Here is a 144,179-nt window from a genome sequence, read left to right on the forward strand (position 1 = left end):
CAATTTCCCGCAGTTCGCGTGCCACACCATTTTCGTATTACCTCTCTAACACTCAAGTAATAGCATGCTCATCTTATAAGTACCTGGGTGTTCATCTCACCTCTGACCTATCATGGACTACTCACATAACTTCTGTTATTTCTGATACTAACCGTTCTCTCGGATACTTGCGCCGTAACCTTAAACTTGCTACACCCTCCATAAAACGACTAGCGTATACTACTCTTATAAGATCGAAATTAGAATACGCCTCATCTATATGGTCCCCATGGCAGTCCTACCTTGCAAATAATCTAGAATCCGTCCAAAACAGAGCCCTTCGTTTTATTTATAACAACTACTCACCATATACCAGCATATCAGGTTTACGCCAATCAGCTAACCTTCATTCACTTTCCCTTCGCCGCCGAGTATCACGCCTTTCTCTCCTCCATCGAATTTTCTATCACAATAGCCACCTTAAAGAATCACTGCTATCACCTCCCCATCGTATTTTCCCGCGTCTAGATCACCTATGTAAATTACGTCCAATTCGATCATCGACTGTTTCTCACCAGACTTCCACACTACCATTGGCCATCGAGGATTGGAATTCACTACCTCATAACATCGTTTGTATTAATGATACTACTAAATTTGTTGAAGCCATTACCCTCTTTTTATCTAACCTACCTAGCTAGCTTACAGTGTTATAATTGTGTTTACTGTTCTATTTGTTTTTGCTCTATTGCCACCCCCTTGTATAATGCCCCACGGGCCCTCAAGGAAAATAAATGATGATGATGATGATATCTAAAGATCTTAATGGTGTGATACCAAGTAAAACTTCAAAACAAGTGTCTATAAAAGATGCTTGGTCATTGAGTTACTGCTGCTCTTTGGCGATCGACTCGTCGGTGCCCGTTCCCCGCATGCACGGCTTCTCTCTTGATTAGGCGCGCACATTGCCAAGCGCATCGGCGAGCCAGCGCGTGCGTGGCCGAGTGGTTACCGCACTTGACTCTCGTGCGGTTGCCCAGGGTTAGATTCCTGAAAACGCCGCGTCTTTTATTTATTCTTTCAAATTAGACTTCTGGTAATTTCGAGAACCGTGTTGCTTGTTCTAGGTCAGAATGTTCTACGCGCCGAATCTTCTAGGCCGATTGAGTGATTTGAGGGATTCGTCTTTCCAAATTCAGAAGGGAAATGTCACGTCGGTGTCATCATTGAAGGCGAACGGAAAGACAAGTCCTTAGCCATGCTCCAGACAGACTAAATAGAGCATCAGCTCCCATTTCAGAATGTTTTGAAAAACTGAAAAGGAAGAAAGGAAGATATTCTAGCAACAAAACGGGAAGTGCATGTGTACGATTTTGGGCGACGATGATATAACTTCCATTTGGAAAGGGATACAGGTCTACTTTCACCACGAAGATTTTGTAAAAAAGGTCAAAGGCCAGGCTCAGTGTTTCCTATCCCGGTGGCAATTGATGAAAATCGTTTATGGCAGGAGGTTCTTGCAGTTGTATATGTGATTGTCTAGGGGTATGTTTCTGTAAAAGGGAATCTTGCTCTTCGATTCTCCGAGAAGCTGCTGGAGACTCGAAGCTTGTCTTTCTCTCCTTGGTCAAAACGCTTGTACCTTGGTGTATTTAGGCATAAAGCAACTTTAATATTGTGCGAAGAGTAACATCTTATAAACCGCTTCCTAAATTACCCACGCGCCAAGGGGCGTGCACGAGTGTAGTTACACGTGCTGCGCCTGTCAGCGTTCGCAAAGTAAGTTTTCAGCAAAAGGCCTTTTGTACGCAAAATTTAATCACGCTTTATGTTGGTTACTTACTTTAAACCTGTTACACAGCTAAAGCGAACGCGCACCTGTACTCACATTCCCAGCATTCTGTTGGATATGCTTGGGTAATTTGGCAAAATTAATATTTAGCAGACTGAGGAAAATTCTTGAACTTTCTGCAAGGGAAATAATTTATGCAAAGGCCCAGGAAAATTGAATGCGTAAAACTAATGTTTCTTTTTTTTTTTTATTGCCATGAGGGTTTACTGTTCTGACTTCGAGTTTTAAGCGGATTTCAATAAGAGGAAAAACTGAGGAGGGAGAGGTCTTGGAATACAAAGAGGGATAACATGGGTCACACGGGGCGTCATTCAAAGAGCGCTCAGATAACCACCGGAGAAGAGTGGAAGAGGGAGCTCCCCTCTTATCAAGATCCTCTTTTGTGCCTACCGGGTTTGCACAGACGTCGCTATTCTCCTCCCGGAAGATTATAAAAGATTACAGAAGATTAAGCCAATTAGAAAACCACAAGCAATTAACATTAACGCGTGTTAATAATAAGCAGGCTTAGGAAATATTATTTTTAAAGAAATATAATTAAAACGGCGGCCGTCGCACAGAGCTTTACGCGAGCCAACGGGGCGGAGCCGCGGGGTCGGAGAACTTCAGGGCAAGGCGGCGGTGGCGCCCTCTACTAGCACCCACAGAAAGAGTAACCTCTCCGGCCAACATCTGGATTTACTACTCCTTTGTAGAACACTGTACCCCTGCTGCTATCTCGTTGGCCTGTTGCCACTGTCATGGCAGCCGGAAGTCGTCCGCCAGCGCCTCTCTCACTTTATCACTTTATCCAACGAAATACACGTCTGCAAGTCCGGTCTCAGGGCGCGACCATCTTGCTCAGTGGGGAGCCTTAGCAAGGCTTCGTAATCAGATTACTACGCGTCCAAGCGCACCCCAGCCGAGCAAGATGGCAGCGCCCCGAAGCCGGACTTGCAAACGTGTGTAGAGGGCCTGCGATAAACTGGCAGCTGAAAGTCATCGCCGTGGCTGTGTTCCAAAATTTACTCGATCCGACTCCGGAGTAAAGTTTTCCTACCGTGGCGTTCCAAAACTTACTCAAGGTTACTCGATGACGTCAGTACTCGCGTTGCAGAAGTGGGTTGTTTACTCCGGAGTAATTACTCGCGCTACCCTCCTCGATCGGGGGGTAACGTCGGATCAGATCGAGTAAATACGTCACGTGATCTGCTCGTCGTCTGCTTTCTACGCGGACAGCCGTCAAAGCTCGCTTGTTCCGTTGGTTTTGGTGGCGGACGTTTGAAATGACAAAGAATAGGTGCAGCATGCGTGATTATTGCGATTTGCTGTTCAACGCACGAATTGACTACATTACATGCAGACCGTGCACCTCCCCCGTGAAATTATACTTGTTATTATCAGAGTGCGAGCGTAAACAACAGCTTCTCCGCATTCTCGTCCTGGGCGTTCATGGCTGAAAATGTTTGAACGCAATAAATGATAAGGTAGTATTTTTGTTTCGTCCAGGTTGTGTGTAATGAGAGGATAAAGCGTGTAAAGCTGTGAAGGCTTCGATGATTTTATTGTAATCATATTCGCATCAAAACGAGCGTCAGTTTCACATCATTCTTAAGAAAGCACCCTCGCGCTGTACCACTACACCGTGTGGTATCAATTTCTGCAAAACATAATCGGTGCAAATTACAATACGTGGAATATGCATTTAGGTCGATCGCGCTGATTAATTTTGATATGTAACTGTAAGGAGTAAGTAATTTTTATCTCAATATACAGCTCAAAAGGAAGGTGAGTAAAAGGAGCTGGTGGATTCACCTAAAAAAAAAAAAAACGCGTCGTCGTTAATATTGCCGCGCGCCAAGTAGGCAGTGCGGTCGTAGCCTAACGGTTATCGCGCTTGCCTCCCACGCGGAAGGCCAGGGTTCGATTCCTGGCCGCGGCTACGCATTTTGTTGACACTGTAATGTGATGTTCTAGTGAATTCGAGAACCGTCTAGCTGATTCGAGTTTAGAATGTTCTACTCGTCAAACCTTCGACGTCGAATGCTCCAGAAGCCAACGCGTGTACAAAAGCCGCTCCGCGTGGCGAGCCGGAGTCAGTTTCGCCCCAGCGTTCGACCGTGCTGCTACGCCGACTTCGACGCCCGCGACGCTCTGTTATTATCTTATGTACCCTTTTATTTTTGGCACAAGTTCGCCACATTAAACGTTTATTTATTCCTGTTTATTTCTTGTTTATTAGTCACCACCCGTGGCAATATTATTGTATCTTCGAGTGCTTTCTTCGTGATCAAAAGGATCGTCTGCTATTTTCTGCCACCGCTGCTGTGTTTTCTTTTTGCCGTAGCCCAAGACGAAGCCAATCCGCGTAGTATCCAGGTTATTATCCCGGCCGTTCCAAAATCAAGTCGCGGATCGTTTACTCGCGATGTCACGTGGTATTACCCTCTGACGTAGGAGGCAGGTTACTCGGGTAAGATATGGAACATAGGCCGTGTTGCACATTGATGACCACTAGACACGTGACCCTAAAGTTTTCGTCCACATTTTAGCGAAGTACTGCGCACAAATAATTGCTTTTTCATCTTTATAACAGAAGCAATGAGATAAGTTAGAATTATTTTGTTTTACGCCCAAATGTGCTTTTACGAGAAAAACTCGGGCAGCTTCGCAATGCCTGTATTTTGGCTTTTTATCGGAGCTGGACACTGATCTCTGGGGCTAACAGTATTTAAAAAATAGTTTATCGTGTTTTTTTAGAGCGATCGCAATACAATTATCTCGGCTGTTTTGCGTAAAAGCCTCGGGATTTGGTACGATCACGTGTCTAGTGGTGAAAATTGTTCAACATGGCGGCAGCCAAATGGGAGTCACTTTTGCCTGCTGAACGGGATATCGGTTTATCGCTCTAAGTCCCTCTACCTTCAGCCCCTTCAACTACTTCGGCATTTTAGCATGCTTCATAGGCTTTAGTGCTGTGGAAAAATTGTCATTTTAACCCTGGAGAGTGGAGAGAAGCAGGAAAAACACGGTACATTTGTCTGTGATCGTTCTCAGATATGTCGACGACATTTTGGTGTGTTCCTTGGATTCCCTCGTTGGTGAAGGAAAGCTTGTTGAGAGCGGCTCCAGAGTTAACATTTTGATTAGGGTTGGAGTATATTTTGCATGAAATAAATAAATATTTTTAAAAATCTATATGAAAGGTATTTTGTACCTACTCATTTAGTATTTACAAAATTTCAGAACGCATGAAGGAAACTTCAAATGGAGTTTAAAGGTATTTCAAAAAGATTTTCGGAAAAGTATATTAGTATTAAGTAAAAAAAAGAAAGTGTATATTTTCGGTCTATTTATTGTGTACCTGCAATTATGAGCTGTACTTCAAATACACTCAAATTAGAATGTGGTATATTTCAAACGTCTTAGTTTTCGCTAAGGGGAGAGAGTCACGTGACAACTTTCCAAGCATAGCATAGTGCAATGTTTCTGGCTCCGGAGCAGACATCTTTTTGTACCTCGAGAGCTTGTTTTAGCTCGCACATTGTAAAGGGCCCATTATATGGCTGCGAGTTAGACCCCCCCCCCCCCCCCCCCCCCCCGTAGAAATAGAGCAACTCTCTGCGCGAGATTTAAAATGTTTAAATTCAGCACTTTAATTATCAGAGCTAGATACACTATGAAAATGCTTCGCAAGAACATTAGCAACGTCTTTGAATGACCCCAAAGGAAGATTAAATACTGGAATGGTAAAAGCCCGGTAGTCACCTTTGATTTTGCGTACACGATCCCAAACCTCCTTAGCCGTAACAAAACGACTTATAGAAGAGAGATATGTCATCCAATATTTCTTTTTTGCCTGCTTTCTTGTCCGGTGGGCTTGCGCTTTTCGTCTCTTAACTTCAATTTTGTTGTCCACGGTGGGGTATCTACGAAAGGCATCCCCGGCTCTATTTTGTCTTGTAAGTGTGGTTGAACAGTCCTTGTTCCACCATGGCTTGCACTTCTTTGGCAAATTACCGGAGGTACGTGGGACAGAGTGCTCAGCTGCATTGAATGTCCGTTGAGTAACATATCTTGTAGCCTCATCAGGGGACAGAGTGGCCAATAGTGAAGCGTCAAGTGTAGCAGCTAGGCTGAAACATTCCCAGTCCGCCTTGTCAAGTTTCCACCTAGGCATACGCTTTCGTAGTGTTGGGAGATCGACCACACTCTCTAAAACGACTGGAAAATGGTCGCTGCCAAATGGATTATGTAAAACCTTCCAAGAAAAGCAAGGAAACAATGATGGTGATAAAATAGATAAATCAATACAGATGAAAGAGTTGTGCGCAGCTCTAAGAAAGGTTGGGGCATTGTTATTTAAAAGACATAAATTTGAAGACAATAAAAACCGTTCAGTCACTTTTCCGCGAGAATCAACTCGTTCACTGCCCCACATGGTGTGATGAGCATTAAAATCACCTATGATTAAAAAAGGTTGTGGAAGTTGGGTTAAAGGCTTCTGAAGGTCATGAATGTGTACGGGGGTGTGTGGTGGAAGGTACAGTGAAACAACAGTAATGAGGCGGTCCGTAAGAACTCGTGCTGCCACAGCCTCAAGGGGCGTGTCAAGGGGGACCTGGGCACATGCCACTCCACTCTGCACAACAATGGCAACACCACCGGATGAATGAGAAAATGGGCGGTCTTTCCGGGAGAGGTGATAGTTTCGTAAAACTTGTGTATGTGTGGACGTCAAATAGGTCTCCTGTAATGCTAAAGCTATTGAGCGTAGCTCATTAAGTAAAAAGTGAACATCATCTATATTGTGAAGGAGAGCCCGACAGTTTCACTACATGAAACTAAAATGACTCATCACAGGTTAATTAAATTATAGTTAACTTATGGGGTTCACAGCTGTGAGTGGACACAAGCTATGTTTCACTCGGGGCAGTGACACGAGGTTTTTTTTTTTTTTTTGGTCCCCTTTTCGGGGGTATGCTTTGTACCTCCTTTGGCGGGTGGAGGTGGTTCGGTCGGATCGACAGATACCTCCGTGGCCTCCTCCTCCCGCTGTGAAGTGGAAGGAGTGGGCCCCTCGCTGCTCTGAGAGGGAGTGGCGTCAAGCACCACTCGGGGCTTAGGGCCAGGATGATGGGGAACCGTCCTGGCACGTGGGGCTTTGGGCAGGGCCGCTGGGGTCTGCGAACCCACATAGGCCTCGCTGATGGTTGGGGGGCTGGGTGAGCACTCCAAGTTGTGAAGACTGTACTGAGTGCCCACCGTTGCCTTTAGTGGCGGCGCTGCCCACCTGGCAGCCGCCTCGGCATAGGCGCCTCCTTGGAGGAAGGAAAATCGCTTCCTTGCCTCAGGGTACGTGAGGTTTTCTTTGATCTTTAGCATTAGGATTTTCTTTTCCTCCTGAAACTTTCGGCAGGCTCGAGAGTAGGGGGGGGGGGGGGGGGCACCAGAACAGTTGACATGCCTGAGAAGTGTACCCTCGCATGTGTAAGCTGGGTGGTCTGTAGCTCCACACTTTGCACATGTTGTTTTCCCACGACAGGTAACAGAGCTGTGACAAAATCGTTGGCTTTTGAAACATCGTCTCGGGTTTGGTATGTAAGGGCGCACCTTGCAGGTGGAGATAGCCTGCTTTGATGTTCTCGGGCAGCACAGTGGAAGCAAAAGTGAGAACTAAGTGCTTCGATAGTCTCTCCTGTCTGTCTCAGCGTGTGAAGATGCGTCGCACGGCGACCACACCCTGCCCGGAAAGGCGCTCCAAGATCTCCTCTTCGCTAGACTCCAGCAGGTCGTCCTCTGAGATGACGCCCTGGCAGCTGTTCAAGGTGCGATGTCGGGTGACAGATACTTTGTAGTCCGAGATCTTGTTAAGGTCTAAAAGAACACTTTGCACACCGTTTTCCACCTAAAGGCGCAAGTTGCCAAATGCTAGTTTCTTTGCTTTGAAGTTTTTAACAATTAGATTTTCTAAATTCCTTGAAATATAGAAATGGTGAAAGTTTTGCAAGTGTTAAGAACAAAACGAGCGTGTTGGTATCGGTAATTAGACATGAGGAAGATACATAGAAGGGGGGGGGGTGGACAACGAAGTTGTCCGTCCCCCCTTTCTATGTATCTTCCTCATGTCTAATTTTGCAAGTGGTTTTTCATTTCCTGAGTGCACTGCCAGAAAGCGGCTGAAGCTATTCTGGGCAGCAGCTGATGTCTCTTTGCTAAATACTTCGGTCCGGACTCTTTTCAAGGTCCGATCGGGGGAGGTTTTTTGCTTGAAACCCATATGAAGGGCAGGAACTTCGGCATCCGTAGCGCACCACCCACCGCGGAGTCCAACAAGGGGATAGGTAACATCTTATAACAGGTCTGGCTTGTCTGAGTATGTTACTCTACCAGTGCTACTAGCAAGCTATAACCAAGTGTGGATCAAGAGAGAGTTCTGTCGCCACCCAAGGCTAGCCCTTGACACCAAAGAAGGTAAAAACGGAGAATAAGAGAAAGGAGGGAAGCGAAAGAAAAGAGGGGATAGTAGAAGAAATGGCGACTAACTGAATCATCCTGGTCGGGCCAAGCCAAGACACCCGTCTACGGGAAGCGGGGGCCGAAGTGGTGTATTGCCTCACCCTGGGGGCCCCGAAGGGTCCAAACCTACCCCGGGTTCGACTTAACCACCAGGATGCCCTTTTCCCCGGACACGGGAAAGCCACGCACAGCCAGATGAGGGCGACCGAACCCGCTTGGCTCGGAGTCCGTGGTGACGCCACTCACCAAACACCTGCTCTCACAGGTGCCCCCTGCGGGGTTCGACGGATTTGGGATTTCGAGCTTGTACTTGTTTTTTGGATTTCACGTGAAAGTCCATGAAGTATCAATGATATTATTGCCGACCCTGGCAGGTGGGGTTCGACAAGTTGAAGGAGCTTTCTCTTCTCAAAAAACATATTCGAGGATTAGACCTGTCTTGTACTTGTAGAAGATAGCTTGATCCCATCTATCTACGCGATTCCTTTTGAAACTGGTGAGAAAACTTGCCTTCCAATCATTCCTGCTTGCGTCCGGGTGGTCCGCTAGGCGAAGTTCAAACCACTTCTTTGCGACACTCGTCGAGAAAGGCGCATGCTCTTGATGCCGTCCTGCTGTGAGTTCCAGAAGTCCTTTTCTGAAGCGTACTCATAGAAGTCAATCCATCCTTCCGGACTCGATGAATATCCATCAATCATGTCTGGCTTCACTGGTTCTAATATAGGCTTCTCTTTTTCTTTCATGGAGGATACGATGGCCTGCATCAACTCATTTTGCTGGGTTATCTGCTGTCGCTGTAGCTGCAGCACTTGTAGCATCATTGCCGTGCTCGAGGTAAATACTGAAGTCTCTTCCGATAATCTCTGACATGGCTGTAGTACCGTGTCTTCTAAAACTGACAGTTGCAGCTTTACCTTGACGTATCTGGAGCTGAGAAGTTCCGTGGTTGACTTCTTTGCCCGTTGTGTGAGCAGCTCAACCAACTCTGGTGTACTGATATGTCGAGGAAGATCTTTCGTGGCATCATCTTGAACACTGTGACTCAAAAATACAATTTCTTTAGTAGAACTTGGATTTATGTTGAAGGTTACCCACATTTTGCTGATCCTGGTGGCTGCGCCAAATTGGTACTGGTCTACAAATTATAGCCACACTGAGGAAGCTTATCAGACCCGTTTATTCTATCTTACTTCTTTTTTCTTTCCACCAATTCTGATCGTTGTCGTCTTCTTTCATTACCAGGCTCACTTTATTTATTCATTTATTTACCCTCAAGACCCCGCAGGGCATTACAGAGGGGAGTCCGGTGATTAGGTGACAAGGTACAGTTATTGATACATGAAATATAATACAGTAATTAATGCACGCTTGCTCAGACACCTCAAAAATATTTACACAATGTTATAATACAAACTAGAAAATGGTTAATCAAAACTAACACACAAGTCATTTTTAAAAATTAATATTATTGGTTATGGAGGCTATGTCAGCGGAAAGGCGATTCCAATCAGAGCTAGCGCGAGGAACAAAGGAGTTATAATAAGTGTTAGTTCTGTAATTGGGGATACCGACCTTGTGCTGGTGATCTACGCGGGATGAAACATAAGTAGGTGGCGCTAGAATTTCACGGCGCATGAAAGGGTTATTATGGCAAATCTAATGAAATAAAGTAAGGCGAAAAATGAGTCTACGGTTCATTAGTGTGGGTAAACCAAGGCTATTTCTCATTGAAGTAACATTGGATGTACGATGGTAATTACAAAGTATGAAACGTGCTGCACGATTTTGGACTGATTCCAATGTTGCGTGGAAAATTTTTTTGGATTTGTTGAGAATTTATTAGATTATGCTTCGTGTTCCTGTCTAAAGCTGACTTTAATTGGTGACTTCAATATTGATATTAACTCCTCTAACCAATCGTCTACAAAACTAATAGAGATTGTAGAATGTTACGGGTTTTTAAATGTTGTTGATATACCTACGAGAGTTACTATAGAAACTGCTACTGTAATAGATTTATGAATAACAAACTGTGATCAAAATGATATTACGGGGTGTGTTAACATGGAACATAAGTGACCACTTGCCATCTTTTTGCTTTTTTCAAAAATTCATAAATAGGTCTATGCCCGCTCCCACTATAACGTACCGACCCATCAATAACAAAACCAATCTTGATACATTTTACAGTTTGGTGTCAAATATTAATTGGGACTTTGTGTGTAATAAAAGCGATCCTGACATATCGTACAACCTTTTCTTGAACAAGATCATATCCTTATATAATCAAGCTTTCCCATTAAAACCCTGAGAAAACATAAGAAATCAAGAAAACCATGGGTGACTCCCACGCTCTATAAAAGAATAAAAGAACGAGATATCTTGTACGATAAATTTATCAAACTAAAAGATAAAAGTATCCTGGTCAACTACAAAAAAAATTCGAAACAAATTGAACTCGGATTTAAAAAAAGGCTCGACGTGAATATTATATTAATAAATTTACGTCCATTCTAGATGCCCCCAAGGAAATTTGGATCACTCTAAGGAATTTCAAAACCTAGTAATCCACTTCCGCCTGAACTTGAAATAAATGGAATAAGCTATGGAGGAAAGCAGCTCTCAGATATGTTCAATGAACATTTTCTCAAATCAGGTGCACCTTCGTCTCCCCCAACCAATGACGGAAATGCCACTTCGTACATATGTCACAACATCATCAGTTCAGTTTTCTTGCGTCCAACTGATGAGGAAGAAGTACTTAACCTGACTAATGGTCTTAAAAACAGTACTGCTGCAGGGGAGGACGGTCTCAAATCGGAACCGATTAAGCATATTTCTAAACTAATATCCACTCCGCTAGCACATATATGCAACATGTCATTATTAGTAGGTCGTTTCCCAGACCGAATGAAAGTAGCGCGAGTTTGCGTTATACATACGGGTGGTGCACAAAACATTTTCAATAATTACAGGCCAATTTCTGTGTTACCCGTTTTTTCTAAAATATTGGAACAAATAATAAATAGTCCACTAACTAGTTTTTTTTACAAAACACAAAATAATTTCAGAACATGAGTTCGGATTTCAAAGGAATAAATTGACGGAAATGGCACTTCTAAACATTAAAGATAAAATTGTAACCAATATAGAAAATAAGCACTATACTATCGAAATATTTCTTGACTTTCGAAAAGCCTTCGACTCAATTAAGCACAAAATACTTTTAACAAAGCTGAGTACCTATGGTGTAAGGGGCAAAGCGCTAGAATTAATATGCAGTTACTTAAGTTCTCGTTCACAATTTAGTATTTACCGTCTATAACGGCATTAAGTCTGGTATTCAACAAATCGTATATGGTGTCCAACAAGGCTCCATTCTAGGACCATTATTGTTTCTTGTTTATATTAATGATATTGTACAAATCTCGCATTCTGCGGATATGGTATTATTTGCAGACGACTCCAATGTTTTCTTCTCCCACAATGACCTCAGACATCTCGAAAGTGTATCAAATGATTGGTTAAACAAACTATCCACGTGGCTAGTGACAAACCAGATTGAATTGAATATTTCTAAAACTAAACATATTATTTTCAGGGCAAAAAACAAGGCACTTAATTATGAAATCGATATAAAATTTAATTCAAACAAATTAGAGAAGGTTGAATCCATAAAGTTCTTGGGTGTATGGTTTCACGAAAATTTATACTGGACAATTCATGTATCTAAACAATGTTTGACTCTCTCACGTTCAATCGGCATATTACATAAACTAAGACTTTTACTACCAACATGGCTTAAGCGCCAACTATACAGTGCACTTGTGCACTCTCACCTACGTTACTGTTCATTGGTTTGGGGGACGACATCAAAAAGCAACCTTGAAAAACTTTTAGTACTCCAAAAAAAAGCGATTCGGTCCATTGCATGCTTGTGTCATAATGATCACACGTACATTTATTTTAAGAAGTATAATTTATTCACTATCCAACAGCTAATATTTTTCAACTTCGCGAAAGTAATCTTTAATTCTCTTAAAAGCAACACGGAGTCCTTTGTTACTCAATTTCCGTTAAGAGACAGCCAATACAACTTGAGACGTGTGGACTTTGGGCGAACTTGTGCCAAACAAAAAGAAGTAAAGGAAGAGCGTCGAGGCAGCAGAAAAGCGGGCGGCGATTCGGCGGCACTACAGAGCGCTAGCGAGACTGAGACTGACTCGACAAGGTCGCGGGCAGTTGCTTATCTACCGTGCGTCACTATCTCGAAAGTTCGGCAAGGAAGGTTCGAGCGTCGCGCTCTCGGGGCGAGGATGAACTGGCACTTTCGAGAATAACAAAGCAGAGGGAAAGTTACGTCTGCTGCGAGAATGACCGGGAATCTTCTAGAAGACCGTGACCGAGCGTTGCCTTCTCGGCTCTGCGGGTGGCATTATCCCCCCTTTAAAAGTGCATCGCCCCGATGCAAAACGAAAGGAAAACGGAAATGGCTAAAACAATTACGGCGAAACAAAACAAACATGCAGTTTCACAATCCTAACGCGCGTAGAACGGCTTGAGTCGAACTACGTGGACGACTTCGGGTCGTGGCTGGCGGCGTCTTGATGGGCGAGTTCCGTCGGGGAGCACCTCGTAGTTCAAGTCCCCAAGGCGGCGGATGACCTTGTAGGGTCCGAAGTAGCGTTTTAACAGTTTCCCGCTGAGGCCGCGGCGGCGAATGGGCGTCCACGCCCATACCCTGTCTCCGGGCTGGAACTCCACGTCGCGGCGGCGAAGGTTGTACCGCCAGCGTTCTTGAATCGCCGTGTTGTACGCAAACGTGACGTAGGGCAACACTTCATCCCACGTCTTGTGTTCCACGTCCACGTACATCGAAATCATGTCGGCGATGGTCTTGTTTAGTCGCTCCGTCAGCCCGTTTGTCTGCGGGTGGTATGCCGTGGTCCGGCGGTGGTCGGTGTGGCTCAGGCGGAGTATCTCTTGTGTCAGTTGCGCCATGAACGAGGATCCTCGGTCCGTAATCAGGACTTGGGGAGCGCCGTGTCGGAGGACGATAGACTCCATGAAGAACTTGGCTACTTCCACGGCGGTCCCCGACGGGAGTGCTTTTGTCTTGGCGTACCTGGTGAGATAATCAGTTGCCACGATTATCCACCGGTTTCCCTGCGTCGACGGTGGGAAAGGTCCGAGAAGATCCATTCCAACCTGCTGGAATGGTGCAGTCGGGGGCGCGATCGGTTGCAGGAGACCTGCCGGCTTCTTCGGTGGTTTCTTGCGTCGTTGGCATTCGTGGCACGAACGGACGTAGAGGTGGACAGTTTTCGGGAGCTTGGGCCAGTAGTATTTTTCTCGGATCCGTGCAAGAGTCCCGCACCTCCACCGGAAATGTCACGAATTAAGGCGACGAGAAAGAAAAGAGTAAACTGAAAATAAAGGTTTAATGGGCGAACTTGTGCCAAACAAAAAGAAGTAAAGGAAGAGCGTCGAGGCAGCAGAAAAGCGGGCGGCGATTCGGCGGCACTACAGAGCGCTAGCGAGACTGAGACTGACTCGACAAGGTCGCGGGCAGTTGCTTATCTACCGTGCGTCACTATCTCGAAAGTTCGGCAAGGAAGGTTCGAGCGTCGCGCTCTGGGGGCGAGGATGAACTGGCACTTTCGAGAATAACAAAGCAGAGGGAAAGTTACGTCTGCTGCGAGAATGACCGGGAATCTTCTAGAAGACCGTGACCGAGCGTTGCCTTCTCGGCTCTGCGGGTGGCAATATGATAGAGGCCAAATACGTATTAATTATGGTGAACAAACATTGAAGCAGCAATTAAGACAACTTTTAAATATGCATCCACAAGTTCTTGATATAGCAACTAAATCAAGATCTGCAAATACATTTAAGAAAAGAATAAAGAATTATATTTTCAAGCATGTATAAAGTCTTGTGAAAACATTCTGCCAGACATTTCATTGCGTTAGAATGTACATATTTCCTGTTATTTTTGTTGTATTCTTGTGTTTTATTTGGATATATGCTGTGTGTTCGTTACAAGAGCTGCGCCGCTCTGAAACCTGTATGGGGTACGGGACCTGAGTCAGGTGTTTTAATACACCTTTTGTCCCTGCCACCCCAAAACAAAATGGCAAATAAATACAAATACAAATACAAATAGTGTTATGACCGGGGTCCCAGATAGAACATGCATATTCAAGTTTAGTACGTACTAATGTAGTATACAACAAGAGTTTTAGTGGCGCTGGTGACTGTGAAAGATTTCGTTTGAGATATCCAAGCATGCGATTGGCGTTGTTAGTTACGTAGTTAGTGTGAGTTTCCCAGGAAAGATCAGAAGTTATGTAAACACCTAAGTATTTGGAAGAAGACAGACTGCAGCGGAATGTCGTCAATGTAGTAGTTCGAGCATATGTTAGTATGACGGGAAACTCTCATGGATTTACGTTTATTAAGATTGAATTTCATCAACCACTTGTCGCACCAATTGGATACAGGGTTAATATCCGATTGGAGAACAGAAATGTCGGAGTTATCTCTTATTTCTTTATATAGTACACAATCATAAGAAAATAAACTAATATTAGAGGAGATACATTCAGACAGATCATTAATAAAGATGAGGAAAAGTAGCGGACCTAAGACAGAACCTTGGAAAAATACAGATGCTACGGAAGAAAGTGAAGAGTTAGTGCCATTGGGGCATGCACCAATTGAGAACGGTTGGTTAAAAACGATTCTATCCAGCGTAGCACGTTCGGATCAATGTTGAGGTTGCTAAGTTTTAATAGGAGTAGCCGGTGAGAAACTTTATCGAATTCCTTAGAGAAATCAAGGAAAACGCAGTCTATCTGGGAGCCACGGTCAAGGACAGAATGAAGCTTATTAGTGAAGAGCAGAAGCTGTGTTTCGCAGGAAAATGATTAGCGGAAGCCGTGTTGAATTGGGGGAAAAAAAGAATTCGATTCTAGGAAATATGCGACGTTAGAATATATGATATGATCGAGTATCTTACAAGGAATGGATGTTAAAGAAATTTGCCGGAAGTTGTTCGGTGAGGAGTGGTTGCCACTTTTATGAATTGGAATCACCTTTCCAACTGTCCAGTCTTCGGGCAGGCAGCCCGCATCCAATGATTGCTTAAAAATTATTGATAGTATAGCTGATGAATACGACGTCGTGTTCTTTAAGAATTTAGAGTTAATATTGTCGATACCGGATGAAGAGGAGAACGTCAGGTTAATAGTTATTGCAGCTATACCATTATATAATATTAATATTGGATTCATTGGCAAAACGTCAATGCAATTGAAGGTTGGGTACACAGAAACATCGGTGGAAGAAAAAGATTGTATAAATATATCGTTTAGCAATGATGCACACTCATTCTGACCTACCCGTTCCCAATCTGCAGCGTTTGTAAGCTTCAGGCCACCGTGGTTATCATTAGGTTTGATCAAGTTCCAAAAGAGGCTACCATTTGTAGATAAAATTGTGGGCAACTTGTTAGTAAAAAAATTGCGTTTTACTTCTGATACTGAACGTTTATATTCCTGCACGGCGCAATGATAGGCATTAAAATGACTATTTTGTTTTGAAAGTCTGGCTACACGAAAGAGGCGTTTCTTTTTATTGGATAGTCGTTTAAGTCTAGTGTTGTACCAAGAGGAATTACTTTTGGATGATAATGGGTGAACAGGAATATATGTGCTTATTAGATAGTTAACTTTGTTTCGAAACAGACACCCATTTTCATCTACAGAGCGTTCAAAGAAATTTTCCACAAAGTAACTCAGAAATTCAAACAATTCACTATTTATGGGTGGTTATGATTTGAGCCCGTTCTCGTTTCGACCTTCTCACTTGGCCCTTCTCAAAACAACCATTCTCAAAAAGATCTTCTCGCTTTGACCCGTCGTATTTGACCCTTTCCCGCTTCGTCTTTCGCATTCCAACCCTCCTCATTTGGGCCCGTTCTAGTTTCGCCCTTTTCAAAAAGGCGAAACTAGATGGGTCGTTTCGAGATACACCCACTATTTATAGCCGTAAAATTAGCTTTTCCGTAATCACGAATCTGTTTAAATACTTTCGGGGAATGACTTGTCATATTTAAAGTAAAATGCAGCAATAAATGATCGCTAAAACCAGGTAGATAGGTAATAGGGGAAGCAAGGTCGGCGAAGGTTGACAATACAAGATCTAACACTGAGGCACAGGAGGGCGTAATTCTGGTGGGGCGAGACACTAGCTGAGAGAAATTGTAGTCCGAACATAATTTGAGGAATTTGTCACTGTCAGACGAAAAAGGGCTTGCGTAAGCTGTTTCCGCCGACCACACAATACTTGGATAGTTAAAATCACCCAGAAGGATGAAGTTTGGTGTGGGAGATCGCGAAGTCACTGTACTGATTACGTCACGAAGTTTGTTCAGAAAGCTATCATCACTTGAGGGAGGGCGGTAACAGGCACCCAAGATATATTTTTTTGCAAACAAAGACTGTTTCGAGGTCACTCGCAACATTCAAATAAAGGGAATCTATATGTTCGGCGACTGCAATCAGCACACCTCCGCCTTGGCGAGCTTCCCTATCAGTGCGATAAATTTTGAAGCGTTTGTTAGTAGTTAGGATTTTGTTATCATCAATTTTGCTAGAGAGCCACGTTTCTGTCAAAACTACAACATCAGCCCCGGTGAAGTAAATGGCAGAGCATAGATCGTCGCGATTTCGCATGACACTTCGAATATTAGTAAACAGAACATTCATTATTTCGGGCGCGAAAGAAGAACCACTACCCCTCGCACAATGTTAGGGCAAGGCAGATCGGGCAGATGCTGCGCGGGCACTTAAATTTGGTGCCACGTTATTTTGGAGGGATGAGGAAGGTTGATTATTATCGCCTCCAGGGCTTCTTGTATTTGTATTGGTCTTGCCCGGCCTTCTGTCATTTCCAATTTTATACACCCTTTCATTCGCATTTTCACACATGAAACATTTATTGTTCACGTAAAGGTTATTGTAGAGCAGTTGCAAGACGCTCTTTTGTAATTTTCCGAACTCAAACAGTGTTTGTCTTGCTTGGCGCGTAGCCGAAGAGAAATCTTCATTAGCCGTTATGCCGCAGGCTTTAACTTAGGTCGTGATTGTAGGATTGTTTGTTTTGTTTTGAAAGAAGAAAACTTGGACGATCACTGCTATGCATCCTCCGACTGCGTACGAGCCAAGCCTGTAAGCATGTACAGTACAACGCATTCATCAGGAACTTGCAGGCTAAGTGAAGTAGATAACGTATCTAATATTTTTACTTTAGACTGTTCCCAAGATTCAGAGGCGGAATCTTCAATACCGTCCAAGATAATATTGCTCACACTTGAGTGGTCCTCAATATCGTTCAGGCGCTCGTGCAGTCCTTGGTTGTCCTTAATAACAGACTGCATTAAACCCTCGGCGGCCAATAGTTCTTCCCGGGTTGCATTGAGAGTTGCAACTTTGCACTCAACGCCATCGAGCCGATTCTGGGTGTCGGTAACCTTTAGTTCGAAGGATTCTGGCTTACTCTTTAACTCGTTAATAGACTTAATAAGGCCAGCTTGGCCTTGGTCAATCTTGACCGTACGTTCATTAACACCTTGCAAGAGTTTGAACATGTCGTTAAACTGCTTGGACTAATCAATAAACATGGGTCCCGGATTCGCCTCGACGTCACCGGAGCGTAACAAGAGAAGTTTAAATGTATCAGCGGAATGTAGGACAAGCATTGTATGTGTACACAACCAGTAATACAAAGAGCACAAAGAACAAAAAAGCGCCATGACCGTGCGTACGGTAACTCGAGAAGCCATAAGTTATTACTTCATCTGGAGTGTATAGAATACTGATATCTTACCTCCATGTAAAATCAACAAAGGGTTCGTCAGCGACATTGCCGCTAACGAGTACCGTGCCCACTAGCGTAGGCCGCACCATGCGCTGCTTTTGTAGCAATTGACGTGGCTGTCGCAGTCGATGGTCGCGCTAGGTGCGGCTGAATCGATGCAGGATTTTCGATAAGGGCGACGTCCTCCAAGGCCGGTGAAGACGGGCACTTCCATAGAATGACGCTTGATATCCGGGCTTTGTCAGCGCTGGTGCAGGCACGCGTTCCGCGATGTGATGGCTAGACAACCAACGCCGGTATCGAAGGCGCTCTCATTAATGAAGCCTGTGGTACCGTAAATTCACTGGATCCTGGGAAAGTAGCACCGTTGCCTTCCCTACCTGCTAGCAGAATACAAACAAATACTACCATACAGACAACCAAAACCTCGCAACCTCGCAATGCGATTGGCTAATCGGCCTACGTTGCAATGGAAATAGCCATCTTGGTCTATTTAAATCCTCGAAGCTTCCAGGGGGTCGTTCTAAACCAGTCGCGCCAAGATCACCTGGAGCATCATCGTACTGGAAGCGTTCCTCGCCAATATAAGAGTCTTTGGCACTTCGTATGCGATAACTTATTAAGCATGCCCATCTATATGGATCTCTTACAATTATATTGCTCTTCTTGCGCATTTCAAGACAGTGAACTTATTTTTCAGTGCCTCCAAGCACCGACACAGCATCTGGTTGAGGTACGAAAGTGTACGCTTGTTTTGCCAGTGTGTGGATAGCAAAATCTCGGTATACAAAAAACGACTCAATAAAGCTACCCGTCTCCAGCGAATCTAGATTGGCTCACCAAGAACGGAGGGGTCAAGAAGAAATTGCTCATTTCACGGACCAAGATGGCGACCACACGGGGAGCTTGGCGTTACTTTCCCAGGATCCAGTGACTTTACGGACCGTAGATAGGCACAGAGCCAAGGATCCTTCGGGAAACAACGTCGACAGCAAGCATGCCTGTATGTAAAACAAGAAAGGGTTCGTCAGCGACATTGCCGCTAACGAGTCACCGTGTCCACTGGCGTAGGCCATACTATGCTCTGCTTTTGTAGCAATTGACGTGGCTGTCGCAGTCGATGGTCGCTCTAGGTGCGGCTGAATCGATGCAGGAGTTTCAATGAGGGCGACGTCCTACAGCGCCGGTGAAGACGGGAACCTCCATAGAATGACGCTTGATATCCGGGGTTTTGTCAGCGTGGGTGCAGGCACGCGTTCCGCGATGTGATGGCGAGACAACGAACGCCGGTATCGAAGGCGCTCTCATTAACGAAGCCTGCGGTACCGTAGAAAGGCAGAGAGCCAAAGATCCTTCGGGAAACAGCGTCAACAGCAAGCATACCTGTATGTAGAACAAGAAAGGGTTCGTCAGCGGCATTGCCGCGAACGAATCACCGTGCCCACTCCTTCTTAGAAATTCAAATGAATGTATTGACATTTTGGAGGCTCATCATGGGAGGCGCTTTCGGTGTTATGGATGGACATAAAGGACTTGTACTATTCCCTAGAAAAGACTCGGTTAATGCAGAAATGGGGGGAGCTGAATGTTGTTGAGTTTCAATCGGACTAAGGTATGTCGATAGAAAGTTAACAATTTTGGAATTTTATTTGAAGTCAACACAAGGGGAGCACGAAGAAAGGAAGTATATACAAAAAGAAGTCAAATTTGAAGTCAAATTGGGAGGTTTTACGTGCCAAACCAACGACGGGCATCCGGCACGCCACAGCGGTGGACTGTGGATTCATTTGGACCACCTGGGGATCTTTTCTTTTTGTATATTGGTGGGTGCGAATCCCGGCCGAGGTGCCCGCAATCAGCCTCCGTCAGATTGCGGGCACCTCGGCCGGGATTCGCACCCACCAATATACAAAAAGAAAGTGTTTGTATAGGATTATCCATTGCACAAATTTTAACCGAAGTTTACTTAAACTTTTTGGACTGTGCAGTGCACAATAATCTACAGGGGTTGACCCCGGTATGGCAATAGTGAAAGGATATGCAGATGATATCCTAGTATGTACATAATGGCTCCCGTAGGGAGCCCATACAAGAAATATAGTGGTGATAACACAGGATAAAGTCGCCCCTCATTTTGGACGAGCTTTGGTGCAAGACATATCTCAATATGGTTCAGAGTTAGCTGTGGTTTCGTTTTAAAACGAATCGCCGAAGTCCCCGCCAGGTTACAAACTTTGAAAGAACTACAGCTGATGATAGGCTAAAAGTTCAGGGAAAACTCCTTCCACTTCTTTCCACAAGGCGACCTCCTCTCCAGCGTGCTCTGCGCTAAAGTGGGAAGGGGTGGGAGGAGCCAGTACTCCTTCCGTTCAACTTGTCTTTTTTAAGATGTCAAAAAACAACGCAACGGAGTACGCAAAGAACATCATCGAGATCGCAAATCCATATGCCATCATACTCACTTCAAGCAATGTTTGTGGTTCTCGAAGTTCATGTCTGGCGGTGTTGGAGGTTTGTTTTCAGAGCTTTCGAAGTGTAGCACCTCTTTTTAGTCTTACTTGCTACGATACAAGCCTGCAGTTCGCAAGTTTCGAGTCGCGTTTCGAGTGCGCTTTTTACGTTCCCTCACGTTACTAAACGGCACTATCCAAGAAAACACAAAAGAAAAGGGTCAAAGGAATGTTTTATTGGCGAAAGGCTTAAGGGCTGTTAATACTCCGACGTTGAGCGCATTTAGCGCAGCGTAGCGCAGAACGCGCGCCTTTCATTGGCCGGCAACCTGGAACTCGATATCTGCGACCAATCAGTATCTGTGCACGCTGTGCTACACCGTGGCCGTCGACGTTACGTTGGAGTATAAACGTACCTTTAGGCCACAAGCTGTTCATCTAGTTTGCTGGCTTTATTTATTTTTATTTTAAGCACATGAACAGATGCTGACAGACACCAGAATCCGAACGTGGCTCGAGCATGATCCAGCGCTCCAACGCCTCCATTATTGTCGCGTATTGCAGATGCCGGAGGCCAACATTACTATGGTCGCGTATTGTGGACGCCCTCGCGCCCCTGGCCGAGTGCAATGTAACTAAAGCCCCTTCATGTTTTAAAAGTAGCGCGAGGTGCGTCGTTGCAAGAGGAACGTGGAACGTGCAGACGTGCAGACGTTGGGAAGGAAGGAAGGAACATACTTTATTTACAGCAGCTTATTGTCCGAGCAGCGTTTTTTTTTTTTTTTTTTTTTTTACCACTCCTATATAATGTTTGTAGTCAGGTTACGAGAAGTGTCCGTCCTAGCTGGCATATTGATTGTTGTTGCATGGTGTTAATTCGAGGACATGCTCGACATGGATCTGCAGTTGTTGCCATAAGATAGCTTGCAGGTCCCGTGGCGGTGCTGCCCAGCTCTCCCGCTTGTGGGGGATTTGGAGTGGTAGCTGAGTTTCTTAAGAATGTATGGCGACTTCTGTGCCCTCGGGCACTCCCAATATGTATGCCTGTTATCGGGACGTCGTGCTCCGCAGACTTGATATCGGGGCAGTCCTCCGAGGTTGTGTATGTAGTGTAGCGTCATGTCGCTCGGGAGTGAGTTCGTTTGTGCTTGCCGTATGGACGTGGCTTGTCTGCGCGATGTACTGGGTAGGGGAGTGGGGAATTTGCGTTGCTCCTCTCTCATCTCCTTGAGGAAAATCCTTCGTTTTTTTCCTCTGTTTTGCTTTGTCTTCTCTTGGGTAGTAGGCCTCCGGCCAAGCGATCGGTACGCTCGGTTCTGCGTTATCTCGAGACAGGTTGGTACCTACTCGAGGTAGATGCGCAAGTGGGGGTGATTGGTCATGTATCGGGTGAGGAGTCCTAATATGTGTTTAGGCAAGTCGTTTTTAGCGTAAGCCCTGAGCGCGTCCTGGCTGTCCGCTCTAATTGTGAGGTTATTCGTTGTGTGTGAGTGGAGGGTTGCAGCTTCGGCGATCGCTTGTATTTCCGCTGCTGTCACCAATGGGACCTTGGCATGACGCCTGACGACGTGGCCTTTGGGACCCACCGATGCGGTGGTGGCATTGCTGTTTGTGAAGCTTGCGTCCGTGTAGTAGGTGTCATGGCCAAGGTCTTTTAAATGCGTCGCTCTGCTGTTTCTTCTTTCTGAGTCTTTTTCTGGGTGCATATGTTTGGGAATGGGGCGCACTGTAAGATGTGGATGAACTCCCACGGTGGTGGCGGAGTGGGGATCTCTGGGAGTCGCTCAGTTCAGTATCAAAGACTGCTGAAGATTTTCCGCCCTTGTTGAGATATGGTCAGCCTGTGTCTCTGCGCCTCTTGTTGAATTTCGGATTTTTCTTCAAGAGTGTTGTGGATAGCTGTGGCGTTCACTAGCGCTGTTGCTGCGTACTTGGGCGTTCCTAGTTCTAAACGGTGGAATTTCCGCCCAGCACTGCTTTAATTTTCCTCTTTTGCGTTTGGGTTAGTTGTGTGTATGGATAAGAGAACATGACTCTGAGGTACGCCGTCGCTTCAACTATTTTCCTGAGTTCGTGCTCTTTCATTCCGCGATTGTAGCGCGTGATACGCGCTATCATGTTGTAGATCTGATTGAGTTGTTTTACCGTCTTTGCGGTCCACTCCGTGCTTTTGCCGTCCTGTTGCCAGATAAAGCCTAGTATTTTTATGGCTGGCCGACGGGGTATTAACGTGCCTCCTATGTGGAGGTCCATAAGTTTACGCTGTTCCTCTACCATTTTCTGTTGTGGGTGGTTTATGTCTATGACATATTCCGATTTTTCTGGTGAGCACTGGGGCCTTATGGCGTGGGCGTGTTTGTGGATTATGTTTAGCCCCGTTTGTATAATTTTTTGTTGTTGTCCCGGGTTGCCTGTCGTACACCAGATGGAAATGTCATCCGCGTATATAGCATGGTGGAGATTTGGGACGGCATTGACTTTAGTCGGAAGGTTCTTCACTGTTATATTAAAGATCATCGGCGGTAGTACTGAGCGCCGTGGTGCTCCTCTACGTATGGGATATGGTTGAGAGGGTTGACCCTCAGGGTCCAGTATTCTCACCGTTTTGTCCATAAGGAAGTTCTTTACGTATCTCTACATTCTATTTGAAGGGTTCGTTTCGCAAAGGTTTCTTAGGATAGCATCGTCCGTGGAGTTATCGAATGCTCTTTTTAGATTCACCGCCACTATGGTGCGCTGTTGAACTGTGCTGGGGTAGTCGTACACCTGTTCTTTGATAATGTTTACTACGTCTTCCGTACTAACGTGCTTTCTGAACCCCACTAGGGTGTGCACCAGCTGATTCGTGGCTTCCAAGTGCCATTCTAGCCTGTTTAATGCCATCTTTTCCATTAGGTTTCCCATGCAGGACGTCTTGGATATGGGTCGGAGGTTCGCTGGCGTGTTGGGAAGTTTACCTGGTTCGGGAAGCATCATTACGTGCGCTTCTTTCCATTCTTCTGGTAACTCTCCCGTCGCCCACACCGTTGATGTGTCGCAGGAGCTCGTCGAGCTTGTTGTTAGGGATGTTTCTGAGCATTCCGTATACTATTTTATCCGGCCCCGGCGCGTGTTGCGCTTCAGCTGGAATAAGGCCGTTTGTATTTCTGCATCGGTGAAGTCCGAGTCTATCCCTTTGATCTCTTCGCTTTCCAGTGCGGTTTGGACTTCTCGACCTAAGCGGGTTTCTGCCGTTGATATTTGCTGTGCCATTGTCTGCGTTTCGTCTGGGTAGAATGTGTCCCTGATTTCTCCAACGAAGTCCTTCACGGGGGCTCCTGTGCTGAGCATCAGTTTCTTGAGCGTGTTCCTGGGTTTACGGTGCCCCATGATCGCGCGGAATATGTGACAAGCTTTGACCGTGTGCAAATGACCGTTCATGTCGTCGCAGAGTTGCATCCAGTTTTGGCTGGCAAATTTCTTCACGTATTCCTGGCTCTCCTGACTTAAGGCCAGTATTCTCGCCTTGAGGGTTCCGTCGTTCTTTTTCTTTTTGAGGCGTTTTGTGAGATTTCATCGCTTGGTCCATAGGGTCATTAGGTGTTGATCGACCGTTGGGTGGTCTTCTGTGTTCGCAATGTGTTTGGTGTGACGGTTGACCGTCTCTTGGATTGCTTCTGTCCAATATTTGCATCCAAGGTGCTTCCAGTTCACCCCTTGAAGTTCCTCTCTGACCTTGTGCCACGCCGTCAGCTTTGTCGTTCTGAGACGTTTTTCCCGTCCCCCTTTTTTTTTTGGAGTGATTTTGATTTCTATTATGTAGTGATCGCTGCCGAGCTCGTCTCCTGTGTTCTCCCACGTCACCCTGAGTGGGCCCTGGATCCACGTTAAGTACGGAGAGGTGTCCGTTGATGCGGTCCGCCAGTGCGCGTTGGCTGCGTCCTGTCATTTAGCAGGGTCATACCTTGATTGGCCTGAGAAGTTCTGCATTTTTCTCCCTAGTGGTGACGTGACCGTATATCCCCAAGATGGGTGTTGACAATTGAAATGTCCCAGTGTTACCACCGTGTCCCTATCCCTGTTGGGTCCTAGTTTAATGTCCAGGGGCGGGAGGCGTGCAGTAGGTTGGTTAGGTAGCCAGTAACTGTTGATTATATGAAGCCTGTGGTCTCCCAGAAGTGTGCTGGTCACCACTTGCTCCATTGTGGGCGTGTTGATTGCCGTTGTATCATGCTGTATAGAGGGAAGGCCGGCATCTCGTCTCCTGATGTACGTGGCTACCATAGTAGGGGTTATCACCGCGTTCTGCCCGGTAACCCGTTGATTGTGTTGGATACTCCGTTGCGTGTACATGTCGTACCCCAGTATGGCGTGAGCTCCGTTTCTTTCCTGCAGCACTATTATGTCCGGTTGTGTTCCAATTATTTGCATGTGCTGCAAGAGATGGCTCCTCTTTCGCCGAAACCCTCTGCAATTTCATAGCCATATGATTTTTTCGTCGTTCTTGTCTCTTGAGGTTGTTTTTGCTTGGTACGTCGTTGGTGTGCTGCTGTGTGGCGAGTTTGATTGTTGTCCCGCTTTTGTGTTATTTATTGCCATTTTGTTCTATGTTCGCGTTCGCGGGCGCGGGCATAGTGGCGCGCTTGTGTGGTCTGAGTGGCTCCTGGTGGGCCGCTAGTTATACTTGTATTGGTGCTAGTGCCTGTTGGATCATTCGTTGGAGCATCGGGGCAAGTGCGGATAAGATGGTGAGTATGGACTCTGCAATTATAGTAGATATCTTTTGGCGTAGTTCGGAGTAGTCATTTGTATTGGTTTGCTGGTATTGGGGGGTTGCGAGGCCGGTGTTCTTGGTGCTTGTATTGTGGCGGGTTTTAGAACCCTTGGTGCAGAGGGAGTGGGTTGTGAGGCCGTGCCGCTCAACTGGGAGTCCATGGGTTCTGCCACTTCCTGCATGTTCGGGATCACCCGTGGGTAGCTGCTACTGTCATTTTCCCGGTTGGCTCCTCTTTGTCCTCCTTGGCCGTGTGTTCTAATTGCCAGTTTTTGGTACCACGGGTTGTGTGAGGGTTCTTGGAACCTGGTTCGTTTGTGTTGGTCTTGTTGTAGCTGTTGTGGTTTTCTTTGATTTGCCCTACTGCGGCTTCTGGCTCGTTTGTTGAGGGTCACATTTTGATTGGCAGTGTTGGATCCCTTACCCCTGCTGTAGCTTCGGCTGCGGCTCCTGCCTCTGCTGCGGCTGCGCGATGGTTTATCTAGTTGCCCGAACCTGTTGCTTATTGGGAGGTCCGGTCATTCCTGCGGGTTCTGCTTCGGGTTTGTGTATGGTGATCGTTTCGTGTTCAGTTGTTGGGCTCTTGCTTGACGTGCTTGACATGCTTCGAAGCGTTCCTTTATAGCTTCCGCTACCGCCTGCTTGGCTGGGCATTGCGGGTCCGTGGCGGCGTGATCACCTTTGCAGTTGGCGCATCGCAGCTCGCAATCGTGCGGCGTCTCGCTTGGATTTAGTTTCGGAGGGAATTGTTTTCCGCATGCTGTGCAGCGTATGTACTCTTTTTTGCACGGGCATACGTCTCGAGTTATGTTGGAGGCTGAGGCAATGGGCACACTGCCTACTCCGCTGTCGCGGTGGATACATGCGGTACACTCCCGAGTCGTATATGGCGTACCTTGGAAGCGACGGGCCCTCCACGGTGATGAGAATGGTTTTCGTCGTACCGAGTCGCCTGAATCCCAAGACCATTCGGTTCTGCACTCTGAGGTTCTCCTTGATAAAATCGTCAGTTGCGTCCAGCGGGATGCCGTGAATCACTCCTCTCGCGTTTTCTGCCGCGTTCGCCACGTATGCACAGATGTAGTGCGCACTTGAATTTGTTGCGTTGTCATGATTTTTTGTACTACCGTGGCTCTGTAACTGTCCACGATAAAGATATTCTGCGGCGCTCGGAGTTTGAAGTAGGTGTCTGGACAGTCTTGTTTGGTGAAGGCTACCGCCATTTTGAGGGCGATGGTTAGTGCGGCGAGGCCTATCGAGGCGAGGTGCTCCTTGTTCATCAGCTTCAGCACGACCGTCGTCGCCTTCTGCTGTCTTGGTGCCGGAGTGGTGAGCTTCTACTCCGTTGTTCGATAAGTTAAAGAATCCTGCACGTCCATAATGAATATGTGAGCGCTATCGGCGGTGCCGACTGTTATGGGTGTGCGGGGGACGCCCCGGGTCGTCCCTGGTGAAGCTCTGTTGGCGTTAGGCCTCGCTGCACAGATGTACAGCTGCCAGGCTTAGCTTGCCGGGCCGGTGTGGCCAGTGATCGAGGGCTGATTGCTCACCCGAAAGTGATCGCTGGGTCGGAAGTTTCAGTTTCTAGGTTGTCGGTGGTCTCCACTCTCCTCCCTGCTGGTTTTCTGTAGATTCCGCGGGTTAGAATTGGCAATATTCGACCTTGAATCGGGAACTTGGCATGGGCTACATGTTCCACATTGCCTCGTCGTCGTCGTTTTTTTGGGAAGATCATGGCGGCACAGCGCTAACAGCGCAACGCGGAACTAAATTTTAGACGCCATGTTCTTCCATGAAGTTGCACGCGGCATGTGTCTCGAGCATTTCCATAACATTAGATGGGGACCCATAACATTGGAGGGGGCACCTTTTCCCAGAACAGAGGGGCTTTAAGTTCAACAGGCTTATACCGCCGGTGGTGGTTTCTTGTATAATAACTAAAACAAAGACAACAACAAAAAACTAGGTGATGACCTTCAAAGGAACACTTTACTAGTTATTTTCGTTTATTGAAATACACCACTTGCAACCTCTGCTCCGCGTTGCTGCGATCAATGCTCTCCCGGTTCGAGGAGGCCAAGTGCATGGGAGGATAGCGAACTTCTTTCAGGACGGAATACGCAGAGTTTTCGGCGCATCACTCGTAGAATAACCGTTCGCATCGAAACGATACCTAGGTTCTTATTCGGGCCGCGTCCAGAAATATTCTTTGTGCTGCTCGTTCTACTTTAACCATGTGCTCCCTCGTTGCAAGGCTCTCCTTCCTCGTTTCCTCAAGAACTGTAGTAGATAAAGTCCGGTTTTTCATGGAACTTACTGATTTAGTTCTATATGTGGCGAATTAAGATATATATAGGTCAACTTCAGATTACCTTACGGTTTCTTTTTTAATCTAGTTTTTTTTATTAAGACGTACACCTTTTAAACATCGAAAGCATTGTTTCTTCCTTCGTCGGCCAAATCTTGTAAGAACGGTACACCGCATAAATAATGCGCAAAACTTACTTTTTTTTTCTTGATGTGGCAACAAATTTATTCTTCATATGCCGCAAACCACGACGATTCGGTCAAACCGTTCTCGCGAGTTCCTGTGCAATTTGCGCGCGCATGCGCTGTTGTTTTGGCGAGTCGTTTATAATTAGTCTCTCATATCAAACGTAACTTGTTATATTATAGACAAAGATAATAGAATGGACAGGTTTTATAGACTTTCAGACTTCTTTTGGCCTTTGGTTTTTCCGCCCTTTTTCGTCTTGGCTTTTGAAAGGTATTTCGGTGGCGTGTTTACACACTGGCCACGGAGACATATCTGTAGAAGAATGTAAAAGGGCAATAACTCAAGAAGGGAATCATGGGATGCATAATATAATGACCCGGAGCAACAAAAGAAAAACAACAGTACAACTTAATATATGACAGTTTTTTTTTTTTTTTTTCGGTGTGCATAGTTCAGGGCAAGGTCAAAATAAGTTCACACACGGGTTGCTCCGTATTCTTGACACATTTATTCAGGCAGCATTTTCTTTAATTTCTGAAGATTTCTGATGATTCGTGAGTGATTGAACAGCAATATACTTGGGACAAACAGACATAATGGCACATGCCGGTTTATAGTTTTGGATTGAGGAACTCGATCTTTGCCTATCCCTCGTCAATGGACTATGTTAAGAGCAAGTTCGTCTGCTTCTTTTGCGGGGGTTGGGGTTACGTCAGAGCGCCGACCTCTGATTGGCTCTGAATAAAGAATAGTGGGTAGACTTCAAGGCAGCTAGCTTCGAGATCTACCCACTATCCGTCAATCGGAGCCAATCAGAGCTTGGCGTCTTTCTGACGTCACCGCAACTCCTGCAAAAGAAGCAGACGACTTGCTCTCCACATAGGTTTTGAAAGTGCGCGCCATCTATGATCTGTTCGCCCTTAATTAAGCTGAGACTGAAGCCAAGCTATTCGCGTTCGTGCTCTCATGATTGTGGCATTGGCTGCAGTCTCGGTGGACGTTACTAGATTAGCTCAGTCATGGAACTGTCCATAGACACTTACTTCACGAGCAGTACCCAACCCCCCCCCACCCATGATACGCCTCCCGCATAGCCTCCCGTCGTTCGACGCGCCACCGTTGTGTAGACGGCCGCTATGGTAACTGCATGTATTATGTGGAGTCATGGCCCCCGAGATACAACGCGCGGTTTCGGAGGCCCCAATGCAATACGTATGTTTTGAAGTATACAGCCAGCACAACGTCTAGGTGGCGTATCACCGTACTCTACAAAACACACCGCTTCGAGGCGAAAAATTAGATGGCGCTACAAACGACAGGAGGGTGAAGGCCGCTTGATGTGTTTGTCTTTGTCCTGCAAGACGCGTCAAATGCGCCGGTGCACGAGGCTCGTGTCTCGAGCGGCCCTTGAAAGCAAATGGCGGCCCAGCACTGAAATGAGCGACCCTTGGAAGCGAATGGCGACGGAGCACCCGCTTGTTGCACGTGTCTTGCGTGTTTCCAAAAGAATGATTGGCGGTACTTGTAAAAAAACACCTTTATCAAGGGGCTTTGTGGAGGCGGACTGAACGGGTTGGGGTGTGCGGCGGGGGGGGGGGAGGGGGCGGTGTTACTTTCCATCTAGTAACATTCATAGGTTTTTAAAAAATGAAAGCCGTTTAGAGAGAGAGATGAATCGTTTTATTAAAACAATCGGAAATCCGGCTGGAGTTAGTCTTGCCACTAGGCCGACATTGTCCCACGCGCGAAAGAAAAAATATAAAATTAAATTAATGAGAAGATAAAAAGGAAGAGGATAGATATGAGAAGATTAGAGGAGGTATTAAAGTTAGTGGTCAGAAATTTCCACTGTTGTCTTTGTCACGTTTGTAGTATATGAGCCTTTTACAGTTGAGTGTGTAGGCCAGTGGCTCGGAGGAAATCCAAAAATAATCTCTGAAGTAATTTCCTCGTAGCACGAGTACCAGAAGGAAATATAAGTTGTGCTGTGTCCTGTATCACAAATTTGTGCTTTCTCAGCTCAGCCGAGAATGTTTTTCTTTCCTCTTCAAACTTTGGACAATCGTCCAGCATGTGATTGAGGTCTTCGGTCACTCCACATTTGCTGCAGGTATCGGTATCTCGCTTTTTCCAGCGGTGCAGCAGTTGGCCTGTACGTGCACTCCCTGTACGTAAACGGAAAAGCAGAGTGGCGTCTGCGCGGCGGAAATTTCGGGTTAAGCACGGCTGAACCGGAGAGGAGTGGCCTATGGATAACGAGCATATATGATCGTATATAGTTTTTTAGAAACTTCTAGTATCTTCTGTGGTCTTAATGCTAGCGGGTAAATTATGAGCTGCGGAAGCAAGTTGATCCGCTTTTTCGTTGCCTCGTAGCCCGATGTGTGCCGGCCGGTACCCACTGATAGTAAATTTTGAAACCATTCGCTTCCAGCGTTTTTGTAGTTAATTTAGCTGCCGTGGCTGCTTTCGACGTTTCTTGGGGTCTTTGTAGCTGTTGGAGAGCAGCACGAGAGTCTGTTAGTAAAACCACATTTTGTGGTGTGAGCTTACTTATCATACTGAGAGCTTCTACAATCGCATACATTTCAGCTATTGTTGACGAAACCATCTTATCGAGTCGTCCACTCCATTCAAGTTGTAAACTAGGCATATAGAAAGCGGAAGTACCGCTTCTTCTGGTTCGATTTACTGACCCGTCTGTGTATACTTGTAGACAGTCAGCGTATGTTATCGAGATATATTCAATTGTGTTTTGCTTGATTACTGTTACATTTTCGCTCATCTTATTGCGTACACCCGGAATCGGCGTTACAGGAAGTTGAAAGCCGTTTACAACTTCCTGTAACGCCGATCTAGAGTGCAGCTCTTGAGGAGAAGGAGGAAAGGTTCTGAGGGCAGGGTATACACCTCCTCTCTCCTCCTCACCTCCTCATTCTGCCTGCTACTTCTCCCCCCGAGTGGCGTCGCCCGCGCCGTCGGCGTAACCATGAGGTCACATGACCCTCGTGACGTCACGTGACCCTCGTAATCTCACGTGGGTCACGTGACGTCACCTGAGTCACGTGACCTCACGGGGGTCACGTCACGCCGACGTCGCTCAAGCCGGAAACGGGCGCCTAAGAGCTGCGCTCTAAAAATTACGAGGACACTTCAGCACTCCTTATCAGTTGTGAATACGAAAGCGTTAATGTCGTTCTTCCGCCCCCTTAGTTCGTCTGCGATTTACTTGCGTGGACGGCCACGTTTTGCTACTGCCGATGTTGCGGCCGCCGACGATGATTCTGGCGCCGCCATGTCCCTCGGCGCCGAGAAGAGCAGAAGCGGCCGCAGCGGCCGCGCGCAGGCAGGGTGTGCAGCGGTGCGCAGCGCAGGCCGCCCTGGCTCACTGGTAAATGTTGCGCCGCTGGGTAAGCGAGCGGAGGGAGTAAGAAGCTTGTCGTGGCGCGTGCGAAAATCAGGTGTCCTCTCCTCCTCATCATCGTCGCTCTAGCTGCGGGTACCGGTTGACGACGTTACTCCTCAAAGCGTAACGGGAGGCCTAACGTTAGGCCTAACGTCAGGCCAGCGCATAACCTCCCACTGCGCCGCCAGCAGTTCGGCTGGTTCCTTAAGGTGTATCCACACGACGGACCAAATTGCCGTTTTGGTCCGCGGGCCGCGCATCACGTGATCTTACGTCACCGGTTTTCGAGGTCCGCCTGCGGTCCGCGGCCCGCGCTTCTGAGAAATGCCAAGCGACTTTCTCGCCCGGACCTTGGCGGCGGACCGCGGCGTTTTTAGTATAATTGAAGCGCTAAGTCTGGCAACAAGCTGACTTTTGTTGTTTGGATTGGAATCCAAAGCAAAAGTCGTTTTCTTTTGGCGCCAACTGTTGAAGACGAAGAAGACGAACCTTTTGTTGTGCGACGATGCAACTTTTTACTTCATCGTTCTCGTGGAGCAATTCCCCGCTCTGTGGGACACTAGTCGCGACGACTACTCAAATAATCATCTAAAGATGTCCTCATGCCTTTTTCGCTTCACTTAAGTCCTCCTCGTCCTCAATATTCAACGCCAGGGCCACCGCGGCCAAATGTCTCTTTCGTACAACCTCCATCTTGGCTCCTTACAAATAGTCTCAAAGCAGCTCGCTGCATGCGTTTGGCGGAGCTGTGAGGTCGAGGCTTAGACCGGCCCGTTCGCTCTGTCGTCTGCTCTTTTGGTCCGCCGTGTGGATGCTCATTGCAGCCGGGCGGCCCGCGGGCCGCGCATCACGTGATCAATCGGTCCGCGGCCCGGTCCGTCGTGTGGATACACCTTTAGCAGCGATGATGCCGTTGGTATGGAGCCACATGACTCGTCGCAGCCAAAGGGAATTTAGGTGCCGTTTTTCGCTGCTACAGAGAACGCCGACTTCGCTCCATGGGACAGTTAATGCTTTCGCATTAAAACATTCCAAACGAATATCGTTGCATGGTCCCTTTAATTTTTTGAGCTACCCAAACTAACCATATTTTTGAATTACCGGCCTCTACCCTTTTTCTGATATTCTATTTAGTATCGCGAAACTCAAAGTAGTTATCTTGAAATCGGCAAGTGAAAATGATGGCAACACTAACCTTCAAATATACCCCCGCATTTCAGTGCCGTGACGTCAGGGAAAGGCAGGCTTGAAGCTCGAGCGAGCCATCTAAACATGGACCATGCCGAGCCTTTGTTTCGTGCTGCTGCGTTGGTGCTGGAGCGAATTCCAAAGCATTTACTTGTCACCATGAAACTGCTTGTAATCAGTTGGGAACAAAGACTACAGTCATAAGAGTGAACCCTTTTCTTCCGCTGACGTCACTTTTATTAACGCGAAAGCATTAACTGTCCCATGAAGCGAAGCCGGCGTTATCCGTAGCAGCAAAAAACGGCACCTAAAGACCGATGGACCGAGCGAAACCGCACCAAAAAGTCCGAGGATACATAAGCAGATACGAGCTGCGAATGCGAAAGCATGCCGCTTGCGACGTATTGCTTCCGCCTGGCGTTGTCGAAGGGTGTCGTTCTCTTGCAGCCTGAAACGCTTTGAATCGCGATCCGCTTGCGCCTCGCGCTTTCAAAAGGCTTTGTTCTGTCTCCCAGCGCGTGCGTCCGTCCGTCCGTCCGTCCCTCCGTCCGTAACATTTCTAAGGGGCGGCAGGTTGCGCCACCTAGCCTAATATTTCTTCGTCTCTTCTGTTTTCTTTTTTTGAATTTGTGTAAATTTTGTTTTAAAGGGCAACATTGGTCCATACTTTCGATTTTGGGATTATGACTCTTTTTAGTGCAGTCAGCGTCCCTGAATTGCAGGGTGTAATTTTTTTTTCTCGCTATTGTGCGTAGTTTTAAAGATATCGACGCCTCAAAGTTTTGTTTGGGGCGCGGCCAACAAAATTGAAACTAGCCGCTCGAGGCCCCGGTAACACTGAAAATCAGCCGCTATGTGAACGTGACGTCAGGATCGTTCTCGTTCAACGAGTACGCAGGCCGAGCGGCACCTACCTCTGTTGCGCTAGACGTCTAAAGATAGGAGGTAAGCTGATTTTCTTTTAATTCTTTATACGTGGTAGTTGTCCAGCATATGTAGCAAGAGTTAGTGCGTATACCCAAAAGCTAGCGACTGGAAAACCCGTGAACTCGTACGGTGCCATATTCGGCGGCCGCCACCGTGCGTGCGCTATGCCGTACTCGTCGCTTGTATACCCAAAAGCTATAGCGACTGGAAAACGAGTGAACTCGTTCGTTGCCGTACTCGGCGGCTGCCGCCGTGTGTGAGGTCTTCCGTACTCGTCGCTAGGCCTAAATTGTCATCGGGGCTCCGTGGATGGGGCGGCGTTCCTCTAGGCTGCGCTGCCAGTGACGTACAGTACTGGAGGCCCTCTCGCTTTCGCTCTGCGGGTCAGTTTGAGACACGAAACTTTGAGGCTGTCCGGCGCAGGCCGCGGCGCCCGAACACACGTGTGCCGTGCTGTACAGGTCTGTTTTTTCGTTCCTTTTTCCTCGGGCACGTAAAAGCCGAAGTCCAAAGTCCACACGTCGAACAGCGTTCACCCACACCTTCTCCGATTTCCGGTCCGTTGGAAATTTGTGAAAAAGCACCTCCGTGTTGCGCAGCGGGTTATTTGAGTATCCCACAGCGCTACAAGTTGCACTCGGCATCTTTCGAGGAACAGCTGGACAGTCTTGGGCGCACCGAGTTTCTCGCTAAAACGAGTCTTGGAGCCATCACAAGCAAATAAACAAAAGGCTATACCGAACCCAATCTCAAGCCGAAGTAGCGGTGGTAGCGGCTCAAAGAAGCGCACTCCGCGCAACGCCCGGACCGGAGGAAACAAAGAGAACGATACTCGCGTCACGGTTTAATGCTCCTTTAGCGATCGGCAACCCGCTGGCAGCCCGCTAAGGAGCAGCGGCTCGCGGCGGGTCGCAGTTTTATTATCGGTATTAGTTGAGAATGTGGCGTCCCACGGACGTCATATTTTGGCTGGGGTCGTACTTTGTGTCACTACAGCGATACCAGTAATTTATTTCATTTTGAGTTTTGGCCGGAGTTGCCCTTTAACACAACCGATCACCTCTTCGAATTGCGACCGTCAATGTTGCCTGATGGACTTTTGAAAAGGGTCTATTGTACCGCACCAGGTAGCAGGGCTGTAAGTCGGGATTCTCGGGAATCATGGTCATCTCTGAATTTGTCATTTTCAGGCGTGGAAGGAGGCAAACTTCGATACGCTTTCGTGGCTTAAATAAGGCGTTCTATCCAGAACCTTCCTCGTCATTATTTCTGACACATAGGTTTAGTTACTCAAGGATTATTTCTCACAATTTAGTTGATGTTTCTATACGTGAAAATTAAACGAAAGGTGTCTGTCAAGCCTCTGCAATTGTACCTACAAGCAGCTTTCCCCCTTCAGTTTCTCAATTAGAGAACTATAAGAAGTTACATTGATAGGTTTCTTGCTTTTGATTCTAATTGGAATTGTATGTTTGCTTTGCTTTACACTTGGTTTTTATCTATTATATTTTTTTTGTTATACAGTGGTAGTTGTTAGTGCCTCTTTCCGGCAAAAATGCTAATGTACGAAAGCAGACCCCCTCTACAACAAAACTACCGCTCACCCTCTACCCCGTCGCCCCTCACACCTACACGTCAACTGCGGTGAGAGCGCCCTCCGCCTCCCCATCGTTCCTGTTGCATCCACGTACCCTCTGGCGACGCTCTTCCTTCATCCTCCACCCCTCCCCCTATCCGGCTGCCGTCGTTGCGAAATACTCGCGTGGTCGCGCTGGGCGGACACGCTCCCTCGCCTCCCCACTGCCGCCGCCCAGGTTCTGTTCCCGTGTGCTCTCCGCGCCTCTACAGAACAGATCGCGTATGTACTTTCGCTCCATCCACCGCAAGCGCGATCATGGACGCTCTCGTACTATTGATTTGTTTCAGTAAAGAAACGAAAAAAGAAAAGCATGTTTTTTTTCAGTACATAAACATCTCGCACAAACTTTTCCCCAAAGCACGCATCTCCTTACACCATACCTCGGCAAACCTCACTCATGAGGGCCCTCACTTACAATCACTCACCCTCATCTTCACATGTGAGGTGAGGTGAGTGAGTTTCCAAACCAGGAAAATTAATGAGTGTGAGGGTGAGTGACGGCCGTGAGGGCCGTGAGGACCGTGAGTCCGTGAGGGCCGTGGGGGCGGTGAGTGCGTGAGGTGCGTGAGGAGCGTGACGGTTGTGAGGGCCATGAGTGCTGGAGGGGCGTGAGGGCGGTGAGTGCGTGAGTGGCGTGAGGTCTATGAGTGCATGAGGACCGTGAGTGCGTGAGGGGTGTGAGGGCCATGGGGGCGTGAGGGCGGTGAGTGTGTGAGTGGCATGAGGGCCGTGAGGGGTATGAGTGCGTGAGGACCGTGAGGGCGGTGAGTGCTTGAGGTGTGTGAGGGCCATGAGTGCGGGAGGGGCGTGAAAGCGGTGAGCAACTTTCTTAGCAATTTTGGTGTTGCTGGCAGGTTGTTCCCTAGCTTTCCCTAGATCGACACGAATTACTGAGATCGGGTCCGGCTCGAAACAAGCCAGCAACTCCGAGCAATTCGAAGACGTTTGAAGCGGCTGCATCCAATCAGGGACGGCATATTTTCACGTGATAACTCGCGCCGGTGATGATGACAGTAAGAGACTTGGTTCTGGTTAGAAATTGATCGTTTTTTGGACATAAACTGTTTCAGAAAGATGCATTAGTATCCTCAACGATATTTAAATGCATAAAACACGTTTATAGCACGCAATTGTTTGTCTAAATAGCGCAAGAAAAATAAAATTTCATGATGAGGATGGCAAATAGCAGCAGTTGGTTGCTACGTGTCAACACGTCAAGTTTCTGGGCGAAATCGCCCCGTTTGAAACGGGCGTGAGTGGCATGAGGGCCATGAGTCCGTGAGGACCGTGAGGGGTGTGAGGGCCATGAGTGCGTGAGGGGTATGAGTGTGTGAGGGCGGTGAGTGGCGTGAGGGTTATGAGTGCGTGAGGGGCGTGAGAGCGGTGAAGGGTGTGAGGGCCATGAGTGCGTGAGGGGCGTGAGGGGTATGAGTGCGTGAGGGCGGTGAGTGGCGTGAAGGTCATGAGTGCGTGAGGGGCGTGAGAGCGGTGAGTGGCGTGAGGGTTATGAGTGCGTGAGGGGCGTGAGAGCGGTGAAGGGTGTGAGGGCCATGAGTGCGTAAGGGGCGTGAGGGGTATGAGTGCGTGAGGGCGGTGAGTGGCGTGAAGGTCATGAGTGCGTGAGGGGCGTGAGAGCGGTGAGTGGCGTGAGGGCCATGAGTGCGTGGGGGCCGTGAGGGCGGTGAGTTGCGTGAGGGCCATGAGTGCGTGAGGGCGGTGAGTGGCGTGAGAGCGGTGAGTGGCATGAGGGCCATGAGTGCGTGAGGGCGGTGAGCGGCGTGAGGGCCCTGAGGACGGTAAGTCGCGTGAGAGTCATGAGTGCGTGAGAGCAGTGAGTGGCGTGAGGGCCATGAGTGCGTGAGAGGCGTGAGGGCCGTGAGGTGCAGTGAGGGTGAGTGAAGGGAAGAGGGGTGGGTGTGACTGTGAGGATGAGGGTGAGTGTGGGACTGAGGGTGAGTGTAGCTATGGGGGTGAGGGTGAATGAGGGGTTGAGGGTGAGAGCAGCTGCGACGGTGAGGGTGAGTGAGGGGCTTAGGTGAGTGTGGCTGTGAGGGTGAGGGTGAGTGAGGGCGACCTAAATTATCGACCTCTGCCTTACATACGTCTCCTACATCAATTCCACTAAAAGCAAAGAACCCATTGCAAACATTGTACAGCACACTGGCGAATGGCAAATCTCCTCCAACATGCCTCTCCACAACGCGGCACAGTTCGCGTGGTCGTTTCAGGGGCGGATCGAGAACTCCGTTTGTTTGTTTGTTTGTTTTTTTTTGTTTTTTTTGTTGATGTTTTTTGCGGGGGGGGGGGGCGGAAAAATTTCTAAGGATACTATTCTCCACTTTTTTCTTGTGCACTGGGGGGTCCACTCATGCCGAATTGCTCTCCGAGAAGGGGAGAGGAATGGGGGAGTCGACTTTGTTTGGGGGGTGGGGCGATCGCCCCCGTAGTCCCGCCTTGGATCCGCCCTGCGTCGTTTGCAATTTTTTTAGCTTGTATGTACCATAATCGTTCCGTTACCTTGTGTAACTTTGTTCTCGTTTATTACAATGTTATTCCTTTGATTGATCTTAAACGCTGTGCTAACGTTTGATCTCTAAACCTTTTTTACTAAGGGTCCTTCAACAGCTTTCTTCGTAAATATTGGGACCCTCGGCTAAATATAAATCGTATGAATTAAAAACTTATCTGGAAAAGCACACACTTTTACTTAACTTGAGAGTTGACTACAATTAACTTAAAGCCGAGGTCACAGTGCCCATACTTTATACAAACGACAGTCTGCAAACACGAGTCACCCCAATATCCGTGGTTCGAATGTCGCCTGCCTACTTTTCTCCATCAAGTAATTGCCATGCGGCGTTCGAAGCACGCGGACCTCGCGGTGACTCGCCTTCGAATCTGTACGCAGACTGTCTTTTGTATGATGTACAAGCAGTGTGACCCCGGCTTACAACTATACCCCTACAGGTTATGGTCCAAAAGGACGTTCTTAGATTGCGCAATTTCTATCACCGAAAAGCGAACGGGCCGCACATTGGTAGGAGCTTCCTGGTAGTGTGGCCTTGTAAATGCCGTAGTCATAGGTAACTATGCGGAGCACAAGCTTGTCTGCTTCTTGGACAGGAGCTGCGATGATGTCAGAACGCCAAGCTCTTATTGACTGACTGAAAAAAGATAGTGGGTAGACCTCGAGGCATCTAGCATTGAGGTGTACCCACTATCCGTCCAACCAAAGCCAATAAGAGCTCGGCATCATTATGACGTCATCGCCACCTCTTCTCAAGAAGCAGACGAACTTGCGCTCCGCATAGGCATGGTTTCAATCAGAAACTTGGTGAACATCGTCGAAACCCAATAAATCGGCGGATTTTAGAATTGTAGACGGCGTGTAGAGCATTTTTCTCCGTTCCTATAAAACTCTTAATTTGGAAGAGTTTTTATAAACTTGATTTCACCCCAAGAACCGCAGTAAAAGAGGTCCGGCTCCTTCCGGAGCATAGCTTATTTCCCCTTCCATGTAGAGAAATAAAATATATTTAGGTGCATTGTAGATTAGATATACGTTATTTTATCAAGACGTACTCGTTTGAAACACCAAAAGCATCGCTTCTTCCTCCGACAATCAAATCTTGTCAGATCTACTTGGCGCAACGTATAAACAATGCGCGAAACTTTTTTTTTTTAGGTAAAAACGAGTAGGTTTCGGTTTGCTATCGAGCAAGGTCGACCAGGTTGAGTCGCCATGATGGCGTAATTCCTCGTCCTCGTAGCAGGAAAGAACCGCGTGGCGTACGTGGTTTGCGCGCCTTGGCCACAGGGTCAAAACCACGCCACCTAGAATGTTCAAAGTCTCCACATCGCCTCCTCTGCCTTCATGAAACGTCATCACAGTTGGAGGGCGCTAATTCGGCTCGATGGCCCGAGTCCGACCTTCGACACGCTGATTCAACACGAGCCCCGGCCGAACACTGACGCAGCACCCGTGCCCAATCTCAGGCCTCGATCGATCTGACTGTCATGGCGGTAAGGAGTCCACCTGCTTATCTAGGTGGTGTTGGTCGAAACCGCTGGCTCAAAGATGGGTTCCTATAGGAAAGCGAAACATAAAAACGCGTCCGAATGAAACTCTTTTTTAGGGGGGTGGAGGAGGGAGGGGGGAAGGGGGGTTAGGAGTAAAATGCTGTACCTCGCCTTCTACATTTTTCTAATAAATTTATATAATGGTTTTCGATTATGCTCAGCAAGTTTCTAATTGAAATTCACGAATTAAAAAGTTATGCTTACGCGAACTTCAATAATAAGATAATTATGCCAAACGTTATTCATTTGACCTAATTGGCCATTTGGAAAAAACCAATACGGCACTACCTTTTTTTTTCAATTCGGTGCGTATTTTTCGCAGTAACGATTTGGCTCATGTTATGTGACAACTTTCCATACATGGCAGCACATAAAAGTGACTGTCATGTACTGTTCCGCTCATTAAGGTCATGATGTTTTAGTTTTACGAAATGAACATTTCTTCAAGGGCTTACCTTTCCTTCTCCACATTCCATTCCATCCAAGAGATTTTCATAAACCCAATTATTGTTATTATTCATGCAATATGCTTTACAGTCTGGATAATTTCCCGTGTCCTGAGGAAAAACGAGACTATAATGCTGTGCACTACACTATGTAGAGTCGTCATATTGCAGTCCTATAGCCTTACAACACAAAACCTTTGAGCCGACTTTAACGCCCCATTCTACGGAGGGTGAAATCGAACGGAGAGCCTTATAGGCCTATAAATTATAATATTTAATTTTTATTACATATGTACGGTAAAGAAAGCGAGACTTTTAGACCCCCACCAACGTGATTTGCCAAAGGATTAAAGCCACACGTTTCGACACCAGTTGAAATTAACATAAACGGTTGTATAATATCGGCGACGGATATGGCGAATGCTTTTCATAACTGTCTTGTAAATCTCCCAATATTCTCTGTTCCTACTACTAGAGCAAATAATGCACTTCAGTGGATGCCCTCACCCTTGCCTAATCTTAACTTTCTTTTGCGACTAATGCCTCCGAAGTCTAAAATACATTCATGAGCCTAAACAATACTACAAGTATTGATGCATACAATATGCAGATAAAGCACGCAAATTATGGTTTAGATATCTCACCGCATTACCTTAATTTTAAGCTCAATCTTACACTGATGTCCGGTGAGGTTTCTATCAAAATGCAGATTGCCAAAGTTTGTGTTACATAAAGGTGGAGATTTAAAAAAACATTATCAACTTTAGACCAATTTCTATACTTCCAGTATTCTCTAAGCCAATCGAAAAACTAGTTTAAATAAATTATCTCTGATCTTGAGAAATACCTTCTAATTCGCAATTCCCAGTTTGGTTTCCGTAAAAGTTATTTGATAAAGTTAGCTTTATTAAAACAAAAAGGAAATAATATTAAGAGCGCTACATAATCACAAAACAATCCGTATATTTTTTGATTTCTCTGAAGCTTTCGACACAATAAATCACGATGTCCTGATAGAAAAATTAGAATACTATGGTATTCATGGGAAAACATTAAATTATTTATAGTTTTACTTACAGAATCAAACTCAGTTTGTGTCTATATTAATCTTTATGTCAGATATCGAAAAAATAATAAATGGTGTGCCCAAGGCAGCATTTAGGCCCCCTACTTTTTATTCTTTATTTTAACGATATTGTAAATGTAAATCATGATCTTAAATTGAGTATATTATATATGCTGTTGACATTAGCATCTTTTTATCTGATAAAGATATCAGTACTCTAGTAACTAAATCTAATTGTGTTCTTCATGGTGTGGAAAAATGGACAAAAGATAATCACCTTAAGTTCGCAATAAACTAAAGTCAACGTGTTCCAGTTGTGATCACAAACCCCCGATTTTGAAAAACGAAGAAATTGATTTTGTCCACACTATTAAGACTTTCGGCATTTTGCTTACAAATAGTATGTCTTGGAATAAGCGTGCAGATTACTTTTCCTCTAAACGGTCGTAAACAGTGGGATTGCTGAACAAATTTAAATAATTGCTACCCCGTTGTGTTAAGCTTGAACTCTGTAATGCTTTGCTACGTTCCCAACTTCATTATTGGCTAGTGGACAAAAATACGCAAAAACACGCACGAAGAGGAGACACAAACAACACGGACTGGCGCTGTATGTGTCTCTTCGTCCGTGTTTTTTTTTTTTTTTTTTTTTGCGCTTTTTTGCACTTCTAGATTACAATGAACCAACTAGCACGTTAAAGTTTTAAATATTGTCATTTAGTTTGGTGAAATTTAACAAAAACCAATACAAGTTAAACTACATAGTTTATAAAAAAAAAAGTTGTGCGTGCTATTGCCGATGTTTTATACTAGTATCATACTGAACACTTTTTATCATTGTTTAATATAAAACCATTTTCAAATATTTACATGTCCCGACTTGTGGCGTACGAGAAGTCTACGCAATTGAAAAATAAAAGTTTTGGGCAATTACGTAACTTTGCCTTTTTCACTTCCTCGTATCAACTCTGTCCTAAAAAATGGTTTGTTTCACCACCACATATATTATACTAAAACAACATAGTAAATGACCAATTATCTACTTTAAATTAATTCTTTTTAAAATGAGTTCCCTTTTTTCTTCCTTTTGTACGATCTGTGGTCCGTATATTAAAATGGCGTCCTTTCTCTCAATTAACCTATTTTGTTCGTTGTCTGAAATTGTGTTGGAATCTCCTGCTGTAAAGGAGGCCAGGACCTCCTTCAAGCTGCTGCAGTAGCTTTTCGTCTAGGTCCCCCGTTCCAATGATGAAAGAAAATAAAGTTCTCCGGCAGGTGTGCTTTCCGCGTCCAACAAAGTGGTTCCCCGAATTTCGTTAAAAGTGTCATGCTGTCTCCGGTGGCGATCCAGGTGGTCACAACAGCGGTGGTGGATGAGGCAGGCGCCCGTTCTGCTGAAGGTCGCTCTTCAGCATGGCAGCCCACGGAAACTTCGGCAGCCACGAGTTGGGACGCCGCGACGACGGCGACCCTCGCGCTTGCTGGTGGTTTTTGCCGGAACTTTTACGGTCAACCGCCAGGATCCCGACGTCCGACAGCACGGCACTCAGGTTTTTCTGAGGTCAGTTGTTACCGCTTCGGGATTACTTTCGACCTACAATTTGAGTTCGCATGAACCATTCCAATATTGCCTCTGCGATTATTCCAATAATTGTAGAGGATTGGAATGAGAGTGATCAGTAGACAAATATGGCGGCGTGCAGAAGGTGGGCCGCCATCTTTCTCTACTGGGTTATCGAACGCATTCTGAGCATGCGCAGGGCTCTCTTCTGCAAAAAAATCAAACGCCACGCTCTTCAAACTTTCACTATTTCGGGTGAAGAAAGGATGATAGCGATAAAAACAAAAACTACTGTCTAAATAGGTATGGATTCCTCAGTGGTCCAACCCAACGCGAATTAGTATAACAAAGCTGGTTTAATTTCTGGAATATCCGTGTACATTGTGTGAAAGGTTTTAAGGTATTGGAGAAAATGGAGCCCGATTCCTTGGCCCGCATAAATCGCGTCGCTTAAAGTTGAAATTCTGTGAAAATGCGACGCTATCACAGTGTACGATACGATGCTAAAATTTAGCACGTAACGTAACCTAAATAAAAAAATTAAAAAAAAAATTCCCACGAGTCGGCGTCCGCCGAAGCCTAATGTTCATCAAACCAAAATCTAGGACTGTGGGCGCCTGTAGCATTTATTTCGGCAAAAATCTTCGCAGTTCCAAGTACGATATTATTTTATTTATTGTAGGCGAGTTTGTTTCGCTGACAAAATTGCTACATGCACCTGCAATCTTTAATTTCGGCTTGATTAATATTAGGCTTAGTAGGACATGTGCTCATAGAAAAATTTTGCGTTTCTTTTTTTAATCTTTTGATCCACGTAACGCCATGCGCTCAACCATTCGCACTTTATGACCCCCCATATAGCGTCACAATCTCACGAAGTTTCAGCTCTCTGCGATGGGTAGTGTCGCAGAAAGCTGGCCGCGAAACCGGGTTTCATTATCTCGATCTAGCTCCTGTAGGATAAGAATGCATAAACATCTTTGTTAGTCGTATTGCAGTTAATAAGTAACCGTTTTTCTTACTTTTATAAGAATAGAGAGACAAATATCATTTAAATGGTGCAACGAAAAGTAATAACGTCTTAATGAACATATTAGTTCGGTTTAACCAATCCATCTAGCAGAAGAATTCCTGTGCATGACGTCATCGTTAGTTGATTTCCGACCCGCGCCAAGTGACAGACACGCTGAAGCTCGACGTGAGCCGCCGCAAAGTGGCAGACGCGGCGACGTCTTGGCGTCGCCGCGTGCTACCCTTGGCGCTCGCTGTGAGACGCTGCAAGACGCGCTGGCGGCGACGCTGACGCAAGTTGGGCGGCGCTGCATGGATTCACTATGTGATGACGTTTGGGAAGGGAGGGAGGGGAAAGGGGGAAGACGCAAGCCCTCCTTTCATTTCCCCTTACAAATTCAGGTTTAGACAATGACAACCTTAACATTTTCGCTCAATTCAATAATAAAAATAAATAGCGCCATGCTCCTATGCTATAGTATGTTCTTACCAGACCACTGTTTCCTCCTTCGGGGTAGAGCCTCTTACATAAAACCGACTTGTTCATTCCGCTTCCCGGAAGGTCTGTGATATTTTGCAGGCGATTGATTTTTGATTTCACCTCGATACACTCTTCGGACAGGGACCTATATCCAAAGTTGAGTGGTAGTATCAAAATGTATTGCTGAGTTTTCTTTTCTTTGTGAAACGACACACTACTCAAGCTTTCACGAAGGTATCTCAAAGGACCAATCACTAACGTATCTACATTTCGCCTTGCGGCTAAGTGCCAAATCACGATTAAGAAGGAGCTGATAGCACAAGGATCAAGTGAAAGAACTACACAAACACTGCTGAAACAAAAAAAAAAAAAAAAAAAAAAACTGGCTGCATATTTGGTCAGTTTGCCAAACGCGTTTAAATGGTTCGGAGAGTGCATAGGGCAGGATGTGCCCACATTTTTCAGTGCCCGGGGTCGGTGCTGCCATAGCCTCCCATATACTCGAAAGTCCGTCAAACGGACGACGGAACAATAGGCCGCAAACTATTTTTCGAGGCCGCGAACTTTTTTTCGAACTTAAACTTCGAACATCGAATGAAGAGGTTCGGAAGATTTAAAAAGTTTTGAAGTATCAAACATGCTACATTAAAAAAATTCAACGATTTTCGTACTTCGAACTTCTAGCGCTAAGAAATTCGATTATTTGCGAACTTCCTAATTTCTTGCGCTTAGAAATTTGACAGTTTTTCTTTTCAAAGTTATCAGGCTATTTTAAATCGACTATTTTCAAACTTTCGAACCTGCTAGCTCAACTGAGGTGCTTCGCTGGGGCATCCTTCATAGACTTAGTTGTTTTTAAACGTTAGTCGTCAAATTTCCTCGAATAAGCGGTCGGTGCGGGAAAGTGAGCGCGGGGCGCGACGCCGACACTCTCCAGAGAACGCTGGATCAGTGTTTCCTCCATTATCATTAGAAACATGCTGCATTTTAGTGCGGTCAATACCTTCATTCATCGAGAAAGAAATGCCCCTGACACTGGCAATGTTGTGAGCCCGATGACGATTACTCGTCACCTGATCATCCGTATTTTGGGGGGTCGGGAGGCCCCTAATTTGGTCTGGTTGCGTTCTCTTCGATATCCAGAAGTGTCGGGTGTTGTGTCTTGTCCAGTGTTTTCTCTATCCTATGGGTCCTCCCGAAAATAAACACCCAGCGCAACTAAAACCTTTGTGAATCATGCAGGCCTTTATGTGCACGGTGTGCACGCGTTGTCTTTTATATTTCGCTGTCTCATGCCATCCTCGCATTTCAGCGGCCCTTGATCGGATTGATACGAATCTGCCAAGAGATAGGATGTGTGTTGCAAGTAAAAGGCTAAGGGCTTTGCGAAGAACCGTTCAACCAGTTCAAGGCTTGTTTCATGAGTTACGACAAATAACAAGCTGTGCAGGAGCACCGTCAGTACCACAGCACTCAAAGGGAAGTATTGTTTAAGGCATAAAAGAAATGAGCAACGTTTCAGCGAAATTTGCGTAGCATATATCGCGATTTTATTTTTTTTTTAATTCAAGAAAACTTTATTCTAAACTGCGAACTGCGTTTTCCGTCCGTGAAATTTGAAGTTTGAACTTAAATTCGAAGACCTGCAATTTTCACACTTGTACCTTAAATAATTTTTAAATCTTCGCAATTTTCAAACCTGAGCCTTATATAAATTTGAAAAGTTATAATTTTTCGAACTCTATTTGTCGAAAAAAAAAGTTCAATCATTGCTCTCGACGTTTCAAAAACCTTGGCATTTTCGAATTCTTCTGATTAAAACCTCTGCGAACTCAAAATTTGCGAATTTTTCAATTCGAACTTTGACGAGGTTCGAAATTTTCGCAACCTTTTGAACTCAACCTTCGTGAGGTTTACCGCATTCCTAGTTCTGAGCACTAAATTCTTGTCCCTAGCACGGTTTTATCGTGATTGGCTGGCAAATGTGAACCGCCACCTGGAAGGATAAAGTGTCAACACTCGAGACACTGGTCAATACCGAACGATCTGCAAACATCCTTAGGAAATACAGTGTTGGGAAGTGTTCCGAAATGAAAGGCAACGAGGGAAACCCACGGGGAAGTGGTTACTCTCTTCGCTCCCTTTTCGTAAACTGATTTCAGCGGTGTTGTTAGAATCATCGTCGATAAAATTACATCGTTATTATGAACTGATTTCCAATATTACTATCCATACCAAAAACATATCGATAAAAATTTTGAATTTCATTCATATTGTCACGGACGACAATTGATAAGGGCAATATGACTTGAGGACTTTTAAGAGCCAAAGAAACAATAATTTATAAAATGCGTCTCAATGTAGCGTGAACTAAACAACTCGCCGAAGACACTTAACACCGCTTACCTGTAGGAATGCGAAAGCATTCCTACAAGCAGCGCGCCACGTCTTCCTTTTGCACACGGCGCTCCGGCGGTGACAACACGCTACCCCTCTGCGCAAGCGCGGCGTACCACGCCGGCTTCACGAGGACTTACGGGACGAAGCATCTGCGTTGCTGTGCTTTTCTTTGTGTTTTGTTCCTGAGGCGCGTCCGCTTTGACCTTCAGCTCCCCCGCCGGCTTGCGTGACGAAGCATCTGGGGTGCTGTGCTCTTCTTTGTGTTCTATTTCTGATGTGCGTGCTTGATGACGTATTTTTATGGCCTTCTTTCGGGGACAACGCCAAAGCCTTTTCGCGTAATGGGGCAAGTGCTCCTCCCTTTATGACAGCAATTGCGTGTTATGCATTACACACGACTCGCAAGAGAAGCGATGAGGACCAACCTGTACTTTGATGGAAAATAAACTCCTATTATTATTATTACACAACTGGGTCCAGGGACAAGCGAAGAAATAGAACATCCCCATCTTCTTGTCCCTTTACCAACTTCTGAGGATGGACATGAGGCCCCGATGCACCGGTTAATTACCTTTCTAGTACTCGTTTCTTCTAAGTATTTAAAGTTTGGTGTAACTAGCTAGTGTGTATTCTGTTTTTTTCACTATATTTTCTTTGTGTGCGTATATGTGTGTGTGTGCTTGGGGGGGGAGATTTTCTGCCTTTTGTTTTCTTAGTCTCCAACCCTACTCCCTTTTTTTCTGTTTTACGAAGTAGCAAATAAGCTATGAGACCAGGGTGACCTCTTTGTGTTTGCTAATAAAAAACTTTTCCGGCTTTTATACGTTCATGATACTTACTTCATATAATTACTAATCAGCGTTTTTGAGCAACTTGAAAACGAGTTGCTTTGTCCAAAGCGAAAGACAGGGGCCATAATATATCTTGCTTTGGGATCACACGCATTCTTGGTCAGAACATCGCCATCGTGACTACTGCCGCACCTGAAAGTCGCCAGAATGAAAAAAAATGAGACAAGGTTTTAACAAAAAAAAAAAAATTATGGTTTTTATTTTAATATCACTAAAGTTGTATCCACACGACGGACCAAATTGCTGTTTTGGTCCGCGGGCCGCGCATCACGTGATCTTATGTCACCGGTTTTCGAGGTCCGCCGTCGGTCCGCGGGCAGCGCATCTGAGAAATGCCAAGCGACTTTTCTCGCCCGGACCTTGGCGGTGGACCGCGGCGTTTTTAGTATAATCAAAGCGCTAAGTCTGGCAACAAGCTGATTTTTTTTTTCTTTGGACTGGAATCTAAATCCAAAGTCGTTTTCTTTTGGCGCCAACTGTTGAAGACGAAGAAGACGAACCTTTTGTTTTGCGACGATAGAAACATGGTGGGACGACGCAACTTTTTACTTCATCGCGCTCGTGGAGCAATTCCCCGCTCTGTGGGACAATAGACGCATGACCTTTGCGGTTCACTTAAGTCCTCCTCGTCCTCAGTAGTCAACGCCAAGGCCACTGCGGCCAAACGTCTCTTTCGTTCAACCTCCATCTTGGCTCCTTAAAAATACCCTCAAAGCAGCTCGCTGCATGCGTTTGGCGGAGCTGTGAGGTAGAGGGTTAGACCGGCCCGTTCACTCTGTCGTCTGCTGTTTTGGTCGGCCGTGTGGATATTCATTGCAGCCGGGCGGCCCGCGGACCGCTCATCACGTGATCAATCGGTCCGCGGCCCGGTCCGTCGTGTGGATAAACCTTTACGTACACAGCGTCGGTAGCGGCAAGCTCCATATTATCCAAAACAAATGGTACGCCACGCACTAGAGTAGGGCGCGCGTGCGCACCTAAGGTGACAGCGCATTCCACACTTTGGTGACGGCAAAACAATAAACCGATCACACCAGCCAGTTTGACTACACCATCGCTGCCGCAATGCATCGAGGGAACTTTAGTCTTCTTGCACGTGCGACAACCTCGCTGGAGCTCTTCGCGTGTAGAGCACGAGAAGGCACGAGCCCTCGCGTGCACGGCCCTCTGCCTCCTTTTTTAACTAAAGTTATGGCGGCTTTATGCATGCGTCCAACACTTAGTGAGATCGGTCTATTATTTCGGCAGTTGTCTGCACAGATACCAAACAAAAATAGAATTAGAGACGCCGCGACGCAACCCTCGCAAGCTGTCATGTCAATCAGCAGGCTTGTGTCTGAACATTTCAAAGATTTATCTTTCAAGAGTGTCTGGAAAATATCGTGGCCCTTTTTTCCAAGTGAACTCTTCCCGCATAAGTAGGTGACCTTATGTTGGCGATCACCATGTTTCCGGTTCCTTCGTTGAAGGCTACTGTAGCTTGCGAGGAATGTGGTTTTCGCTCAAATTGACTGTAGTTTGAAGAAATCGTTGCAGTAGCTCGTCGCAAGGTTATGCTCGTTCGAGACGATTAAATATGCCGTTCTCCTTTGCAAAGAAAACAAACAAGCGTCCATGAATAAACGTTTGCCAGGGAGTACGCGCATTTTTATTTCTTGAGTAGCTGTTTCTTCGCAGCGGGAATGATGTTAGAACTGCATAGACAGGGGTCAAAATAAAGCAGATACCATGGCAGGTAAAAATGGGGCAACCGTCAGGATATCTATCAAGCTAAAAGCGCGAACGGCAGTCCGCTCTGCGACCGTCGAAGCGGAGAAAACGGTCCCTCCTGGCGAGCTAATGTAAGTTGAACATGGTGGTAAAACTTAGACTGCGGTAGGAAAACGAAACAAGCAAAGGAAGACAAAAAAAAGAACAGGCGTCGATTTTCTTCGGCCTCAACGGGAACCTATATTACGGAGCTTCGCGCCTGCTAAGCTTTCGGCGTTGCGACGGTGCGGTAAGCGAGAATGCCTAGAACTTCGATGTTTGCTCTTCTGCGACAGCTGATAGCAATGCTAAAACGAAAATACCAAAAACGCTCGAATCAGCATCTTAAAAGAGATGCATAAACAGTTCCACGAGCAAGCAGGCTGGCGAAAGGGCCTTCCCAGTGTTGCAGAGAGTTTGAGCTAGATGGCGCGACGTCTCGCACCAAACTATGGGGCTTGACAGACTTTCGCCGCGTCTGCCTTACCGTTCATTCACACTGGCAGCGGATCTGCGTTCGCAAAGCGGTTACGAACGCCGGTTTTGTAAAGATCTATTACAATTTCACGCACATTTGATGACATCAAATGCGCGTGGAATTGTTGTGGATCTTTATACAACCGCGTTCGCAACCGCTTTGCGAACGCGGATCCGCTTCCAGTGTGAATGAGCGGTTACGGTGGCGGCATCTCGGCCATTTCTGGCCCCTGCAGAAAATACACGCGCTTGGATCTCGTTCGGAGCGAGCGCTTGTATAGACGCTTTACATACACACCAGATTACAGCCGCCATTGATGACTTTCAGTTGTCTTTCTCAGATGCCAAGCAACTAAAGCGGGCGTTGACGAGCCTCCACAAAGGTCAGTGCTGTGGAGAAAGGCACAGCAGAACCTAAAAGGGCAATAACTCGCCGTGCTGTGGTAATGATCAAGTGAAGTAATTGTAATAGGAGGTAACAAAAACTGAAGGTCGCTTATGGCGGCCCCCATGCACAGCTGCCGCAAAGCGTCTATAGCTCTGTCCGGTGCTTTGGCACCATTTTAAGGCCCATTTGGCACGCGTAGGCGGTTTTCAATACAACAATGGGTGTCTTCACCCTATGACAGGCTCACATCTAGGCACGCTACACCCCGAATCTATCCCCTTCAGACTTCCAAAATTATAAACGAAACAAAGCCGTTCTTTTCCATCGCAAGCTAGTTCCTAGAATTAAACTTGCGTTATCTAACGCATAATATTTTATCATTCAGTTCATTTTCGCTTATTCAGGTTTGTCAAGTTTAAAGGGTGGACCCTGCAGTGCACTCTCCCAAGCGAGCCACTCAAATAAAACTGTCTACAGAAGGAAGTGTCACAGGGACGTTATTTGCGTGTGCTGGGTCGACCCATTTCAGACCCGTATCAGACCAGTACACGTATATCATAATGCCATATGACAGAAACGGGTCGACCAGTTTTGCAACTCGATCAATTTTCAAACGTTTTCTTTCTTTTTTTCAGTATGGTTTCTACGACTACCCGATAGATGACACCAGCGTTTCTTCTTGTAGGCGACTTTAAGAAGGCACGCCGACGTAAGCAGTCGCAAGTGTGAAACGTACTCTTTACTATTATTTATGCCGCAGGCTTATTGGCTGCCCAGCGATAACAGGATGACCGGGACTCGAGACGCCGTGCGCTTCTTGAGCTGTGGGAGAGTATAGAGAATCACTGGTAAAGGCAACTTACGAGTGTCCTAGCTCGTGCACCGCGATGTCGATCATCCTGAACAATCCTGGCGTGTCTTCGACCTCAAGGCCGCGAAAGATTCCACAAAGAGATCCAGTGAAGGCTAGTCCTACAATTGATAACAAGAACCATGAAACAATTCATTTAGATACGAGAGACGTGCCAAGTAAATTTACACTTTTTATTCCCGCAATCACCGGCCACACCGGTCAGTACTCCTTGTGGAACATAATGCACTTGCGCTATATAACTACCACCTATGTGGCAACATTTTTATGCCAGGGCATAGTCTCTAATGGCGAATTCCACGGGTCGTTTTGGAGCGCGCCGGGATCGACTTTTCCGGAGCGAACCTATTTCACTGGGCGATCGGGATCGAGACCGACGTGTTTCACTAGTCCTTTTGGGCTAAATCTCGTTCCAGGGGGGCTATGTTGCACGTTTTGGATTCCCAGGCGACTAGGAAGAAGGAAGTGGCGTGGGTGTGAATAAACGTATCTTAGCAGCACCACGCAACGCGCCATCAGCGACCCCACCAATCAGCATCCAAAGAGCGTTGTTGACGTCACTTCCATCTCCCCAGTCTCCCGGGAGTCCAAAACGTGCAACATAGCCCCCCTGATCTCCATCTGGATCCGAAAGAAGTCGCTCCCACGATTTCGGCGGATTCAACCGGAAGCCAGCCGAGCCATGCAGCCCTCGGCTCACACAGGTGACTTCCTTTCCCGTGGGGCATCTCGCCTGATCTCGCCCATCTCGCCTCAGAAGGAGAAGAAGAAGCATGTCGCGGGCTGGGCTCCTAGATTGTCTCGACATCAGAAGAATTCGTAATGGCCGCTTGCTTACTTCTTGGCTCGACAGCCGGTTCGTTTTCCAGGAAGGAGAAGAGAAGGTATTTGCCGCGCTACGGACATTCCGGCAATCTTTGCTAGAAGCGCCTGAGCCACTCCTGCCGCTCGTGCGTCAAACACGTGTTAGCGCCGCGATTCCGAAAACGTCTTCGAAACGACCGCGGCGGCCGCGAAAAGGGGATTCCCGGGCAGTTGAATGACGGGAAGGCATCCGCCGATCACGGAGCAGTGGCCATGTTCCACTGGAGATCCGTAGGCGGCGCGACCCCGTTCGGATCATGTGCTCCAGTCCGGATCTGGTCAACTGATCCCGGCGCGCTCCAAAACGCCCGTGGAATTCGCCATAAGATTTTTCGCGCACTTTGCTCCGGCCTGTGCACAGCAGAAAAAAACGAGACAAGCCAGTTCTCTAGATATCGGCAGGCTGCCCTTATAACCTGTCGTGTTCCGAGGCGAGAGAAAGGTCAAAGCCCGGAGCCGCAAACCAACACCCGAGAGCCTTTTATAGAACCCAAAGCCTATCTACGAGTCACGGGCATCTCGGACCCTCGCGTGTGGCCCATCCAGTTCACAGTCTCACATGCCGCCAAACCTCGCCGTCTTTATACGACACCTCCCCCTTTCAGCCTCATAGTCCAAAGCGTTCCGGTAGTCGTGAAGTTCTGCCACTTCGTGTTATGGTTGCTTGAGGATCGTTCTCCCGTTGACTGGCCGGCCGGCTGTCGGGGATCGCGGGCTGGAGATGGTGCCGCGTGCGCCGTATCGTTCCTTGGTCGGTTTCTACAAGGTAAGACTGAGGTGGTCCGACTCGGTAATTAATTTTATGGTAATTAATTTTGATAAAACTGTCTCTTGCTGTATTACAAATAAAAAAAAAAAGGTCTTCGACTTCCGCTATTCTATAGGCGTCATTGAACTTAATAAAGTAGAAGAACTTACGTATTTAGGAGTTATTTCAGCTAATAACCTGCGCTGGAATAGCCACGTGCATTACACATTGTGGTCGGTTTGCCTTGCTGCATACCCGACCCGGAGGAATAACACGGAGCCAACGGTTTCAACAAGAAGAAACTACATTTAATGGGACATGGACGAGACGATTAACATGGTTACCAGCGGCGCCTGAGTCCAGGCAGTGACTTCCCGTGCGCCGCCTCTGATCTGCCTTATCAAGGCGGCGCATCCGATGTGCGCGTGGCTGGCGTGACGTCGCCGCCACGCGGGAAAAGTTCGGCTTGAGCCTCGCAGTCGGGCAACTTGGCTTGGGAGCCGCCAGGGTGCCCACACTTCCCCCCCCCCCCCCTCAAGCTTCGTCCGGCATGTCGATGACGGAGACGTTGTGGGCGTCAGGGGGTGGATGGCGCTGTTGGGCGGACTGACGTTTAAGTCCGGCCGGCGCCTGCTGGACGAGCGCGGCGGCTGCTGACGAGCGCGGCGGCTGCTGACGAGCGCGGCGGCTCGGTCAGCTCCAGCTTGTCGCTTGTTCGGGATCAGGGCTCCACCAGGTGGCTGCTTTGCACGTGGTCCTGTAGAGGGTGGCCGCGGTCCACGATGAGACCGGCCGCCGTGTCGTTCAGATGGCGGGTGTGGCGACGGTTTTGTCCATGAGTCAGCTTCGTAGAAAACATGGAAGCAGACGACATGGGACTCAGTTGAGGGCTGAGCCTGACGTTATTTTCGGACCCCTTCCAGAAAGTTTGAAATAACGGATCTGAGGTGGGCACACAATCTTCTCCCCCCTCTCTTGAAAAAGGGGCAGATCCGTGGAAGTAGAAAACTACCCCCAAAATGCGAAAGAGGCCAAGGAGACAAAAAAAAAAGTTCCTCTCTCTTTGGTGTCACCGACGTCGCAGGTTATACCGCCGCCTTGGTGGAGACAAGGGGGTTTCCGGAACGGGACTGCCGTCAGTGTCGTTCCGGTCCTGCGAGGAATCTTCGTCTTCTGCTTGGAAAAATCGTTTAAGGTCGGTGACATGAACAGGTCCGGTTTCCTCACTAGACTCACAGTTAACTAGTTTGTAAGTGAGTGGCGAGCACTTTTCACGCACGCGAAACAAACCTTCCCACCTGTTGGCGAGGGAGGCTGCGAAGCCTCGAGCGGCGTCACTCAGTGGGTGAGTACGCCGGAGTACAAAATCTCCCACCTCGAACTGCAAGTCACGTCGCCCCCGGTTGTACTGTTCAGCCTGCTGTACCCGGGCGACGTCTAGATTTTCTCTGGCCTCTCGAAGGTTATCGGAGAAGCGCTTTCGCAGGTCCTCTGCGAACTTCACGTAGGGGCGAGGCCTTCCTCCAGACTCTGTAGAAAGGAGGCTGTTAGAAAGCGGGAATGCGAGCTCCTTGCCGAAATTTAATTGGGCAGGAGTGAGACCCGTTGACCGATTAGTGGTTGTACGGGTCGCGAATGCCAGCTCGGGCAGTTTCGCGTCCCAGTCCTTGTGGCGCTCTGTGTAGGCCACTAGCATCATCTTAAGGTTTCGATTTACCCTTTCCGTGATGTTTGCTTGCGGGTGGTACGGGGAAGTTCTTTTGTGTTTGATTCCCAGTACCGCGCATGCGTCCACAAACACCTTACTCGTGAAATAGGAGGCATTATCGCTTACAAGCTGTGCAGGAAAGCCAAACCTAGCGAATGTTTCGAGTAGACACTCCCAGATTTTTTGCGAATCTAGCTTCCGCAATGGAAATAACTCAACCCACTTCGTGAAGTGGTCGGTTACCACGAACAAGTACTGATTGCCCCGGGTACTACGTGGGAAGGGGCCCATGACGTCACAGCAACAAATCTGCCAAGGGCTCTGACTCGCGATTGGTTGCATGAGACCGGGGGGCTGGCCACCACGTGGTTTTGCCCTCTGGCACACCGGGCAGCTACGAGCGTATCGGAGCACATCCTGCCTCATGCCTGGCCAGGTAGCAATTTGGGATAACTTTTCGTAGGTCTTGCTCCCACTGCTGTGTCCTGCCAAGGCAGAGTCATGCATGTATCGGATGAAAAGCTTACGTAGCTTGCGGGGTATCACGGTCCGGAATGCCGAGCCATCCGGATCGTCGTCGGCCTGGGGGATGTAGCGCAGCAGGAGGCCGTCGTCGCTCATCAAGTAGGAGTCGAACTCCTCGTCACTTGGGCGGTCGACTGGACCTCTTGCTGCCAGCCAAGCGGACACGCGTTGGCAGAGTCCGTCATCCAGCTGCGCCTTGCGAAGCTCCTCGCGGCTCACCAATGTACCCCACCGTGAATCTGGGGATCCTCGTGTCGTGGCCGCGACGGTCACCAAGCCATGGGTATCCTGCGAGTGTTCCTCAGGAAGTGGAGCACGAGAAAGCGCATCAGCAACTTTGTTAGTTGACCCCGGGCGGTACACAATGGAGTAGTCGTACTGTTGTAGCGTAAGCGCCCAACGAGCAAGACGTCCAGCTGGATTCTTAAGTCCCCTTAGCCATGATAGCGCTAAGTGATCAGATTGAATCTGGAACGTTGCGCCATCTAGGTACATATCGAAGCGCTTCAAAGCATGAATAATGGCGAGACATTCACGTTCTGCGACACTGTAGTTGCGCTCGGCAGAAGTTAGCGTGTGGCTCGTGAAAGCGACTGGCCGAAGCACACCGCCATACTCCTGCAGCAATACAGCACCCAGGCCACAGTCGCTTGCATCTGTCTGCAGAACGAACGGCTTGTTCAAGTCTGGGAGCTGTAAACAAGCGTTGTCAGTCACGGCTTTTGAAAGGGCTGCGAATGCGCATTGTTGTTGTTCGGCCCAACACCACTTGACGCCTTTTTTTAGGAGGTGATTGAGCGGTTGCGATATCTCGGAACAGTGTGGAATGAAATCCCTGTAGAACGCAATCATTCCGAGGTATCTTTGTAGGCTCTTTACGTCATGTGGGCTTGGGTATTCCGTTAGCGCGCGCAACTTATCTTCGTTGGGGCGGAGCGTGCCGTTATCCACAACGAATCCAAGGAGGTTAATCTTGGGCGCGGCTAACTGAACCTTTCCGGGATGAATCGTGAGCCCAGCATTACGCATTCGCTCAAGTACAATGCGAAGGTGCTCGACATGCTCTTCGATAGTTCTCGAGAAAACAACCACGTCATCCATGTATGCCATGGCAAATTCGTACTTCGAGTTCCCAAGTACAACATCCATCAGGCGTTGAAAACTGGCTGGAGAGTTAGACAAGCCAAACGGCAGTCGGGTGAACTCGAACAACCCTCTGTGGCAGATGAAAGCCGTTTTTGGAACGTCTGATTGGTGAATCTCTATCTGAAGGAACCCGCGACTGCAATTCAGCGTTGTAAACACGGTCGCGTTACCGAGCGCGTACATCACGGAGGAAATGCTGGGGAAAGGGTAGCTGTCTCGTACGGACACATCGTTAAGCCGCCTGTAATCCACACAGAGTCTGGCTGTTCCGTCTTTTTTCGGGGCGAGAACAACGGGGAATGCCCAGGGGCTCTTCGACTCACGCACTGAACCGGTGTCGATCATTTCCTCGAGCGCCGCATCAAGGAGTGCCCTTTTGTGGACGCTGATCGGTCGAGGGTTGCACCTCCGAGGCGGCGCGTCACCGGTTTCAATACGGTGCAGCAGAATGTCAGTCTTTCCAGGTGTTTCCGTGAACATCGGTGAGAAAGACTCCAGGACGGCTTGCAGCTCCTGCTTCTGCTGGCTGCTTGCGGGGCACTTTCGCAACGATTCTCGAACGCCGGCAGGCAAGACGTCTGGCACCGTGGTGAAGTGGGCTGCAGTGGTCGAGTTAGGGATGCAGTCCTCCCTTTTGGTAAACGGAGTCAGCTCCGGTTGTTGTCCCAGCCGGTATCCACCACCAGAAAAGTCGAGTGTCATGCTTTCGCCTGTAATGAAATCTCGGCCCAAGATCACAGGTACCACAAGTCCTGGCATATAAAGAAATCGCTGACGTCGCTTTTTTCCATTAAACCGAATCTGCAGCCTCACGGCTCCTCCAGCTGTTATCGCTGTACCAGAAGCTAGCTGCAAACGGGTTTCGCACTCCCGGAGGCTTATCTTTTTTGCTTTGCAGAGTTCGAAAACGAAATCCCCTATGAGCGAGATAGCGGCCCCAGAATCCAAAAGTGCGGCAATGGGAAAATCGAGCAGTGATATTGTCATGCGCGGTTCAATGATGTTAGGCTCGGGCTGGATTTGACATACCGATGGAATCTGTGCCGCGGCCTGACCGCTCCCAGGGACTGCACCGGCCGTCGGCGAGTGGCTGTCTGGTTTCAGCGTCACCGGCCGTAGTAGTTTCCCTGGTTGTTTTGGTTCCGGCCCTTTGCCGCCGTCTCGTGCCACCTCTTGTTTGTAGTGTCCAGAAGCCTTGGACACTGCTTTCGGTGATGGCCGGGCTGCTCGCACTCGTAGCAGCAGTCCGACGACAGTTGCCTGCTTAGGCCACCCGCACCGAGGTGCCCGTCGGACGGCCTCCAGTGATCGGATAAGGAACCACTATGGGAGGGCCTCCACCAGGCTTGCGACTGGCTGTTGTGGGGAGGGCTTGTTCCGTTGCGGCGGGGGTCAATGCTGCTGGGCTGCGGGTTTGCGACCGCACCGTGCCAGTTTTCGCCAGCACTTGCAGGAGCAGACTGATGAAGATGGTTCGCTTGGGTGGTGATCTCCGTTGGGCCCCAGCTTGCGATAGGGCACGGCCAACGACCTCCCACCTGTCGTGGCGACCCCCGCCCGAAACCCTCACGGGCCTCGCTGTGACCTCCGGGGACCTCTCGGGGAGAGTTAGGCGAACATACGCTTATCCCGCACGGGATATCACCATGCATGCCACGCCAACTCTCCTGGTTGACGTGGTGGGGAAGGGAGGTCTCGTTCGGACAGTCCACTTGCGTGGAGGCCTCGGGGCCCCGCCATGCGCATGCCGGTTCGAGCGCGTACTTGGCTGGTGGCGGCGGCACGTAGTTCCGCTCGGCATGAAGAGCTTCCTCGATGAGGCGGGCGCCCCGGGCTAGCTCTTCAAGGGTCTCAAAGGTGCGGTTGACCAGGTAGACGTGGTACCTGGGGTGACACTGTCTTCTGACCCGAGCTACTCTGTCCGACTCCGGTGACTTCGGGTCCGCCCTCTTGAAGAGCTCTTGCATGACCCGAACGTACCGGACCAGACTTTCATCCGGGTGCTGCGTCCTTGCCTCGAGCTCTCGGAGAATCTGCGTCGCGTAGCCTGCAGGCAGGAACTCTTCTCGAAGCCTTGTCTGGAAGTCCGCCAGGCTGGTGAAGGGGGCCTGTGACCCCAACCAGCACCTGGCGCTGGCTTGCAACGCCAGCGGGACAATCCGCTCCACGATGAAGGCTTCCGAGGCACCGGAGGCAAGGTGGTACGTCTGCAGCTCGCCCAGGAAGTCTGCCACGGACTTGACGTCGTCGTACCCCATGTAGACCGGAACAGTCAAGTGTGGTCTGGGCTCTCGCGGTGGGGTTTCCTGCTGGCCAGGCGTGTGGGCCAGGCGCTGCATCACGGAGTCGCACATCTCCGTGACCTTCGTGAGCAGGTTCGTTTGTGCTGCTGCGGCCTTCGCGGCTTCCTGCTCCCGCGTGAGCATTCCTGCAAGCACAGAAAAAGAAACGCCCCCAAAAACCCAACACAAGCGCGCAAAACGATTGCCGCGTTCACAAAGACACGGTCACAAACACGCCAATACAACAAACGTAGACGTGACGGAAGCACGAAACAGCGATAGGAAACACGGGGAATATGAAAAAGGCTTACCGAAAGAAGAAACCAAGCCCCGTGAAATTCCTGCGAGTGGCTAGCATACCACGGTTGGGCGCCATTGTGGTCGGTTTGCCTTGCTGCATACCCGACCCGGAGGAATAACACGGAGCCAACGGTTTCAACAACAAGAAACTACATTTAATGGGACATGGACGAGACGATTAACATGGTTACCAGCGGCGCCTGAGTCCAGGCAGTGACTTCCCGTGCGCCGCCTCTGATCTGCCTTATCAAGGCGGCGCATCCGATGTGCGCGTGGCTGGCGTGACGTCGCCGCCACGCGGGAAAAGTTCGGCTTGAGCCTCGCAGTCGGGCAACTTGGCTTGGGAGCCGCCAGGGTGCCCACAACATGCACCAAGGCTTATCAGAAGTTAGGCTTTCTTAGAAGGCATCTTAGACGTGCAAATAGAGATCGTCGATTAGCTGCGTATAAACGTTATCCACGTCCAATTTTGGAATACGCGGGGTGCGTATGGGACCCATACAGGGAGCAGCAGGTTGCGCAAATTGAACGGATACAGAGTCTGGCACTTCGGTTTGTTTTTTCTGGGTATAGGCGCACCGACTCAGTTACGGCAATGAGAAATGAATTGCGGCTTGATTGTTTAGAGAAAACAATTAGATTAGAGGAATTATACGCGGTGGCTAATGGCTTGACAAAGACTAATCCTGAAGTGCACATTTTACCTTCACCATCACGCTCCAAAAGAACGAGCAATACTAAAGCAATTGCACCCTACCAATACAGAAATGACGTCTTTAAATACTCTTTCTGTTGTCGGACTATTATCGAGTGGAACACCCTGCCAGAGCAAGTTGTCAATTGGTGTAGTCCTGAATTATTTGAAGCACAGCTGAATTAATGGTTTGGTTAAGTTTTGCATGTGGAAATGTATATTTTGAGTATACGTGGGTAGCTGCAACCTACCTGCGCTCGGTTCACACGGTGAGTGTATGATTGAGTTACTTATTTTCTATGTGTTATTTTTTTACCCTCCTGTGTAGACCGACAGGTCCACAGTATTTCAAATGAATAAATATATAAAGAGGAGCGGGGACAGCAGCGGTGGCGGCAGCGCGGAAACGTTGGCAGGGACTGTAGGCCTTGATGCGTGAATCCATTTTAACGAAAAATGTGAGCGCGTTAAAATAGAAATTCTTGTGTTCAGACTTGCAACAGCGTTGCACGCAGGATCGGAATGTCTCATATTATTAGGGACTTTTCGTATATCACATGCGCTGCTGATTTCTGGTCTTGCGCAATGGCCACCAGTTCAATCTGTGCTTAACGTGACGGCGGCAAAAGCTCCCGCTAATAATGTAGAGCTCTATAGCACCGTCTACGAAAAGTCTATTCTTTGCCATAAGTAGGAGAAAACTCGTGGCGCAACGCTATGTCGAACAATACACATCGGAAATGGGTTCGCGTTTCAAGGCCGTTACAAGAAACGTGACCATCTATTCCAAGCACTTTAAAAAGACAGAATGCCCTATACTTGCCTTGAAGTAATTCCAAAGCAAATATAGAAATGCTCGAAGAATTTTATGCGCGTCTGTGCTAGCCAGCCGCTCGTGACGAGAGCTTAGAAGGGGCAGTTTTGGCGAGAGGGGCCGCAACGTTACCAATAAGACGCTACAAAAAATGTACGGCATATTAAAATGTTTTTTTTTGATAGAGCAATAAACAGAACCACTAAAAGTGCCGATTAAAGGAGCGGTGCAACGATATTCAATTGAAATGTTTCTCACTTCACACGAGCTTACTGACACTAGTGGGGATCAAGGATACTCGCACGCAACGCCACTGGCCAAGAAACGCCTTTGTTGCGGTGTAATTTCAAGGAAAAAAGCGATCATTTTCATTCAATCTCTCCTTTGCAAAATTTGATGACGTAGCGTGGGGAGCGCAGTACACCCCGATGACGATATTTGAATGCGGTTTATAGAATGAACCCGAGCATTGCGTGGGCACTCGATTTTGACTCCTGGATCGCTAGGTTGGACATTTGAGAAAAGGTACATGGAAGTGACGTAATGCAAAGGAGGAGCGTATCCTAGCAACACTCACGTGGCGGCTCTGCCCACTTTGACGCCGCTACGTCATCGCAAACCTGACACCCGTCACCCGTTTCAGCGACGTCCGGAGCCAACCACCGACGAGCGGAAGTAGCTACGCATTCCCTGAGGCGTCCCTACGCGCGGGATACGGGGTAGGATTTACTACGACGCGGGGAGCAGTTCCTGCGTTTAGCGAAGGAACGGCAGCCAATCCTGTGCGTCGCTGGCCGTCGCATCTGTTCTAGTACAGGTAAAAGTATTGAAAAACAATCAAAACCTTTTGGGCGTTGTTAAAACAAACCTCTTTTTTGTACCCTTTTGCAATACATTTAAGAATTAATTGGAGAGAAAGTTGTTCCAATATGCGGGATGTGCGCTACGCGCCTTCTTCAAACCAAAATGTCGAACCACGAGGAGCCGGGTGTGCCGGGGGCAGCGGAGGGGTCGGCGGAACCAACGGGGAGCGCGCGAGTGACGGCTGCTTTAGTCAGAAACAATTTTTTTATCTTTCGAGTACTTGCTATTGCTGTGCTCAAATAAGAGTGTTTGGCGCAACATCTGTGATAATTCTTTCAAAGTGGTCCAGTGTTTATATGGTGGTATGCTAGTCAGAGAATATATATTTTTTTTTTCCTTTCGAAATTTAACTATTGTGCTCAAATAAGACCAGAGTGTTCAACAAGATATCTGTGATATATACTTAAGATTGCCCAATTGCTTACATGGTTCCAGTCGATGCTCAGTTTTACTTCCAAGAATGAAATATTACATTCCATGTTATCACACTTTTATTCATGAAGTCACAGGTTTTTCTTTAAGAAATAAAGCAATTTTCAAAACAAACTACATGTGCACTGTCTTGAGATAACACAATCACCTAACTTTGATGTAGTACCATAAAAGAGATAATAAAATGGAGCAGAAGGCAAGGCGCTTTGAAGTATTTGTAAAATGAAACAATGTCCATGGCAACAATATCCCTGGTTCAATCAGCAACTAAGAAAGCAATCTCTGCAAAAGCAAGCATTTCTTTCTAGAGGTAGTCTAAATTACTTCTGAGTTCTTTGCAGGGGCAATCCAGATGACCTGTTGGTCTGGCAATTAAACCTCCGAACCTTTTCTGTCACTGTCGACTGCGTCTCGTGCCTTCTGCTCATAAAAATTAAAAAAAAAAGGCTGTATCGATTTCACCGCGATGCACTCGACACGTATCCGGAGGCAGCACGCTGGCTGTGCGACGAACTTCACAAGGTGTAGGAGCTGAAGAGAGTATGTAGCTTGTGGACGGCCATGACTGTGGAGCAGGAAGCGAAGTGTGCACTTTACAGCTTCCACGGGGAGGGCTTCACTGAGGGCAAGGATGTGACGGGGTCCTTGGTGGTCAGGACCTGAGTCGTGGTGGCGAGAGGCTCCCTGTCGCTGGCGGCGTCCGTGCTGGGCACCACCGCAGCGAGATCGCTGGGGGGCTCCCCGACGGTGTCCCTGGTGGTCGGGACTACCGTCGTGGCGGCGGACCCCTTGCGTGTGGCGCTCCGCACGGGCACGTCTGCGGCGGGTTCCGAACCGGGCGACAAGGCGCTGCCTCAGAGCCTTCCCCCTGTCCGAGAGGCCGACCGGAAGGCCGACCGGAGGGCCGGCAGGAGCCAGCCTCTCGGGAGCCGACGCTGACCTCTCCGAGCTCGGCTCAGAACCGTCCGAGCTCGGCTCAGACTCCAACTCTGACTCTTCAGGGTCGGACTCTGACTCCGGTTCTGGCTCGCTCGATGCAAGGCAGATGTTGTGGAGCACTGCACATGCCGAAATAATGGCGGTGGCTGTTGAAGGGTGGTAATACAGAGCCCGGTGCCTTTACAGACACCGGAATCTGTTTTTCAACAGCCCGATGCAGCGCTCCACAACAGACGTGATCGAGGAATGCGCCTTATTAAACCGGCCGCAAGCGGTGGAGGTCGCGTGGTTCCCGGAGACGGGGGTGATGAGCCAAGGCTCCAAGGGGTAGCCGCTGTCACCTGCACATGTAGAGGATGGAACATATTACATTCTTTACTTTTTAAAATAAAAGGCAAGAAAACAGCTGTGTGCAACTATGTCAATTATAATGTAACTTAAGTGTGTTAATATTTCTGCACTACAGTATCAGTTTACATTATGATTAATTAGCACCAGCTTGCCTGCAAACTCCCTGTTATTTCATGTAACTATGTGTTTTCCTGGTGGGTTGTGTGGGATGTGTGCACGATTCCTTAGGGGTGCTGTGTTGTATGCAAGTGCATTATTAGGCCCTTGCATCCGACAGATAAAAGCTCTGTTGCTTTTGGGAGTGTGGCCGTGATCTTATGCACGGGCAGAGCAGAACACGCTGGCCTTGTCTTTGGCAAGCAAGGGGATAAGGCGCCAGTTCGACGAACCTCTTTCCTAATCCTCAGTGGAGTTGGAGATGGGGAAAAAAAAGGGGGTGGTTAGATTGGAAAGGAGTCAGGTCCTGTTGGGACACGGAGGGTCTAATAGGAGGAGCCTTATAGGCAGACCGAAGAAGAAGGGTCAAGGAAAAGAATCCAGTGTGTGGGACAGAGACGACCCGACGACAGATTTGGCGAGCCCCAAGTGGCCAAGGAGGAATTGATCCCATTCCGTACAAACTGACGACCGTCAAAGCGACCAGGCGAGCCCCCAGGGATCAGCGAAAGAGCTCCAACTTCATGCAAAAACCAACCAGCAAGCGGGTACAGGCAGACAGTAACAGTGAGTGGGCCGAACCGGACAGCGACTCGCACTGCGGTCGCATTCCTTGCATAGTCTATCACTGTCGTGAGATTGGTGTAGTGTGGCTTTCGTAGCCTGCAGAGTGTGAGAGTTATGTGGACATAAACAGAGATTAATAGCCAAACTTTGGATGTTGTCTCACTTCAAGGAGTTCCAGCAACTGTGTCTGTGTGCCTCACAACAAGCACAGTACGTGTGGTACTGTGGCTTTCAAGCAGTGGGAGCCACCGTGTGCGTAAGGAATGAATTAATATGCTCACCTAGCAGGAACCGGCCGTCGCGTGGCACCTGCCCTTGCTCGAGTTGGTTTCGGAGCCAGGAAAATTGCCACACGAAGGAGTCGTGCACCGACCCGGGATACCGTGGGTCGATGCACATTATCCGGCAGTCGGCGTCACACACCTGAAAGTGAGAGAGATATTGACATGTAATTACCTGAATCCACAAGTAGTAGATTGTACTTATGGTTCACAAAGCAGTCGCAATTTCAGAACCTTTTAAGTTATTTTGTCTGACACATGCATGTCAACACACCTTCCTGGATGCAAGGTGCAACTAACTACCTTGAAACAAAAATGTGTTTTTTTTTTTTTACGGAAGCTTGCACGTTTTAACAGACAAATATTATTTTTGGGAGAAGAGTCTCACGGCTCACATGCTACGTAGAGCACACGCTCGCGCAGTCGTGAGACCCCACAGCCCGCAGTCATAAAACGGCATACTTAAACGGTATCGGCAATACGTTTTTTTTTTCTACAGATTTGGGGCGCGTTTTGACAACGTAACATGAGTGTACTTACCACCATCACGTTGAGGGCGTAGAAGTACTTGCGGCACCAGTACGCCGCCTTCGTGACGGTGGGGTCGTTCTTGGACGGGCCGACGATGGAGACCATGGTCCCGTCCACGCAACCGATGACGCCGGGTATCCTGCCGAGCAGCCTGAAGCCCTTCTCCGCGTCGAACCTCTCGCTCGGCGTCTCGGGGAAGTGGATCCAGCCACGCTGGACCCCGAGACGACGCACCATAGCGACGGACACGGCGCGGACCGCAACGCTGACTGTCTTTTGGTCCCGCGCTACGTGTCCGTCGCTCGCCACCATGCCTTGGAAGCTCCCCGTGCCGTAGAAGTGCAGTGCACACAACACTTGAAGCTCCACAGTCATGACCGTTCACGAGGTACGCACTCTCCTCACCTCCGGTTCCTCGCGAAGTTCGTCGCACAACCACCGCACCACGATCTTGGGCAGGCGGTATTGCTTCCAAAAGATCTCCTCCGCGAGCTCGAATGCATCGCGGTGTTCCCGATACAGCCTTTCTGGCGAAAAAAAAAGCTCTATTAAAGAAAAAGACGAATTGACGAGACGGCGACGCCTCGCCGCCGAACAGATGCTGCCAATGACACCTAGTTCCGAGCAAGTACCTTTTGAAACGTACTCGGTACAAAACGAAACGTCATTTTGTTGTCACGTCCGGTAGCCGACTCCGCCCAGTTTTGCCGACTCCGCCCACATTTTTCTAGGGAAATTACGTCACTTTTGTTTCCAACCAATCAGACGTGATGACGTCACTTCCGTGTACTAAAAACAGGTACATGTACAGCTGCAACGGAAAAAGAGTAGCACAAGTGACCGACGACCGGAGCGGCAAAATCGCGACACGCGGCGCTATTGTTCCCGAGCGCGCCGATAGCGAGAGTGCCAGTCACGTTCCATGTCTCAACGCGGGGGTGGCCGGCAGAAAATTGAGAGATAAGATAGCTGTTAAAATTAGGGCTTTAGGATGGGCTGTTTTTTGCCGTCCACTCCCCGCAATGAGACATGGAACGTGACTGGCACTCTCGCTATCGGCGCGCTCGGGAACAATAGCACCGCGTGTCGCGATTTTGCCGCTCCGGTCGTCGGTCACTTGTGCTACTCTTTTTCCGTTGCAGCTGTACAATGTCGAACCTAGCTATCCTGAGCTACTAGCTCGAGAAGCATTCGGGTAGTGGCCCGTGTCCAATCGCTGCAACGACGACAATAGCCGAGCCATAACAAGATCTGGAACTCAGCGCGTGCCCTGTGCTTTGCCAACCCCAGCGCGTAGCTATGATCATCAATGGCGGCATATAGTCGGCTCCAGATCACGTGGCCGTTTTTTCTATCTGCGAGTTGAGGGGGTGAACGCTGCTCGTTTTTCTTCAATTTTTTTCTGGGACTTCTATTGCGTGGGGTGAAATAACGAACGCGTGTTTCATAGGTTAGTAACTTCAGGGATCAGTTCTAAGCGCTATTTGCGCAAAGTACGACAATTGTTGCGTCGCCCCTTTAAACATCGTGACGTCAAATGACACTCCATTATCACATGATCTTCTAAAAGCTTGGGGAGAAGGAAGGCGTAGTTTCTCTTGTGACGACTTACGAATTGAAAAGAGATCTCCCTCTGGTTTTCAGCACAGGAGGAAAGTTGGTTTCCGAGGCAAGCTATTGGAGTCAAAGTACGACTCAGCCATGTCTGTCAAGAACACTCTCGAAGAGTCAAGAGTGTTCTTGGGCTATGTTGACTCCCTCAAAAAGTATTTGCTGGATGCCTTTGCGAACTCTTTCCAACTGTCACAACCCCAACAGCAGCGGTCTCGAATCGGTGATGTCTAAAAAAGGTGAATTAACTGCTCGAGATCAGCTGATCAATTTAAAATTGATGTCACGCTAACGCAGGATTTCACTAGCTTGCATGGGAACAACAACAGCAGACAATGCGGGGAGAACGGATAATCTCACTGCTACGGCAGCGACACTGTTCTGACCCCCACCGCAGATGCCCGCGCTCCCCGTGTGAAGGCCGCTCGAGTTCCCAAACTGACCCCATTATAGTAAAGTGGGTTTAAACATACCAACGTTCACAAAATAGTTGCTATGGGAAATTACGAACTCACCATAAATATTCTTCACTAATCGGGTACCAGATATTGTTACAATGTCCAACCTGGAATTGCGAAGGAGCAGTTGTCATTTCTCGTAAAGCTTCTTGCCTTACTGTGAGGCAGTCTTTTTAAGGTGAAAACCTTATATGTCCCATTACGAGAAAAGGCAGCGTCGGCGATGTGCCCGAAAGATGGCCATAAAAATACCTCATTAAGCACGCGCGCTCAAAGTCAAGGCGGACGCGCCTCAGAAATAAAATACGAAGAAAAGCACAGCAACGCAGATGCTTTGTCACGGAAGCCGTGGAGCCGGAGGGGGCACCGCGCCTGCGCAGTGGGGGAGCGTGATATCACCGCTGGAGCGCAGTGTGCAAAAGGAAGACGTGGCGCGCTGCCTCTGGCGCGTCAGCTGCGCTTCGGACTTCATCTGTGCTCGTTTTGTGCTTCGTGCGACGGACTGTGAGGCGACCGCGTCTACATCTATGGCCTTGACATCGGCAGCAGCGCCTACATCTAAGGCTGCACACCGAATACAATACCGACAGAAACAACTTAATTGCTTGTAGAAACTATTGATGGGCCGAACTTTTGACCAATCCTGGGATTCGGCAATGCCGAACTTTTGACAAACTTTACTAAAAATTTGGCAAAGATTCGGAAGAAATACATTATTACCAGACTTAACATTGATATTTAATTTTTGTTGCGAAAAAAGTTTTTTGTTTCGTAACTTGAATGCAACACGTAATGCATATTGACACAGTTATTACCAAATAAGGTGATATTCTACAAGATGAGTGTACCGGTGTCGTTTTTGTCTTTTACTGGCAATTTTAGTGACTGCTTGCACAAGTGGCATGACAACGATGCAACGCCTTGTTTCTGCACCGGAAGTCTTCGTGTGAAGGCAAAGCCGGAATCAGAGCTTTTTCCAGCTTAGGGACTCTGCTCTGAAGACGTCGTGCGAAGAGGAGCTGGGATGGACCGTACCCGCTGATGCCCGGCGTGTCCGGATACACAAGAAGAGCCATGTGCGGAATTTGTAACTTGAAGAACAATTCTTTCATAGTCCGTACCATATTTTCAACTTCCCCACTCGCTTGAGGATACCTGGGACTGCTTGTAGTATGCTGAAAACCGTAGCACGATAAAAAAAGCTACAAATACCCGCGAAGCGAGTTGGGGCCCATTATGAAAGACCACAACATCTGGGATGCCAAAGCGGGCGAACGAACTCTTCACCGCTGCAATGACGGCTGTGGACGATGTGGAGGTCACGCTCACCAGTGATGTCGATGACACCTTGGCAACAAGTCGATGCCGACTCGTTGCCAAGGGGTATTTGGCATGGGCATGCCCAGGAGTGGTTCAGAGCGCTGCACTCTGGTCTGCGCACACCGCTCCCATTCTGTGACGAGCTGCTCAATCTCACTGTTTACGGTGGGCCACCACATTGCGTCTCGAGCCCGTACCTTGCGGGACCCGATGCCTTGATGGCCTTCGTGGATGAGCTGGAGCATGTCCTTTCGAAGACCTTGTGGAATGATGATGCAGCGATCTTTCAGTAGTAGTCCGTCGCAGGCCATGATACTGGCACGCATCTTCCAGTAGTCACGGAGATGAATAGAAACCTTTTAGCTCTTCTCTGGCAAGACACTCTCGCACAGCCGAATCAACCCTGCGTAGACACCATCTTGAAGCTGATGTCGGCCAAGACTCTCTAGTCGTGGTGACGTGAAGTCTTCGAATCCTTTCACGACCTCACTGACAAAAAGTTCCACTGTATCGGCTTTGGGACCTTGGTGCTGCCTGGTTGCGGGTTCCAGCGGTACTCTAGAAAGGGAGTCCGCAGTTGCAAGAAGCTTGCCTGGGACGTAGAGCATCTGATACTGGTATCGCATGAGACGCATCCGCAGACGCTAAATACGTGGAGGGATCAGGTCTAGTTCAGCTGTACCCAAGAGTGTGAGGAGAGGGCTTTGGTAGGGCTTTTTATCGAACTTCATGCCTCGTACGAACTGGTCGAAGCATTCCACAACGCACGTCGCAGCCAAAGCTTCTTTTCTGCCTGGCTGTATCGCTGCTCCGTGGGCTCGAGAGATCCTGACACGTACGCTACAGCACGCCTTTCTCCCGTCGGTTGATCTTGCAGTAGCACTGCTCCAAGGCCGCAGGAGCTGGCATCGGCAGAAACCCTGATGGAGTACGAAGGATTGTACTTTGCCATGCAAACCTCCGAGCTGAGCATACTCTTCAGCTGGTCGAAGGCGGGCTGTTGACTAGCACCCCCGTACAACGCGCTAGACTTCTGCAGGAGTGCTCGGATCGGAGCGGTAACATCAGATATGCGTGGAAGAAAACGTTCGACGTGATTTGCCATTCCTAACAATCTTCGTACTCCACTGACATTTTTCGGAGCCTCCAAGTCTACCAAAACCTGGATTTTTTCTGGACCTTGGCTGATGCCTGTCGAACTGACCAAAAAACTCAGAAACTTGACCTTCTCGGTGGAGAAAGCGCACTTGGCTTTGTTGAACTACGCGCCGGCCGCTTCCAGATGATTCAGTACCTACTTGAGCCGCCTGTCGTGTTCTTCTTGCGTGCTACCGAAAACCGGGATGTCATCTATCATGCTGACAACTCCGTCTTGTCCTTCGAGTATGCGGCTCATCTGTCGCTGGAAATGCTCCGGACCTGAGCAGATTCCGAATGGAAGACGACTAAAGGAGAACCTCCCAAACGGCGTGGTAAAGGTTGTAAGCTCTTGGCTTTCTTTTGAAAGACTGACTTAGTGGAAACTGGCAATGGCATCAAGCTTCGAAAAGATCTTGGCTTGTCCAAGTCGTCTCACAATGTGCTCAACGGAAGGCAGAATGTGCCGCTCCGGAGCACAACTTCGTTTAGACGAGTAGCGTTGGGGAAGATGACAATGCCCGCCCACCAGTCAGTCGGGTTGTCCACCTTCCTGATGACACCATCGAATTCAGGCTTCTCGAGCTCTTTTCGGACAACGTCGTGAAGCTGTATGGAAATTCTCCTCGGCACGCTGAGTGAGAACGGTTGAGCACCAGGACGCAGTCGGATGACATAGTCTTCCTTGAGTTCTCCGTGGCAGTTGAATAAATCCCTTTCTAACATAATATCTGGGCCGGACACGTTGTCGAAGGACTTGACAACTCCCAAAGCTTGAATAGCCAGGAAGGCTAGAAAAGGAGGGTCTTGCGCTGGCAAGATGTAGACCTGCTCGAAAAAGGACTTGCCTTCCAGCGTAGGCTTACCTCGAAGGTGCGTTGAACTTGCAAAGAAGTGTTAACAGGCCCGTCCAACTCGCCGTCTACTTTCTGGGATTGTCGAAGAAGGCCTGGAATTAAGCTGGGTAGCACAGTTACCTCCGCGCCCAAGTCGACCTTGAAGTGGACCTCGTAGCCATGACGTTCACCGAGACGAACTTTGCTCGGCGACTTGATGCGACGGAGTGAAGTTAGATGGAGTTAGATGGGCTAGGCCACCTCACACATCGCTTGTCTAACAGGACACTCGGAGCGTTAATGGTTTCCTTTCCCGCGGAACCGGCAGCTCTTCGCGGTGGAAGTAGACGCGGACGATTCTTCTACTGTGCGAGGCTTGGGCTTGCAAGATGGATTTTTCCGTTGACCTCTCTTAACCTTCGCCTCGGCGACCACATGGGAGGAATCAGACCCGCGTCCTGGAAAACCGCGGTTCGGGCCTTTACGGCATCCTCGTGAATTCTCGCCGAAACGGCCTAGCATCAGACGGTCCTCCACTTCCGCGGATTAGTAGTGACATTTCTTCACCAGTGTACGAAGCGCAGTGTAGAAGGTGTCGACCGACGCACCAGGCTCTTGGACGCGATGGTGAAACCGAACGCTCTCGTAGACCTCGTTCAACAAATGAATGAAGAGGTCCTTAAGCTTCTGTTTGATGACTTCTATTGAGCTCCCGTCCGCGGGAGTCAGCGTGAGCGTATCGAGGACGCGGCATGCTTCCTGGGACCCCATGGCGTAGAGAAGTGTTCTCACTTGAACCTCGCCAGATGTTCGATGAAATCATGAGGCGTAGCTATAATCTTCGAATTGAAGCACCCATTGCTCCCAAGTGCTGGATTTTAGAAGTCGAAGTTCGGAAGAGGCGTTAGTCCCGTTACGCCGAAGGGCTGATCGACCAGTTCCGTGGCGGCGGCGAAGATAGCTTCAGCCTTTGTCATGGTTTGACTATGGCGTCCGGGTTACACGGCGGCTGCTGTCACATTCAACTTTTGACAGCATGTTGCGCGTAGCTCTCGGCTAGCCGCGCGTAACGTGGGAAGAAGCAACCGAACACCGGGAGGCTCAAAACACCAGAGACCTTTATGTCAGCCTAATAGCAACCCACACAAGCAATCGAATGTCCCCGCACGTGCCCCTGGCATGCGCTGCCTTCATTGACGCATGGCTTGTTGTCCTGCGTCAGGCAGCGTGAGCACGTGCGCTCGCTACACCGCTTATCGAAGTTTTTACTCTGTTTCTTCTTTACATTTATTGCTTTCACGCCATGCGCTTTGCGCCGCACGGCGGCGCAACGCGCAGGATTTAACTAGAGTGCCTTCATACACACGCGCGCTTTTGCTTGAGTGGTGACATCTCAGCCATTTTTCCGCCCATTCGTTTTTTTATGCATTTTGAAGTGGCGCACAATCCGGTGTCACTCAGCTCGAGCGTCTAGCTTTGGCTAATACATAGGCGCCATTTTGCCGCCCAAGTCACGCACCGAGTGCGCGAGAGCGTCACGCACTGGCACATTCAGGGGAACAATGGATGTCTTCACCCTGAGACAGACAGACATGTAGGCACCCTAGATTTAACATAAGCATTTGTATCACTTATCATCTGAGCGAAAAATGCTGAGTCACTGAGCAGTGGACGCACGCGCAGCGTCTGACAAGCCGCACAACGGGGCAACATTGTATGCTCAGGAGCGGTTCCACAACCCAGCAGAGAGAAAGTGCAGTGCGCAGAAGGCGATCTTTGCAAAGGTCTATATGTTTACCGCCGAATTCAGAAACCTCACTCAAACTACACTCAAACTGAAGGGCCCCTCCACTTCCTCGAGGAAGGCTCGAGGGCCGGCGCTGGCCAATCGCGACGGCGGATCCGTCCTCGCGATTGGCCAGCGCCGACCCTCGCGCCTTCCTCGAGGAAGTGAAGGGGCCCTTCAGTTTGAGTGTAGTTTGAGTGAGGCTTCTGAATTCGGCGGAGTCTCTACCCGCGATTATAATGGCTTGGGGAGAGCCTTGCGCGCTTAAATCTGGGAGGCCGTGGGCCGATACATATAGTTAATGATATTGTAGTGAGTGTAATATAGTTATTGTAATAAATAACTATATTACACTGTAATATAGTTATTACAATGTACTATCGTGGACACTGTTAGCTATAACACCGCAGCGGCGGTCGTCCCGTACCCCCAGCGCTTCATAGCAGGCGCCGTCCGAAACTCCGCGCATGCGCCGTGTGGTGGACTCGCTCTTCCCGTTTGCGAGCACACCCTCGCTTTGTCGTCTGCTAGGCGCAGAGCAGGCGATGCCACAGTGCTGCTCGTCTGGTACCCTGGCCCTAGCGAACTGGTCTCAAACTCATTTTAAACCGGCGATTTTGATTGGGGGAGATTGCAGAGTCATTAAATCATTAACCCTGTCTACGTTGTTTTTTTGTTTTTTTTTTGCTTTTTTAGGAACAGGATTTTGCAATCCATCTTTCACAATATGCGCTCGCAAACCAGTATGAGCGCAGCAGGTGTGATACAGAAATAGTCTTATACTTCGTTTCACCTTAAGTCCGAATGCAGCGTACGCTACGAAACGACATAGCCAATCAAATAGCGGCAAAGGTGCAATGTCACGGAGTGCGTCACCGGGGGACACAATAAGGTGCAAAAAAGTGAGCTTTTGTCGCTTTTGGTTGGCCCTATCTTCTCGTAGCGTGCGCTGCGCTTAGACCTAAAGTGAAACGGAGTATAACTGCAAGTTTGTCTCGTAAAAAAAAAAGAAAAAAAGTAGTCTACCGTGATATTCCAATTAGTGGCGATGATTATCCCTAGCCAGCGGAGTCAGGGAATCAACCGTGGACACCTCTTACGCAGTGGTTTGCTGAACCGTGTTCAGGAAAAATTGGCAAGCGCTGTGGCGTCGTCTGCTCTGTGCCTAGAAGACGACAAAGCGAGGGTGTGCTCGCAGGCGGGAAGAGCGAGTCTGCCACACGGCGCATGCGCGGGGTTTCGGACGGCGCCTGCTATGAGGCGCTGGGGGTGCGGGACGGCAGCCGCTGCCGTGTTATAGCTAAAAGTGTCCACGATAGTACGCTAGAGGTTCAACTGGCGCTAGTATCTATGAAAGTTCCTGTTTTAAATTAAAGGGACCATGAAATGACCTCCTTACTTTTGCCAAATAACTTCCAAACAGGCATTTGTTTTCGTTGTGATTTATTAACTTCTAAACAAAACATCACTGAAATATTTTTTTCTTTCTCTGCAACTCACCGCAAAACAAACTGCAGCGTAATTTTGACGGTCTTGACGTACTATGGCACAGGGCAGTAGAAGAATGGGAGCGTTAGCGGCAAGCTGGCAGTTTGGCAAAAGGTTTTACGAGAGGGTTTTACTGCGCTGATGGCGCCGATGCCACCGTCATATTTTCTGAATCGGCGCCTCTCATCGCCACGATAGCCATTTACATATCGCAGCTGAGCGAAACCTAATTAGATATGTTGCGCTCGAGCGACAGCACGGGACTGGTCCCATGCGCCGGTACGAAGCGCAGCAGGTGCACGACGGCCGCTTCTCCGCCGCCGTCAGCCCTTTCAGCGGTATCTCTAAAAAGAAGGGGACGCGCTGTCACTCACTAGCGTAGCAGAAAATGCACAGAGCTTTCTATGGGCTCAAGTGTTATCAACTTTTATTTTGTCAGGATAGGCTCGCAGCCAGAGTGGATGAAAAAAGAAAACGAAAAGGATGCAGTACGTCGCCCATGGACGATCACGACTTCAAAACACGACTTAATGATAGAACAAATCTCGCCACACGCCTCCTTCTACCATTGCAAAAGAAAGTGTAGTTTTAGCAGAGATATAGCAACGTAGAAGTATGATTTCGTGATCACAGAGGCGTTGCGATTGTTCAAGGATTGCTAGCAATAATCACTTTTCTCAGAGGATGAAAACCCGTCAAAATTCGCATTCTTCGTATACGCCTTTGAATACAGTACGCACCGGAAATACCTTGAACTTGAGCACGCGCGTGGAATGCGCGAAATAAGTAATCCGGTCGATGTTCGAGGAGACAAATTCTATAGAAAGCTCCCCTGTAGTCGAGGTAAACAAAGACGACGGCACGAGCGTTTCTGCTGTCTTGAGGGTGCCGCCCCAACATCACCGCACGAGCAGATGGATCTTCCCTTCTAGGACCTGCTGGGATATCATTGCGGCACGCAACGAGAATTCAGTCAAGGATAGCGCTCTACGCGCAACGATGAGCTTCCGCCACGCCGACCACGTCAACGATCACCACCGACGCCATGTTTTTGAGCAGAAGCGCGAAAGAGCTCTGGCGCAAACTTATCTTTCTCTTGTCTCCTTTTACCACACGATAGATGGCACTTCCCTTAGCGAAAACGAAGGCGTATTTCCATATTTCGCATATTTCCTCGCATTCATTACGTCTGTAAAGTTCGTCCAATTTTCGCCTCGTCAGTTTCATTTCTTCACTCCACCTTGCCATTAACAATAACAGACTGGAATAGCCTGCCTAACAGTATCGTAACCCAGACAGATCATAACACATTCATATCTCAACTGACCATCCATCTGCATTTGCACTACTAGCAAAGTCAATTCGTGTTTATACAAATGTTTTATTTGTGTATTCTTCTGTTTAATCAGCTGTTTTTCTTAAAAATGTTTTGCGTGTTTATTTTTATCTGTTTTTGCTGCTTTATATAACAATGTTCTCCAGCATGTAACCCACTTTTTGTTTTTCCTTTTATGTAAAGTTTCTTCAGCAGGATACCCCCACAATGTGTAATGCCCGTAAAGGCCTTCAAGGTTTAATAAATGATGATGATGACATTTCAAATATACCACATTCCATTTTGAGTGTATTTCAAGTACAGTTCATATCTATAAGTACACAAAAATATGGCGAAAATATACAATTTGTTCTGTACTAAAATATATTTCTGAAAATCTTTTCAAAATACCGTTATTTAAACTACACTTTATGTATTTTAAGTAAGATCACAAATATCTGCAAAATACACCTGAACATGCTGGAAATCATAAATACTGTTGCGTTACACTCTGTATCTTCTGACTGCAATTGCATACATACAAATTAAACTTACTTGAACTACCAATGTATTGAAAACCTGCTTATCAGAAGTGCACTTCAAGCAGATGCGGAGTACACTGAAGTGCCTAGATACAACATTTGATTAGTTTGTCAATTAAGTTGTGCAGCATCGCACTGGTAAACCAGCCTAGTTTATGTTATTGTTTTCTTTTTTCTATCAAGAATGCACCTGATGAGTTTCTTGCACACCAGTCACAAACGGGATTTGGGAACTACAACCATAACACTTGCTGATGTTGCAAAGCTTCAGCAAGTGCTGTGTGCACATATGTTTCGCGTGGTTGTGTTAGCACAGTGTTAGTTCACTGAATGTGTATACCCACCATCGTACGTAAAGTGAGTAGTGATATTAATGCCTTAGTGACTTTAATGACCATATTAACTAGTCAACTAGTAACGAAAAGCAAAAAAAAAACTATTTCAAAGCGGAGAAACTGCCTTGACTTGCTGCGTCCTGAGTGGTGCTATACAGAGAATCGATAAGAATTCTTCTAGGAGCAGGTTTTGTGGATGTTGTTTTAGCGACTGCTCCGAAATATTATTCGTTGTACCAATGCTTTTAGTAAGAGATATCGTCCACGAACTTCGAAACACTGTTTTTTTTACTTGACAGACTCCCGAGGAGAAGATCGAATACTTGGAACCTTAATAAGTGCAGAGGTGGTCACTGGCCAAATGATTACCTTCAATATGTAGGCTATATAAGGCTCTGGAGCAGTCAACTTGACTGTGATTTAGGTGTTCAGTGCTTCATGCTATTTGTGTTCGTTTCTCATGAGTAGTACGTAGTAGTAGCGTAAAGTATCACAGGGACACCATTTACTAACAAAATCCGCAATAAATTTTAGAGCGCAGCTCTTAGGGACCCGTTTTCCGCTTGAGCGGCGTAGGCATCGCCGTCGCCGTCGGCGTAATTGCGAAATCACGTGAGCCCCCTGAGGTCACGTGACCCCCCTCCCCCAGGTCACGTGACCCTCCTGAGGCCACGTGACCTCAAGAAGCCACCTATCCCTCAGTAAGCCTCCATCCTCCTCTTCAGGAGCTGCGCTCTAATCCGGTGTTACAGGGAATTGTAAATGGCTTTCTTTTTTTTTTAATTCGTGTAGCCTTTTTTTAATACACAGATGGCATCTTGAGGGTGAAGGAATGATATTTTTGGTATATTTTGTGGGCTTTGCGGCCCGTCACCGCGCAAAAGAACTCGCGCTCCGCGCCCGGCCAGCAACGTTTGCGCGAGCCACGGTCGAGTCTCGGGGCTCGGCAGTCGGTTGACTGCCACCAGAAAGTAAAGGTGTGTTTTTTCGGAGATCTGCCTCGTTGGTCCTTCTTGCGGGTGAGCAGTAGCACCGAACCCTACAATTTGAAATATTTTCTTAATAATGTTTATGATACATAAACATTATTAAACAGCTCTGAGGGGCCTGTTTCCGGCTTGAGCTGTGTCGGCATCGCCGTCGTCGTCGGCGTTACCGCGCGGTGCATTAAGGGTAAATTTCCCCGCTAAATTTAGTGGAAAAATTTCCCCACTAAATCTAACGGAAAAATTTCCCTGCTGAATCAAAGGGAGTGTTTTAATCTCAAATCGAGCAGGCTAAAAGGGTCTTAACTTTAATTTTAGCGAAAAAAAATATATCTTTTGGGGGAATTTCTCAAATGAAGAAGGGTGCAATCCACATGTTCCCCAGATTTTTTGTTCTCGAGTTACGAAGCGTAGAAGCCGCAGTGGCAGGAACTAGTGTTTTTGCCTGCCGTCGCAGGTCGCGTGTTTGACACCCTCTGCTGACGCTAGCGTTTTTCTGCACACTTCTAACTTTTTCTCCTCATTTAATAAGTACTAGAAGGATACCTTGACGTAGTCAAATATTTTTAGAAATTGTATTGCTTTCTAAATAAAATGTCAAACTCGTGTCTCAGGTCGATTTTTGGTCAAATTTGACAGGTCATTACTTTGTCTGTACTTAAGGTAGATTTTCGTTCTTTGGCCCTAGAGAAAGCCCAAAGCAAGCCCATTATAGAAATGATAATATCATTATGATCTGTTGACTAGCCGCTCCCCTACCTTCACGTAAACGTCGTAGGAAATAACAAATGTTTAAAGTTTGAAGTCGATTTTCTCAAAAACCCCATTTTTGTAAAATGTTATGTTTTATATCATTTTAGATATATCAGTCGAGTACAGGAAAAAACAATCTAGAGATGTAATATTTTGGTTGTATGACCTCTATTTGAGCCGCAATCACGTGCAATGTGTGAACGTTTGTTATTTTTTACAACGTTTACGTGAAGGTAGCGGAGTGGCTACTCAGCAGATGATAATGATATTACTATAACTATACTAGGCATGCTTAGGTCTTTCTAGGGAACCAAAGAAATAAAATGTACCTTAAGTACAGACAAAGCAATCACCTGTCAAATTTTACCAAAAATCGACCTGAAGGACGTGTTTGAAATTTTTTTTAGAAAACAATCAAACTATTAGAAAATTTTGAATTCGTGAATGTATTTGTACGGTACCTATTAAACGAGAGGGAAAAGTTAAAAGGGTGTAGGAAAAACAGCGCCAGCAGAGGGTGTCAATCACGCAATCTGCGACGGCAGGCAAAAACACTAGTTTTTGCCACTGCGGCTTCTACACTTCGTAACTCGAGAACAAAAATCTGGGGAACATGTGGTTTGCGCCCTGCTTCATTTGAGAAACGCCCCCAACACATATATTTTTTGGGGGGAAAATTAAAAAGTGAACCCTTTCAGCCGGCCCGATATGGGAGGTTTCATCTCAAATCGGGCAGACTAAAAGGGTCTAATTTTTAATTTGCACGAAAAAATATGTGTTTTGGGGGCCTTTGTCAATGAAGGAGGGCGCAAACCGTATGTTCCCCAGATTTTTGTTCTTCAGTTACAAAACGTAGAAGCCGCAGTGGCAGAAACTAGTGTTTTTGCCTGCCATCGCAGGTCAGGTGTTTGACACCCTCTGCTGGCGCTAGTGTTTTTCCTACACCTTTTTAACTTATCCCCGTCATTCAATAAATACTATAAAGATGCCTTGGCGTATTCAAATATTTCCAATAATTTGATCTTTTAGAGCGCAGCCCTTAGGGGCCGGTTTCCGGCTTGAGCGGCGTCGCCGTCGGCGTTGGCGTCGCCGTCGGCGTCGGCGTAACCGCGAGGTCACGTGACCCCCAGGTCACGTGACCCCCCAGGTCACGTGACCCCCAAGGTCACGTGACCCTGGGGGTCACGCGACCTCTTGGGGGAGGTACCCTAGGGGAGGGGTCACGCAACCTCTGGGGTTCACGTGACCTTGGGGGGTCACGTGACCTTGGGGGGTCACGTGACCTTGGGGGTCACGTGACCTTGGGGTAACCTTGGGGTCACGTGGCCCCTCCCAAGGTCACCCCAAGGTCACGTGACACCCGGAGGTCGCGTGACCCCTCCCCCGAGGTCACGTGACCCCCCTCCCTTGAGGTCACGTGACTCTTCCTCCCCGAGGTCATGTGACCCCCCGGGAGCATATTCGAGAATGAGGGGAGGAGGAGGATGGGTCTACCCTCCCTTCAATACCCCTCCCTCCTCCTCCCCCCCCTCCAGTACCCTTTCCTACTCGTTCCTCAGGAGCTGCGCTCTAATTTGGCGTCACAGGGAGATGTAAACGGCTGACTTTTTCTAAACAAAATGTCAAGCTTGCCACTCAGGTCGATTTTCGGTCAACTTTGACAAATAATTACTTTGTCTGTACTTAAGGTACGTTTTATTTAGTTATCTCTATTGAAAGCCCTAAGCATGCCTAGTATAGATATAGTAATACCATTATGTTCTGCTGAGAAGCCGCTCCGCTACCTTTACGTGAACGTTGTGAATACTAACAAATGTTCACACATTTCACGCGATTGCGGCTGAAACAGAGGACATACAACAAAAATATTACATTTCTAGACTATTTTTCCTCGTAGTCGCTAATATGTCTAAAAGAATTTAAAAACTAGAAATTTACAAAAATGGGGTTTTTGGAAAAATCGACCTCAAACTTTCAACATTTGTTATTTCTTACAACGTTTACGTGAAGGTAGCGGAGCGGCTAGTCGACAGATCATAATGGTAATATTATATCTATGATGGGCTGGCTTTGGGCTTTCTGCAGAGCCAAAGAACGAAAAATTACCTTTAGTACAGACAAAGTAATGTCCTGTCAACTTTCACCAAAACGCAACCGGAGTGACGAGTTTGACATGTTTTTGAGAAAACAATCAAATTCCTAAAAATATTTGAATACGTCAAGGTACCTTTATGATACATAATAAATGAGGGGGAAATGTTAAAAGTGTGTAGGAAAAACAATAACGTCAGCAGAGGTTGTCAAACACGCGATCTGCGACGGCAGGCAAAAACACTAGTTTCTGCCACTGCGTCTTCTACGGCTCGTAACTAGAGAACAAAAAATCTGGGGAACATGCGGTTTGGGCCCTCCCTCATTTGATAAATGCCCCCAAGACATGTATTTTTCGTCAAAATTACAAATTAGATCCTTTTAGCCTGCCCGATTTGCGATGAAAACACCCAGCGGAAAAATTTCCCTGCTAAATCTAGCGGAAAAATTTCTCCGCTAAATTTAGCGAAAAACTTTCCCCGCTAAATCTAGCGGAAATTTCGCCCCGCTAAATCTAGCGGAAAAAGTTTCACCGCTAGATCTAGCGGAAAAATTTCCCCGCTAGATTTAGCGGAATAATTTCCCCGCTAAATCTAGCGGAAAAATTTTTCGGGGGGCGTCACGTGACCCCCAAGGTCATGTGACTCCCGCGGTCACGTGACCTGGGGAGTGTCACGTGACCGCCCCCCCCCCCGCGAGGTCACATGATTCCCCCCCAGGACCCTTCCCCACTCCTCCTCAAGAGCTGCGCTCTAATTCGGCGTTACAGGGAGTTGTAAACGGTTTTCACTTCCTTTTTATATATATATATATATATCTTGAATACCTTACGCGCATATTTCGAATGTGAACAATATATTACAAGATAAATCCAAAATGAATATGCATATTCAATATATTTCAACTATGTTTCAAGTACAGCCTCTTTTTGCTAAGGGATAGCTCCCAGCATAATAAAATTTGGCAATCTCCGTCACATCACTAATTATTCAACATAATGTGGATCAGAATATTCTTTAACAAAACTTTGAAGAAATATTCGCCGGCTATTTATTGTTTATGATCGTGGTGCTGGTGAGATAAGCCCTTATCCAATAGGCGACGTGGATTTGGCTGACGGGCTGTGGCACCCCTGATGCATCGCGGTGAAAAGGCAGAGAGCTTTCGAAGGAAAGAAGGTGTAAATGAGTCCGCTTTTCTTTTAAGAGTTCTATAGCGAAGCCTTTTTTGGGGGTCTATATTTTTATTTTGGTTTTCTTTTCACATCTTTTACGACGTGCAGTGGATGAAATCCAATTTCAAAGTCATTTCATGGTCCCTTTAAAGTAGACATCAACCACTCCGCTTTTGATGTGCTCCTGTGCATTCTCATAGGAAAATGCGCATGCATTTTGTTTCTCCGCCGGGGAATTACAGTCATATGACCTTTCTTACAAGTGTCGTAGCCGAATAGTAGGTAACTTCACTACCCTTAATAAAGTGAAATTGCTTTATTTACGGTACTTTTCTGACCAGTGAGAGATATTTCACTTCCCTGTATTTCGGGCCGAATTCCATGTTCCACAGAGAGTGTGTAAAAGCAAGCGACGAATCTAAGCAGGAATAGCAGTTGAAAATAACGTAGGCGCCGTTAAGAGATCGCCAACATCCCGATGACGCTAATATTGATGATCCGCGAGATTGATATGCCACTAAGGTGACCCAAAGTTCCGCGTGGAAGGTAAAAAAATAAAAGTACGCGAATTATAAAATGTTAACTTTTTTATGACTATGCTGCTTTTGTAGGCCGATAAGAGTTTTCTCGTTTCTTTCATCCTATTTTCTACGCTTTCCAGCATGCAGATACGATGTTTTGAACGCTAAAACAAAGTTCCCTTTGTACGTATACATGAGCAAATAAAATAAAACAAACATTATTTATTGAACATCGCACTCGTTACTTGGCTTTCACTTTATTTTGGTCGTCAACATGCGCAGGCAGGTACTGATGTAGTGTCGGTACTTAGTTCTTGACGTTTCCTGATTTTTGAGACGCCCTTTATTGATTCGGCACGTTAACCCCCTGCAGAAAAGCGCCGATGCCTCGTTCGCGCTAACAGTGCCGGACAGCGTACGTTAATGCATTTATGAAGCAATGCTTGTGACGGTTTTTAAAGCCATTAATTAAAAATGAAAACAAACCTAAAACACAAATATATTTAACTACACGACTGAGAAATGTACCAAGCTATGAATTACAAAAGAGTGATTCGAGATATTTGCTTTAATCAAGCAAATAATCAAAAGATAATCAAGCGCACGAAGGAAATGCAGCAACCTTTACAAATTAAGATGTATTATCGCAAGTCAATTTTAGACTTGTTGCTTTCTGATCTAATTTGAAACCGCACACTAGCGCCAGCGGAACCTCTAGCGTATAATATAATTGGGATCCTGTGTTCTCGATTTTTATTTGTTGTAAAATTCGGAGGGTATTTTTTTAGTTTATTTTTCGTTGGCGATTCCGGGTTTACCAGAGTTAATTTTTTCTAGGTTCCGAAATTTCCGAAATTCGGAGCTTAATTTTATTCCGTTATTATTTCTTTTAAAATAAAAGTAAATATTGTCCGGACAGAAACATACACTAAATTTATTTTTAATAAAAACCACCACATCGGAAGATGTTTTTGTCGCTGCATATATCAGTGGTTGATGGGCTTCGAAGAAGAAGTCCAGGTGATGGCGTACATAGACAACACATAAAATGTTGAGTTTGTGCTTACGCTGTGACGACAAGGAGTGCGTCGCCAGGAGCTTCCAGTGTCTTGTCTCCAATGAGTCTTGCTAGATTATGAAGCGTACCGTATGAGTTAAAATACGTGACGTTATTTGTGACCGAACCGCTTCTTTCTTCACGTGTCACCGTCACAAGGTGTGAGTCGTCCTGAAGCAAAAATAAGTAAAGAAGTTACGATACTGAACACTGGAAATATATATTGAAAAGTTATTTGGTTAGAACGTACTTCGCTTAAGGTGACGCCAGTAAGGAGGAACTGAACTCTTGGGTCACTGAGCGCTTCGTATCGCAGATTGACCTTCATAAAAACAGACAATTCTAACATTAACATTTAACAACAACGTTTGGACAATGGCACTGTCTTCTTTAGGACGTCCTGAAGAAGACAGTGCCCCTGCCAAACCGCACCCGGGCGTAAGGCACCTTTCCTATTCTTAATTTTGTATTCTATTTTTCATTTCAAAATTTATTTTGGGAAATTCTTGTGTTTGACTTTTATTTTGTCATTTCTAAGTGCACATTCCCTGCGTATCTAGCGGTCTTGTGTCTAGCTTTTTGTTCTTCTTGTAAACTAATAGACCTCTTTTAGGCACCTTACTCTTTTTTCTTGTGTGACCTTTCCCTTAATTCTCCATTAAATTAGATTTTCTAATTTTATCATCCCACGGCTGCTCTGTTCGCGGCAGTTTTATACAACAGAGCATAGTGAATGCATCGTTTTAGCACTTTTCCGTGGGGTGAACAATCCAATTCCCACACAGACCGTGAAGGAGACCTTCTCAGCGGCAAGTAGAATCGGAGCAGCCAAGTTTCTTTGATGGCGAAACCTATGCCACTGAACAGACCAAATGATCGTCGTCAAGCGGCAGATCCGGTGACTAGCGGACGCTCGTTGCCGGCCTCAGAGCAGTCCACGTCCACGCACACACTCGCCTAGTCGAGCGCACAAACGTTAACTGCGCACTCCAACTCATAAACATGAGAACAGCAAACGACCCGTGGCAAAAACGGCAGGTTCGTATCGCAGAATTGAGTGTCTCGCAAACTCCGACTGTCCCCAACGTGCTTGTCGTAAAATGTAGTCAAGCCTTTCTTATGAAACAGAAACCTATATTAAAGGAGCGATGCAACGATTTTTGTCATTTTCGCAAATACCGCCTAGAACGGATCTCTGACGTTAATGACCTATGAAACATGCGTTCGTTTTTCACCATAGGCAATCGAAGTCGCAGAAAAAATTAGAGACAAACGAGCAGCGTTCACACCCTCAACTCGCAGCCAGAACAAAGTGGCCACGTGATCTGGAGCGGATTATATGTCGCCAATGTTGATCACAGCCACGCGCTGGGGTTGGCGAGGCACAGGACACCCGCCGAGTTCCAGACATTGTTATGGTTCGGCTGTTGTCGTCATTGCAGTGATTGGACACGCGGGGCACTACCCGAATGCATCTCGAGCTATCGATTACAACGAGCTCTAATCGAGTGTTCACGCAATGCTCGGATCCAATCTATGAGCCGCATTCAAATATCGTCACTGGGTGATACTGCGACCGCCCAGCTACGCTATCAAGTTTTGCGAAGGAGAGATTGAATGAAAACGCTCGCTTTCGTCCTCGAAATTACGCCGCAACGAAGGAGTTTCTTGTTCAGTCGCGTTGCGTGCGGGTATCCTTGAGTCCCAGTATACTTCATCTCACCCTACGACGGACTAAAGGGAGAAGCTACGGACCGCCAGATCCAATCACGAGCCACTTAGAAATTGCGTGCGATTCCGCTCCGATGCACGTATCGGTGCCCGCGTGTCGGATACCGGATGGGAATGAGCGGACAGTGGTTCGGATCGAATTGCACTGAGTGACTCAAGAATTTTACGATGAAAAGAAACCCATCACGTACACTCTCCGGCAATATGAAAGACCCACTCGGAGCGCGTGGCAGAGGCGGTGGGTGAGGGGGGCGCTGCTCGCGCTTTGGGCAATTCCATGTCGCTCGGAGGGGAGGCCTCACTCGGTGCTCAGCCGAGACAGCTGGAGAGCCGCGTCGAGACGTGCTTAAATTTTGGTTTTTGGTTTGGTGGGAGAGCGCACTTTCCACAGGGCATCAACATAACTGTATTCTTTGTCTTCTCGCAGTGCTTGATTTAATAATTTGCATAAAAAATTGATAAAAGCGCACGTGATAACGAGACTTCATTCGAGCCTCCTTTACAATACTTCCAGGCGTGCCGCGTAAGAAGCGCTCTCCCGCCAAACCGAAATCAAAATCTGCTAAGCACGTCTCGGCGTGGCTGGCGCAGCTGAACACCGAGTGAGGCCTCCCCTCCGAGCGACATGGAATTGCCCAAAGCGCGCGCAGCGCCCCCCTCAGCTACCGCCCCTGCCACGCGCTCCCAGTGGGTCTTTCATGTTGCCGGAGAGTGTACAAGCTCTTTGCGGTGTCGAAACAATAAAAATGTCGCAGCGTTTTTGAATCCGGAACATTGCTCGTCCAAACCTAATCAATGCTAAGCGTGTCATACTTTAGCGTGGAACGTAATTGGACCTGGCGGCCCATGGCTTGAGCCTTTAGTCCACCGTAAGGTGAGACGAAGTATCGTGCCAGTAGGCTCGTGTAAAGTGACAAACATTTCATTTGAATATCGTTGCGCCGCTCCTTTAAGAAAAACAATATAAAGACAAAAAAATCTGCAGAGACATTTAAGGCTGTTTATGTGTGGGAATGCGAAAACATCATAGGCACACCTTTAGTCAGCCAGAGCCGTGGAAAGCGTGCTCGTCTCGCACCCGGAAGGCCCGGGTTCGATTACCACCTAGACCGTTATGTACCAAAGTTTTTTTTTCAAAGCTATTAATTTAATTTGTTTACAAAAACCTCCCTGAGAAACTTGACGTAAAACCGAGCATTTTGACGCGTTTTTACTCTTTGCGCCGTCGGCCATGTTTGGTACCATCCCTTGGTCACGCCGCCGACGGCGGCAGATTTTCGCGTAATGGGGCGTATAACGCCATATTAACGCTTTCACTTTAAAAATAAACAAAACGATCCTTTCTTGTCTTACGAACCGTTTTTAGCACGTGGTACGTGGCTATTTTTAACAAACGGGAAGGAAGGTCAGAAGTCGCAAGGCCACTGCATCAACGATGGCCGCGCTCGCGGCAGCGCTGGCATCCACGACGTGCTGGAACAGAGGCTGCAATCGTTATAAAGTCAGCTCCCAACCCTTAAACATTCCCCCTCCTGCAATATTTGATGTTACGATTCTGTGTGGCCAAATTGTTTTGGCCGCACAAATGCTGCAGCCGTCGTCATGGCCGGGGAGTAGAAGTCGGGTTCATCGATGAAGGCGACCCGGTAACGGCGGGGGCCCGCGTCCTCGCGGGCCCCGCCGAGGGCGAGGAAGGACACCGGCGACTGTCGACTTGTTTATTCCAAATCCCAGGGTCACCTGTTCCAAAAACGATACTAGCATGCACGAGCTCAGCACGCGCCGCTGCGTGCGGCACGCGCTTCTCCCTTCAGAATTCGTGCCTGTACAACTCCCCGAGCGGTTCGAATAGTAAGTGCGTCGCTAACGCTGGCCGTCGTCTTTTCCGCGCCTTTGGGGTACCCTAAAGCCAGTAATTCGGTAGTAATAGCCAATAAAAAGGTAGTAACAGTCAGAAAAAAATAGTAAATGCTGCACTTCCTAGCTGTTTGACCAGCTTTCTTTTAAGAGTGTAGTGCTCGTTGCAACTTGTGAGACGCCGCAAGGCGCGCTGTCGACGACGCTGTCGCAGTGTAGGCGGCGCTGTCTGGGTCCACTAACGGTGACGTATGAGGGAAGGAAGAGAATGGCCTTGTGTTCTAGGGGATACCGGTACTAGCATAGCCGCCTCTATACTCACAAAGCCTGGCAGTTCTTTGACGGACCGATAGAGCGCCCGGTCGCAGATTTGAAGCGCGAGGATCTGGTAGCACAGAGCATTTCTCGGGGAACCTGGACGCCAGCGCCCAGCTTTTGCAGCGGCGAGGACCCAAAACATGGTTTTCAAACCCGACGAGAAAAGAAGCGGTTGCCCGAGGAATGCGAGAAGCACGAGCGGACATTCCATCGCTCGGGAGAAATGTGTTTCGGCGTCTCGCCGCAGCGGGGCGCCCGTTACATGACTCTTGTCTAGGGTGGCTCTAATGAGGGTGGCTGCAACTGAAATCCTGGAGGGCGCTTGGAATTTAATGGCGGCGCCTGAGGGAGAGGATGGGGAAAGGATATGCGCTATTGTTGCCTGCACGAGAGCAGACACCCGCTCTGTTGCAACTCTGCTGCTCCATGCGCCTTTCCTCCTCTCGCCTCCCATTGCAAGCAATGAGGGCATTGGCGTAGTCTTTCTGGCTTCCTTCTCATTCCAAAGATTGCAAACGCCGAGAGGAGAAACCAGGGTTGCCAGATAAGCAGCAGCGTCCAAGATGGCGGAATTTACCATTTTTCGCGTTAAACAAATACTTCACATCGGAACAAAACTGGTGGCGATAGAAAAGTAATCATTTATACCTTGCGTAAATTATTCAAGCACATGAATGGGCTCTTATGCCCTGAGTTAGAAAATGAAACGACCCTTTGCCCCATAGACTTCCAGCAAAATTTAGCAAATAAATGGTGTCCATATCCCGTGATCCGCGATCTTGTAGTTGCGCCCACCCTCACTAGAGCCTCCCTACTCTTTTCTTCCGCTCTACCTATTTACTTTCGGCGGTCGCGTCTCGTGGCGTTCTGCCAGGCTTTGTCAGTCTAGGAGAACATATAACATAGAACATAGAACATATAACACAAATCGTGGATGCAGCGTAGTAACAGTGACGTTGCTGGAGTGCTACGACCGTGTCTTACTGCGATTATCGAAAGCGCCAAGTAGACGAGTACTTCTTTTGGTTTCTTGAAGTAATGATGTTTGTGATGGTGAGAATCGCATAGTATCCTCAATTCGACGAACACCGCCTCTCGCGCATGCGCCGTGACTGCATGGAAAAAAATAAAAAAGTTATATCACACAGTGGTCATTCAGTAAGAGCAATTATACTGTACAGCAGATTACGCTATCATTATTGGCAGCATAAGGATCACGCAGGGCATGGCGAGAGTCGAGCATTCTATACCTCACCCCAGTCAATGGGACCGCGGTTTTAGCGGAATGCCGTAGAACGAATCATGAAGCAGAAACTAAAGTCGCTCCCTGCGTTCCTCGAGATTCTAGTGACTTTATATTGTCAGGGTTTGTATTGTATTTTTAGAAAAGTTCGGCAAAAGTTGCGCCGAATTTAGCCCGGTGGCAGTAATCATCGATGCATGTGGTCGCTTGACCGGTCGTGTACCTTCCTCTGGTGTTGAAATAATATCAGTAGCTTTCTACTTTTCTAATGCCTCGTGTCTAGTGATTTAACGTCCACATGCTGAAACAGCGAAAAAACTATAAAAACATCGGACACAAATCGGATCATGCAAAAAGTTCTCACTACTCTGGATAAGCGAGCGCATTTAATGTCAAACAACCAGAACTGTAACCTCATTAAAAAATAAAAGGTTGTTGATTTTTTTTTGCAAGAATCTTTATGCGGTTTGTTGCCTAAAAAAACAAAAAGTGAGTGGAACTACCTCTTCTATTACTGCTTTCCGTGCGTTTTTCGGTTGGTCTTTGACGCATTTGTTGCACTCTTTTGCGTAATAAAATACTAATCGATAGTGAGAAATCATAAGTTCCTAATGGTCAACCTTTGTTGCCGAAGGGGAGGGTATTTTAACTGATTTGGGGAATGAAGCTTAGCATTACTAAATGCTACCGGATGGCATTCTTTAGGGAATGTCAACCAGTATCCTTTCCGTACTTGATCGGCGGTGTCCGACCGAAGAAGGAGGAAGTAGTAAATTATCTAGATGTTGAATTCGCTCAGAATCTGTCATGGAGCGCCTACATTGACTTCATCACGGCCAAAGTCAACCGCATGTTAATCTTTTTGAAACGAATTTTCAGGGTCTGTCCTGAAACTGGGAAAGCAACTTTGTTTAAGACTAACGTTAGGCCAATACTAAAGCACGCCAGTGTTTTCTGGGACCCAAAAGAGAGTTATTTAGAAACAGAAAGGAAAAACGAAATAGAGAAAGTACAAAGTTGGGTTGCGAGATTTGTCACGAGAAATTACAATTGTAGAGAAAGTGGTATCACTCTAAAAAAAAACAATTGGAGTGGGAGCCAGGTCTTCGCTTGAAGGTTTTTCGTGCAATTTAATATGGTCAAACCGGGATGAATAAAGCAAAGTTCATTCAACCACCCAACTGTGTATATAAAAGGTTAAACCACTAAGGCAAAAATTTGGGAATCGACACCCCGAACAAATGTTTTGAATTTTTCTTTTTTTTTCAAACACTCTTAAAGCGTGGAATCACCTACCAAAGGACACCATTTCTATCTTGTCAAACTCACTCTTCTTTAACCGACTGTCACGTGACAGCTGGGTAGACTGACATGACTAGGAAAATTTTTAATCATTGCGATGAGAATTCGAGTGATTACTGGGCGTGATACTTCTGTTGGTTTAGCTGTTCCTACTTTGATTGTTTTATTACCCTTTGAACGTATTTGGAAAAAATTGCATCTCTGTTTTTACTCATGTGTGACGCGGAAAGCGAGAGTTATTGCTACTGCTGTTAGCCAATATCTTCCTCAGCTGATGTTATTATCTGGCAAATACCTGGAATGCGAGCTATTACCAATGTGGCTTTTATCTTATTCCGGGCTGGCTTTTGTTAATGAGTGTGTTTTGTTGCGTGCTTGCGTTCCCTCGTTGTTTTATTTTTTGGTACAGATGCACGAGTGTATTTCTACCTTCACGACTGTCTGTGTACCCCCCCCCCCCCCCCCTGCAATAATGCATTCGGGCCCTGGGGGGTAACACAATATAAATAAAAAAAATAGATACATACCACCCCAGAAAATACTCTAACAAACCTGAACTTGTGCTCTCCCGCAGAGCACTTGAAGTTGGTATAGAGACAATCGCTGCAATCTGTGAGGGTACTCGGCGAATGACGGGGCGGATAAGATGCTTAAGCTAAAGGTTACAGTTCTTTTGCATGCAGTGGTACGGAGTCTCATCGTTCGTCAGGGCGCCAACGAATATTTTACTCACCCTGCTTTGAATCTGCAGATCTTGCAGAGACCACGAAATCGGGTGCAACTGAAAGGAATTGTGCCGCATTTTATTGTATTGAATGCAGAAAATATGGTGTTTTATATATTGCATAGTACTTTTTATAGCATGGTATGTACCGTGTTGTACTCAATATTATCAAATTACGTTGAGTTGTCTGGGGCTGCATTGTTGTGTAAACAAGTCCCGCGACACTGCTATTTCAACGAGGGTATTTTTTGCGCACAAATATACTTTTTAGGCGTTAATGTAATATAAAGAGGTGTGGAGCTCAAAAGACGCAGAGAAGAGGCTAACTCTGCCGCGTCGGATATGTACCCTCAGCAAATACAAAATAAATATCAGATACAAAAAAAAAACTCCATATTTTAGCGTTTGCGGCGTAAAGTGTACATTGCAGCGGTCGGTTAACAAACGACGCCCCTTAGCCAACTAAAAATCATCGTCTCTCGCTAAGTGGTGAAAAATTACCATGCGTCAAAATTATTAAAAAATGCCAGATTAAAAAAACACTTCAGTTATAGACAACGTTTAAACAGCGTTGCTACTGAAATGATTAGCGTGATAACTGATGAAGTGGTGATATTACCTATGTAATCATTCTCGTAATTTTCCTCTTTCTGAATCTTTGAAACCTTGTGGGCAATGCTTCCGTCTCCAGAGCGCGCCTTCAATGGCATTGGTTCAATCCTCAACTTGTCGCTCAGGACTCCCCTCTGCAAATTTAAAGTATACATTTTCTAGCCTACCAGATGAAAAAAAGAATAGTAATAAACACCATCATAAAAAAAAACAATCCTGCTGTTTTCGAACTTATTCTTTCCAAGTTGTTAAGCAAAAGCAACTAGATTACACTCTTTTTTAAAGTTAACGAAGTGAAGCGCGTTCCTGAAATGTCAACAAAAGATCGCGCATGTTGCCTTTTGGGTATTCATAAAGATCTCGGATGTAAAAATGCTGTGGCCGACTCAGTTATGAAATTTATTCATCGCCAGTGTTTGATTAGAAAAATGCTTAGTCAACGCCCCAATTAATGTTTAAAGGATAGGTCGAAATAGCCGTTCCAGTGACCTTACCACCTCCCAACCTCCGTCCACCTCTTCTATCGAAAGTGCTGACATGTGACGCCTGTCGTGGTACAGATTCTTCTCCAACTCCTCACCGCTCATCTGTAAGCAAAACGAAAAATGGGACTCTTCTTCCAGTAACGATACACCATATACTGGGGTGAAAAGAGAGAGCGAAATGAGCCTCCATATTTGGGCAGTTCCGGCGGCAGAGCCGACCGGAAATGCCCGAACAATGAGAACCAACGAGAAAGACCCGTGCCCTTTCCTCCTGCGCGCCGACGATTTCGTTGAAATGCCCGGATGTACGTGGATGGCACTGCAGGCGAACGAAATGGCGCGGCCCAGAGAGTCCTCAGTGGAATGATTTACGCTTACTGACGTGGCATAAAGAAACACTTACACCCCCCTCCCCCAATTTTTTTTTTTTGAAATTCTAACTAGGTGATTTAATATGGTGTCGGGAGAATACGCAACCAATATTTTGCTGCAGAGTCACGTATATTTTAATAAAGTAATAAAAAAACTTTCCGGAACCGAAACCGAAACACGAACACGGAAGCTCATGGCCAGAAGTCACGGGACTACACCATACCGTTTTTTTTTTTTTTTTTTTTTTAGTTTTCCGGCGTGTGAAGCAGACGACGTAGCTGTGTGCCCCGTTTGTTGTGCGATTGTTTTGAACTTGTACCCCTCCCGCTCCATGTTCTGCGCTGGAAAATCTATAGGCCGCTACCACGAACGACAGTTCCGAAGTAGCAGCCCCACATCCGTCGCAACGTTGGTCGGTCGTGCGCCGCTCACTGATCTCTGTTGCAACATCACGGATCGGGAGCCCGTCAGCGGCACCACCGGCGGCCATTACTTGACACCAGGCAACACATGCAAGTCTACGGGAGAAACCTACGAAAATGGGCATACTGAATCTTGGGCGCCGTGCTCGAAAGCGAGTATAATATGATATGCTGATATCATTATATCGGGTGCTTGGAGATCAAACCGGTATTTGTCCAGCGTTTGAACGTCGATTTAAAAAAAAAAATGGAACGTGCTGGAACACCCATGGCTGAGCTGGCAAGCTTTCTCTCGTATAGTGGAGTAAACAAAACAACTTTCCTTCAGTAAAACCGTCCACGGGAAGTCTGGAAGTTGATGAATTTAAAAAAAAAATGTTCCATCTTGACAGCGGGTTTCCGGGAGTGAGCGAACTTTGCGTACCAAGGCCTTCGAGCTAGTCCTTTGCTAAACTCAACTCATTGAAAGCGCCACCGACTCTGCGGTAACTCCGGATAACTGTTAATAAAATAATAAATAAGTCTTGTCTCATTGAGCTGCACTACATTTTCTCGCCCAGCGAAGTCACTCTTGACCACGAGACATTTATCTGTAAGTACTGTAATTGCTGTCCGTTTCGATGTTTGTGCATAAGCTATTTGACAGGCTTGTCGAAACGCAGTTAAAGGCCCTGTCAAACCGAGGCGACAGTTGGACAACTCTATCCGGCAACACGAGGAAATCATGTTGCCGGCGACCCTGACAGATCGCGGCAACAACAACAGTCGGGCAACATGTTGCTACCGGAAGTCGCGTGGCAGTGTCAGTGTTGTCCCATTTGTTGTCCGACTACTCTCTCGCACCGCGCTGACGATGGTGACAACGCGGGGAACACTCCGCCGTCTTGATTGTTTACGTTTGCTCGAGTGCGGCGCGGCGTCGCTAGAATTCGACTCTGCAAAGTGCTAGTGTGTGCGAAGGGTCGGAAATTACCACGGGACGACCTCAACCGGTGACTGTGATTAGAAAACTTGACAAGGGAAGTATTTTTTACAATTTATTTTATCAAAATATTCTTCTCTCCCTGACAAAGCAGATAGCCCTCCCTAACCGAGGAAAGTGAGATCGGTGATATATGTTCGGAATTTACGCCACCCGATATGAAGTGTTTATGTTCGGTTCCTTCTTTCATGCAATTCCTACTTCTTCTGTAAAATTTAGTAAAAACCGCGAGTACCTCAAAGCGTCTTCTGTAACGTGGTGTTGAGCTGAACTGACAGAATTTCAAAACTGTGACACCAACACGATCAGCCTTCATAACAATCGGTGGATTACAATTTTTCAGCGCTGTATATTTGCCTACCGCCTGCTACGTGATCGCTTCAATCCCCAAAACGTCCTGGGTATTTTTGATACAAATCAGGTGTCTCATATCGGCTGTTTCTAAGTTCCATGCATCAACAATCATGGTCAGAGTGGTCGTTCTAATGCTTCAATTTTTTTTATATTTTTTTTTCTGGATTTTTTTATTATACTTTATTAGCGGGTGAGTAGGCATGCCATTTTATCTCACTAGCAGTAATGTGAGCTGCTCTCTCGGCGGCTCTAGTTTCAACCCCAGTCTGAACGTTCACGACCATGGCTGTACCATTTCGGCAGTTATTTTCCGTAATTCCGCAGTAAACATATTCGTAAAGGCACTGTCACACTGAGGCAACAAGACGGCAACAGCAACACAACACGTTGTCCAACAGTCGGGCAACTTGTTGCTCGCTCCCCGTGTTGTCCGACAAACCTGTCACATCGCGGCAACAGCCTCACAACATGGACGAACTTTAAAATGCCGCCTTGGTATCACAGATTTCGGAAAAAAAAAAAAAAAACACCTGCAACTTGTGTTGAACAACCTGTGTTGGACAACCTGTGTTGCCCTGATCGCTGGCTGAGCGAATTTTGGGCCGGCAACATGACAACAGAGATTGCTTGAATGGCAGAGCTAGTTCCCTTATTAATAACGTCTTACTCAATCGAACGCTTCGAGAAAGTTATTTAACAATAATTAAGGCTGGCGTGCATTTAAAATAGTTTGCTGAATGTTTTTACTGCGCAATTACGGAGGTGATTGTCGAAATGGTCACAGCTGCGGTCGTGAACGTTCGGACCGGTGTTGAAACTAGAACTGGCGAGAGACCAGCTCACATCACTGCTAGCGAAATAAAATGGAACGCCTGCTCACCCCCTGATAACGTGTAATGAAGATAATCCAGGAAAGCAAAGATTAAAAAATCGAAGCATTAAAACGGACACTCTGATCATGATTGTTGATGCTTGGAACTTGGAAACTGCCACTACGAGACACCTGATTTGTTTCAAAAATACACTGGACGTTTTGCAGGAATCAAGTGACAACATAGCAGGCAGTAGTCAAATAGACAGCGTTGAGAAATATTTATTCGACCGGTTGTTTTGAAGGCCGATCGTGTCGGTGTTGAAGTTTCGAAGCACTGTCAGCTCAGCCAACACCACGCTACAAAAGACGTTTTGGGGTATTGCCGGTGCTAACTACATTTTACAGTAGAAGTTGGAATTGCACGAAGGAAAGACGCGGACAGAAACACTTCATACGGTTTTCCTGGGTTAGGGCCATCTGTTTTGACAGCGAATGAAAATCTTTTGATAAAATAAGGGGTGAAAAATACTCCCCGTGAAAAGTTTTCTAATCACACTCACTGGCTGATGTCGTCTTGTGGTAATTCCCGGCTCTTCGAGCGCACTATCACTTTGCAGAGTCATTTCCAGCAACTCCGGGCCGCACACGAACGGAGGTAAACAATCAAGATGGCGGAACGTTCCCCGTGTTCTCCCCGCCGGCAACGCAATGGGCGCGTTAAGTTAGTGAGCTCCAGACTCCGGACATCTGCGCTCGAGCGCGCGGGTTCGGAGCGTAGCTTAACGGCGCACTTCAGTACCGAGGCGCCATCTGACGCCTATTTTTTTAACGTTTCCGGTTCCGGCTTTCTGGCGCGCGTAAACGGCGTAAACATGGCTCGTTTCGTCGAAACTGCAGTATATCGAAACGTCGAAAAAGTGTCTCTTCGACGGCGAGTTCGATGAAATAAGTGCGCGGAGACGTCGGCAACAGCAAGAGCTTTATTTGTGCTGCACGCTGTTGGTGCGGCGATTAAAGGTACGCCGAACGTCCCCTGAATTCCCAAAAGCCTTAAAGAATGACGGCTGAAAGGCCGAATTCATTGGCTCGCCTGATCCTGAAATTGCGGTAAGGTACATGAAGAACTTCGACTAGCATTTGAAGGATGTATGCACACCTTTCTACACCAGCACCATGTTTTTTTTTTATTTTTGTATTTTCCACAATGACGGAACGACTGCACGAGCTGCCAAGCGATCGCCGTCGAAGTATCCAGGCATCCAAGCAGGCGCGACTTGCGCGTCCGAGGGAGTCCCTAAAGGCTTCGGCGCAAGCACGAACGCCGCCGAGAGCTCCGAGCACTGCATGGTATCGCAGAGCGAGCAGCTCCTACCCACGACCGTGCCTACCTCGGTGCCGTTCCTGGCTAGGCCGGAGCCTTTCGGCCGCGGGGTTCAGTTGGTGCGGTCGCGGTCGGCGAGGTTTGACGAGGCGAGCGCGGTGGCATCCTCGGAGCGTTCGGAAGCGAACTCGCTCGCCGGGGATTGCGCACACCCTACGACGCCTCTGATCCAGAGTGTCCCGGCGGCCCGGCCCGGAGCCCAAAACGCTTGAGGTTTTGATGTTTCTTCCGTCTCGAACGAGACCACCGCGTGAAACTACCTCGAGTATCCGTGAGACCGGCCGCGAGAGCGGAAACGTCGTCATCACACCGGAAACGAACCTGTGCGAGCTCCCGCGCACCATCTCCGACGACGGAGCTCGCGGAGCGCGCTCCGCCACCGTGCACCGGAAGTGAGACGATGTCGTTTAGTTTAGCTCGAGTGCACTTTGACCGCTGGAGCGCGCTCGAGCGCGTTAACTTAACGCGCCCAATGTCAGAGGGTTGTCGGACAACAAATCGGACAACGCAGTGTCCGGGTGGCAGCAACATGTTGCCCGACTGTTGTCGTTGCCGCGATGAGACAGGGTCGCCGGCAACACGATTTCCTCGTGTTGCCGGGTAGTGTTGTCCTACTGCTGCCTCAGTGTGAACGGTCCTTAAAAATATTTTAGCTGCATGCCAGCCTTAATTATTGTTAAATAACGTTTTCCAAGCCTTTGTTTGAGTAAGACGTTATTGATAGGGAACTAGCTCTGCCATCAAAGCTATCTGTGTTGTCGTCTCGCCGGCCCAAAATTCGCTCAGCCGATCAGGGCTACACGCGTTGTCAAACACAAGTTGCTGCTGTTTTTGTTGCCGAAAGTTGTCGTACCGAGGCAACATTTCAATTGTCGTCCATGTTGTGCCGCTGTTGCCGCGATGTGACAGGCTTGGTGGACAACACGAGTAGCGAGCAACAAGTTGCCCGACTGTTGGACAACGTGTTGTGTTGTTGCTGTTGCCGTCGTGTTGCCTCAGTATGACAGTGTCTTAAGAAGGTTCACTGCCGACAACAGCTTGGAAACAGGGGAAACTGCGCTTTTTCTCGTTTTTCTCATATAAAGTCTCATGCATTTGCTGGTGTCAAGTGATGGCTGCTGATGATGTCACTCGGCCCCACCAAAAGAAGCTTCTCTCCGCGATCCAGCCTACTACAATAGGGATCAGTGGCTTCGCCATTGCGTCGTCCAGCCGGCTGTACGTCGCTATATTGAGAATGACGTGTGCATGTATTTCATGTGATCTGTGCAACATTTTTTTTCTTCGATCAATGTATTTGTAGCTTTTTGGAGGCCACAAAAGTGGGGTTCATATTGCCGCGCACGCAGCTGGTCAAGTAGGCAGCGCGACCGTGGCCTAACGGTTATCGTGCGTGCCTCCCTCGCGGAGAGCCATGGTTCGATTCCTGGGAGTTACTTTTCTTTTATTTATTCTTTCAGTTTAATGTTCTGGTGAGTTCGAGAACATTGTGGTCTATTGTACGTCCAAATGTTCTATGCGTCAAACCTACTACGCCGATTGCTACAGAAGCCCACGCGTGAACATAAGGGGCTTCGCGTGGCCAGCCAAAGTCAGTCTCGCCCCTGTGTTCGATCCTGCAACTGAGCCGACTTTGACGCCCGCGACGCTCAGTTGTTATCATCTCTTTTCTTTTTGTTTTGGTCATACGTTCGCCTCATTAAACCTTTTAGTTTCCTCGGTTATTCTTTGTCTCGTCACCTCGTCATTCGGGACATTTTGGTGGAAGTGCGGTGTAGTGCATCCTATGCCCGTAAAGCGTACCCCTCGAAGACATCCCAGCCAAGTGAGGTACTCAGCCGCGGAAGGCTACCCCTTGCCGAAGACACGAAAGCCCGAACAAGCCGTCGCATCCAGCGACTTCCCCAGAGTTTGCTCAACTGCCAGGACCATCGAAGAAAGCCCAGTGGACCATGAACAGTCAGTCCTCGCAAGCTCCGCACAGCCCTTCCGCCCTTTTCCTGTTTGTCGCTCCACGTACACCGACACCCTTCAATGGCGGCGTCTATGAAGACGTGTAAGATTGGCTTCATCACTACGAACGCGTGGCACGGCACAACGGATAGACAGCTGAACAATGCCTGCAAAATCCCTATTTTTCCTTAGAGGCAACTGCCAGGCGCTGGTTTGAGAATCATGAGGCTTCCCTTACATCATAGGCCGAACTCAAGAGGACATTCGCGAACCAGCAACGATGACAGCGAGCGGAAGACCTTCTGCAAGTAAGAACCCAAAGACCCAACGAAACAGTCACCAGCTTTGTTGAAGACGTCCTCCGGCTGAGCAGCCGCCCCGACCCACAGGCCACCGACGAGAAAAAGCTGCGTATGAGAGGCCTGAAGAGCGACATCTTCGACAGCCTCGTTCGTAACCCACCGCTAATGTAGACGAATTTGTGTCGGAGGCAGCGAACATCGAGCGTGCATTGTCGGCCCGAGCCAGCCACTACAACCGACTCGCCGGCACGCCTGTTGCTTCGACTTTGTCATCTCTCCGATTCAACCAGAGCGGCATCGGCGTTGACAACCTGCGAGAAATTGTCCGGGACGTCGTCAAGGAAGAGCTACGAAAAATTCTACCTGCTGCTGATCGCCCCGCCCCGATTTCCATCGCCGCGGTTGTCCGGGAAGAGGTTCAGCGGTCTTTTAGGCCAGAAGCTCCCATCTCCGTGGCAGCACCGGACGTGCGAGCCCTCTCGGACGAACCAGCCCTCTCTGACCTACGCCGCAGTAGCTCGGAGACCGGCGCCAGCTGCCTGACAGTATTCGACGCCACCTCGACGTGACCTACCAGCGCCGCAGGCTCTCCGACGTCGGGAAGGGCAGCCGCCGCTCATCCGCACCGAGCAACTGGCGCCTAGGAAGGCAGATCTGTGGCGCACGTCCGATCGACGATCGCTGTGTTATCACTGCGGCGAAGCCGATCACGTCTACCTGAGGTGCCCGTACCGATAGGTGGGCCCTGCGAGGTTTTGCGCCGAGCGAGCCGCGACCCCGCCTTGGGGACATTGAGGAGTACCTCCGACGACCCCTGTCCCCGGTGCCAACTCCACCCAGAGGTTCCCGTTCGCCTTCGCCTCGACGTGCGCTCTCGCCCTTCCGCCGCTCTCGTCGAGACAGCCTGTCCAACCTATCTCGTCGGGAAAACTAAGTGTGGCAACGCCTGGAGGTGGCCTTGCCGAACACGACCGAAGTAAGGAGCCTCCAAGAACGCCGGAGCGCTCCCGCCCCTGCGACGGTGCGAAACAACCTAAACGTCGTCATTGACGGCCACGACGCATCAGCACTCGTGGACACAGGAACAGACTACCCAGTCTTGAGTGGGAGGCTCTCCTGCCCACTTCGAAAAGTCACGACGCCGTTTGATGGGCCACAAATACGAACCGCCGGAGAATACCTCAATACACCAGTCGGAGGATGCATTGCTCGCGTTGAGATCCACACTGAGACGTGCCCTGTGAAGTTTTTTGTTCTGCAAGACTGTGCGAGCGACGTCATCCTCGGAATAGACTTCCTCTGTCAGTATGGCGCCGTCATCGACCTCGGGGCAAACCAGCTGACGCTGCGAAAACCTGTTTTACCGCCGGTGGAGACCAACACGACGTCAACCGCAATCCGAGTTATTGCCGACCATGTGAACCTGCCGCCGCGGTCGAGTGTTTTCATCACCGTCATAACCGACGCAGCCATGCACGGTGAAGCTCTTTTGGATGGCAGCGTCCAACTGCTCCTCGAAAAAAGAATTGGCGTCGCACGAGGCGTAACGGTACTGTGGTCACGTACGCACGCACCGACCCAGCGGCTCCCGGGAGAACTTTTCTCCACTCGATCGAGCGGCCCCAGAGAGCGTCAGGTTACCTTACCCGGCTCAAGTGCTGCGTCGTCGACGGATGTTGCCGCACGCTTACATAAGTCCGCGCAACATCCATTGCACCTCATTAGACAACATCTTGGCAATCACACCATAGCACTGCCAATACTGCTGTCTCATCTGGCTGACGTATTGCCTCGCGATTGCACCAGTTCACGCCATCGCGAGGTAACCCTCAGCACGAGGGTTTAAAAATAAGTCGGACAGAGGACAAAAAGGAGACGAGACGAAGTGAGCAGCGAGACGGCATGGGACCAGCGGCCTGAACAGACGCCGACAACGCTCTTTCATCATTATTATAAATTTGGCCAAGTAATAATCAGTTAACGAAATAAAATGTTAGTGTTCTCACCAACCGTTCCAGACCAAGTCTAGAACAACCCGAGACTTTACAAACTGTTCTCGTGACAAACTTTTGAGAGGAGCCGCAGAACCTAACGAAGGGTTCCACTGTGGGTCACGTTGAAGAGCTTCAGGCGCCAGACTTGGTGACCGCAATCTCTGAGGAAACTTCATCGTCACAGCAGAAGAACACGTCGCCGCCGCAGCTTGACATCGGCCCCGAGCTCCCAGCTCCTAAGCGCCGGCAACTGGTTGATCTCCTCGCCGAATACAGTGCCTGTTTTGCCACGTCGCCGAAGGTGCGCCAAACACCAATAGCGAATCGTCGCATTATTACCGACGACGACGCGCTCCCTGTAAACCAGTCGCCGTATCGAGTCTCCTGAAATAAAAGGAAGGGGATTCTACATCAAGTCCAGCAAATGCTCGACGACGACATCATTCAACCATCGAAAATCCAAGGGCGTCCCCAGTCGTCCTTGTAAAGAAGAAGGACGGAACCCTGAGGTTCTACGTGGACTATCGTCGACTGAACGCTGTGACTAAGAAGGACGTCTATCCGCTCCCCCGCATCGACGATACGTTAGACCGACTGCGCCACTCCCGATATTTTTCGTCAATCGACCTCAAGAGTCGTTACTGAAGTCGAAGTCGACGAATGTGACTGCGAGAAAACCGCCTTCGTGACTCGCGACGGACTGTACGAATTCAAAGTGATGCCGTTTGAACTTTGTACAGCCCCAGCCACCTTCCAACCTGTCATGGACACCGTGCTGACAGGTCTGAAAAGACAGAGCTGCCTCGTCCACCTGGACGATGTCGTGGTATTTTCAAGGGATTTAAATGAACACCTGAGACGACTTTACGCCGTGCTTCAAGCCATCGAGACGACCAGCCTGTCACTCAAGCCAACAAAGTGTCGGTTCGCCTATGGTAAACTAAAGTTCCTTGGCCACGTCGTGAACAACAAAGGTCTTCTCCCTGACCCCGAGAAGACCCGCGCTGTAGCTACATTTACGCCGCCGTCTGACAAAAAGGTCGTGAAAAGATTCCTCGGACTCTGTGCCTACTAAAGACGGTTTGCTCGGGACTTTACCAAGCTGTCCGCCCCACTGACACACCTCACGAAGGACGCCGTAAGGTTTGAATAGACAGAAGAGCACCAGCGGTCGTTCGATGAGCTCAAACAAAGACTCCAGATACCCCCGATCCGTGGCCATTTCGACCAGTTCGCTGAAACAGAGGTCCACACGGACGGGAGTTGGACGCTGTCTAAGGCGGAGAAGAACTACTGAACGACTGAAAAGGAGTGCCTTGCTGTCGTCTGGGCATTAACAAAGTTCCGCCTATATTTGAATGAAAGTCCTTTTCGTGTGGTCATGGACCACCACTCGCTCTGCTGGCTCGCGAATCAAAAGGACCCCTCCGGACGCCTCGCCCGGTTTAGCCTACGACTGTAGGAGTTCGACATCACCGTGGTGTACAAGTCCGGCCAAAAGCACAATGACGCCGACTGCCCGTCAAGTCCCCAGCCGAGGCCGGACCTGCCTGCATCGAAGACGACGACGATGAGTGTTTTCTCGGCGCTCTGGGGGGCTATGTTGCACGCTTTGGACTCTCAGGCGACTAGGGAGACGGAAGTGACGTAGGTTTGAATTAACGTATCTTAGCAGCACCACGCAACGCGTCATCAGCGACTCAACCAATCAACATCCAAAGAGCGTTGTTGACGTCACTTCCTTCTCCCTAGTCTCCTGGGAGTCCAAAACGTGCAACATAGCCCCCCTGGAAGTCAGCGACATGGCAGCACTCCAACGAGACGATCCCGAACTACGAGCGCTGTATCAAGCACCTAGAGCTACAAGTGAGTACGATTTCCCGTGCTTTCTTACGAATCCTGACTACATTCTCTATACGGCAAGGGATGCTGTACAAAGAGAATTTCGTCAACAACAACACAGCATGGCTGTTGTTTATTCCTTCCAGTCGTCGAGAAGAAATCTTCCAAGGATGCCATGACGATCCAACGGCTGGACACCTTGGACAGCAGGACGCTCGCCAGGATACGAGAAAAGTATTACTCGCCGAGGCTACCCAAGGCCGTTCACCTCTACACTCGATCATGCCACGAGTGTCAGCGACGCAAAAAACCGCCGAAGAAGCCGTCAGGACTTCTGCGTCCGATTACCCCCCCCCCCCCCCTTCCACGCCGTTGCAGCAGATTGGAATGGATTTACTTGGCCCTTTCCCGCCATCAACGTCAAAAAACCGCTGGATAATCGTCGCCACGGATTACCTCACACGGTACGCCGAGACGAAAGCCCTTCTATCAGCTGCGGCTGTTGAAGTCGCCAAGTTTTTCATCGAGTCCATTGTCCTCCGGCACGGCCCCCTGAAATCCTCATCACAGACTATGGATCATCGTTCATGGCCCAGCTGACGCAAGAGATCCTTCGTCTCAGTGGCACCGGTCACCGTCGAACCACTGCGTACCATCCGCAGACAAATGGACTAACAGAACGGCTAAACAAATCCATCGCGGACATGATCTCCATGTATGTCGACGTAGAGCTCAAGACTCGGGGTGAGGTGTTACCCTACGTCACGTTTGCTTACAACACGGCGGTACAAGAGACCACAGGAGTAACACCGTTTCAGCTGGTGAATGGCAGAAAAGTAACGACCATGCTCGACGCCATGTTTCCCCACGAACCAGCTGACGATGGGAGCGCCGACAGGTGGTTGCTCAACGAGGCGAGGAAGTTCACCAGCTCGCCCGACTCCGAATTCAATATCAACAACGTGTCGACGCTACTCGGTACAACCTTCGCCGGATGGACGTTTGCTTCATGCCCTGATACCGTGTGAGGGTTTGGACACCGATACGACGACGCGGCCTAAGGAGAAACTCCTGAAGCGCTACTTCGGACCCTACAAAGTGCTTCGTCGACTTGGAGATCTGAACTACTAGGTTATGCCCGACGGAACAAGAATATCTTCCCGCCGCCCACCACGACCTGAAGTCGTCCTCGTCGTGCGCCGGAAGCCGTCCTACGCTCGATAGGACTGTGGACATTGTGTGTTCCAAATGACTCTTTAGTTTGCCGTTCTTTTTATTCGCTTTCTTTTGTGTTGCATCAGCACGATGCACTTTTTAAAGGGGGATTAATGCCGCGTGCGCAGCTGGCTAAGTACGCAGGGCGGCCTTGGCTTAACGGTTATCACTATTGCCTCCCACGCGAAGAGCCGGGATTCGATTCCTGGAAGTTACTTGTCTTTTATTTATTCTTTCAGTTTAATTTTCTGGTGAGTTCTAGAACATTGTTCTTCATTCGATGTCCGAATGTTCTACGCGTCAAACCTTCTACGCCGATTATTACAGAAGCCCACGCGTGTATAAAAGGGGCTCCCGTTGCAAGCCAAAATCAGTCTCACCCCTGTGGTCGAACCTGCTGCTGCGCCGACTTCGACGCCCGCGACGCTCAGTTGTTATCATCTGTTTCCTTTTTTGTTTTGAGCAGAAGGTCGTCTCATTAAACGTTTTAGTTTCCTCGGTTATTCTTTGTCTCGTCAGCTCGTCCTTCGTAATATTTTGGTGGAGGTGCGGTGTAGTGCATCCTATGCCCGTAAAGCGTACCCCTCAAAGACATCCCGGCCAAGTGAGGTACTCAGCCCCGGAAGGCTACCCTTCGCCGAAGACACCGAGGCCCGAACAAGCCGTACCAACCAGGGACTGCCCCAGAGTTTGGTCAACTGCCAGGACCATCGAAGAAGGCCCAGTGGACCATGAACAGTCAGTCCTCGCAAGCTCTGGTCACCCTTTAAATCGTTTTCCTGCCTTTCACTCCACGTACACCGACACCCTTCAATGGCGGCGTCTATGAATACGTTGAAGATTGGCTTCATTATGAGTGATAAAACTGGCTGCGACAATGTCCACCATTTATACTGTCGCAGAGTTTAGAAGCACCACATTTGGGAAAAGCATTGGGGGAAATAGGGATCGCAAACGAAATCACGCTACGCTCCTTTGCAACGTAAAAGACGCGGGACGCAGCGGCTTGCGCGTTGCCATGACATCCAAACGTCCCTATTTACGCCACCTCCCATTGTATCTTCCCTTCCGCGGCAAGAAACAGCGAGCCCTCAGACGCGCGTAAGCCGGTTGCTCGGACGGCGCCGGTCGGCAGGCCGCTCAGTGTGTAAACTGGTTCTGGACGGCAGTCCGCGGCAATTGACGGCGCTCGGCAAACCTCCGTGACGCTAGTGTGGCCGGGCCTTTAGGTGACCCACGACTTTGAATATATATGGTATGCATCAGTTTGAACGGCACATGACCATGGAAAAGGGAGTAAGCGCGCATGAAACCGCCAATCCTCGACCGGTGGTTTTTGGGTGGGAAGAATACGAATTTCGAACCGCAAATTGTGTTCTGAGCAGTTGGGCTCTTGCTGGTTATGTTCAAATAAAAACCTCGGCGAGCATAAATACCTTGTCGGTGTCTCTTCGAGATAGGCAGGGCGGGGCGTGATCTGTTCCCGCGTCATGGTTCACCGCGTTCTTATCGGCTAATGTCACAGTCTGATTGGTGGCAGAGCGATAATCGAACTCTGGACTCGTCGCGCCCAGCATTTCTTAAGTAGTTTTTAGTATACGATTTCCATGGGCCACTCTATTGTCACTGACACTCTAAGAAACGCAGGGAATCCTATTATCACTCTGCAACCAAAAAAAGTGCGGCGTTAGCCAATAAGGAAGCCGAAGGACGCATCACGAAGTTGAAAGCGTGAATGCAATAAGTCCTGCGTTTCTTAACGTGTCGGCGACTGTAGCGAGGAAGGAAACACAGACATCGCGGATTGGGCGTTATTAGCAGACGTGTACACCGCTGCAGGTTTCATAAATAAAGTAACTGAACACAGTTACTCGTTACTCAACAAAAAAAAATGAAAGCCGTTTACAACTCCCTGTAACACCGAATTGGAGTGCAGCTCTTGAGGAGGAGGAGGGAAGGGTACTGAGGGTTACCTGTTCTCGGGGCGGGGAGGGGGGGGGGGGGGGGGGTCATGTGACCTTGGGAGGTCACGTGACCCCCGAGAAAAAGTTTTCCACTAGATTTTGCGGGAAATTTTTTCCGCTAGATTTAGCGGGGAAATTTTTCCGCTAGGTTCAACGGGAAATATTTTCCGCTACACTTAGCGGGGAATTTTTTCCGCTAAATCTAGCGGGGATATTTTTCCGCTAGATTTAGCGCGGAATTTTTTCCGCTAGATTTAGCGCAGAAATTTTTCCGCTAAATTTACCGGAGAAATTTTTCCGCTAGATTTAGCGGAGAAATTCTTCCGCTAAATCTAGCGGGGAAAATTTCTCCGCTAGATTTAGCGGGGAAATTTTTCCGCTAGACCTAGCGGGTAAATGTTTCCGCTAGATTTGGCGGGGAAATTTTTCGGCTTGATTTAGCGGGGAAATTTTTCCGCGAGATTTAGCGGGAACTATTTTCCGCTAGATTTAGCGGGGAAATTTTTCCGCTAGATTTAGCGGGGAATTTTTCCCGCTAGTTTCCGCTAGATTTAGCGGAGAAATTTTTCCGCTAGATTTAGCGGGGAATTTTTTCCGCTAAATCTAGTGGGAAAAATTTTTACGCTAGATTTAGCGGGGAAATTTACCCATAATGCACCGTGCGGTTACGCCGACGGCGACGGCGACGGCGATGGCAACGCTGACGGCGACGGCGACGCCGACGCCGCTCAAGCCGGAAACGGGCCCCTAAGAGCTGCGCTCTAAAAAGTGAAAGCCGTTTACAACTCCCTGTAACGCCGAATTGGAGCGCAGCTCTTGAAGAGGAGGAGGGAAGGGTCATGAAGGGAGGGTAGACCCCTCCTCCACCGCCCCTCATTCTTTTATATACTCCGGGGGGGGTCCCCTGACCTCGAGGGGAAGGGGTCACGTGACCTGGGGGGTGTAACGTGACTTCGGGGGGAGGGGGGTCACGTGACCTCGGGGGGGGAGGGGGTCACGTGGGGGTCACCTTGGGGGTCACGTGACCTTGGGGGTCACGTGACCTTGGGAGGGTTCGCGTGACCTGGGGGGTCACGTGGTCTTTGGGGTCACATGAACTGGGGGTCACGTGACCTTGGGGTGTCATTGGGGGTCACGTGACCTTGGGGTGACCTTGGTTACGCCGCCGCCGCTCTAAAAAGCAACTACATGGAGAGGTTATGAGTTCGGGGAAGCTCATCCGACCCCTTTCCACTTTAGCAAAGCGATGGCTGGAAAGGAGGTGACCTCCTCTCCAGCGTTCGCTCTGCTAAGGTGGAAAAAGGTGGAAAGAGCTTCCACTTTACTTTTAACTTGTCACCGACTAGAACTACGTTACTCCTTACTGCGATTTTAAAGGAACACGTTGCGTCAGCTTGAAAGTAACGCGCTCTTTTCTCGTTAGCCTGGATGTGTCAGTTTTATGAAGCAGAAGGGGGATCGGTGGCCGAGTCGGCTAGCGTACACCAGATCGGAGCTCGTGGAGTGAAAGCTCGCGCTGCAGAGCCCCGGGATGCTGGGTTTAATCCCCACCCCGGCCCGTTCCGATCTGGATGAACATCCTACCGGCGTGCGGTCGTGTATCGCTAATGCGTGGTGCATGTTAAAGACCCCAGGCTAGCGGTTGTACTGCACTGGCTAAACTGCTCATCTACATACATCTACATTCATAAACATACACGCACCCCCTATATGGAGCAGTGTAGCCGCTTTCAGCATTTTTCGTTGTCAGTATTTTCTTGATTTTTAATCCGCTTATTCAGAGTAGCTATACTCGGATACCTTGTGCGCATAATTTTATGGTCTATCTAATTTTCTCCACCTGCAAGTTACAGGCGGGAGCTGCAGGGAAAGTTATGGCTTGGGTACTTTCGTTGTTCGCGTTCATCTCCAGAAGAAACTAAAAGCCGTTAATCGTTACTTCATCAAAAGGTAACGTTCCGCGTTCCTTTTCTACCTAAGTAACTAAAGGTCGTTCCTTCTTCACCAAACAAAGTCAATGCACACAACTAATGCGTTTTATATAGGTCTGGACTGAAGCGCCGAAGGATAGTCACAAAGTGAAGGAGGTAGCGACATATTGAGAAACAGCGCAAAAAGGACGGTACACAAAGTAGAAGAAGGACGCAGGAAAAACGCTGACTAACGACCAAAGGTTTACTAGAACTCCCACGCGCGCACAGCGGCACGCACAAGCACATGCTCTTCTTTCTCTTTCGAAGGAGATAAATGCCAATAAAAAAAAATTAAAAAAATCTGAGAAGACAAGGAAAAGAAACTCCTACGGCGGCACTAGAAGGGCATTGCGAAACGTGTGATTAAAATAAATAATAAACGATTCTGACAGCGCCACCAGAAAACGATAAGATCATGCGCTGCGTACACCTCACGTTGATACCACGTGCACACCGCGTTCAGGACACAAACTGTACCTTCACAGATCGCGGGTGACAGTATACTAAGGACGGTCACAATTGAGAAATTGCAATTCCCTGTTGGTCAGATGCAGTGACGCGACACTAATGCAGTGATCTGGTCCACAGGCAAGTATACGCGCCGCTTCCATGATCTCTCTCTGCAACTTGCCCCTCATGCGTCCCACTACCTTTGTGTTGTTCAACGCAGGGGAACACTTACAATCCCTGCAAAGTATAGGTAGATGTGAACCGTGACCACTGTCGAGCTGTTTCTCAATATGTTGTTCAACCAACCAGTCGAGCAAGCTATACTGTTGAGGTAACGACAACACAGCGCGCTCCGTGTTGTCGTTACCTCCTTCACTTTGTCCCTGTCCTTCGGCGCTCCTATCCAGTCATGAACCAACTAGCACAACTGAACATTTTGCTGCGTATAGGCCTGGTTATTAGTAGAAACCAAAAACTTACACGAGTACAGTTAAGACTGCTTACGTGTAGGAAAGCGAAAGCCATTTAACGACGACGTGTAGGACAACCTCTAGGACGACGTCAAGAACTACGTGTAGGACGACTTCTAAGACGACCTATAGGACGACTTTAATGACGACGTCGAGAACGACGCCTAGAGGACGATGTCTAGCAATTCATTTTGGTTCCTTTTAATTCGCTTTCTTGATTTTATCTCCTCTGATTCGCCTGAGTGGTCACATAAACGTTTTGGTACCTTTCGTGTCCCCGACGTGCTTTCACTCGAGGACTTTGAAGGTCAGCTGAGCGATGAGACATATAAGGATTTCGCCTTAATAAATTAGCCAATGATTAAGTGAGTGAGTTTGTATGGTGAACACACTTACATGTTGCTCACTGCCATTGCCTTGAATGACGACAAAATCTTCGGCTAGGACGGCGCTTTTCTCCAAGGTCAGTACAAGCCCGTCTTCGATACGCAGTAGTTTTTCACCGTTGATGCCCCTCGCGTCGAGAAGCATGGGATATACGACACGCTCCAGAGGGGTTGCTTTAAACTTATCTAAAACAACACCTGGAGAAACGTTATCAAAGATGCAGAGCAAATTCTGTTCAGCACATGAATTTCATTTATAGTTATATTTATAGAAACATAGGCAAACGGTAGCGGTCTTCCCTGATTTCATTCGGGCAGTTTTTAATTTAGGTATGATAGAAGTAGTTAAGAATTGGAAGCATTCCCACCTGTCGTTTATCATTGGCGTGAAAAACATAAACGTCACTCTGACATGGATTGCTATGCACAAGCGAAATTAATGCGGAAAAGTAGAAGAAACAAACAAAGTGTGTTGTTTTCCGTGCTTTTTTTTTTTTTTTGGTTATTGTCATTCTGATTGATGTGCAGATTCCTCCTTCCAAGAGGCATTAAATAAACTTCGTTTCAAAGTAATGTCATTTCGGCAATCATACCGTACTTAAACTAATCGTTGATGCCAGCTATTCCATGCTTTATCTGAAATCCAAGAAGACGCTTTCTAAAGCGATTAACTTTCTTAGGATCTTCGGGCGGCTTTGAAATATTTCTGGCCGTCTATTTTCTCTGCAAAACTTAGCGGGGAAAATGACGTAATATGACTTGATGTCCCGTGGCCTCAACACTAATCGAGTCTGGCCGCTAAATTTAGCGAAAAAATTTACTTCACATGATCATGTCACATGATCTATACACAAATTCAGTTTCCCCGCTAAATTTAGCCGGAACAAAGACTTCACCCGATGTCATCGGACTCCCACACAAATTCAGTTTCCCCGCTAGATTCAGCGAAAAAATTGCCCTGGCATGATATCAGCACCAGTTCTGTTTCCCCCTAAATTTAGCGGAAAAAATGAAATCACATAATTTAATATTACGTTACCTCAAAATCAACTCAGTTTTCCCGCTAAATTTTGCTGAGAAAATAGCGTCACATAGCTTGATATCACGCGACCCACAGAAATTGAACCTACCCGCTAAATTTAGTCGGACAATGGACCCGTGACCTGACGCGGCTCTTTCAGTTATGTCGGCGGCTAATCGCTTAATTAGACAGCCACACAGTTGGCCTTGGTCGTATCTTCGTCCTCCAGAAATGTTAAAGCAGTCCTCGAAAGAGCGACGCTATATCGCCTGAGCTTCTTGACGCCGTCTCTAAAGCTCGGGAAAGCGCATTTTCGGATCGTTAATATCATCCATTGCGTATTCCTCGCAGTTTCGCACCTAGCACCAAAACCGCGTCTCCCACCTGGGAGCTGATACCCAATGGTTAAAGTGTTTCTTGATTGCATTCCCGTCGTATGTCTGACGGTTCGAACCATGCCTTAAGCGCGAGACACATGCGCGAAAAATTTATCCGATCCGACGTCCGATCAGGCAATACGACTGCCTGATCCGAAAAATTTGGTCGCTTCAGGTGTCGGATCGGCGATCCGACGTGCGTCCAACGCGCCAGATAGTTTCACACGGCGGACGGATTGTCGGATGCGTCCAACCAATGACAGCACAGCTAGCGCGAACGTCATGATGACGCACTGAGTCTGGCGGGACGAAGCGAACGCGATAACGGGACAGGCGAGGGGAAGCCGGACGCGTGAATCCCGCTGACCCATTTGAGAAAGATGGCCCAGCAAAGAATGCACGAGCTCGTAATTTCGCTCGTGCGAGTTGGACCGTCAATCTCGGACCATAGATGACCTCCGGAGTCCGCTGGAACGCTTGGATCTCCTGGGTCTTGGGAGGAGCCGAACGGATCGCCGTGTCGCATGCAAGGTCGGAAGCGTGTGTCTCAAACTGTCGCGTGCGACGATTCGGAGCGGCGTTCGGACTGTCGGATCGGACGTCGGATCGGACGATTCTGCCGTCCATGTGTCTCGCGCTTTAGGGTTGCACTTCGAAAGTTCCCAGAAGGTCGAAATTAATTCTCTGTCTTCCGTTGGGCCATGTCAGATAACCTTCGTTAGTTTGGCCCGGAAAAAACAAACAAACAACAACAACACCGAATTTGACTTTGAGATGACATAGAGAACAACCACTTACCACAAAATGAAGTTTCTAGTATAATAGCAAGCAGGAGCACTCTGTAATAATGCATGTCGTTTTTTGCTCATTTAGCACGCTAGATTCATCCCCGTGCGGTCAGCTTTTCTTTCGAATGATTCAGTCTGCCGTCAGCCTTTATTTTTAACGCCCGCATCGGGCGTCGATGTTTCTCTAGAAAGGTCAACACATCCAGTAAAAACGATGGCGCGGTGTTTACAGGAACTGTCAACATCGTGTAAACGTGTTTTTTTTTAGGTGTTGACCTTTCTCGAGAAACATCAAGAAACAATAGACAAGAGCAAGCTTATTCCTTCACGACCATACAGATTCCGTACAAAAGTGCATCAGCTGTTGGAAGCTTTGGAAGCCCTGCACAATGGTGGACACAAGAGCAACCAGAAAACCTTAAGCTCTGACAATGGTAACATTTCCGGTTTATTGTCGAATTCTGTATAAAATTTGGGAACAAATAAATAAATAAAAAAGAACCTATTAAAATCTTGGTTTTGTGGCACCAATAAATAAAACACGGATTGCAGAAAGCGGAAACGCCATGAGGGTACGACGTTAACAGCGGGGATAAGATGCGAAAGTTCAAAATCGCGACATTACCTGAATCAAGAGATATTAATGAAACACGAGATTTCTCTCTGATCTAATATTCGTAAAGCCAAGGAACGGCATTCTGGGCGTCAGTGACGTTTCTTTCAAGGAAAAATGCAAAACAATATGTTTTTTTCTTGTTGTTTTGTTGCTGACAAGACTTGATTGTCACTCAAGCAAATCATACTGACGCGCACACTATTACTGCCGTCTTATTTTTAGTGTATTGATGACATGGCTTCGAATCTGCCTTTTTCTTTGCATGCTAAACTTTTTGCGGATGACTGTATGTTATTTTCTAAAATTACTACAGCTCGCGATCAAGAGTTACTAAATGCGTCTTTGGGGTAATCAGGCACGGCTATCAATGTCAATAGGACGGTGTTTTGTTAATAGCCCAGACCAGACGTTCGTCGTCTTGTCTGGTTTGCCTCATGCGCTTGGCGTTTTATGCACGATCTTCATCGGTGGTGTTTGCCGCCCGCTGCCACCGCTGACAATATCGATGCCGTTCCCGCCATTGCTCTTCGTAGGCGCGTTACTCCCCATTGCGACAAGAGAAGTAAAATATACCTATTGCTAAATTACCCAATCATCAAGGAGAATGCAGGGAATGGTGTTCCACACGCCGCGCGTGCCGGCGTCTGCAGCACTAACTGTTCTAAAGCAAAAGCCTAAAACAAATAGTATCTTGCACGCGCGTTCATCGAGGCTTTATATTGGTTATTTACTTTGAATCTTTTATACGGGGAAGGCGTGCGCGTGCGGCGCCTGCGGTAGTGCAAGCGTAGAGTTTTTGGTCACGCACACGAAAAATCTACGGAATCCTAGCCATAAAGAGCTTCGCTATCTAATTCAAGCCCCGACCAGGGCGCCCCCAGCGGCAAACGGGTCCGTTGCATCGGGGAGCTTCTGCAAGTCACTGCGTTGGTTGTGCGTTGTAGTGGGTTAGCGCTGTAATTTCTGAGATGGCTATTCCGCACCAAGAATGCCGCAACAATTGCTGCGTGGTCGGCAAGATCGCGCACGGCACGAAGTACTACATCGTCCTTCGAAGCCGTACGAGGCGGAGTACTGCGCGGCCTGAGTGCGACTTGTGCATCGAGGCAGGTACGTGGCGTTCCTTACCTCGCAGTTCGCATTTTCCTTTAAGCTACTGACGAATAATGCGATTAATTTTTTTCTATCCAAGCGACGATGGAACAGCGTCGACACCGACGGCAAACTCTAAAGTATCCGGCAAATACTTCACCGGAATCGAGAAGTGGAATGCGGTCGCCCACCCAAGCCTACCCTTGGATGTCTCCAGCAGCTCACGGGAAGACAGTAGTGGGAATTACGGAACGGCGCGAAAAAAATCGCCCAGTTATTAGACAGTTTTAGTGGACCGTACGCCATAGCTTTGCGTACGCAAGGAAATTGCGGGTCGTGAGTGCGCATGCGCAGAACGCAATAAAAGGGCTAGCGTATTGCGTACGCACGCAACGCTGGGGATTTTGGGTTGCTGGCTAGCGGACGTTAGCGGATTTTGCGTTGCTGGACGCTCTCGAGAGATCTCGGACCCAACGAGAGCGCCAGTTTCAAGATGGCGGTTGCCTCGACTGGCGCAGCAAGTGCAACGTGGTGTTTTCGAAGTTCTGTGTTACGTGAAATTGCGTAATGTTCAGCTCGGCGATTCTTTCTGGGACCTACCGCGGTCGAATCAGATCGCCGTGTAGCTGAAGGAGTGTACAGTGAAAATGTACGCCGCTCGGAATGTGCGTCGACGCTGCGATCTGCTCAACGCTAAGCCTATTCTCACAGTCCATCGCCGACGGACGAACGACTCTAAAAGAAATCGCCGAAGTTCTCGCTATGCACTGAACATCAGGGTCATGAATTTCATTCCGCGATAGCATTGATAAAAGGTGCCGTTTCCACGGGACGAGTGACGGAGGCTCCGTGATCGAATTTGGCTACGCACTCGTACTCGTAGCCCCTGTACCCCGCAGAAAAGCGCGCTTAACGAAGCAGCTGTGGCTTGGTTTATTCTGAAATAAAATGACTGGACACTTTTTTTCTTCTTCAATATTTCTTTCCAGGAGCATGGTTGCGCTATAAGCACGCGGAATTCTACGGCTCTAGCAAATTTAACCAAGATCATGCCCAGTGTTCACTCGAAAACGTAACGCACAACTAAATTCGGTCCAAGCAGATCATTTTTAGCGTACGCTATCCTATTGCGTATTGCGTACGTAAGATCCAGCAACGCTATACTAAAACTGTCTATAGTCAAGCTGATTCAGAAATAAACGTACATAATTACCGCAGTCCACTCAACGCCAACTAAATTTTTTGCGGGCGCGCTTAATTTTGTTTGCGGAGTACGGCACTCCGTGACATCCGCTTGTCCGTCGAAACGAACCTCCTTCACGTCGTACACGCGGCCAGATGAGGGAGTTTTCCCTTCGTCATATTGGCACCACGGAAGAAGCTTTCTGGATTTGTAACCGCCTTGAACCCCGTCGTGACCACCACGGGAACACTGTACGCTGTGCTGCTCATTGCCATAGACCCATTGCCTTCAGGCAGGAGGCGCGAGCACGTCCGCAAGACGCGACCATGTTATGCTGGCAGCACCACCCAGGCGGCGCTGTAACGTTCGAATTTGCACGTGCTACGTTCGAATGCAAGCATCTGCCAGCATCTGTAAACGCGCGATAACAAAACGTATATAAAGAAACTAAAATAAAAAAAACAATAATTCTGCAGCTCGCGGCGTCAGCGTCCCATTAAACATTCCTTTCAACTTTATTACTTTATTGCTTTCTTTCATGGCTTCCGTGGGCCGTATGTTTCACTTTATTGATAGCGAAGCCGAAGCTACTTGCTAAAGCATGTTCCCCTGAACGATGCTCGCACTGCACGAGCGCGTGTGCTTGGCAGGGACACTGAAAACTCGGAGCTCGCTCTTCTAGCCTCTGTTACGCTGGCACTTAGAATGGAACGGAGTAGAAAAAAAAAACTCTAGTGTGAAAGCGTATTGACGCATGTTCGAAACGCGAGCCAAATATTCTATTTTGCTTGCCTGGAGCGCTGCTCAAAACTTGAGAGCTACGAGCATATAGCTTCCCCCCGATTATTCTGCACCGGCCACCGAAGAAGCTTTCCGCTTTCGTAATCGCCCACTGTCCTCTGTGCTGTTCGTTGCTATTTTTTCCCGATGATTTTGCGCCGGCGGCACCGGCTACCGAAGGAACTTTCCGAATTCGTAACTGCCTTGAATTTCGTCGTTATCACGGCGGCTGTTCGTCGCCATTGCTCCCCGATGCTCTTGCGGCGGCTACCGCTAGGTCGCGGAGAACAATAGGCGACCGCCGCGACACGGCCGGCTTGTTCGTTTCCTATGAGATAAAGCCTCAAAAGCTGCATACTCGTGTCCAGTCAGGTGACAAACCGTCAAGCCATTTCCGTGGTTGCGTGCACCAGCTGCGTATTTTCGGCACCGATTTGGTATCCAGGGGGCGTGGCAATGACGTCACGGATGTCAAAATAACATCTTTTATTTTGACATCTTATTTATTTTGACGTCAACAACATGTTTTAGGGGCGAAGCTTCTTAGGGGCTAGCCTTGTCCGTATGTCCGTCCGCCGTAAGGTCACGACCACGTGAGCACGTGCTCCCGTGCTCGTGTAGGGCAAAAAAAAACAAAAAAAAACCGCATCTCCACGTGGTGAATGATGTTGATTGGGGCGAAGCTCTGGTCGGGCTTGTCTGCGTAGACGCTGAGACGCAGCATGTTGAACCTTTCGTTCGTTTTCATCCATGTCAGAAAGAGAATGTGTGGTATGGAACGTGGTTATATAAACAATTTTTCAAGGAAAGGTAATTTTGTGGCTTAGGCGTCCTATGCGTTCTATCTACGTACTTAAAAAATGTTTCTTGAGAGGGTTCAGAGTCCCTCCGAGTCGGAGGTCTCGAAAGGCCGGCACGCCGAAGTCTTTCGACTATATACGCATTTGGGCAGTTGACATCAGCGTGACATGGATGAAAACGAACGAAAGGCTCGGCATGCTGCGGCTCAGCGTCTACGCAGACAATCACCACCAGAGCTTCGCCCCAATCAACATCATTTACCACGTGGAGATGCGGTTTTTTTGTTTTTTTTTTCTTGGATGCCGCTGACTGCATTTTTAAATGACGGTCGCTCGGCGTGTGTGTGGCCGGGTGCTCGGCGGCTCGGTGGTATCCGCGCTGGTGCGTGTTGTCAACGTTGCCGCCTGTACTCGTCGCGTTCTCAGGAACATCAAAATAAGCGTTCTCCATTTTCAAACTTCGCCCGGTACCGTCCGTCACTCCTGTTGCAAATGAAGATTGCGTGTACCAGAGGCGACAGAGCCCAGCCGCAGTAATTTCGTACGCATTTTTCTAGAGCTGTACCTGTTTGTAATACGACGGATTATCAGCCTTGCATAGAATAGCTGCGAAGGCCGTGCAAGCGGCGAGCGAGTAGCCTTGACTGGCATGACTGCACTCGCTGCAGGAGCGCTCGTGCCGCGCGATCCAAAGCAACGAGCTCGCACTTTTAGCACTGTCGTCGACAGCATTCTTTTTTTTTCTTTTTTTCGGTGTTAGTCGTAAAAAATAAATGTCGTAAATATAAAAAAAAAAATATTCGAAAAAACAAAAAGGAAACCTTCACTGCAGATCGAACCCACGACCACTCGCGCATGAGGCAGACATTCTAACCACTACGCCACACTACAGCTTCGGGAAATCACGTTTTGACAACTCTTTTTATACGATACTTTCGGGCGGCACTTAACGCGGAGTACCCTTGGTGAAGTACCGTCGGACGGCACTTGAACGCTCTGCAAAAGTGCTGTCGGACGGTACTGTAGGACTGTAGTCACTACGAATCTTCTTTTGCAACAGGAGGGACCGACGGCACCGGGCGAACGAAATTGGAAAACACTGTTTCTGGATACGCGACGAGCACAGGCGGCACATCGACCCACATCAGCGAGTACACCGCCGAGCCGCCGAGCACCCGACCACGCGCACACACTCGCCGGCCGACCGATGTTTCAAAATGGAGTCGGCGGCATCCAAACTAAAACGTGTTTACTTCAAAGAACACCAAATGGAATCTGGACGTCCGTGACGTCACTGGCTGCGCCCCCTGGACTTCAAATCGGTGCCGAAAATACGCAGAAGCGTGCACCACTGATCTCCGGGGGTGTATCTCAAAACATCCCATTCGCGTTTGAACCTAGCGCGTTTCGTCCCATTCTCATTTGGTCCTTCTCGTTTGAACATTCTCATAAAATCCGATTAAGGTTTTTCTCAACTGGGCCCATTCTCATCTAATGTGGCGATGCAGGCGAGTTGGTTATGCATGTTGAAAGTAGTGAAAGCGCACAATAAAGACGAATACGAAGACGGAGAGGCAAACAGGATTCTCATTTTGCCCGTTATCTGAAAACGTCCCATTGACATTTGAACCATTGCGGATTTCGTCCTATTCTCACTTGGTCCGCCTCGTTTGAACTCTCTCATATGACCCGAATCAAGTTTTTTTCAACTGGGCCCATTATCATTTTGCTCGTTATCTGAAAAAGGACCATTCGCATTTGAACCTTGCGTATTTAGTCCCATTCTCACTTGGTCCGTCTCGGTGGAACATTGTCATAAGATCCGAATTGTTTTTTTTCGCAACTGGGCACATTTTCATATTGCCCGTTCGCGCAACGACCGAATGGGACTATATGTAGCTCGGCAGGCTTCTGCCGTCGTTATGCCTTCGCAGCTTTGTACGTGAGTCTTACCTTGCTTGGGCACCCAACACACCATCAGATATAGAGTTGCACAATAGCTAACCCCACCCCTAACTTGGTCGAATTCATTTTTCTACATTCGAAGAAAGGGATATCATCTTTTACCGACAAACATCCTGGTTTTATTTTTCACACATTTTTACACTCGTACAACGAATCAACGGCAACATTTTCACGCACTTATGTTTCCGGCTAAAGCTGTCAACAATGCTTACAGCCCAGAAAAAGCTTGAGCGAAGTTTAGAAATTGAAAAAGCGAGATGACGCCGCTGTTGAAACGGCCTTCAACTCCGCCAGTTTTCTGTCTTTATTAGCCCACTTGCGGCCTTGCGCACGTACGGCTCCCCCGTTTCCAACTTGAAGCAAGAGGACTCTTGTTTGGGCCTCATCTTTCTTGATTAAATCAATGAACGCAAAGGGATTCGGGTGCGCTTTTCCCGACATGCCTTTGATTTTTCGATTCCATGCCTCCATGTGGTTGTTGGTTCTGGGTCCCCTGTTTCCGTGGTGGTTCCATTGTTCGGGTTGGAAAATGCCACTGATCCACGTCGCATCAAAGTAATCGAGTACTCCATTTAGCTCCGGTATACCGAGCAATATACCCAGCTGATGCAGAAACGGCCAGGCGCGAGGGATGTCACAAGGCGGAACAAAGGAAAGTACCACGAGCTTACGAATGAGCGCCCCTACTAGGTTATCACTAAAATATGCGCTTTGGAGCCCAGGGGGGCTATGTTGCACGTTTTGGACTCCCAGGAGACTAGGGAGAAGGAAGTGAAGTAGGTGTGAATGAACGTGTCTTAGCAGCACCATGCAACGCGTCATCAGCGACTCCACCAATCAACATCCAAAGAGCGTTGTTGACGTCACTTCCTTCTCCCTAGTCTCCTGGGAGTCCAAATCGTGCAACATAACTCCCCAGCCCTCTGAGCGGAAGCCCGTACTCTTTGCGCAAAGTGAAAATGGCACCCGCGATGAGCAGCTTGAGGAAACACGTCGCGCAGGCCACCAATACGCGCCTGCTCAAAATCCGTCATGAAAATATCAGGGGTCGAGAACACAATCCCAGCCGACATGAATGCAGCTTTGAGCCCTTGAAAAGCACGGACGTAGGTTTGTCGTGACCGACCCGACAACAGAACGTAAACCGCTGCGTTATACACGCCGTCGGTTACAACATGCAGGGTTACAAGTTGGTCATAGATGTGGGGTACAACAAAAAGCGTCCCGTCCGCAAAATAATTTCGGCTGACCACAGCCGCTGCATTCCATCTCGTGTAGCGAAGGCAAGTATGCAAGACGAGGGATCACTGCGGTCGTCGACGACCAGGAACGGCTCTGTGCTTTCTGTCTTTTTGTGGGCGTCGTTGAGTTGCAGAGTGGAGGCTGATGAAGGAAGCGGTGGCTGCGCTGAGCGCCTTTCCCGATACATCGTATCCTTCAGGGTGGCAAACGTGGGTACATCTGCTGCGACTTCATCTGGCCCCTAGAATAAATTTAGTGATTTGGCTTAGCTAGCTTTGAATACTACTTCTTTAGACGTGATAGATGTAATAACTTAAAACCTACTGCAGAGCAAGTTCGGAGAAGTTCTTCTTGAAACAACCTTGGCACGGGCGTATGGGGGTTGCATGCCGCTGCCTTTTTCAGTGCCACACGCAGCTGGTCTTTCGCAAGTGTCGCCTCGTCTGGTGCATGGTTATGATCGTTTATAAGTAAAAGGAACTTGAATGGGCAATGACACTTTAACTGCCTTTAGGCTTGTACTAAGTGGTGCTGATAAGAGTATGTAAGGACCGAAAACAAATAGCAGCGATTTCTATCATGTTGGAACAGACCGTCAAAGACAAATCTAATATAGCAACTTACGTGATCTGCTTTTCACGTCGTCTTCTTCGGTCAATATCGAAGCGGCACATCCTGATGAAGTGTAACGGCAACAACGCCACGCGATCATTCTGTTTGCATTCTGTCGTCGTTAGTAATACTTGTAGCCTTCAAGGTAAAGACACTTTTTTTTTTCTTGCGTTTCTCTTAGAGCAAACTTGTCCATCTTCTCTGACTGACGTCTCGCTGTCGAGTGAAGCGACGATTGGATCATGTATTTCTGGCTGCAACGTTGACGGTTCAGCGTTTTATGACTCAGCTCCCGCCACCCACGACCCATCCCGGACAACAAAAGAACTGGATTCCAAGTCCCCACTTTCTCTGAATCTATGTTGTTCTCCCCACCGGCGTCCCCCCTTTCCCCACCCCTCCCTTCACACACACACACACACACACACACACTTCTCACCCCCCCCCCCCCCCCCCCGAAATATAAATACTATAGGTAACGTAATACGTTTGCACAATGACGCCTGCTTCCCTTTCTCTAAACGAACGCAAAGAAAAGAAACAACACGATGAGCACTTCATATGGAAACTCTGAACAGAAATACCAAACGTATGTGCATTATAGAAGTGGTTGCATTGTCACAAGTCGAGCGACCTCAAAAAAAGTGACATTTCGGACTGTGATCTGTCTGCGATAAGTAGTCGGTCTGTTGTTTTGTCAGCCAGTAGCTTTTCTCGACGACCACGACGCACGGCGCACGGCTAAAATCATTGGCAGAGATATTAAGCCGGTAGCGTGGCGCACACACAAAAGGAAATATTAGTGATTTTATGAATATATATTACCCCCAAAAAACCCAAATTTGGAGTAGAAAGAGTCAAATGTGCTGGGTTAAAGCAAGATATTTTTCAGAATGGTTGTTTTGGAAGGGGCCAAGGGAGAAGGGCGAAAAGAGAACGGGCTCAAATGAGGGGGGTTAAAGTACGAAGGACGAAATGGGAAAGGCCAAATGCAGCAGGTCAAACCGAGAAGATCTGTCTGAGAATGGTTGTTTTGAGAAAGGCCAAGTGAGAGGGGCGAAACGAGAACGGGCTCAAATAAAGGGGGTTGAAATACAAAAGGACGAAACGCGAAAGGGCCAAATGAGACAGGTCAGAGCGAGAAGATCTTTTTGAGAATGGTTTTTCTGAGAAGGGCCAAGTGAGAAGGGCGAAACGAGAATGGGCTCAAATGATAGCCACACGATCTCCGGACGGCCATGTTGCACGTAGACGATTGCGGCTTTGCTAGCGTTACAGAGGCTGGCGGCAGCGTGCTGAAGACACGTTTTCTACTCGTTCGTTGTAATTCGTCGAAGAGGATTTTTAAAACCCTGTGTTAGGCTTGAGACCTGCCGTTGAGAACACGTGGAAATTTTTACGAAAGCGCAGTGCAGCAGGAAAAAGCCGCACCAGAAATAAAGATTTTGTACTACTGACTTGACTGCCATAAGCGCCTAGGAAAAAGAAAAAAAAAACGCGCCGCTGATGCCGTTTTTTTCTTTTCCCCCTCTTCCGTCGCCACGGAACACTGGATCAAGCTCGTTTCTGGACCGCGAGTGCCGCAAATTAGTAGTCAGGGTAAAAGTAAAACGCTGCTCCAGAAGTGCAGACGGCTTCGCGCACTTTGCACTCGCAAAACACATCCAAACTGCGCCCGAACGAATCTTGATCGGTATCCAAGCGTGCGAAGGTACGAAGACGCAGCACTTCGGCGTGCCAGAGAAGCTTTGATCCGGCCGCAAGACCGGCGGCGACACTTGCTTCCGACGAGTTGTGCCTCTACATACGGCTTCACGCACATTGCACTCGCAAAACACATCCACAGAGCGTTGATTCTTGATTGGTATCCAAGCGTGCGTTGGCGCAGAGACGTAGCCCTTCGGCGTGCCAAAAAAGCTTGATCCCTCCACGAGACCGGCGAAACTTGCTTTCGACGAGTTGTCCCGTTTTCCTGCGGCACTGCGCTTTCGTAAAATTTTCCACGTGTTCACAACGACAAGTCTCAACAGTTACACAGGATCTTAAAAAACTTCGACGAATGACGACGAACGGGTAGAAACGTGTCTACAGCACGTTGCCGACAGCCTCTGCAACGCTAGCTAAACCGCAAATCGTCTACGAGCAAGATGACCGTCCGGTGGCTTCGCGCGCGGTGCAGCGAACAAGCGGTGAAGCCAACGAGCCTGAGTCTTCGCTTAGAGCGGTAAACCGGAATCCACTGCCTGCAGCGGAAATGGCACCCCCCGGTTGCCGCCATCTTTCCTGTTTGCCACATTAGTGATCACGTGACGTTGCGATGGCTGCGCCCAGAGGTGGGCCAGATCCGCCAGATCAGATTGGCCAGATCACGGTCAGCAGACGGGCACTCTGGGGCTGCGTTCCATTCGCACTCGAATGGATCCGAGTTTTTCCGGCGGATCAAGACAAGACAAATGCAGCAATGCTGGACGCGGGTACGTTTTCGAATGCAACGGGTACGAGACCTTCACCCAGGAGTGAGATAAAGTTGCGTTCGATTTACTTGCACCTCCTTCACTGGTGCAGAAAAGTGTTGGGCAGTCTACTTCCGGTGTGTGTATTGAGATGCGACCAGAAGTACACCTCCCTACACTTTTCTACACCGGTGCAGGAGGTGCAGGTAAATCGAACGCAGCTTCTATCTGACTTTTGGGTCAAGGTCTCGTACCCGTTGCGTTCGAAAAGCTACCCGCGTCCAGGATTCTGTATCTGTCTCGTCCCGTGACTTGATCCGCCGTAACAGCGGACCCATTCGAGTAAGATTGGAACGCAGCCCCCGGGTGCCCATCTGCTGACTGTGATCTGGTCAATCTGATCTGTCCCACCTCTGGGCGCAGCCATTTTAACGTCACGTGATCACTAATGTGGCAAACAGGCAAGATGGCGGCACCCGGGGGGGGTACCATTTTTGGCCGCTGGTTTACCGCTCTAAGTTTACTCAAGCTCGTTGGGTGAAGCGCGATACAGCAATTTTCATAGAGATCAGTGGCGTGCACACCGAGATCAGTGGTTGCGTGAGATCAGAGCCGTATATGTAGAGAGTTTGGTCAATGGGAGACGCGCGCAGAGCCAGGGTGTGCGGCAGACTCGGAAAGGGGGCTTGGCATGCTCTCTTGACCAACCAAAAGCCGAAAAGAATCTCCTAGCGGTGGTAGCGAGAAACAGTTCTGATCGAAGGTCTATGTTCGTATATGGTTTTAAAAAGTGCGTAAGAGTGAAGTGTAGTAACTCTTTGTGGTTGAAAATAAGGTTCACCTGTTGTTTTGATCATGATCATGCAGAAAGATGTAAGAAACGAATGCGCCGCTCAACTCTGTTTTGCGCGGACAGAGTGTCACCGCTCAGACGGCAGATTCCCGGCCCTCGGCGTTTGGCGTACGGATTATGCCGATCGTTCCGCTAGTCGCACTCTTCCATCATCATTTTTGATGAGCGTGATTGAAACATCACGTGTACCATATTTTCAGCCATCGAGAGTTACTCCAATACAGTCATCAGGTTTGTTTCTCGCGACCACCGCCAGGGTAATATTTCCGGTTTCTGGTTGGTGACATTCGAATTTCTGAAGACGCCCTGGAACACGCCCAGCCCGCCTTCGGCCAATGGCGCCTCCTAATTTGTCTCCTATACTTCCCAACGAATGGCCAAACTCTCTACATATACGGCTCTGCGTGACACCACTGATCTCTATGACAATTGTTGGATCGCGTATCCCCACTTGGTCGCTGCAGAGCGAACGCGGCCACTGGACGGCCATCTTGCATGCAGTGGCATTTCGTTTTCGCTAGTGTTGCAGAGGCTAGCGACAGCGCGCAGAAGACACATTTTCTAATCGTTTGTCATCATTTGCCGATAAACTTATCTAGAACCCTGTGTAGGCCGCGAGACCTGCCTTTTAGAACACAGATTTGTTAACGAAAGCGCAGTGCCGCCGGAAAAAGGCACAACTCGTCAAAAGCAAGTTTCGCCGGTCTCGCGGAGTGATCAAAACTTCCTTGGGAAACTCACTTTTAAAACCTGTACCGTGGCGACGACCGAGACCGAGCTAAATACGACAACAGCCCCACCCTTAAGCGACGAGTTGAAACATGAAAGTTGCTTTATTCGGCTACTGCTAGAGTCCCTGAATGTTCCCAGAGTACCGATACGTCTAGGCTCGAGGTGTGAAGATGCCGGCACAATTAATCTCTATATATATATATATATATTGTCATGTCTCAGCGGTGGACTCAAGTAACGCGTCCCGACCTCGACGCGTCCTAACTTTGGCAATTAATTGCGGCGCGTACGTTTGGGAGACAAGGCTTGGCAGCCCTGAAACCTTTCCACTGTACGCGTTTCAGCTCCAAAATGGCCGATTAAAGCCGAAATTTAAAGGATAAAAGTTGCTTTTTTTAAACAGCCTGATTGGGACAAGCATGTCAAAAAACGATTTTTTCGCGAGAAAAAAAAATTACACCAATATTTATTGGGTGAGACTGATTTTAGTTTGCGACTATTTCGCCCGTTTTAAATCACGCGCCATGAAGTTGGGATTCCGTGACGTTGAATTCCAATCGGCAGCTATGCTTCTCATTGGCTAAGAGTTTGATTGACAGGTTAGATCTTGGTTGTTAAACCTTTGTTATATGGTGCAATTTCCTTTTGAGCGGCATATTTTTACGTTTAAAGAATAACCCATGTGATCAAAGTTATTATTCTTTTCAAAAGGTTTACACGACGGACACTTCCGTTTGGATTCATACCATAACAAGCAAAAGCTCCGCCATTCATTCATGGCCGCCGAAGTCTCCGCTACCGCCTGTCTCGCCTACCTCGACTAATCGTTTCGCCGAAGTGATCAGTGTTTCCTGCTGACCCAGGTGCTTGAGTGAGACTTCTTGAAGTGAAGTTGTGTGTATTTAGCAGCTGTCGCATGCAGGTGTTAGTGATAGGAAGCGATGCGGGGTTTTGGCATCTATAGCGCGGTTCTTTCGTTTTACTCTTTCATTGCTTAGCGTGTTTTGTTTTTCTGTTTCTTTTGCGCTTGCAAATGCCGACTTTTCGGAGATGTGAGATGAGTGATCCCGACAACGAGCCTTCCAGCAGCCATGTCGTCCCGAAAGAAATGCTATTTGGCTGGAGGCAATCGAGCGTTGGCGTAGCGACAAACGTGTTCAGTTACGTTCTTGTCATATCACTCCGGAGGCCGTCGAGATTCGCACCGGGTGCCCCGGGTGCATCGAACGTCCGCGACCAGACACAGCGGTTACGTAAAAAACCTGGCACAGCCAGGTGATTACGTAATAGCTGTCCGCAGAAGCCCTCGGACGTTCGAATTCTGCGTTAGCCAACTGATTTTTTTCTCTGCTTTCGAATCATCTTACGTAAATTGTTTGAATGAATATGTACGGTTATCCTAAATCTTGGCTTGTGATCGCGGCTTTGTAGATTATCGTATTCGTTTTGGCTGGAGAGACGCAAACGACGGGCATAACAAAATCGGTTGCATATTCCGCATACCATGCAAAAGCACTTCCCCAGTCACCTTGCGAAAAGCGCGAAACACGAAGTCCGCACCGTCCCGACTTCCCAGTCTTTTACCTGCTTTAGAGCAGTTTGTACCTGCTAGTAGGTATGTCTATTGAAACTTGAAACTAGGGGCAGTGCCATAGAGCAAGGAGACAAAGTTCGGAAAGCTTGCTCGCCCTCCCCAATTTCTGAACTTTCAAGTGATTGTACCGTAATAAATGCACAACGCCTCTTCCGAAAATAACAAAAAAAAAAAAAAGAAAACTATGTTCACTACGTAAAAAATTGTCTGAGTTCATGCATCATTAGGGAGGTAGGAAATCATGCCCAAATTTATTCACACCGCACGATTAGCGCGACACGTCGCTGTGCAAACGCAGTCCAACACGAAGCGTAAAAACGGCAGATTTAGGACAACACTTCGCAGTTCATTGTTCAATTAAAACGACGTAATTCTGTTGAAAACGCTCGCAGCTTTTTACTCACGGTATGCGTCGGGAATCTTTCACATTTGGAAACTGAATGAATGAAGATTTACTTCTAAAAATGCTCGCCGCGTCCTCCTGGACCAGTTTGACTGGATCAGCTGACGACGACGGGACTGAACCCGTTTAACCTCAACCCCACAACAACCAATTTGCGCTCCGTGTTGGATGTCTACTTCTAAGCACTGCACCACACACACCACGAACGTTTCAGTTCTTTGTCGCATCGCCGCGTTGCATCAAACAGAACGAGATCGCCGAAATCAACGCAGCGCTGTCGTGAATGTTGGATTGTGGTTGCACACTCGTAGACCCTGGGACTCCCTTCGCTTTCAAAGCACACACGACGATTACGAATGATACTTTGCGTCTTCCGGAAACATCACAGGGGCACTTCTCCGGTCATGTCTTCGCTATGTGCTCGCAAACCCCGCCGCTTCTCGTGTACCGTCAAACGAAAACAATACCGGCGCCATGTTTAGAGTGCGTTGGTGCCAGATCTTACCGGAGGTCGAGACGCTGGGTCGTTCAACTCAGCAGCCAAGTCAACAAAAAAGAGCAAATCCAAGAGTGAGGGGCGGGGCGTAGTTCTCCTCCGCGGCGGACGAAAGAGCGGGAGTTTCAAATGTGGAGATGTTCTGACTCCGACTAAATTACGTCCTGTAACGTAAATATTGCTAAAAAAATTATTCTTTTCGCGGAACATTTGTTTTGTGACATGCTTGTCCCAATTAGGCGTTTTAAAAAAACACTTTTTTTCTTTGCAGTCACCCTTTAAGGCGTCCCTAATGTCCTCAGCAACTTGTTATGTTACACAAAATCCAACACCTGCCAGGGTGACCTGACATTTAAAAACCTTTCATTTGACCCGAAGACTCACGTCGCAATAGCAATGGCAACAACAGCAACAAAGAAGAATCTTTACAGACTATAAAAAAGTGACACGGAATAAACGACGTTATAGCGACATTGTTCTAATAGACTCATAACGGGATTGACTTTCTTTAAATATTTATATCGTTAAAACCAGAGTAAAAAATATAATTTTTTTAGGAGACGAAATAAATCGAATTTAGTGTATTTAGTCCGTGCGATCACTGAACACCGTGCAGAAGATATAAATACTGCAAATTTCAAGCTTTAAAGCACAACTTAAATAACAAATTTTTATTGTATAAACCTGTGTGATGTAGAAGCTATTAAAAGCACCTTGATTGTTGGTTCAAAAATATTTATATGATTTACGTTTTGTGTTCTGTTTTTCTTGGAATAGGTAAAAGAAGAGGAAAATAGATAGTGCTATGGAGATTTTGGCAGCCTTGAAATGGCTCCGGGTACTTCAATACTTGAAAGTGATCTGAACTAAAACCCAAAAATATAATGATGTAAAAAAAGGAAAAAACATGAATAGGGAGTAACAGCACAGTCCTGAAACGACCACACCAACACACATACACACACGCACGCACAAAAAGGGAGCGTCAAAGAGCACTTGCAACAAAACACAGCACAAAAACAGTTGATGCAGTTGACTCCCTTCTTGTCACTCTGTTGCTCGTCTTATTTTCAGTTATGATAGAGGACATCACTTACACTCACGCTACATATTGTCATTCTCACTCACTTGCAGGGTTGGGCAGTATCGCGATACATTTGTATCGCGGTAGTATTTAAGAAATACATTTTGTATCTATTTCTGTATCGCATTACATTTTTTTCACCAGTATCTGTATTCCGGTTGATTGATTGATTGATTGGGGGTTTATGGCGCATCAGCAATAAGGCCATATTGCGCCAAGCTTAGACTATTGCAATTCGGGTTTAAGAAGAGGAAAGAGCTATAGTAGCGAAATATATGATAAAACCATGAACATGAATGTGTATAAGTGTAAACAATATGACAATAAATTTAGGAGAGAAAGTAAAATCACCGTCGGTGTAGAAGGCCGATATCCGTGAGGAAATTAAAAACACAACTGTATGGAATGAGCGGTTCGTCACCTAGTAGTAGGGCGAGGTGTAGTGGAATGTGTTCTTTATAAAGCAGTGAGAAGTGTTTATACCGACATTGGTCATACTTAGGGCATTCAATGAGTATGTGCATAATACTTAGAGGTAGGTTGCAGTGCACACATTCAGGGGCATCCTCCCCGCTCAAGAGGTGTCCATGTGTGAGACGAGTATGACCGATTCGTAACCGACAGAGCATGACTTCATAAAAGCGCTCCCGATGTCGGGCACTCTCCCACTCGCCTAGAAAAGGTTTGATTGCGTGTAGTTTGTTGCTGGTTTCGCTGTTCCACTGCAGCTGCCACTGCTTTGATGCAACGTTTCAGAGAGTTGTGGTAATCTTTGTAGGGTATCTGGTGTGTGTCCATTTCTCGATCATTAGCAGAGCTAGCTGCACAATCAGCTGCTTCATTTCCAGGAATGCCAACATGGCTAGGAACCCAGCATAAGACTATGTCAAGATTTTTCTTAGCAGCCAGGATAATCTTGTGCTTTAACTCAGAAACCAGTGGGTTGTTTACACGGTTCATTGATGCGACAGCATTCAGAGAGCTTAAAGAGTCTGTGTAGATTACAGCGTGAGAAAGTCGTTTTTTCATTATGTAATCAACAGCCAGCAGACAACCATAAAGCTCTGCTGTTAGTATAGAGGCTTTTGGATTTATTCTCTTCACCTGATTTATTGATGGTCCCACCATAGCACAGCCTACTACCGAGTCTTTTTTTGTCCCGTCTGTATAAAAACTGGCATACTCGTGATATGTGGTCTGAAGCTCAAAGAAGTCCTGCCTTATGACTTCCTGTGGAACATTCTTTTTGTTATACTTGGTCAGTGTGAGGTCGCAATGTATGTGGCAGTTGTTCCATGGAGCTATATCTGGTGGGTACTGGACTAGCTGAGGCCTTGCATCAATCCCAACAGATTGTGCTGCAGTATTATTCCTCATAGAGAGAGGCGGAACTATGGAAGGTTTGTTTTCAAATGTACGTTGGAACTTGATAGTCTCAATATTATCTCGAACGGGGTGCTCCGCGGCAGAGCGCACCCTGATAGAGTACATAAAACCCAGGGAAAACCTCCTATACTCAAGGGACAGTTCGTTTGCTTTCGCGTAAAGGCTAAGCACTGGGGAGGTGCGAAATGCTCCTGTAGCCAATCGCAGTCCCTGATGTTGAATAGGATCTAACATCTTTAGAACTGATGCCCGAGCAGAGTTATAGACAATACAACCATAATCAAGCTGAGAGCAAATGACTGAGCGATAGATATGCAACAGACATAGTCGGTCGGAGCCCCATGATACATGTGACAAGACCTTAAGGATGTTCACAGATTTAAGCCACTTGAGTTTTAAGCTCTTAATGTGTGAAACGAAAGTTAACTTGGAATCAAACACAAGGCCCAAAAACTTGTGTTCATTTTTTACAACAATAGGAGAACCATACATGTTCAAAGACGGTTCCTGAAGAGCACCACGTCGACGAGAAAAGCTGACACAAGCTGTTTTTTCGGGAGAAAATTTAAAACCATTTGTATCGGCCCATCTGACCAAATTATTGACCGCAAGTTGGACGCGACGTTCACAAATTGAGGAATTACAGGATGGAACGGAGATCTGAAGATCATCAACATATAAAGGATACTGTACCGAAGGAGGAATTGCACGGCCGATGGAATTAAGTTTGATGATAAAAAGAGTGACACTCAGCACACCGCCCTGAGGGACTTCATTTTCCTGTAAAAATTCCTTAGAGAGAGTTTTCCCAGCCTCACGCGGAAAGTACGCCGCTGCAGGTAACTCTGTATAGCACTCAACATTCGGCCACGGAAACCAAGATCGAACAAATCCTGCAGTATGCCGTAACGCCAGACCGTGTCGTATGCCTTCTCCAAATCAAAGAAGACGGAGAGACACTGTTGCCTGTTGACAAACGCCTCACGTATGAAGGTCTCAAAGCGGACGAGATGATCGACAGTGGACCGTGCTGAACGAAAGCCACACTGGAACTTATCAAGGCAGTTATTTCGTTCTAGGAAAAACATCAGTCTCTTGTTAATCATCCTTTCTAGTGTCTTGGAAAGACAGCTAGTTAGAGCTATTGATCTGAAGCTAGATGCACAAGAGCGATCTTTTCCGGGCTTCAGCACTGGTACAACGATAGCAATCTTCCAAGAGGATGGAAAACGGCCCTCGAGCCAAACTCTATTAAAAAGGTACAAAATTAGCTCCATAGTAGATGGATGAAGATGTTCAAACATTTTATAATGAATACCATCTGGTCTAGGGGCAGTTTGTTTGGGACAAAGAAGTGCCATTTGAAGTTCATATAATGGAAATAGAGTATTATAGGATTCGTGCGTGCCACCTGATGTGTTAACAGCTTTTTTTTCTGCATTTATCTTGTGTCGCTGGAACGTCTGAGTATAATGTTGGGAACTGGAGACATACTCAAAATGCTCGCCAAGGATGTTGACCTGTTCCTCAAGACTTGCAGGACACACTCCATTTCGACTCAGGAGTGGGACAGTAAATGTCCTGTAAGAGCCGTCAATTTTATGTACGCGATCCCAGACTTCCTTCGCAGGTATAGTGCTGTTAATTGAGGAAGCGTACCCTCTAAAACTTTTTTTCTTTGCTTGTCTTCGAATCCACCTCGCCTGGGCCCTTTTTCTTTTAAATTCAATTGGATTGTTTGCTGTAGGGTAGCGCCTAAAAATACCCCAAGCTCGATTTTGTTCTTTTTTGGCCAAACGGCAATCTTTGTTCCACCAGGGCTTAGGTCTCTTGGGTAGATGCGAGGACGTCATGGGGATGGAAAGAATGGCAGCCTGTAAAATGTGGTGAGTGATATGTTCAGTGGCTCTATCGATATCGAGATCGTCAAGTGATGTGCATGCCAAAGGAGACGATTCTTTGAAAGTTGACCAGTCGGCGTTTTCAAATTTCCATCGAGGAGAGCGCGTAGAGACTGTCATGGGAAGACGGTTAAATTCTAAAATGATGGGAAAGTGGTCACTTCCGTGAGGATTCGGGATGACCTTCCATGAAAACAAGGGGAATAATGATGGGTAACAAATAGATAGGTCAATGGAAGTGAAAGTGTGAGTTGTTGAACTAAAATATGTGGCTTCATTTGTGTTAACTAGGCAGAATCCCAAGGAAAGAAGAAAGCGTTCAATGAGAACCCCTCTGGGATCTTGTCTGCCACTCCCCCACAAAGGATTGTGTGCATTAAAATCTCCCAAAAGCAGAAAAGGTGGTGGGAGCTGGCTAACAAGGTCTTCAAGCTTTTCAATCTTTAGCTGATAACTGGGGGGTATATATAAGGAACAAACTGTAATTAAACGATCTAACAAAATGCGGGCTGCCACAGCCTCCAGCGAAGTCCGCAGAGTCACTTCGCTACATGGGGTTGAGCGTTGCACTACAACTGCAACGCCTCCAGATGAATGAACGGCTTGTAACCGGTCCTTGCGAAACACCTGGAAGTACTTTAATATATTAGTGTGGCTCGCTTTTAAATGTGTTTCCTGCAAGCAAAATACAATGGGGCCGTGATCGTCAAGTAGCTGGCTCACATCATCATAGTTAGGAAGGAGGCCTCTACAGTTCCACTGAAGAAAAACGGACATTGATATTTTAAAAGAAAGTCAAAATATATATATATATATATATATATATATATATATATATATATATATATATATATATATATATATATATACCAGAGAAAGCTAGAACATAAATTTACGGGGCTTTTGGTGCCTCAACACGTGGGATTGTTTTTTTCTTAGAAGTGTCCTTTGGTCGTCCTACAACCTCAGAGGAGACCAGAGGAAGAGACTCTGTTTCAGGGAGAGACTGGTCGTCTTCAGAGAGCGGTAGGCTCGCGTCCATTTTTTCATCCGGCGAGAGCGTTGGGCCCTTGGGCGGAGGAGGAGGTTGTTCTGTCCGCCTGGGCTTCAGGTGGCTGCAGGAATCACGAGGAGAGAGCCCTCGACCCCTGCCAGAAGGGCCAGCTAGGGCCGCTGATGGCACCTCTGGTACCTTGGAGGGAGTGGTACCCTCCTTGGAGGGTACAGCACCCTTAGAACATGAAGGTGACTGAGTGTGCGTCACCTTCAGAGGTTCGGAAGGGGACCCCTGGGGAGAGGACAGGTCTTCCGAAGAAGTCTGTGTCTCCACGGATGCCGTAGACAGTGGGGGTCCCCTCAACACTGCCTGGGCATAAGAACCCCTTGCCTGAAAGGCAAGCTGTTCTTTGGCTGCTTGATAGCTAAGGTTATGTTTTACTTTAAAAGTCAGGACATCTTTTTCCTCTTTCCATTTTGGACAGGAGCGAGAAAAAGCAGGGTGAGCTCCGCTACAGTTCACACATTTGACTTCATTTTCGCAGATGTCTGCTACATGGTCAGTACCACCGCACTTTCCACATGTTTCTCGGCCGCGGCAGTTCCGGGAACCATGCCCGAAACGTTGGCAGCGGAAACACCGCTGAGGATTTGGGATGAAAGGGCGGACTCTACAGTTCAAGTACCCTGCCTTCACGGTGGATGGAAGAGCATGGAGCTCAAATGTGAGTATCAGATGGCGGGTTGGGTTTTCTTGTCCGTCACGTTTTAAGGTGATTCGTCGAACAGCAACGACAGCACTCTTGCGAAGACCTTCGAGGATCTCGTCTTCACTGCATTCGAGAAGGTCATCTTCTGAGATGACACCGCGAACAGTATTCAGGGTACGGTGGGGGGTGACAGTAACCGGGTAGTCTCCCAGGCTTGTCATCTTCAAGAGTGCTGTGCTTTGTGGCTTATTTTCTACCTCAACAAGGATGTCTCCAGCAAGCTTCTTTGCCTTATAAGATTTTCCAACCACTTGCTCTAAATGCTTTGCAATGACAAAGGGAGAAACTTTTGACAGATGCACAGCGTCACTTGTAGAGTCAGTACAAGAAATCGAGGATATTTTTCAGGTTCATTAGCTTTCTCAAAAGTAGGGCGAGCGGGGCGAACCCTTTTCGGGGGTCGCTCTGCTCGGGGTTGAGAAGAGAGGGGCGCCATAAAAAGGCAAAGGGTTTTCGGAATCTGTGGCGGGCCGCCCACCACGGAGCCCAACGAGGGAATAGGTAACACCCCATAACAAATATGGCTTTGCTGGAAGCATTACTCTATTAGCGCTACCCAGAAACTATAACCAAGTGTGGATCTGGACGAGAGTATCTGTCACCACCCAAGGTTAGCCCTTGCCGCCAAAGGAGTTGAAAAGGAAAGAAGAGAAATGAGAAGAGTGAAAAGAAGGAGAAGACAAAGATGAAAGAAGGGAGGGGATAGTAGAAGAAGTGGCGACTAGACTGAATCATCCTGGCCGGGCCTTACCAAGACTCCCGTCTACGAGAAGCAGGGGCCGAAGTGGTGTATTGCCTCACCCGGGGGGCCCCGAAGGGTCCAAACCTACCCCGGGTTCGGCTCAACCACCAGGATGCCCTTTTCCCCGGACACGGGAAAGCCACGCACAGCCATACGTGGGCGGGCGAACCCGCATGGCTTGGGGTCCGTGGTGACGCCACTCTCCAAACACCTGCTTTCACAGGTGCCCCCTGCGGGGCTGTATTCCGGTATAGAAATATATTTGGAATGTTTCTTTCTATCGCGATACACTCAGGATGAAATGTATTTCGTTACTATTCTTCAGAAATACCCCCCCCCCCCCAAAAAAAAAAAAAAAAAACAGGAAAAAAAAAACGTTCCATCGAGGACTTACTGCGGTCTTTTTCCTGACATGCTGTTTGTCTGACGAGGGAGGCGAAAAGACTTCAACCTCTCAATAAAGTCTATGTCACCCTAAATCCCATCAAAGCGTCACCACGCCCCTGTTCAATAAGGACGTCTGTGCCAACATTGATCACGTGATGACACGGTGGAATGAACTGGTATTCTTTATCTGTAGGTGTCGCCTTGAACATGAAACTTTTCCACGCTGCTGTATGAAAGTACAATACGTACTTTCGTTCTAGGTTACCTCGTTGAAGATCGTGCAGGCAGTGTCGTTTGGAATTTTCGAGAATAGTGAACCACCTGAAGCATCCTGGAACACATGTCTCAACTTCTGCTACGATTGAAAAAACGATACGGTGGCATCCCTGTTGTGAAGGTCCTTCCTACCAACCCTCCGCCACCGACTCGTGGATTTCAGTCCTCAAGTTTCGCCTAGTATCCCCCAAACAAAGACATGGTGAATTGCGACCTCATATCCTGATATTGCCGGCACAGGTGCGAGCTCTCCTAGCAACGGCGCGCTTGAGACGAGTCGCAGGAGTGCGAAGTCTGGGTCGGGAAAGCGAGGCCACATCTGGCCTCCTTCCTGGGTTTCGGATCACCAGAGCAGCGGATCACGTTCACGACGGCTGATGACGTACCCTTGAGCCGTGGAATATTACGGGCGCAGCCGCAGACGCATTCGAATATGTGTTGAACTTCACTGCATGGGTCATCAATATTATTTCAAGTCCACCACCGCCAGATTCGGCGCTGCAACCGACTGTGACTCAGCTTTGCCGGCTGGGTGTCCTGTGTACGCTAAGGCAAGAGAGACGGGTAGCAGCGGGCATTGGATGCCGGCAAAAAATGATTTAAAAGGTAACTGCAAAGAAAAAAAAGTATTTTTTTTTAAACAGCCTAATTGGGACAAGCATGTCACAAAACAAATGTTCCGCGAAAAAAATATTTCTTTTTATCAATATTTACGCCACAGGACGTAATTTAGTCGGAGTCAGAACCTCCCCACATTTGAAACTCCCGCTCTTTTGACCCCCGCGGAAGAGGAGTACGCCCCGCCCCTTACTCTCCTTGCGTTGCGGAGTTGAACCGCAGCGAAACCATAACCAGTGGTCCCACTCAAGGCCACTTCCGGTAATCGCGCATACACAGCGCTCCTCAAGCCGGATGGCGGCAACTGAAGGTGTAAAACAAACACAAACAAAAAGAATTGGAATTAATTAAATGGAGTGCGTTAATGTAAATATATTTAGAAAACATAATAAGCTAGGTGATAATGATAAACCAATATGGAAAGAAAAAATCGAGCAGTTACCGTTAGCTTTAAAAAAGTTCATTGCCCTAACCGAAGCCATGTTTTTAAACGTCGCCGGTCGCGTTGTCTGTGTTGCTATTCTGTGAATTTCTCTTTCCTAGTACATTTCCCTTTCGGTTGGATCCTCGCTTGGAGTTTTAATGTCACGCGAGTTACCGAATCACGCTATGAATGTGTTCTAAATGGGCCTGCTCAGGCAAGAAGCCAAAAAGCCGGGGACTCATTTCGCCGCTCGAGATTCTGGGATTTTGCTTCAAGTTCGTTGCTGGTGAGTGCAAACATTTTAAAGTCCTCGTGGTGTCCTTCGCGTCAGGCCATGGCACGATCGTCTTTTCTCCCACGCAGTGTATGTGACTCGGTTAATTTCTTAGTCGTATGTACGTCGGACGTGACTTGTAGAACGGTCGAACGTAATAAATTACTTGTTCACGCGCAACCTCCACGTATCGAAGCTTTCACACCACTTTACTGGAAAAATATAAATATCGTGGCAAATGACGCGGATCAGGACCGAACCTGGGATTTGATAATCTGTAATATCATAAAAGAGAAGTTGGCATCATAACATAAGATATTAAAAAAAAAAACGCAACATTATAAAAAGTGAATTTACCAGTTGTTATATCTTTGCAAACAGGCTAAGCAAGTTGACTGGGTACATTGAACATAATTCTGAATTAACTAGTCAGGTGGATGTCCCTTGAAGAGAATTAACGGGAAAGCATCTCTAAAAAAAGTGTCGCTCAAACATGCCAATTTCCTGGACTCAGACCTGTCTTCTCTATTTCCTCAGGATACCCTGTGGGTATGGCAGCTTCTGGCACCTGTCGTTCAGCATGCGTCGAGACCCCCCCTCCCCCCATCAAGCTCCAGACATAATTTATCTCCGCTTGGCACGTAATGCAGTAAGACCCACAGTACTTATCTAATTTAGAAGTATAAGCAGGGACGGATCCAGGGGGGGGGCGACAAGGGCGGCCGCCCCCCCCCCCCACCCCAAAGTCGACCACCCCCAACCTCCCCCCTTCTTGGACGGCAATTTGACATGGCTGGACCCCCCGGTGCACACGAAAGAAGGGAAGAATAGTATCCTTATAAATTTTCTGCCCTTCCCCCCCCCCCCCCCCAACGTAGTTCTGGATTTGCCCCTGAGTATAAGGTGTGGCTCACTTCGTCCATTCACTGTATGCTGTTACTGTCTTGTTCCAGAACGATGGTTCCTCAGAGAATCACAGCGAATACCACGAGGGCGACAAACGTGTGGAGGCAAGCTGCAAGGGCCGGACACCAGAGACAAGGACCATCAGTAACCAGGGGGATGAAGTGAGAAAACTCAAGAGGCAGCTCATCATCTGGGCGACAAGAAGAAAATCTGAGACCGTACGCTGGGAAATTTGCCGACCCTCATCCTTGGTTGGCATGAGCATTTTCTGGTCATATTCGTACGTGAGGTGAACTGTTACTGGAACTAGGTTGGCTCATCCTTCTGCAACTTACAGGGCGTTACCAAAGCTACGGCACCAACGAGACAAGTGGAGCATTTGGCTGAGGGACGGGACAACATATTGTGGGAGTATGCTCCTCCTACAGAGAGCTCTCACAAAACTTGCTTCGTTGCTCTGATTAGCTCAAAAGGGCGGCAGTGTTTTTTTTTTTTTTTTTTTAATTAAGTTGAAACAGATTATAGCTGTAATGTGGCCACCGAAATTGACATTGCGGCATAACATTCCTTATGAGGGCTCTGGCATCTATTCTATGATTTCTTATGCAGTTATGAATGTCGCAGCCACAAGTGATCACTTGACAATAATCTGCAACTCGTCATATAACAAACTGCGTAAATGGTTGGGTAAGTGCAGTAACGGCAGTTCTGCGTATCTGGGAAAAAAACAGTGGCCTGGGAGGGCTCTAGCTCTGCCTCATCACGATCTGTCTTAGGGAGGGCTGTCTCAGTCTGAAAGGGAGTTTCTGGGATCCCACCGACGCTTAGCAGTTTCCGGCATCTACGAGACACTTGAGAAGGAAAACCTTATGGAGTTGCAAGCTGCGAACCAGATTGCAAACTGTGAGGACGACTTAGATCAAGTCCTGCTTTGTACGAGTGGTCTCAGCATTTGGCATGCAAGCTGTGGAGCAGTTCTGGCAATTGTAACTTCGAGCTCCTGAATACTGGATTTGTTCCCATCAGCACGACAACCACAGCTGGTTGTCGTGCCAGTAGACCTCGTTCCTAAGTCACCTGAAGAAAACAACAATAACCAGTTGCTGCCATCATGTTGTGTTAGCCAGTGGTCAAGAACAAGATTTTTTTCCTTGAGCTTGGACAAAGTGTTTTTCAATTAGTTTTCTCAAAGCCTCTTTGACACGCAATGGCACACATAAACTAGCTCAGTGGACACCCTACCTGTTAGTAGTGTTTCCAGTTTGTGCTAAATCACGAAAACAGCCCTTGAAGAATAAGAGAGTGCTGTGAAAGGGTAAATTTTTAATTCCTCATTCCGGAGATTCCCATCTGTGTGAGTTTGGATTGGAGCAAGCTGTGGTCTGCGCTATTAAAAGTTTTTCTGAAGTCTAACTGGACGATCTCGCACGGAGTTCGGTTGTCGAGGCTGGTGCTGAGTGCATGGGTGAAAGCTGCAAGGGCCGATTCGTAGCTCCTGCCGGGCGGAAAGCGTATTGGTGGGGGCTCCATTGTTTGGCATACCATGGAGGTTATGGAGATTGCCCAGTATGAGTGGATGTTAGACTTGAGGGGGCACTGTGTCCCTTTTTGAGAGGCGTTACTGAAGCAACTTTCCAGGATTTAGGAACAGAGCTGTGGGAGAGAAAATCATTGAAGAGGCGAGTGAGGACGGGGGAGATACCGCCAGCACAGGATTTAAGCAATGCAGGGTGGAGGCTGTCTGGTCCAAGGTGTTGAGTGGAGTTGACACAGGCAAGGACTTTGAAGAATGACTATGGAAAAGAGTGTGTTTGCTGGTGTGGCCTTGACTGGCAGAGTTGTGGGTTGGGTGGGACAAAGGTTAGGTGCGGTAGGGTCAAGTAATGCTGCAGCCTGAGAAAAGTGGTAAGAGAAGAGCTCTGCTATGTCGTCAAGATTAGAATAGGGCCTGCCGTGATGTGTGAACACCAGCGCGTGGAACATTTTTCTTTATAGTGAAAACATGGCCAAGAGTTTGGGTGGCTGGTTGCTTTTGCTCCTAGTTGCTGTAGGTAATCGTTATGGGAGATATGGATGAGATGCTTGACTTCAGTACGTGCCTGGTGGGCTTGGCTAAGCTAAGTGGGATTTAGAGGCACTTTTTGAATAGTCAGTGTTTACGTCTGATGAAGACTCCAATCTCCTTTGTCATCCATGGAAGGCTGCCGTGCCTCCTGTTGATCCTTAGGTTGAAGATATTTGTGCTGAATGGACCTTTTGGCAAATATGTGCTGCCACCTAGACATGCCACTGGGCTTGAGAATAAGTAGCTAGAAAACAATGTGCACGCAAGGCCTATCCAACCCATTCGACACCCAAAAGGGTCAGCCACATCCTGTTCGCTTATTGAGCCGCCTTGACCTAGATACGTCTCGCCCAAACTCGCCTTTGTTGTGACAGCCTGGCGCTGAGCTGGTTGGTTTGACATATATGCTTCCTTGAATACCAGCTGAACATAGAGGAAAAGCGAAGGAGAGGAGCAAACAGACTGACACTGCTGGACTATCAACCTTTTAATGAAAAACTTCCTTTTCCTCGACACTATCCGTAATGGTAACTTCTGTCGGATCGTCCAGCAGTGTGAGTCTGTTTTCTCCTCTCCTTCACTTTTCCTCAACATTCAGCTGCTATATTTAAGATAGCTCGCCTTTGTCCTTATCGTGGGTTGTCTTCTGCCCCGAAGTTGACTCAAAAAAGCCATCTTCCCTCCCTGCTCAGCCAGAAGGAAGAAAGAGAGAGGGTACTAGAACCCTTTACTCTCAAACCAATGTTTCTACAAAAGGCCCATTGCTGATATGTTGAGTGAGAGGTCGTCGGCCTCGTCAGCCGATGTGTGATCAAACATGATGAACCTGGGAGCAAGGTGGATGAGCTGATTGAGATGACGGGAATCGATTTTTTAGAACTGCTGAAACTTCTTGGTTTGATGACCTCGCTTAGGGGCTGAGCAATGGATATTGGTGAGGAGAGCACTGCGATCATCACTGCCTGGTAGGCTGGATCTCACTGTGCAGCGGTAGGATAAGGTGGGATTATTGGTACAGACGAGGTCGAGGAATGTAGCAATGCTGTTTTGAAAAAATGTAGAATGAGGCGTCATGAAGTTGGGTGAGGCCAGCAGTTTCCAATACGTCTAACAGCAAGTCATCAAGTGGATCAGATGAACAGTGCAGAGAACTTGCTGGGGTCGACGCGCTGTAGGCTATCTTGGAGGGGGGGCGTACGATTGTTCACGGAGGGAGGGTGGGAAGTAGGTAGACACCAGAAGCTTTCCATGTTTGCAAAATACCTCGACAAAGATGGCTTCTAGACCCGGAGGGGTGAGATAGTCGAGACGTTGGCAGGGCAGGTGTTTCGGCATGGCGAGGACGGACGCCTTCGCCCCAAGGAGGGACAGTCTTGCTGGAATAAAGAGAATTGTGCGAGATTTATTAATTACCCATTAATTACCCAGCGAAGACAGGCGTCCAGCCATGTCTCGCACAGCGAATATTGTATTCGGGAAAGATTACTTCAGCGCTTTAAAAGTCAGGAAGGTTGTTCTTTAGGAAGCAAACGTTGGAAAACCAAATGTGATTGGAGTCTGTAGACTCCGATCGCGCACTTTCACACGACGACTATGCCAAACGCGGAGTTGTCGCGCGTACGGTGAACGCTTCCGATGTCGCTCTCCGGAGGCGGGTCGGAGAACTACTTGGTAGAGCTGGCGATGATGGTGGGGTACGCAGGGGCTCCGTGCTTTTTTAGGGGATGGAAAGAGGTCATCAGCCAGGGGTGGGAGCTGGCACGCCGCACAGAGCCACTCAGTTGATAATGAGGAGAGGCGTCTATACAAAGCGAGAGTACATCTTCACATTTCTGGTGGAACCACAAATCACAAACGTCGAAATGGAGAGTGGCGACATTGTCGAACACAGACAGGGAACAGCAGGGGCAGGTGGGACGTGAGCCGGAGTTTGAAGGTACACCCCCGAGCGATACGAAGGTCAACAGCCCTTTTCTTTTTTATGACGCTCCTGCAAGTTTTGGAACAACCTCTGTTCCAGAAAAGGGCTAGAATGCAAAGTTTAGATCCCAAGCCATGTGCCATTTGAGACGTTGAGAGTTAATATAAATTTAGGGAGCCATAAAACAGGCAAGAATCCAGGTATGTGTTCACCTTCATATTGCCGCGGGTGTGCTTCACCAGTGATCAACAATAACGGGATTAGGTGAGGCTGTTGGCAAGGGCGACGAGTGAAGAATGCTCAGCCAGGAGGTTGCTTCCCAGGACGACAATGTTCGATGGTGATGCTGCAGTCAGAAAGTGGCATTCTAGATGCTTACGGTTTGTCGATGATAGGTGATATTTCTATCGAAGGGCCAGTAGCCCTGTTAGGCAGATCAGGAGACGGAGAGTTGTAAAGGCGCGCCGTCATTGAACCTAACAACTAAACATTGTGCTGAAGAAATTGACTGGCTAGATCCAACATATCTCATAGAAAATTGACCAGGGGGGCAATGTTCAACAAATGTCTTGTTTCTCCTAAGAAGTAAGGGAAGTAATGTAAGTGACGATATCGCGTCTGATTGGTTAGAGGCTCAAATGACGAAAGAGGGAAATTTCATCATTTGAGCCTCTAACCAATCGGAAGCAATATCGTCACTTCCATCACTTCCGTTCCTTTTTAGGAGAAACGAAACATTTGTCGAACATAGCCCCCCAGGGGTGTTGAACATTCAACTTGGGGGGGGGGGGGGAAAGGACGGGCAGGTCAAATGCACCTCCAAACACAGCTTTATTCTTTACCACATTAGCCTGTAGTTACTGTTAATGCATATGGTTTGTAATCGCACCCGTTATGTAAAACAGTGTCACGTCTGTGCAGTTTTTTTTTTGCATGGTTTATGAATAGCTGTTTTGAAATACCTTTACCGCGACTTTATTTCCACCTGCTTAGACTATGTTTGCTGATCCTAGGTTTATGATTTTTTATGCACATAGCTTAAAGGCTAACATTCAAACTGTTTGTACTACCGTGTCTGTTCGATAACACCCGTCAGCAACCACATCATTGCATGTGCTGTCTGTAACGTTTTCGTAAAAATTGTGCTATGTAGAGCTAAAATAAACATTTCCCTGCTTGAAATAACTCTTGTGTGAATAAATTACCTGTGATCGTCGTCCAGTAGTGCGCACGTCACAATAATAAAGCAAAAACGCAACGCAAGCGGACGCGAGAAGCGGGTACACAAAATACCATGGGGGCCGCCATCGTGAAAAGCAAAACAATAAAAACGAAGCATAAAATGTGGTTAGTTACCCCGTCAGTGATGAGAGGGCGCTTTTACGAGTCTAAGTAATTCTTTAAGGAACTTTCGCACTTTTTGAATTTTTTGTTATCAATATAATTTATATTGTGTGAGTAATATGTAATGAGTTTAGTTCTACAATGTACTTTTATTCACACAATGCCCTCGATCGCGTGGTTTGCGATTACCACAGGCTTATTTTACAGTGGGCAAACTGTGAATGATAAACTGTGAGTTCAACGACAAAGTGTCTCGACTTCCGGTAAGACCTGGCAACAACGCACGGCGGCGGTATTGTTTTGGTTTGACGCGATTTGCGAGCAGATGTGGCGAAAACGTGACCGGAGAAGTGCCGCTGTGATGTTCCCGGAAGATGGAAAGTATCATTCGTAATCGTCGTGCGTGCTTTGAAAGCGAAGGTTGTCACAGAAGTTCACGACAGCGCTGCGTTGGTTTCGGCGATCTCGTTCTGTTTTGGTGCAACACGGCGATGCGACAAAGAGCTGAAACGTTCGTGGTGTGTGTAATGCGGTGCTAACACGGAGCGCTAATTGGTTGTTGTGGGGTTGACGTTCAACCAGTTCAGTCTCGTCGTCGTCAGCAAATCCAGTCAAACTGGTCCCGGAGGACGCAGCGAGCGTTTTTAAAAGTAAATCTGCCTCGTTCTGTTTCAAAGTGTGGAAGTTTCCCGAAGCATACCATGAGTAAAAAGCTGCGGGCATTTTCTACAAAATTACGTCGTTTTAATTGAACAATGGACTCCGAAATGTCTTAAATCTGCCGTTTTTATGCTTCGTGTTGGACTGCGTTTGCACAGCGACGTGTTGCATCGTGCGGTGTGAATAAATTTGGGCATGATTTCGTACCTGCCTACAGATGCATGAACTGAGACCACTTTTTATGTAGTGAACATAGTGCTTTTTTATTTTGTGTCTAGTCGCGGACGTTATGTGCACACGGGGTGAATCTCGACGGCCTCCAGAGCGATACGACGAGAATGTAACTGGACACATTTGTCGCTACACGAACACCCGATTGCCTCCAGCCAATAGCATTCCTTTGAAGTGCTGATTGTTGGGCAAGTTGGTACGGTACGTTAGAAAACACGATTGCGCTTTGAAGACGGGGACATAGGAAGGACAGACACCACAGAGCGCTATCGGGGCGAAATGGCTGCTGGAAGGCTCGCTGTCGGGATCACTCATCTGACATCTCCGAAAAGTCGGTATTTGCACGCGCAAGCAAACAAACAAAACCAACAAAAAAGCACGCTAAGCCAGCAAAGAGGAAAACGAAAGAACCGCGCTGTGAAGGTCGAAACCCCGCGTCGCTTCCTATCACTAACACCTGCGACAGCCGCTAAACACACACTACTTCACTTCAAGAAGTCTCACTCAAGCACCTGGGTAAGCACGAAACACTTATCATTTCGGCGAAACGATTAGTCGAGGTAGGTGTCGTGTCCCAGCGAGGGACAACGGCAGGGACGTCGTGACTGAACAACCGTCATCAGGCCAATGATGTTTATTCAGGGCGCAAGGACCCAGCTCGAGAAGGAGAGAAAGACGAAGTGGCATCTAGTGGCCGAGAATTATAGATGTGGCAAAGGTGTGGCAATGAAAGAGGAAGTGAGAATACAACATTTTCCCCCCCGTTAAGAAAAGAAGAGAAAGAGAAAGAGGAAAGAAGAAAGAAGTAGACACAAAACAAATGCAACACAAATTACATAGGACTCAATGCAATATACAAAGTACGATAGACAAGAATAAATAAATGTACAATAACTACAATAGGAATCAGCACGGTTTGTACATAATAATATACACGGAGTAATTACAAGCTTTGTACAAAAATTGACACACACAAAAAATACGAAACGTTATAAACATTAGGGATTTGTAAATCATACTATCAAAAATAAATTCCGGGCCCGGTTCTAAGAATCTATTAGATACGCGAGTGATCAATAGCAATACATAATCGCACACAGTGATACAAAACATTAACATGCCTAACATTCACACAGCATCTCCGAACCTCACAGGTTTCCGCCGCTCACGTCTAGAGCGTCTAACAGTCTCGTTTGCTGGCGCTGTTGCGGCGGTGTTAGATGCAGCCGTTGCACCTATGTTCCTCTGCACAGTCCTGTTACCGGTGGATCTTCGATCGGAAGTGTCCTGATCACCGTTAGGCTGAACCGGTGGATCCCGTGCAACAACGCCTGATGGCGTACACTGGGCAGGAACCTGACTGTCATACGCGACAGGTGGCGATTCAGGAACCCAGTGAACTGTCAGGCCTCCTGATGGCCGATGCTGAAACGTGTTTAAGGGCGTCGACTGTTTCTCGGGTGGAAGGGCAGCGGTCAACTTGGATGCGTTCCAGACTCTTCCGTCCTCTAGGCGGAATGTCCAACGTCCAACTCGTTCCACTATTTTCAACGGCTCGCTGAACTTGGATTTATCGTAGCGCGTTTTCTTTGGAAGCCGGTAGCGAACGAATTGACCAACAACAAATGTCGGTCGTTTGGCTCCTCGTCGCTGGTCAGTGTATTTCTTGCTTGACTGTTACCGATGGCACACTCGTTCTCGTAGACGTTTCATCTCCTTTACTGGATGGCGAAGAAATTCTCGAGGTGACAGGCCCAGGATATGGAGACGCGTCTTCGGTTTCCTTCCGTGGAGAAGGAGCGCTGGCGACAGGCCTGTTGTGGCATGTGGGGTACACCGGTACACCCCTAGGTAGTCGGTGACTGCTTCTTGTAACCGACGCTTTTCAGCGGTAGCGAGCTGAATGAAGCTCTTCAGTACTCGAATGAACCTTTCGACGAGCCCATTGGCTTGCGGATAGTACACCGACGAGCAGACGTGGTTTATGCCTCGGTCTTTTAGAAAGTCGTTAAACTGTAAGGACGTGAACTGTGGCCCGTTGTCTGACACGAGACAACCTGGATAACCTTCCCGAGCGAAGACTGATGACAGAAATGTCATCACTCGAGAGGTTGTCACGTCGTGGCAAAACTGAACCTCTGGCCATTTAGAAAAATAATCAACAAGAGTGATGGCATACCGACATGCTGGCTCGGCTCGTTCAAATGGACCGACAATGTCGATGGCGACTTTGGCCCATGGCCGCTCCGGAAGTGGAACTGGCTGCAAGGGTGTTGGTGAAGCTTTGACAGGCTTGTCTGTCGCTTGGCACAGCGGGCAGCTTCTGATCACACTTTCGGTTTGACGATCCATGCCAGGCCACCAGTAGAGGTCTCGGAGTCGACTCTTGGTCCTTACGATTCCTGGATGGCCTTCGTGAGCAATCTCAATCAGTGTATTCCTCAGTGTCGTAGGAATTACCACATTTTCTCCTCTCATCAGCATGTCATCTACGACTGAGAGTTCGTCACGAACATGAAAAAAAGGAACAATGTCGTTCGACAAAAACTTCTGCGACGGCCAGGATGAAACTACATAGTCCATCACTTGACTTAGGATGACGTCATCTGTCGTGGCTTGCTGCAGTTGTTCTTTTGTCACGCAAGGAGTGACGAACGACACGATCTCCTCTTCAAATGATGTCCCACCTTCCGTGTCAGCTACTGGCAAGCGTGACAGAGCATCCGCCACACGGTTGTCAGATCCTCGCTGATACTCAACCGTGAAGTGGTACATCAGCAGACGTGAGGACCATAGCGTGATGCGCAACGGACGATGTCCTGTACCGCGTGTTGACAGAAGGGCAATCAGTGCCTGGTGGTCGGTACATAATGTAAAGTGGCGACCCCATAGGTAGTTATGCCATCGCTCACATGCCCAGAGACATGCCAGGGCTTCTTTTTCCCCAACAGAATACTTTCGTTCTGTTGGAGTGAGCGTACGAGAGGCAAAAGCAATAGTATGGACTTGTTTCCCCGCTCGTTGCTGGAGGACAGCCCCAAGCCCATATGCGGACGCATCTGTTGCGACGATTATCGGCAGGGCGGGGTCGAACATCCGAAGCACTTGACTTGACGACAAGAGAAATTTCAACCGTTTAAAACTTTCGTTGGCCTCTGGGTCCCAAATGAATGGAACGTCTTTGCGCAGGAACCGGCGAAGTGGTTCCACTTCGGTCGCAAGTCTGGGAATAAATCTTGAATAGTATTCCACCAGTCCCAGGAATGACCTGAGCTGGCTAATGTCCGTTGGCACTGGTGTCTGATTGATGGTGTCCACTTTTTGTTTGAGAGGAGCGATTCCCTGGCTGCTAACTTGGTGACCCAAGAAAGAGAGTTCTCTGACATCAAAGACGCACTTGTCATTCAAGTGTAGCCCCGCACTGGAGATACGCTGAAGAACGGCTCGGAGGTTAGCAAGATGCTCCTCGCTGGATCTGCCAAAGACAATGATGTCGTCTATGTAGAATAGCACACCTTTACAGCCATGTAAAATTCTAGACATCATTTGTTGGAATGTGGCTGGAGCAGAGGCCAGGCCAAAACATACTCTCTTAAATCGGAACAGGCCTTCATGTGTTACAAAGGCTGTCAGGTCTCTGCTATCTGGGTGTAGTTCTACCTGATGGTATGCAGAAGCCAGATCTAGTTTTGAGAAGTGGGTTGCACCAACCAGGGAATTAAGCAGTTCCTCTGTGTGCGGTAGAGGAAAGCTGTCAATAACAACTGCCTTGTTTGGCTCCCTGAGATTTACACACATCCTAATTTTTCCATCCTTCTTCTGGACTACGACGATTGGCGACACCCATTCAGACGCGTCAATACGTTCAATCACGTCATTTGCTTCAAGGCGCTTAAGCTCGTCTGAAACTTGCTTGCGAACCGTAAACGGAAGACGTCGCAATTTGCATTGTACTGGTGTAACAGAGGGACGGACTTTTACCTTGTGTACATAGCCTTTGGCGTGACCAAGCTCGGAAACAAAAAGATGCTTGTAGTCAGCACTCAGTGATTTTGGAAGGCGTCCCACTGTAGGTGTTTCAGGTGTCGCTATTCCAGCAGCAACTTGTCGATCTCCGATATGAGGAGGACCACTCTTCGGAGACAGCCGTGATGCGGAACTTGGTTCCCCTACAGCAGCACGTAGACGATCCTCCCACGACGACGGCCGTTGCTGGAATTTTTCTGGAGGGCTGTGTGCTACCCCGGCACCATCTGGTACTTCGATGGTCAATGAATCTTGCCCCGATGAGGAATCTAGGCCTTTGACCTGAGTGTGAAGACAGCGCAACGCTGTACCTAGGATGCGAAGATCTAGGGCTTATATAGCATCAAGACCCAAGACAGACGTTCCAATGTTTGTAACATAAAATAATATAAACGCAGTCTTTTCCTGGTAGGAGACATCTGCGTAAAATGCTCCCAGGACTGTTATTTTCTCATGTGAATAGTTCAGGAGAGCCGTTGGTGGTGAGAAAAGCTCGATGGTCCTTTTCTCTTTGAGGCTCTTGAAAACCGCGTCCGAAACGATGGAAACGGACGATCCGGTGTCCACGAGAAAGTTGACAGCATGATGGAAGACGATGACGTCTATGTAAATGGCCGATCGACGACCACCAGGAGTAGCGTTCATCACAACTCCATAATCGTCTTCGTCGTCGTCGGAAAATATCTCTTGGATATGAACGGAGTTCTGTCGACGGTTGGAGCTCCTGCAGACTCGCGCGTAATGTCCGCGCTTACCGCACCCATAGCACGTGGCATTTTTCGCTGGGCAGGCTGCGGCGGTTAGACATTTGTGCAAACCACAGTTTCGGCATTCTGGCAAGGTCTCCTGGTGCGACCTAGGTGCCCAAGGCCCGGATGTGGGCCTCTTGTACTGGACCAACTCCCGGTTATTACGTGGTACTGACCCTGATTGGTCATGAGTGGACGTCCG

At 47.9% G+C, this 144,179-nt stretch overlaps 1 protein-coding gene and 1 pseudogene across 1 annotated transcript; both read right to left on the minus strand.

Moving 5' to 3' along the window:
* Nucleotides 1–17,142: 17,142 nt before the first annotated feature.
* LOC115328360 lies at nt 17,143–18,092 on the minus strand (annotated as a pseudogene).
* Nucleotides 18,093–28,115: 10,023 nt separating this feature from the next.
* On the minus strand, nt 28,116–108,461 carry LOC115317529 (venom metalloproteinase antarease-like TtrivMP_A). The gene is made up of 14 exons (XM_040217196.1): nt 108,407–108,461; nt 106,221–106,396; nt 89,346–89,438; nt 88,859–88,985; nt 88,249–88,296; nt 85,955–86,082; nt 81,315–81,386; nt 81,075–81,235; nt 65,781–65,830; nt 50,445–50,553; nt 46,956–47,099; nt 43,726–43,861; nt 39,607–39,708; nt 28,116–28,223 (listed from the first exon to the last, which is right to left on the minus strand). Exons 1-14 carry the CDS (start codon nt 108,459–108,461, stop codon nt 28,116–28,118), a joined length of 1,509 nt encoding a protein of 502 aa, XP_040073130.1.
* Between the last annotated feature and the right edge of the window lie 35,718 nt (nt 108,462–144,179).

This window comes from Ixodes scapularis, unplaced genomic scaffold, assembly GCF_016920785.2.
Source record: "Ixodes scapularis isolate PalLabHiFi unplaced genomic scaffold, ASM1692078v2 PGA_scaffold0__279_contigs__length_252992795, whole genome shotgun sequence".
NCBI lineage: Eukaryota > Metazoa > Arthropoda > Arachnida > Ixodida > Ixodidae > Ixodes > Ixodes scapularis.

Coding starts and splice junctions, on each gene's coding strand:
- LOC115317529 (XM_040217196.1), bottom strand. CDS start 108,461: ATGCATTATTACAGAGTGCTCCTGCTTGCTATTATACTAGAAACTTCA. Junction 43,862..46,955: donor CTGATTAGTAATTATATGAA/GTAAGTATCATG, acceptor CTTTGGATATAG/GTCCCTGTCCGAAGAGTGTA. Junction 28,224..39,606: donor TGGAATGTGGAGAAGGAAAG/GTAAGCCCTTGA, acceptor ATTCTTCTACAG/ATATGTCTCCGTGGCCAGTG.